Raw genomic sequence first — 131,067 nt, 5'->3', positions numbered from 1 at the left:
GACACAGGCAGCACGATGACCAACCCAGGCCAAGTCCCTCATGCAGTGGAGGGAGAGCTCTCTGTGAGTCTTTTGAGCACCACAAGTGACCAGGTCCTGGACAGAAGGTCATTCTGACAAAGCTGCTTGGCCAAAGCATGGGCTTTTTGTTGGTGGTTTTTTTTTTTAAATATTTTTTTTAATGAAATTCAGTTGCACCAGCACATCTGTCCCTTCCTCCCACAAATTCCTCAGGAAAAGATTTAGGATTAAATCAAATTTAACAGGCAAGTAAGGCATTTCATTCTCAGTTATGTTTATATACAAATACTGCCAAATTTCAGTACATACATCACCTCTTCTCTCAGACAGGGACCCCACTTGTTCAACAAACGAGTTCTAGGAGGACATAGAGAAGACCCACACAAGCAAACACTGTGTTGGGCAAATCTGACCTGACAGAATGTTCCCTGGAGGAGTTTAACTTTCATGAAGTTACTTTTGATTCAGATGAGGAAAAACAAGAGGCCCAAAAGACAGTCCTAAGTGGACTGGGAGACAAGTCCATCAATAGTCCCAATACTGCTGGTATCCGATATGTAGGCTAAAGGACAGGAAGTAAATGCTTCTATTAAATGTGTCAATAAAGAACATATTACTAATTCAGAAATCCCTGTCAGCAACATGAAGGGGCCTCCATCAGGTGACCCTCCCTCTCCAATAACGAGAGCTGTCCTTCCAGTAGGACTGGAGAGAGACATTCCCAGACATTCTGCAAGCTCCTTTTTGTGATGAGCATCTGGCAGAACAAGGATCCTGAAGGAATGCCCAATTAATAGATACTGAAACATCCAATTCACGTAACACTTCTCCCTCTAACAGCACGATGGGAGGATGTCCAATGTCTTCAGAAAGAGGAGGGCAATACCTAAGAAACTGGTCTTCACCTGAGGAGCAGACATAGGCAGATGAAAAAGCCACTGCATCAACCCTTTTGTCCCACCCAGGGTGTCAGAAGCTGCTGACGCAACACACATTGGCCAGAGGCACAGAGACAGCTTGGCACATGGACGCAGCCATTTCAGATAAGAATGCACCAGGCACCTGCATTTTCTTACAGCTGGGTATTTCTTCCTCATCTTTCTCACTTAAGGAAGCCTTAACAACTTGCATACCTTGAAGAACCTGCCAAATTAAAGCCAAGGCTCTTTTACAACTGTTGAAAGAACTGATTATCAAGAGCAAGAGAAAGGAAGAGCTACAGTAAACAAATTATTCCTCAGGCCACAAGAACCTTCAGAGAACAACGTTGTAAGTCAGTTGGGAACTTAATCAATACAGAGAAAACAACCAATATTCAGTGTACCAAGTCATATAAAAACTGCACACACTGTGTCCTGCTTCTGAACCTGATTCTCTCACGTAGCCATCAGTAAACTGGCAATTCCCTTCTTCCTCTGCCCATTTTGAATCTGAAGGCAGCCAACACACATAGGATGCAGTTAAAAGCCACCTGGGAATACTTTGGGTATTTGCAGAGCAAGGAGGCAAATTCCCTGTTGCTCTGCCACCTGTCTGTGTCATAGCAGCAGACAGGAGCACAAATATGTTTTGTAGACATCCCATTTCCAAAAGGCAGAAAAACATTGCAAAGGGATGGCTAAGGAAAATGGACGGACACCAGCAATGAGCTACAAGCAAATCTGACTGGGTTGTATCTCTTGTCCAGAAGAGCAGCAACTTGGGAGAACCCCTGGTTGAGTAGGATTCCAGCAGACTCCACCTTCAGCTCAATGTTTTACTGGCATGGAAATGGCTCCAAGTGGGACAGCACGTAGGAGATGCTGCCTGTGAAGCTCGTTGCAATCCAGGTCAACTGGTTTGCCTCAGTAAAGTTACAAAAATTACAGTTTCTCCCCAGTAACCAGGAGGCACATTTTCCCTTAGAAAAAGTCCAGTGAGTTAGGTCATTGGTCCAAAGACTTGGAGGACAAGTCTGATCTTCTTTGATGATGACATGGCCAGAGCATTTTTTTTCTTTACATCTTCGTATGACATGACCATGAACGTGGTTTTAAGTAGTCCAGGAAAGTGGGCTGCAAAACATGGAGAGGCAGCAGGTTAGTCACAGGCAAGCAGCTCCAGCTGTGCTGTGGTCTGTAGAAGTCAAACTTCCCAAACAGGAAAGATCAAACTGCAATTTTCACATCCTGCAACCCTCTTCTTCTCCTCACAGAGCAGTGTACGAAAGCACAGCCACAGGCACAGCAAGCTGTTTGCCTGCCATCCACCTCAGCCCTACTTCTGAGACACCAGCTCAATGCTGTGCCTTGTAAAATATTGCACCAGGAAGATACTCATTTACCATGACCAACTCTGACGTGAGGAGAATCCAACTTAAAACAGAGTTTTGCCTGAAGATGTCTTTGGTTAAAACTGAAATCAACTGGGACAGCAACAAGTTTTACGTAAAATGGAATCTGGTATCAAGAAAATGAGTTCTGATTTGAAAAAAAAAATAAATAAAAAAAAAATCACACCAACAAAACCCCCAACTGACCATTTCTAGGCAGCCAGTTCTCACTGCCACCCACTCAAGCCTGGGAGAGGCACAATAGGCTCCATTTTTGTGGGCATCCTAGAAGAGTTTCTCCTAACCTCACAGGTCAAGCGCTGCAGCTCCATTCACACAGCCTGAACGGCCCAGCAAACCCTCCAGCAGCAGCTTGTGTCCTCAAAAATGTGGGAAAAGCACCCTCAGTTTCAAGTAGTGAGATACCATCAGCACAGAAATAGCACTCATGAAAGCACTTTTGCTGGAAAAAGCTTTCCTAGATTCTCTACAGTTCTTAGACGAAGTCACTTATCATGATGACCTGATGCAGCAACTGCCAGAAAGACTCGTGCCATTTAGCTTCTGCCCTGTCCCCAGAGCAGGAAAGGATAAGGCACTTGCACAGCCAGTTATCCCATGGGAAAGGTGAGTCACTCACATTTTCCACAGGGCAGTACTGGCGGGCATACCACTCCTGGCTGTAGAGGCAAATGATGACACCTTGGCCCAGGAAGAGGGACGTCCACATGATCACATTCCAGATGGGCCCCTTCCGACGGTCGTTAAGGATGAAGTTGAAGACCACTGGAAAGAGGTGAAACCAGAAGCACTATTCAGAGACAAACTTGGCCAACTGATTTCTCTGGCTCTTTCCCTCCCTCCACTTCATCTCTGGAGCAACACGGCTGCTCCGTCAGGTCAGTACGGTGCAAGAATATTTGAGCAACAGCATCAGCTGATTCTGATGTTTACTTCCTAGAAGTTTGCCAACAGGCTGGCCCAGCTGTGTGTCTCTGGGGATCAACAGTGTTCGTGTTATGCTAGTGACCAAGACATGCTAGCAGAGGTGGCCTAGAGTTGATCAGAGCCCTCTAAGCCCTTCTAGATCAAAACCCAAAACAAAATGCAAGAGCTCTACCTTCCAAATGGGCTCTTTTCCTCACTGCAGTAGCAAACTATCACTTGTTTTACATTATGCATGTAAGGAGGAAAACTTCCAACCTGCTGACATAAGGCAGTTCAACTAAGGCTTGGCAAAGAGGAATTAAAAAATGTACAGTGTCACATGAAAGCAGTGTATCATATAGAGCTCTCCTCCTCTCCTTCAATACCTTCCTCATTGAAGTCCCAGGTTTGCAGACCCAGTGTGTGTGTCTACATCTGGCTCTACATAACTATATTCTGAGCTACTCAGCTGCAAAAATCCACTCACAAAGTTTCCAACCTGCAATTGCAACTCTTGGATAAGCAACAGTTGTATGTGCTAGTGCCTTTAGGAACAACTGACATTACCAGAGGGGTAAAAGCATGCTTGTTTAAAAATAAAAAGCCACAAACCCCACAACCCACTTATTCTCTCCTGGAAACTTACTTCCAAAGCACATGAACAGGCAAAAGAGAACTGGATAGAAGTAGCCAAAGCAGATGCTCAGAACATATTCGTGCACAGCAGCTGATACTGTGAAGACAGAGAGCATAGCTGCTGCTCTGAACTTCTTACCAAAAAACTGGAAGAGAGAAGAACACACAGTATTATAAGATATTCTGCTGTGGTTTTAGTTTGTTTTAACGTTTTTTTTTTTTGTTTGTTTGTTTGTTTTTTTACCTGAACTAAGCAGTGCCTGCTCCAGCCAACTAAGTGCTTTACAGAGCTCCTTGGATTTTAAGGCTTTTTTTTTTTTCCAGGCACATTTCTGGCCTCCTGGAAAAGTACTCAGGTTGAGCCCACTCATGAAACATTACCACAGCTCATCAAAATAGTGCCACATTAATTCAGACTGTTGAGTCAATCCTTACACTCCCACCTCTCGTTTTACACACAATTAAGGACTTGAAAATGAGCAATGGATTTCTGAAAACCCCAGTGGCTACTCACAGCAGCTGAAGCAAAACATTTTTGTGCTTCTCAACGGACAGTGACGCTGCATCTTGACAAATGTACTGTCTTGCTTGGTGGTTAAATGTTTAATTAACAGCAAGAGTACATCTGCTTGTTACTCACCCAGAGGAAGTCCCTGTAGGCATAGTAATAGAGCCAGTCATGTACTACCACGTTCCAGGTTCGGTAGTAGTTTGCATAGGAAGTGGAGTTCCACCAGTCCTGAAGGCACAGTTGAAAGAGTATAAATCTAATGAAGCATAAAACACTTTACAGGTCTGTTGGCTATCAAGTTGAAAAGTATTGCTCAGAACAATACCAAGCCAATGCAACAAGTTGTAACCATGAAAGAACACATTCCATGGAACCTTTTACATTCTACTCCGCATATCAAAGTTTGGTTTTATCCCAAACTGCAGTGGCTGAGGTGAGAAAAGAATAAAAAAAGAGTGCTACCAGAGCTATTGGGTAGGTCTGGTGGCTGGTTCTGCTCATGCACAGAATATACTACCTTAAACCAATTCAGACTGGCAAGAAGAAAATCAGATCTGTTCCACAGCACAGCACCAAACTTCAGCCCTAACAGCATCAAACAAGCAAAACCCTGTGGATGCTTCGTTTGGCAAGGCAAAAAATCTACAGTTTCTTCCTCTTTCCTTTTCGTTAGGAAAATCAACTTTATAAGCTTCTTAAACTGTAACTCCTGCTTCTTACCTTGTAGAACATCCTGTCTGCAAAGCGCAGCATCTCAGCAAACGCGTTGAGCCAACAGTGAAGGAATGCAAAGAAAACCAGGAAGAGGATCAGTACACCTAGAAACAAGGGAGGTTCAGACTGGTTTGTACTGGTTTCTCTCCACTAAAAGCAAGAGCATGGAACACAGTCAAAACTGCTCTTATAGGCACTGACACAGATGAGCTTGGTGCTACCTGTACAAAGAAGTAAAAGCCTTTCAGTTTCTCACCACACCAGGCCATGCTTACCCCAGAGGGCAACAGAAAGGCTGCCAGAGAGCCTAGAACTTGGCTTTGAAGGCAGCTGAATTCAAACCCAAGCTGTTCTTTTGCGCCACTGATTCTAAAGCTTAACACCCTAACACCTACAAGACCTCCTCTGCTGGTCTTTGCCTGTCATGAATGTATCTGATACCAAGTACTTCTCCTGCCTTCTGCCTCCTCCATAGATACAATCACTCCTGGACCCAGGGCTCACCTGGCAGAATGGAATTGAAGATGCAGAGGACCAGCCCTCGAAGGTTGAAGGTTTCTTGGCTACTGTTGCGGAACTGAGGAATACACAGCCTCACAAAGATGTAGTAGGCATAGAAAAGTGAGCCAAGCACCTGGAACAACAGGAAAATACATCTGACTCCATAAAAGAAATGCACCATTAGCACATCACCACTTGACAGCTCCAGGAGAGGAATAGCAGCTGCCAAAACAAGTCAAAATAATTTATTTCACATAGCTTCCCTAAGGGTCCAGGCAGAAAGCAAACCACAGCTATCTCTGCAGCACCTTGACAGCCAGGAGCAAAATCAACTTGTCTTTCCTGCCACAGCAGCTGTAAGTTTCTCTGAGTCCTATCAACTCAGAAGGTATGACACAAAAGATTTGGGCCAATGGCAAAGTAAGAGGGGAAAGTACCGTATGATCTAGGTCCAAGACAAGGGCAGAAATAATTGAAAAATGCTCACTGTAATTAAATATGATATTAAAGCTTGCTTTTATTTCAAAGGATATGTTTACAGGCCAAATCACCTCAGGCCTTTTCTGGTTCATGAATCCCTGTTCTGGAAGTTGAGGTCAAAATGCAAGTCACTGCTTTAAATACTCTAAGTGCTGTAAGCCAGTTGTGTGCTTTGTCCCCCCTCTTCTGTCAAAAAGGAAACAGCCAAAGGCTTTTTCATGCTTCCTTCTCTTTTTATTGTTTTGCTTTTTAAATTATGAATGCATTGTGCAACAGTTAAAGTTTCAAGCCATTACTTGGAAACTCATCCCCAAGAAGCAACTGAAGCTCATGTTCAGAACTGTGAAGATCAGGGGAACCTTGAGCTCAAAAAAGCACTGAGAATTTGGACTCCAGGCCTCTTTATATCAAAATTGGGATGAATGTCAGCAGACAGGTAGCTATGCCAGTTTATTACAATACAGCATCAGTGTAAAGAGGGCCAGAGCATGGATATTGTGCTACACACAAATGCAGCTTTTGCCTCTATGGAGGGGAGTCTAAAGGCTTGTTTAAGCAAGGATTTTTATTTTGTATTAATTTTTTTTGACACAGCCATCAGTGCAGTAGGGTCACAGTTTCTTTTTTCAGTCACTAAAAAGTATTTTTTTCTGGTAACCGACACCAGGTGAACACCAGTGAGTTTATGCCAAAGGGAGAAGTGTTCAGCAACACAGTTTAGATGATCTCTGAAAAGTGCATTCTTCAGAAAGCTGCACTACTCACCTGTGCAAACTTGGTAGCTACATAGCCCCATCTTATCGTGGGATTCCTAGGAAAAAAACCACATCACATCATGTCTAAATAGGACCTCAGAGCAGAAAAAAAATCTCCCTTCAGTTATTGACTTTACTGACCTATCCTCTGGAAAAAAAACAACACCAAAACAAAACAACCTGTTTTTTGAATTCCAGAGTTCTTAATCTCCAGCCATCCAAGAGACCTCTGCCCAAATTGCTGGTTCCTCACATTCAACTACAGCAATACCATAAATGGAAAAGTATCTGGAGGGCAGCATTATGCAATGACGTAGGAGGTGGTGATCTGCCTGATAGTCACACAAAGGACTGCTGACTTGACACTGTCAAAGTGCAACCCAGTGAAGTGCAGGAAAGTTTGGGAGCTCCCAGTTTCAGAAGCTTCAGCCTCCCTTCCCAAACTGAAGAGATAGTGCTGCTTTTTAGCACCACATAACACACAAGCCTACTGCAGGAACTGTCTTCAGAAGATTCAGTAGCAAGTTCTTAATTTCTTTCACTTCAACTGTACTTCTCTAAGAAATAGAGCTAGAACTGTAAAGTCAAAACACTAATAGCTTTAGAGTGAGGCTTCATGATCAAGTCACTGACTTAACCACATCTTTATGAAAGCTTTAAGTCATAAATGGAAAAGATGACATTCAGGAATGCTTAACACTGGCTTTAATGTTTAAATTACTTGAATATTCTCTTGGTGTTGCTCATATTACCTGGGATAGTTGTCTCTGTAGATAAGGGTGGGAGCAAAGAGGAAGTACAGGTATTGGGAAATTCTAGGAATAGGTACTGTGCCTGGAAGAGGGGGAGATGAAAAAAGAACACTTAGCAATCTGCTTACTGGCAGTTCTGTTTCCCCAGTACCTTTCACAACATACAACCCTTATCACCTCAAAAAAACCATCAGTCTACAACTAACAACACAGGACTTGCAGAGCATAAAACAAACTAGACTTATGAGATGGAATTGCCCCCCATGAAGCTCAGCTGGCAAGTGAGGGAGCCTAACAGCTGGTGCAGCGCTAACACCTTGATACCATGTCCATTCCTCCTAGAGATGAAGCTGTGAGGTCTGTATCAACAGGTGGGGTCATGTTCAGCTCTAGCATGCCTGGCTGAAATGTCAAAGCAACGGAGGGAAAACACGAGCTGGTTATGCCCTGCTGTCAAAAAAAGTAGGGTAAGTTACTCACCAGACTTGTCCTTCACAGAGGACAGGACCCTGGGCACATTCTCCCGGACAAACGAATGAGCTTTCATAACAAGACGAACCTGTAACACCAAGTGAGTATCCATTTAATACTCTCAATTTCCCCACTTCCCAATAAAGACCAGACCAAGCATTTTCATAGAATCATAAGGCAACCCCTTTGACACCTTCATTTTTCTCTAATGTACCCCTTTTCCAAGGAAAGAGCTGCTTCCTCTGCCCACAAGCCTGTTCAACTCACATGAATTTAAAACACTGCAAGGTGAAACAGATATGAACAACCTCGACAAAACAAACCTCATGCAACACTCAGGACCACAGCACAGGCAAGGACTCCAAACCACACCAGGCAGTCGCTAACCAATTAACATTAACTTAAAATTTAAACAAAAAAACCCAACAAAACAACCCTGTCAATTTCAATAGACCAGTATGTTTCAAAGTTTTGAAACTGAATCCTTGAAGTTAGATGTATTCTACAGCAATTAGCACTACATTGCAGTAAGGTGGTGCCACACATAAATAGTCCTTGAAGGATGAAAAGGAGTGCTAATCCAAAGCCAGTTCTTCAAACCTACACTATCCTTGTCTTCACCTGATGGTTTGACCAGCCCTCTGCAGTCCTGCATTCTTCCCCTCCTTCCCTCAAAAGAGAAAATTCCACTTTCTATAAAATTCTGACCACAAAACAAAGACAGTTGCTTCTTGGGAACATAAATGGGAACCACTGGTTGACTGCATACTTGCTTTCCCCTCCCCCCCAGAAGAGGAATGTTACAGCTTCCTTGTGAACTGTGGCACAAGTTCTTAAAATTTTAAGCATTTAGCATCCATGAAACAACTAGAAACAAATGGAATTTCAGTCTTGCAGTATGTTCAGGAAAAAAAACCACACCACTAAAATCTTAAATACAAGGGAAGAAAGAGAAACAAGTGGTTTCCAAGTAAAAATTAAGTCTACTGTATATTATTTTGCATTAGATTAGTTGCCCTTTGTCAAAGACAAACTCTGTCCGCATCACTTTAATGAGTAAAACCAACACTTGTCTCCTTGGAAAAAAAACCAAACAAAACCCTTTCCATTTTGAAAATGAGATTCATATATCCAAACATACTGGGTAGAGAGACCTACCTGTTCCAGTATTACAATGAAACGGGAAGCTGGAGGCAGGGCGTATGATACAGCAATATAGGTTGGTCCAAATCCAAGCCCAGCTGTTTGGAAGAGCGTGAACAACATCCCATAGAAGAGAGAGTGGACAACACGATGGGAGGAGCTGCTGTAGCCTTGGGCCCACCAAACAAAAAGGTTGTATGGAATGGTAACTGTGGCACAGAACATGCACAGCCAAGTACAGAAGACAACTGGGAACTTCCCAAAAACAAAGACCAAAAGATCAAATCCTAGGACCAGCCTAGAAGGCACAAGGAAAGAGACAATATTCAGTGTCCACTGTATCATTAGCAATACTTCTACTTCAACCAAGTGGCTACAAAATGCAAAGCTTCCACATGATAACTGTTTGACAGACTAGATGGCAGTTTTCAGCTCAGAAACAGAGCGTCATTGGTGGCAGATTTAAGTGACCACCCCGAAGCACATCAGAAAATAAGAAATAAGGACTCTCACCATCTCTGCAGTCAGGCACAGCTTACCTTCAAATCCCACTGGGATTAAGCACATTTTTAAGATCAGCATGTGCTTTAGGAGTACACTCAAGCTCATCCCTACTAAGAACAAGCACGTGATCCCCTGCTGAACCAGAGTTGAAAACAGCTTTTGGGAAACACTCCCAAGACATCATCACTATTATGCTAAAGACACGTTCTTCCCAGGAGTTTGGCACCTAAAGAGGCTTTTCCTTGATAGGCATGAAGTGTTTTAACATCTAGCACTCAATTTAATTCTGCTTTGTGAAAACTGTAGCCATTCCAGACAGATTCAGTTTAGACCCAAAAGGCTTAGGGTCATTAAATGGTCAGAATAAATATGTCCATGTGGTGTGAACAAGGTACTTCATTTCATTTCACTCAAGCTTAAAACATAAGGACATAAATGAAAGGCTAGCCAGCCTTACTGGCTATCAAAGTCACCAGAGCTTAGCCCTATGCATAAGCAGTTCTTCTAAACCAAGGTCAGGGGCCAAGGCAGTAGTGTACACCAGCACAATTTATTTGTTTTCATGTGGAGGCTCAATTGCAAACTGGATTCAAATTATCAGATCTAGCTGAGAACACAGCAATGTTTTGTTTTGTGTTTTGTTTGTGTTTTTTTTTTTAATGAGAGAATTCAGCTCTTGTAATTGATTTAAAGGTAAATACCTGTTCTCCCCTAATGTTCAAACACTATTAAATCAGGAACAGCTAAACAACATTCAAGAGTGCATGAGTCTGTCCTTACACCTAGACAAGAGGGACAATTGTTTATAATCAAGATACAGCTCTAGTTTTGTACACTGAAGATCAGATAATCAGCAAGATAAACATGTAATCCTACTTGTGTACATGAGATACAGCTTGCCAAAAAGATACTATTCAAAGTAATAAGCAAGTGTAAGGAAACCAGTCTTTCACAACCTTATTCAGATCTAGCTACCTGAAAAGCACAGCCTTAAAGGCTGTGCCAACATCCCTGAGAGTCTTCCCCCAGCAAAACCATAAAGTTCTATTTTTGTTTAAACACAAGTACAATGTTTCAGGACTCCTTTTTAAACAGAGGGGGACTGCTGAAGTATTTGAAGTTTTTCTAAACACAGTCCTCCCTTAGAGCAATAGAAGCAGCTGAAAGTTACTGTTTCCTTAAATATATTAAACTAGAGCAATGCACCTTCAGTGAAGACCCCTCCCTTTCATCAGCCTTAAAATGACCCAAGCACATTAGGATGAACTGTGGTGGCTGTAATTCTCATGGAATACACCTGTAGGATTCTCCTAACATCCTAGCTATCTGATTTAAAATTCTCATATGCCCACAACAGGAATTCCAGCATATATTTCAAGTAGTTCAAATTGAAAACCCCATTCCAACAACATCCCAGTGAAGGATTCCCACTTCTTTATGCACTGTTCTGCAGTTCCATATAGCTCTGGTGCTTCGGAAGTATTTCCCAGCCCTGGTCCTTGTCTTTCCAAACATTTCTTACCTTCCTTCATCAATGAAGTCTACTAAAAGTGTGCTGAGGATGAAGACAATGAGAAGAGCGATGAACATGTGGTAGATTGTCCTGATGTGACTCACTTCAAACAGCTCACTAAGGGAGAGATTCGTACACCATTTGTTAACACATCACACCTCCACTATGTCACCTTTCAAAGTGCTTCCCAGTAAGGCAAAGTGACATCAGCACCATCCCAGTGCAGAAGCCTAAAGTTCACACACAATTTGGGTGCCAGGCTACACAGGCACTTCCTCGGTTTATCCTCAGACACGGGATAATTAGCCATTATCTTAGTGGTACTGAAAGCACTGTAATTAAGGTTGCCACTTGGAAAGCCTGCAGGCTGTAGTAGAGAGGCTTAAATGGATTATTAGTGCACAAGGGTTTGAATGTAAATCCATGGGTGGTGGTAGGGAGAGTACCTCAAAACAAAGAGGCTAGTGAGTTTGCTTGTCAAGGGTTATTTTCAGTCAACTTAACAGACAACATGAAGTAAAGCTACTCACTCCAAGAGGGACCTTCTGGCAGTAAAGATCTTTCCATGTTCTGGGGGAGCCCTTAGGGTCCTGCAAAGAGATAGTACATTGGAGATAAGGAAATAAGGCTTCCAGAAAACATAATCTTATTATAGGAACAGCTTAAAACTGACTTACTTGGCTTTGTGCAGTTCCTTCTCTGAGCAGGAAGCGGGGAAGAGGGAGGCTGAAGATGACGAGTCGAGGAGTGCAGATTTTGCTACGAAACTGTTCACAAACTCTGTGAAGTGACTGTCCACTTCCTTCATGAAAGCTGGCTTCAATTGCTGATAGAGCAAAAACAGAGCAGAAAATTGTTTAACTCTCTGGATACATTTCCATAAAATATTTATATTCTTTTTTATCCAAGAGCAGGACAGAGCAATGCATCAAAAAAACATTCCTCTACCACCTGCCAACAGCTGGAGCCAACTTGGATAAGATCTGGGGCTTATCCTGGCCTGTTCACACACCTCGGGCCAGAGGACTTTGAATACTGTTTATCTTCTCTATCAGATGCAACACAGAGGAGCAAATCAAGCCTACTGATCTTCATGTATATCTGAAGTGGCAGGTATTTCACATATTTTATGGTGCTTAGAAGGCTGAGCTAAACTACGTACATGACCTTCAGAAAACACTTCTCAGTTTTAACCAGTTATGTCCTTAATATACAAAACAAGAACAACAAGGTTTACTTTTTAGTCCATCTAGTGATATTGAGGGGAAAATGAACCTTTCCTTGCTTGCAGTTAATTGTTGTTGATGTTCTCATGCCTTAATGATCTCAATTATGAGAGTGCAGGAAGGACTAAATTTATCCTTCCTCTGCTACCACTGTTTGAATTAAAACTTCCACATACCACTAGAATTACAGAAGATTTTCACTAAAGCAACAAAATAGGGTAACATCACTAAGTGTTAAGACTGAGCAGTGAGAGAGAAAACTGGTAGGCAAGAAGACAGAAGTTCAAGAACTGAGGGAATCCAATGTCCCAGTTGAATATTCTATGCTCACTCTTCTTCAGACAGCTTTATACAGCTTTTTTCTATTACAGTCAATTGTGACAAAATTTGCACCATTTTTAGCTTATTCATAATTTTTTTCTCTCATTTTATTAGACAAAGGCGACTTCTGAAGCATCTGGTTTACTAGAGACCTTGCCTTCTAAGAATTCATGAAAAAGCACTGCAAACATCCCCCTCTCTAACATCTTTCTGGAAAAACACATTGATACAGTGCAAAAAACCTGAGATTATCTATTGTGGATAAAGCTTAGGCCACCCTGGCCAAAGATTGCCTGCCTGACCTGATAAAAGTATTTCTTTCCTAGAAAATAAAACATGACCTAACACTCCTAATAACAAGTTATCCAGACAATGACTATAATTGATCTCCAAATGGCCAATTGTAAAGCCAAGATATTTTCATACCCCTTTTGTCTTGCCTGAAGACTAGCACATGCAATTCATTCCTGTATTTTCCTGTCTGCAATTCATCATCACAGAACCATCATAGAATGCTTTAAGTTGAAAGGAACCTTAAAGACTAGGAGAAGATACATATTAATATTTAACTTAATAAAAACATTTTCCCCCTATTTGGCACCTGCCAGTATATATTAAACAAGCTTTAGCAGTGCTTAATGAAACAGAAGCTCTTAGGAGGTAGCTACTCTTAGATATTGCTTTCTGGAGGGCAGAGGATGGTTCTTGCAGAGATGTGGATTTATTCATTTAAAAACAGGACAAAAAAGTTAGTTGAGTACTTTGCCACTACAGCCTGTAACAGAAAACACTGCCAGAAAATTCTGGCACAGCCTGTTTTCACAGTATGCACGTACATACCCCTACCAAAAAAAAAAAGCCAAATAGAAATTCCTCCTCCTTTCAAAGCACTTAATTTCCCTGCCAAAAAAAGCACTATTAATTCCTACCAAAACCTGTCTTTTTATTTAAAGCCTCTCCCAATTTTTTTTTTTCAGCCTAATCTCCTCTCAGGAACAGATATTTCCTTAAACTACCTCTTCTCTTTAGTTTGCACTCTGTTGAGGTTGCCTCCTCCTAATACAGCCCTCAGGGCCTGACATCAACCTACACATGTTTATACTGGGAGAGCAGGACATGAGTTCTCATTAAACAGAATATGATACAACCCTACAGTAATTGTAATTCTGTCCAACAAAACTGCACAACATCCTGTGTTACACTGTCAATTACTACTACTATTGCCACTCAGAGGGCAATCTACTTGTGTAATTGTAACTGCTGGCAGTCAGAAAGCCCAGTCTGTTGTACCACCCAGGCACCAAAGAAACCAAACTTAAGAGAAGGCACTTCCCACCAGCCTTCATCATGGCAGGGCACAGATACACAGATGGCCTTGGTGCAGCTTCCCCCAATGGAGAGCTCTTCAGCAAGAGTGTCCTGAAGTAAGCCTGAAGTCTCAGGCAAGGGTCTGGGCAGATCCACTCAGCTGTTGCCATTATGTTTTAAACAAAAGAGTCAGGTCATCACAAAACCAAAAAAAGGAAGGCAAAGACGAAAAGAATGCTATGCCAGCCAGAAGCTGGCCAATAATTGATGAGAAATCACAGAAAGTTGAGGGATGTAACATTGTGGCTTAATTAGAGAGAGAAAGTTGCAAAAGCTCCCCAGCATTTCACTTATTCTAATAGATTTAGCAATGTGAGTCACCACACATGACAACAACCAGCCCTGATCAAGTGACAGAATGCACCATTCTCAACTCTGTTTAGGATGAACAAAGGACTAGATTTTCAGACTGGGCTGCAGATGAATCAGGGCATCCTATGAACAAACAACACTTGGGACCTACAAATGTCATTTAAACCAAGGGGAATTGTCAGTGAGCAGCACTTCTCAGAAGTCAAGCATCTGTCTAGACCTCAGATACTCATCACCTAAGAAGTACACTGAACAAAGGCTTGGATTGCAGTGGTTCACACTGTACTCCAGCAATTTTCAGAAATTTTGCTGTAGATGGAGGTTTTTACTAAGTCTTACAGCTATTATTATAGCTTTGAGGCACAATAAACAAATCTGCAAGCTGCCTAACCCAGGGTTTAAAACCTGAACTCCCCAGGTCTTGAGAGAAACTTCCATAATTCAAGTGCTGCTGCTGTTTTTTCTTCAATTCTCTTATCAGATAAAAAACTAGTCTACAAAATGGAATGGACTGCCCAGGGAAGTAATGGAATCACTATCTCTGGAGGTGTTAAGGAAAGAGTGGATGTGGCACTTAGTCCCATTGTCTAGCTGATGTGGTGGCATTAGGTCATAGGTTGGACTTGATCTCAGAGGTCTTTTCCAGCTTCAATAATTCTGTAATTCTATGCTGGTGGCCAGAAAAACATTATAAACAAGAGAGATTTCTGAAGAAAGAAACGCAAGATCAAGATGTCCCCTTGCAACCAGCTAGTGTTCCCTGGAACCTACAAAGCTGCATGTGCTTAACAGGCAAAGCTTTCTTGTGTGAGCATCTGTTGCCAACACAATGATTTGCAGTGGCTGTTTTGTCTACAGAGAACTATACAAAGCCTGCTCTACCATGTTCTCAGTAAGAATAATTCAGATAAGACAAAATATGAAATAAAATTCAGAGCTGACTATCCCTCTAATGGGCTGAATTTTAGAGGAGCATTGCCCCCAAAGGTAATACTCTTCGCAGAAGATATTTAAATACACTTTAGTGATATCTGTTATAAATTACAGAGTTAAAAAAAAAAAAAGACTTAAAAAAGGAATATCTCAAAGGTGCAGGATATTTTTCTGTCTTCTAAGTATCCACTCCCTAATGTTCACCTAAGGATGTCACAAGTAGATTACTTCATCTTTACTATGGAGTTCTCTGGAACACAATGAAGCAAGAGTGCAGGACGATTTGCCCTGAAGAACATGCATACCACAGAACAATGGTTAACAATGAGGGTGCAGTTCATTGTTAGCTAACTTGATTTAATTTGGGCATAAATCACCCTAACATAAGCTAAGACAATGGCAGCTCACGCACACAATGTTGGAAATATCCAATGCTGCTTTCTTTGAGGGTATTGCTCACTGACAAGGAGTGGGACCAAGGCTCAGGAAGGTCATCTCCATAGACAGGACAACAAAAGCTGTGGATTAGAAGCTACACACTGCCTCTTATTCAATGGATAGCAGGACACAGAGCATTCCAAAGACTAAATATGCAAGCAGGTTAGCTGACAATCACACTGCCAAAAGTTGGTGGCAAGGACAGTTCCATTTTATCTACAGGCCTCAAAGTTCACTCTTATCTTTGGACTTCAACCTACTGGGGTCAAGCGAGACAGAACTACAATTGATAATACTGCCCCTCTTGTGCAAAGTCAGGAGGAGGAGAGAAGGAGGGCTGTATAAAAGTCACTGCACTCAAGCTAGGACTGAAGAGTAATATTTGTGTTTCAGGACTAGTGGCTCTCCAAAAGACATTCAGGGTCAATTACCCCACTCCTCCCCACAAGCAAGCAGCAGAGTATATTTACCTCAGCTTCTGCTATTAGCTGCATTTTCCTTGTAATCACATGGTCGACATCAACCCGGCCTAAGGAAGGAAAGCAAATATTTAACATTTGCATTTTCAATGATGCAAGCTGCATGTCTGACAACACAGAAAGCACGACACACAGTATCACAGTCACTGATTTTTCATTAGTGTTTATGACTTTTAATAAGGTCCCAGTAAGTTCAAAACTAAGTTGCAGGAAATTAATAAGCTATGACCAAGTATTTTAAACAGCCGTTTAAGATCACAGCACTGTAAGGCAGTCAACAGTTGATAAGATGAGGCATTTTTGAAAGCTTTGTTTTCCATCAGCAACTTCACAAATCTTCCCAAGGTCCCTAAACATATTCAGCCTTGAAACAGCAACTAGAACAGCCCTCAGAAGGTCACATCCAAGTGTGCTGATCTTTTATTAGAGTTTTATCTTACACACAGTGAACTAGACATAAGATTAGTTTGTCTGGAGGTCTCTTATGTTGCCACGTGAGTCAAGTCATGACTATCTTGTAAATTACCATCACCAGCTCTGAAGACAGGCTAAACGGCAAGTTGGAAAGTTTTGTTCAAAGCTGGGTACTCTCACTCCCTGCATCCCCCAGCAGAAGTGTCAGACATCAGTCTGCCTGTATTCCTCGGTGTTTCATCACTGAAGGAGTCAGGTCTAACCATGCCATTGACATCATCTGACTTTTAGCATTACTAATACCATCAGTTCACACATAAAGCTTCAAATATCACCCTTTTCTCACCTAAAGAAATGTACACACCTCAGATGCCTCTACCACATCAAGAGGAACGACACATAAATTGGACTAGCTGAGTTTTAAGGCAAGATTTGTCTGCAATGCTTGTAGAGTGCTGGCAAGCCAGCTAGTGTTTCACCTCTCCAATAACAACTACAACACAGAAGATAAAGTTATTTAAAACAAGAGAGTCTTGTGCATGAAGGAAAAACAAGATTAGAACAGCAGTATACACTCCCCTAAAATTCTAATCAGGGTGAAAAGATAGCAACAAACCTTGCCTTGTCCATGTCCTTTGGCCATTATAGCTACATCAGTACCTTCTGCAGGAACACACGGCCTGCATTACAACTTGCATGATCAGTTTCTAAGACAACACAACCCCTTTCAGAAAAAGAGGGTACTGAACTGATTGCCTAGTAACATTTCAGGGAAGCATGAGCTAACACATTTGCAGTAGAGGTGCCAACGTTGTGCTCCTGTGTGATGAGAAGACAGATTCATAACAACATCACAGCTCATAATGCAGACTTCTTGTCTTGTTCTCCTTGTAAGCACACAGCCTAAACACACAAAACACAGTGTGTTGTTTTAACAGAAGCAAGAGATTCTGCAATACACTTCATTGTGAAGGTGCTCTCATGAGCAACCAGTTGTAAACAGTTTAGGTAGATTTGCTTCAGAGGTAACTCCAATTCCAGTCCTGCAGAAGCTCTAAATGAAACAAGAGACTATCTTCAATGAACCAATGCTCAGCTGTTAGTGTTAACTCCCCCTAGTCACACAGGAAGACCTTTTTTTGTGTATAAAAGCCACTGCCTAAGCTATAGACTTAAGAACAGACCAGCAACAACAGCCTATCACTTAGCAGCCTTGTAATGCAATAACAAACAAGGTAACTAGCTAACCCATGAACTTTTGGCTGCAAGCAAAGATTCATTTTTGCAAAAATAGAATTCATGGTTGCTAAGCATCTCACCTCCAAGACAAAAAAAAACCCAAAAACCTCTGCATTTAAGCTCATCATGCTGCTACACTCATGCCAAACAGCAGTCATTTGGAAAACAGTTTGAGAAAAGAGCGAAAGATACTATTACAAAGTCCCTTGTCCCACTCAGTTTATGCACTTCGCTGGTCTCAAATAGAGTCCCCCATCTCTTTCCCAGTAAATAGAAATCATCAATTTATGACACAGGCAGAACCGTACCCCCTTCATATAATCTCACTGGCTCTGCTCCCTCACTGTGGTACTGTACAATTGTATTCATAGCTCCCTGCCCCCATTACTACTAGGCAAAGAACCACTTTGTGTTTACCTGCTCACAAGCAGATCACACAGACCTGTTGAGCTGAAAGCACAACAAACCTTTTTCTGCAGAAAGGTAAGAATTTGTGTGTCTTAACCAGCTGCCAGTCTTCAAGACCTCATCAAGTTATCTTGAAGCTGTCCAACAGGGCCAAAGAGGACAGGACACATGAGACTTTGTTTTCTTTATAAGCTAAGTTAAAAATAAACACTGCTTTGACCATTTATTTCCTGCTAGATCTTGCATTTGAAGCCTCAGTTATTACAGCTACCCAGGAGTGGCTCACTTTGGAAATAAAAACTCCCTTTTTACTTGCCAGGCCTTAAAGATGGATATAGTTTTACTGATACCCAACATAGAGCTTTAATAGTGGTACAGGAATTTAGGCCAGTCTCTGACGTGCTGACGTGGTAATTGAAAAATTGCATGCAGTGTCCCTCCTATCACTTTATCCACCCACACACCAGTGTGTATGCACAGACTAGACACACAGCATCTTTTGAAAGGCCTTCAAATCAAGATCTCTATGTCTTTAGTATGTGCATGTCATGTAACAAAGTAAAACCACCTGTCAACTTGTTGCTTCTTTTCCAGGGCAAAGGCTCCTGTAGAAGGAAACCCTCCAGAAAACAAGAACTCACTCTGCTGTGTTGCATCAGGCTGCACCACAAGGCAGATACCAGATAACACAAAAGCATCACCCTCTTGAATCACTCATCTGTTGTGCAAGCTGCTGCTTGTGTTCTCTGAGGTCATTTGAGAAGATAATCATCACATGATTTTGTGTCTAAAACAAACTGTACTCTTGACACTGAAGATGAAGTCTAAATCCCCCTGTAGCACTCTGGGATTGCAAAATCACTACAAAAATGGACTCAAGGCTGTGCAACACAAGCAAGCACAGCTTAGCATTTAAAACAAGATGGGATACGCCTGAGGAAAATGGGAAGTACATGTAAAGTCATAAGGAAGAAAGTCTTCTCTGAAAGATACTATGAAATGGTAGCAAATTTCACAGGTTTGCTTTGAAAGAGCTTTGCACACAGGGAGAAATTTTACTTAATGGGACTTATGCTCCTTTCCCAAAGACATGGATAAGATCATTCTTTGTCTACCTAACCCCTTGTCTTTAGCTAACCACTTGTCTTGGGCTTGTAGTAACTGATCCTTCTAGGATGTGACAATTCTGCACAGCTCAACCTCTAAGCAGGTTCAAAAATCAAAAGAAAAAAAACAATCTGCAATTTAATTGTAAGCTTTGTTTCCATAGGAAACCAGATTGATCACCTGAAGACTGAGAAAGGCTTTTTTTGTTGAAAGCTTGAGCAATTTAAGTTTTAGAGCATTTACAAACTACCTTTCTTAAAGGATCTCATTGTCCCTTTTTCAACCTACTCTTGCACGTTACAGACAAGTGGCATTTAAGATGACTAGAGAAGTGTCCCGTTCAGCTGATCCCTTGGTGTTCCAGCTTGGGATCCAACAAAACCAGATTGTACATAAGACACCAGCCAGCACTCCCCTAAGCAAGCTCTCAAAATGAAATGGTGTTAAAAAGCATTAATTTTATTTAACTGCTACATTCTGCAATTACCTCCAAAAGCACAAGTGGGAATAAGCCATCTGAGTAAAGCCCTGGCTTGTGTGCAGTGTTACAGCTCCAGCCTGTAGCTACTTCACCAGCCACAGCAGCTGCCTGCAGCCCAGCACTCTGAGCCATCCACTCAAGCTTATGATTAAGGGCAGTTAGAACAATTCAGGGGGACTACTGCTATCTAAGTCCCTGCACAACATTCAAGACAAAATACCTCTTTCTAGAAAAGCTAGGAGAAGCACAGAAACAAACTTCAGTTTATTGACACATGCACTTCAAAAAAGATCCCTTCTCAGAACATCCAAGCACAGCACCTGCAGTTCAGAAGTGTTTTTCCCTAATGATGCCAGGATCTGTTTAGCTTAAGGATCTTCATGGAAAGTCATGGATACAAACTGTACATAATACTGTCCTTCTTTAAAAGGGTTTAAAAATATTATCTTCATTATTTCTTTGTCAATCAGACAATTTACCACTCAAAAGGTCAAAGCAACATAGACAGAAGGATTTCAGTCACTGTTGGATACCTGAATTCAAAGGCTCTGTCTTTAGAAACATGGAAGATGTTAACTGAAAGACAGCAATGCTAAATCCAGCCTAGTGCAAGGCTGTTGTAAATAGAGGAAGTCTTCCCTATATGGTACAATGCAACATAAGTTAGCAATTTGATACCAATAAAGCCTTATTCTGACTTAGGCTAATTTATTTAGTCCCTCAGCAGAGAGAAACAAGTTATGGCTAGATTGCTCAGCTGGTCTGCTTAAAGAATGCACAGGCCACAGGTCACTGTGCTGCAGCTGGGCAAAGAATTCAGTTAAGAAGTCATTTCTACAGGGAGACAGGACCCAAATAGCCTCTTCACCAGCAGAAGGAAACACCAGCATTCTCTATCATGCCAGTTTGTCCACAGGCTCTTCAGAAGAAACTGCTTAGCCTTCACCAAACCCTCAGGTTGCAATACAAGAACACTTAGAATTCCCAGAATCCTCCTAGTCTCAGAAGACAGCTCTGCTTCATCTGTCTCCTTGAAATCCACTCAAGAAACTCAATTGAAGCAGCTTAATCCCAAATTCATTAATCCATAACAGCCTGTTGGCACAACGAACACTTATTGCTGTAAGTCAGAGAGCAAACCCAAAAGCTTTCCAAATTGCTCCCTGTTTTAAAGCTCCCTCCTCGTACATCTATCAGTAGGCACATGCAATTCATGCAGCTTCATGAACTTTTGCGCTGAGAATGATCAATAGTAACCTCTTCACTGGAAGGTCAACATTACCAAACAGGCTTACTCACACCAAACACAGATATGCCACACGACTTCTCTCTGCAGATCAGTCTCCAGAGACACTTCTAATCCTTTTTCTAAGTTCTGAGGAAACAAGGACAGACTCCAAAACCACCAGTTTACTGTTTTGAATCGTGCAACTGTGGCATTTTAGAGGAACTCTGATTCATGCTTAAAGGCCATTCCTCTCTAACCTTCTAAGATTTGCCCACCCAGTTTCTACCAAGTCACTCCTGGCAAGTTTTCCCACAACTGGCACTGCCCCCAATATCATAACCCCATTAAGCAAAACAGTTTTATAATTATTTATGTATCTCCAGCAGAAAACTTATAAAACTAATCTTATTAAGGAAGCCTGGCTTTTGACAAGAGGTTATTGCTGCCTAGGTCACCTGCTGACTCTATGCCAAGACCAAATTAGTTGTTTAATTATGACACTGGAGCAAATTCAAGGCGAAATGATGCATGAGACTGAAGTTCAGCTACTATGTAGAAGTGAAATTACAGGCTGAGTGATTACAAGATACAGACACATCAAGAGACAGAAGAAGTCTTCTGGCAATCTCAGGGCTATGAATATTTCCACATTGCCATAAATTTGAGGGTACCCAAGTACAAACTATTCAACATCCAAAGCAATGAGACCATGTTTGGCAGAATTGATAAGACAGGGAGAAAACAACCTAAACTATACAAACAAAGAGTCAGATCTAAAGCAGGTCTAAAGTCATGGATTAAAATTCCTCCTCCAAGTAATTTCAGATCAACCAATGCATTTGAGTTCTAATAGAAAAAGGATTAATGGCCTAGAAGTTTCTGTAGAAAGTTCACACACCTCTGGAAACAAGTCAATTGGCCCTTGACACTGTAACTCTTAAGTTAAAAAGCAGCTTGTGTTTCCCAATCAGGGAGGATCAAGGGTGGAAAAACGCATTAAAGCAATTTAGTTTTTCTACAGTAAGAAGTGCCACAAAGACACTGCATATTTACTTGCATATAAGATATTGTCTTGACCTGGCTAGAATACCTTGACTGCAATAAACATGCATCTTGTCTAAATTCCAACAGAACACTCAAGTGTTAAGATGTTGAAATACAAAGAAGATGTTGTCAGACCTAGAAGCCTCATGCTGCCTTTTTACATACATCAGGACCAATGCCTTAGAAAGAGGTATTCAGAAGTGAATGGCTAGGACAAAAGAAAGCAAGAAAAGAAGTCTAGGGCTGCTGCTACTTCTGAGAAATTCTTCCACCTCAGCTGTGCTTTCACAGAAAGCCCCATCTACTTGCGCAAACATACTGGGCTCCACGAAGAGGTCACTTTCTGGAACACGTGAACACTCTAACTTTGTAAAGCTCCAACCTTTGTGTCACAGAGATGCTGATCTAACCTCACCATAGGAAACTTTACCCGAAGGGATGCATCTTCCTCCCACGCCTATATTGTGGTCAGGCATCAGACTCATGCCTCCTACCTCCCTGTGGCATTCCCATTGCCCCCACCACTGTGCTGGGCAAACAGCCTGGAAAAAGTGGTAACACTTTTGTGACACTTCCAAACTGGCAGCAACCCTGGAAGGTAAGAGACACCTAATCTTAGCTAACCAGGAGTACTCCCCACTGTCCTTGCTGTCCTTCACTGCAGTTTGTACTGTACTAAAACACACTGTATTGTTCTAAGCCAACCCACCACGCACACGTACACACTTCAAAGCTTGGTGCACTTTTAAGATACCTACCCCCAAATGTTCACTTGCTACACACCCACAGTGTCCCACCTGCAGTGACATTCTGCCACATCTCGAGAGGTATTAAAATGAAATGCTTTTAAAGATAGGCACACCCACCTACCATGAGCTAATTACCACAGCTATACTTATTCTTTACCCACAAACTTGCAAGAACTCAAATTCATGCATAACAGTTCAGGTGCTCCCATAAATAAAAGGTAGAAGTCTGCTTCTAAACCCATCATAACTGTTTTCCAGTAGCCATCAACTCCATAAAATTCTCCAAAAAGAGCATTAATGGAACAACCCCATTTGATAAAATTACAATGATGGTACCACCAAGTGCTTAAAATCCCAGCTCTCTAAGTAGTTTGTGAGATGGCTTGTTCTCCAACTTGTTTTTTCTCAATAACAAATCTGACTTGTACTAAACTTCAATTTGCTTCAACTCCTGTTTCAGTCGAAAGAAGTACTAGGAAATAGTGACTATATTCAGAACCATATCAATAAGAATTATCTCCTTGAGTCCCTAGCATCACAGTTTTGGAACTTACACTCACATGGCACATTGTGATAAACTAGTTAAGTTTTTTTGCTTATTCTGTCTCCAAAGAGAAAGACAACAAGCTGCAGTTTGATCACTAACCTCCTCACCATGCTGGAATGTGGTACAGCAGAACCCAGGAATTACAGTCAGTGTCCACAGGCAAAATTACTTGAGATGCCACACAGCTGTCCCTCCAACTCAAGGGACAGGACATCGGCAGCACTGACCATGCCACAAAGCCAACTACAAGCCACAGTTTTTAGGGTGACCACAATACAAATGAATACAAACCAAACTGCTTCTTGTTCTATTTTAGGGCAGTCAAGGTTGAGACTGGATAGAAGGCAGCTGTTCTGACAGCAACAGAGTCCCACAGGAGCAGAGAATCATTCTCTGTGGCATCCATCTGTCAGCATGGATACACCAGGATAGCCTAGTATGTTAAATACAATTTTGTTCAATCTTGAGGAAGCCACATACTTAAAGCTTGTAAAGGAAGCAAGAAGCAAGCCCCCAGCATCACTCCAAATTGTTATCAAGATGCATTTGCACTATTTACAGCATTAAAACTTCTCCTCAACACACACATCTATCTGTGACAATAACTTTCTTTACTCTAGATCCCTGTGAGCTCTGCAGCACACAACCCCCAAGGGAAAACTCTGCAGGACAGCACTCCAAACAACCTAAACCTGCTGAAGAAGCGCAGCTGGTACACAGGCAGCTTCACCTTGGCAGCCTTTCTACAAGCAGAAAAACTTAAATAAAAGAGCAAAGAGACAAGAGCCATGAGCTAGCGGGGTCTCCTTAGAGATCACAGGCCAGAGATGCAACTAATCCCGAGCAAAAGGATCTCACCATTGCTTGAGTTTTGAAATGACCTGTCATTCTCAGGTCTCCTCTGTGTTTCTTCATTTTCAGGGGTCTTGCAGGTTTTAGTGGAGCCAGACGGGCGTTTTCTTGCACAGTCTTCACCTGCCATTGTTGCCTAGATAAACTGGAAAAGGACAGGAGATAATTAACAACAAAAGAAACGAATTTGCTCTTTATATTGTTCAAGACTAAATTTATGTAGCTTTTTTTGCACTCAAGTTAGACTTTCTTCCCTCCACTGACAATTCAGAACAAGGGTAGGGGAAATTAAGCACACACTTGTATTAGTCATTCACTGTGGATCACACTTCCTCTCCCTCACTACAAGCAGTAAAGAAAGTAATGAAGCAAGTTTCCTCCACCTCGACCAAAATATCTCCCCCACAGCTCCCTCCTTTCCCCTACAGACCCTTTGTGAAACCAGAAGTCCAAAAAGCCCTCGCAAATTCTTTCCGACAGTCAGTCTGACAGCAAAATTTGTCTTCAGAGAGATCTGGCAGGTTTGCTTTGCAGAATCACTCCCATTATTTTGCCTGAGCCAGGCCCCTTCCTGACACGTTTTCAGAGCTCACTGAAAGAGCAGCTTCCTCAATAGATCCTTGTACTCTGCAGACAACGGCTGCAGTGCAAACCATGGAAAAACAGGAAGAGAGAACCAGGTTTGAACTGCGCCTGATTCAATGACAAAGGTCACTGCTGGGGACAGAGCTGTTAGCAGGACACACCTGAATCACCACAGCCGGGCTGAAACCAGAAAATTCTCATTCAATTAAAAAGGGAAGAAGGGATTCTAATTCGGCCATGAAGTGATATTCCAGCATACTCTCCTTGAAATTCAGCTCAAGAAACTCTTTGGGACAATTTTCAAGATTGGAACCCCAGACAACCACAAAGGCACGGATGTTAACATATTTTCAAACTAACACTTCTCTTTTTTTAGATTTTTTTTTTTCTATCTTTCACCTTGGCACACACTCTTAATGAGGCATGTGTTTTGTTGCTAGTGTAGAGAGTACATGCACCAGCACAGACGAGCTGTTAAGAGACAGGCAAGGACATTTCATGCACTTGAGCCAAGGAAGTAGAACACAATTATTTAAGGATGGATTTCCCCAGAATACTGAGGCTGACACTTCTACAAAAGGGAAGTAAGACTTATCAGATATTTTCAGGCCTCAGCTTCTTATGTTTGTCCCTCTAGCAGAACAGTCTCCTCCTCTCCTTTCAAGAACCACAGCACATAGGGATAAAAAGCCCTTTTGCAAATGACAAATCACTAATTCAATCACCAACACCATTTCTTGCAGCACTGCCTCTCTTAAGTCCTCTTGCCCCAGGAGATCACAGCCAGGTCTACAAGCTGTAAAACTAAGACCATAAAAATGACAAACTTCATAGCTGGCTTTATAAGACACCTGATAACTTATGCAACCCTAATTCAGACAATGCAAAAAGCATTTACAAGAAGAACAGAAAGAAGCAGGCAAAAATATGGTAAATCTTCCTACAGTAGTTATTCTCACTGACACAGAAAGGGTAACTGGCAGGACATACACACTTCTCACCAGCTCTGTAGTTATTGCTGCAACCCTCCTGCCTTTAAACATGAGTTGGTCGCCCTCAGTAAGACACAACTCTTTCCACTTCCCAGCCTTCCCACAAGGTTCCACGTACAGACATGGCTACATCATGTTAGAGCAATGGATCATTTTGCCCCCCTGGGCCTTACAGCTATTTGGAGATTGTGGACAGGCAAACAAATGTTTCTCCTCTTACACCAAGGAGGTGTCCAAAACCCTATCAAAGGATAAGAATAGATAACTGATCATACAATAGGGTCTACAGAACAGTATAGGGGGAAACCAAGCTGCCTTATAAATTCATACACCCATGAGCTACTCCCTGGGCCACTAACAAGCCTCTCCACTACCACCTGATCTAAGTTCAGTTGTTCTTACGAGCCACATCTGTTCTTAAAGGTGCAGGTTTTCCAGCTCTAACAAAGGACCACAAGTTGAGTACTTTTCTCAGTACACTTTTCATGTTCCTCCAGAGGTGAAAAAGACACTCATTCCTCTCCAATGCAGAGTGATTAGAGTACCTCACCCAAAGAGTTTCATGATAAAAGGAAGGAAAAATCACGTATGGGAGAAACTAATTAAAGCAAATAACTTAAAGAGTTATTCAACTCATACAGGCTAAGTCCATCACAACAGAGCCTTTTTCACACTGAAACAAGAACTGTGCGAGGGGAAAAGCGATGAAAACAAAGTTTTTCCTATTCCAGTTTCCATACGAAGAGAGGTATAACATTACAGCAGCTGAGCAACTATCAGCACATCAGTGCTTAAAGAGGGCATCAGATCCTTCCTCTAATCTCTGCTAGAACAAAAACAATCACTACGCGATGCCAGGATAACTCCAAAACGTTCACCACTCCCTTCACAAAAGGGAGCTGCTCCTCACAAGGACTGAACACTCTGCTCTGATCACCTGCAGGACACCTACAGCCACTAACGTGTACCGTATGACCAGATTTCCAAGCAGAAACTCCCCCAGTTTGACAGGCATGACCTGCGTGATGGCACAGGTGAAACCTGGAGCTTCTTCATCTTCCTTTTCGAAACAGCGGCAATTATAAGCGTGCCTCAGAACAAAAGCAACACCCCGCAGGAAGCGTTATCTTTTGCATCTCAAAAGGCTTGGTGACATCTTCTACCTGCAGCTGATGCTAAAGAACAACCTCCAGCCAAGCACCTTCCAGATCTCCCAAGGGGTTTTTTTCCCCTCGGGAATGGCAGGAACAGGCAGCCCCGGAGCGCTACAGCCAGGCCACACGCACGGCTCCCCAACAAACCGGCCAGGGCACCGAGAAACCAAGTTTAAAAGGTCATTCCGCAGCTCACGCGCGAAAAAAAAAACACCCCAGCAGGGAAAAAGAAAGAAAGAAAGAAAGAAAGAAACAAAAAAACAAAGAAGGGAACAAAGCAGAGAACGACAGAAGCTCCTTCAAGCGCTGCCGGGGCTCCGAGCACACCCCAGCCCAGGCAGCCAAGGTCCCTTTCTCCGCTAACTGCCCGGAACGAGCGCGGAAGCGTTTCCCGCCGGGCCCCCGTTCCCTGCCAGGCCCCCGTTCCCCGCCGGGCCCGCCAGCCCCAGCCCTGAGGGCCCCGGGGGGCTCTGCCCGCCTTCCCCCCCGGGCAGCGCGGCCCTGCGGGAACAGCTCATCCCCCTCCCCGAGGCAAAACCGCGCCGGGGCGGGGCGGGGGGGCGAGCCGGGCCTAGCGCCGGGGGGAAAGGAGCGGGTCAGAGAGACGGGAAGGAGGGAGGGAGCGGCCACCCCGGCCCCGCGGCCCCGTCACCTCAGGGCGGCCGAGCTGCCGCCGCCGCCGCTTCCCGCCCTCGCCGCGCGCCCGGGGGCCTCGTCCCGCGGCTGCGGACGTCAGCGCGCGGAGGGGGGGGGAAGCAGAGGAGGGGGGGGGGAAGGGGAGAGGCGACGGCTCCTGATTGGCTGGGAGGTGGCGAGGGGGGCGGGGAAAGCCGGGGCGGGAGGCGGCACGTGAGGCGCACGTGGGGGGGGCGCGCGCCCCCTCCCCCCCCCTCTCCCCCCCCCCCCCCTCAAGTTCCTGTCAGGGCGCCATGGCGGGACGGGCCGCTCGGCGCTCCCCGCTCCCTCCGCTCGGGGCGGAGAATCCGGCTCAGGGAGACGCTCCCCTCGGCCCCCCGGGGCTTGGCGGTGAGTCCTGAGAACCTCCCCCCCCCGCCTTCCTCCTCCCCGCAGCCCCTTTGCAGCTCAAGGGCGGAATTAAGGAGGACGGAGAAGTCAAGGCTGAGGGGCCTGGAGGGGTCTCGGCAGCTCGGGCTGTTCCCGCCCTTCTGAGGGGTTGCTCGACAGGCGCTTCCCCCGCACCCGGGGCTCGGTACAAACGTGTGTCGTCCCCCCCCCCGGTGTGGTTCACTGGAGCCAGGGCAAATATTCTTGGAAGGGAAGTCACCCCCTCCTCCTCTGCTCTGCTCTGGTGGGTTCACCTCCAGTTCTGGAGGCCTCAGCACAGGAATGGACGTGGAGCTGTTGGAGCGAGTTCAGAGGAGGCCACCGAGATGATCCAAGCAGCTCTGCTCTGGAGACAGGCTGGGAGAGCTGGGGTGTTCAGCCTGGAGAAGAGAAGGCTCCAGGGAGACCTTAGAGCAGCTTCCAGTGCCTGAAGGGGCTCCAGGGAAGCTGGGGAGGGGCTTTTCATGAGGGCATGGAGTGATGGGATGACTGGGAATGGTTTCAAGCTGAAAAAGGGGAGCTTTAGACGAGATATCAGGAAGAAATTATGATTTCTAAGTGGGGGTTTTGTGCCAAGGGGGTGTTCACCCTCACAAGTTTTACCTGGGGAGCATGAGCTGCAGCTGCTCAGTAAGGAGGGGAGCCAAGAAGGGGTCCTGGCTGGAGAAATGTCCTTCCAGTCCCAGCCTGTGCTTCAGAGTTGAAAACTGTGTGAAAGGCTGGGGTCTGCTCCCTCACTCTCTCTCTTTCCCTGGCAGGCTCGTGATGGATGGTGAATCACAGGAACACATCACCAGCAAACAAACTGCAGTAACCTCTCAGTAGCTGCATTTCACAACGTGAGTGGGAAAAGTGTTCCCAAAGTCAGGAGAAGCAAGCCACTAATTTCCTACTGGCAAGTACATGTCTTTCCTCAGCTCCTCACGACTTCAGAGCTGAGCTATGCCAAGTCTGCTGTCCCAAGCCAAGGTACAATGCTATAATGGAGCATTAAAACAACTTCTATCACATTTCCCCTTATCAGATCTATTAATAAAACAAATTTATTTTGACTGACACACCCCCAAACCACACATTTAAATATGTAGCTCTGCTGGATCTGTTCAGAAGTTGTTTCAAATATCCCGTGGGGATGCTGAGCAGAGCCACTGATTTATTTTGCAATCTGTGTTCACCCCAGTATCTCAGCACCCATCTTTCATGCTGCTTAATAGGAAAAGTGTTGTAAAAATTAAAAGAAAATATTAAAAAATCCCATCATTGCTGAAATGCAAATATCACTGGGAATTTTCACATACCTTTGCCCCATTCTTAAGGAGTAATTTTTAACACAAAGCTGCTTAGCAATATTCTCAAGTCAGGCTGTATGTGATCATTGGGGCCCTCAAGCTGAATGTGCTGTGCTGGCTGTTTACACCCAAGTGTCTTGTGGTGCCAGCATCTGCTGGGTGAAGAAGTGGAAAAGCAAAAAAAAACCAAACACCACCACCACAACAAACAACAACAACAAAAAACCCACCACCAAAACCAAAAGAAAACAAAACCAGCCAAAAAACCCACATTAAAAAGTTTCCTGAAGTTCCACAAATTGCTTGTTGATGAAACTGTTTCATGAAATTAGTAAAAAACCCAAACATGGGCTGTTAGGAAATGAGACAGACCCCTTTGACAGAGAGGAAAGTGCACCTAGCCTTCAGAGCTAGTCAATTTGCTTTTCCTATTTTGCCTGAAAGAGGTGATGGGTAGGTGCTCTTGTTACCTTTCTTCCCTCCCTTTGCCCAAGAAATGGGAAGAAGGCATTGCCACCTCTGGTCCCTCTTCTGCTTTTGCCTTCACTGCTCCAAAGCTCTTCCATCAGCTGCATCCTGTCTTCTGCTTGCAATCCTGCTTTTCTAGAGTGTTTCACATTAATCCTACAGGTTGCATTGCTCAGTGATTGCCCAACCATCAGGACTCCTGAGCATTCCTGGCTGAATCACTCATGCTTGTTCCCATTTATTGACGTGGGAACCTGTGGCCCTGACATCCAACCTTTTGCTCCAGCTTGGCTGGTTTTCACCTACCTGATGCCAGGCAGCAACTGGATTTCTGCAGTTCTCCAGGGGGTTGAGGCTTTCACAAGCCTTCTATAAAATCTGTGCCCCATCCTGTTCCTTCCTGGAATTCTTGGCACTGCTGCAAAACAGGTGTGATTAACGCTGCCTCCTTTTAATTCTGTGTGACCCTCATTTATTTCCTATTTTAAGACTTGTGGTGTCAGTCAGCCCAGGGAGGGTGTAGCTGTGGCCATTTCTGTTGCCTGCATTATTGACCAGAATGATTAATTCATTTAAAACATCTATCTGGTCTTTAAAGTCAGTCACCCAAAAGCCTCAATACTTTCACATACTTCACAGTAAAGTGTAGTGTGTCCTGGAAGAAGCTGTTTATAATTATGGTTTATAATTTCCCAATATGTATGCACAGCAACATCCTCCTCTATAAATGAAAGGGCTCCCTCAAGTGGTCACAACGTTTTGTTACGTTTCACTTTACTGACAGGAATAATTAGATCTATAGTGTAAAGCTGGTCATGAATGGAGCAACGAATGAGCTTCCCTTTTTTGCATAACCAGAAAAAATGGTGTGGGTGTAAGACTGAGGCCAAAATTCAGTCAGGCAAGTGCTGCAGTTAAATATATATATATATATATATAAATTAAGAAACTGGAAAGGACTTCAGCCTGATTTGATAATGCATGATTGAATTTTGGCAGGAAACCCAAAAGCAACCTCCAGTAGATATCACATTGTTGAGGATGCCTGGAGTGTCTGTAAATCACAAAGATTGCTTTTCAAAAACACAGTTCTTGCTGTCATCATGCCAAGATTTTGCATGTAATTACCCTTGTCCCTTTGTAATTTGTATGAGGAGGAAAGTTTTCAAAATATTTGGTGAAAGAGATTCAGAGCAGCAAACTCTGGGGGAAAGACAGAAGGAGCAGAAATTAAACTCCAGCTTCAGTGAGCAATTCCTCACACTGTTACTTTCCAAGCAGTGAAGCTGCTCGTTTTGCTGGCAGATGAAGCAGTGGGATAGAAACAACCGCACCTCTCTCAGCAGAGGGCAGTGGCATCCTTACTCAAGCATCACATCACTTTTTGCCACTGAACTTTAAAGTAAAAAAAGAAAAGTGAAGCCCTCCTGCCAGCCAGCCCTATTGCCTTCCTCTCCAACCTCAGAAATTCAAGTGTTGAGCTTCTTGCCACCACCAAGCAGGAGGTGCACCAGCCAAATTCATTGCTGTGATTCCATTGCTGAAAAGGGAAACTTGCTTTACTTTTTTGAGGAGCAAATAATTTTTCCTTTCCCTACCATTTTGAAGTAATGGAAGGAATAGTCTTGCCAGCTGGGCTGGTGTACTATTTGGGGGGTTTGTTTGTTTGTTTAAATCAAGGAGGTTATTTCTTCAGTATATTTAAAAAGGAGAAGAATCTGGCTAAACATAAATCACTAAAGGTATTGAATCTGTATAGATTCAGTACCTGTAAGATAAAAAAATCTGTTTATATATATAAACTGCTGTCTAATCCTGCTAATCCTGAACTGTGTTTGCTGAAGCTGTTCTTTACCTGCTGTGACATACCAGCTTTCTCTTTCTTGTTAGAAACAATTTCACCTGGGTCTCAACCACACGATATATTATCATCATTCTCCTTGTGACACCAGCTCAAACCAATCTCAGATTTATTTTGCAGCATGTTCTGCTGCTTATTAAAATTACAGGGAAATATTGAGCTGCCTCAGTGAGAGGGTCTCTGAAGTTGTTTGTGCCAGAATACATGGCACTAAATATACAGCCAGCCCTGTAAGAGTGACGTCAGAGAGATTAGTTCCAGAACAAACAAGTCTAGTTAGTAATATAGACTCACCAGCATGTAAGGGCTTTCTAAATATTTTTGTGGAAATGCAGCACTGAACTTGGCCAGCATCTCCTTCCCGTTCCTACAGTAGCAACTGTGCATATTCCCAGTGACTCCACAGATGGCCAGCTGTGTTGCATAGCTGGAACCCTTCCTTGTCACACAGCAGGTAGAAGAGTAGACATTTTACACCAAGTTTAATGACTGCATACTACTCCGTAGTAGTAATCTCTTCCTCTACATATTTTCTAAAAATATGCATCTTTTATCTTTTTCCTAAATAAATACAAAATAGTTTGCTATTGCTTAGCTGGAACAAACAATGTAAGCCAGAACTTTCTACCATTTCATTGTCTCCCATCTGGTTTTTTTTACAGTATAACTGTGCTGACTGCTGATGGACATGGAATATAATGAGTGCTTATGGAATGACTGGTCCAGGATGATTCCCAAGACAGTTGTTTGCAGGTAATTGTACAGTCCTACCTATTTGGTACTTTGCAAAGTGCAGGTTATGGGGACTAATAACTTCCTGTGTGCAGTAATCAACTTTTTCACTTTTCTAATGTGGGAGATTTCCATGGCTTGCTCCACTCCTCAGTTGTAGAAACATGTTCATAGGGCAGGGCTTAATATATTTTTTAATATATTACAGACTGTAATATATATATATTGAAATCTTTTAGTGTCTTCAGAAATATACATTATAAGGCTGTGGCAAAAGTGTTGAATTTTAAACATGTTGGGGGAAAAACCCCATTGTGATCTTACAGAGAAATGTCCTGTAGATAGTTAGCCAGTCTGCTTGAGAAAGAGGAGGCTGAGGGGAGACCTCATCAGTCTCTACAACTACCTGAAGGGTCATTGTAGAGAGGCTGGTGCTGGTCTCTTCTCACAGGGAATTAGTGACAGAACAAGAGGGAATGGGTTCAAGCTGCACCAGGGCAGGTTTAGACTGGACATTAGGAAAAAAATTTTCACAGAAAGAGTGGTCAAACACTGGAACAGGCTGCCCAGGGAGGTGGTGGAGTCACCATCCCTGGATGTGTTAAAGGGTCGTTTGGATGTGGTGTTGGTGGATGTGGTTTAGGGGAGAACTTTGTAGAGTAGGGATGATGGTTGGACTCGGTGCTCCCAAGGGGCTTTTCCAACCTGCATAGTTCTATGATTCTATGCTTGGAGAAGATCATGGGGAAATCTAGGAACATTGGCAGCTAGAAATCTAGGAAATGGCAGCTGGAATCATAATGCCAGAAGTGGTTGAAAGACCCCAAAAAGTATCAGGACATGGGATAAAGCAATCCCTATCAAAACCAGGACATATTTCTCAGCAGAGAACAAATAACTTCATAAAGGATGACTCTCTTTTGTAAACTAACTAAGAAAACACGTATTTAGCTTTCAGTGTTGGACATTTCCTCTTTTCCACCTTGTTTTAATCTCTGCAGAGAGAGATGACACCTACTGAAAGTAGTCCCAAGCAGGGGACGTTTCTAAGTCTGCCCAGCCAGCTCTTTGGCGGTTTCCATGGCAACGGGGCGGAGCGTCCTGCTGCTCTCCCTTCTGCTGGAGCCCTTCCCGAGCTCGACACGGGCCGGTAACACCACGCATTTGTCACTCATCTGCCAAAAAATTTCCCCTTCTCTGCTTAAGGCCAGTCCCATCTGCTCCTTTCTTTTGAAAACACCTGGCTAGAGAGGGAATCCGTTTGTGTATTTGCAATGATTCCGGCCACAGAGGGACTGCTGCTGGTTATACAAGTTGAGGGACTGGAGAGGGCAGTGGTTTCCAACCTTCCTGCCTTGGGAAGAAGTTTTGGGTGGTGGTAAAGGAGAACACTGTAGGGGCCAAGAGAACAAACAAAGAAGCAAGCAAGCAAGCAAGCAAATCCAGATTTCTGTCTAGTCTCCCAAAAGAATCAGACTGAAACTTGGCATCTCTGGCCATAGCAACAAGTAGAGCAGTAAAGAATGTAGAGACTTGGTACAATGCAGCACTTATTGAACGAGATGACAAGCATGAAGGAACACTTCCAAACCCCTGAATTCAGATAGATCTATGTCACAGCTGAGTCTCTGGCAGCTCTCAACAGCCTTTCACTGAAAGTGAAAAAAATAAAAGAGTCAGAGTTACAAAGCTGAAAGAGGAGCTTTAGCTATCAGGTAAGGACTAGTAAAAATGGGAGGTGATAATGGAACTGCACTGGGAGGTGAAGAAATCTGCAGGATTTGCTGCAGTTGATCTCCATTGGGCTGAGTTGACACGGTTACAAAAACATCTTTGTGGTCAGCACTGTTCCTGTTGTTGGCCTAGTGCCTTGAGGCTTACATGCTTTGGAAATATGGATGAGAGATGAAAACTTGAGCTTGTTGAAAGGATTTAAATCTGAAGATGGCAGAACCAGGAGAGGGGTTCTGAGTTCAAGGCACGTAGGTCATGCAAGAGTTCTTGTCTTCACTAGCAAGTTAGTATGAAATATAGTAAAACTGTTCCTGTTAGTTCAACCCTTGCTCACACACACACACAAATCTCTCATTGCATAAAGTGGCTGGAGAAACATGAATTGACACAACTAACCAGAGAGCAGGGTAAACCTTGAGTGGATTCACTTCATCCTTTACCACTGCCTTTTCTGTACAGTGGGGACCCATGTTAGCACCATCAAAACAACCAGCAGTGCTCACTCCCCACAGTTTTTCCGCTTGGACTTTCCTCACCAACTGCTTGCTCCTTGCTTCCCATTAGTGAGCTTATTCACCCAGTTGCAAAAGGCCTCCAGTGCCCACAACAACAATCACCCATCTTCAGCACAGAAGTCTTTGTTTTAGTATTTTGAGAATGTGTCTACTAAGACCTCATTTTCCTGTTGCCTTATGATCAGGCACCAAGTTATGAGAGAACCACTGGCATGATGCTACTTTAGTCTATGAATTTAGGAGGAAGAATCCAAGCTGAAAGCTTTCTGGTGACATTCCAAGTAAGCTGTCATGAGAAGAGAATCCAACACTCAAGACCTCAGCGCTGAGGGAAAATTAGAGGGTTTCATCTACTCAAAGGAAAAGTGTAGAACTATAAATGCTAACTCAGTAACTCCCAAGGAATGAGCATGTGCCATGCTGAGACTGATTGCATCATTAGCAAATCCCTGAGGCCAGATCTCTCTTTCAGACTGTGCAGTATAACAGCTCCAGGGAACATACAAACAGAGGATGCTGATAATTTCACAGTTTCTGCTTCCCTGTGAGGCAGAAAATAGAAGTGCTCTGAAGCTCTTTCCCAGAAACAGAGAAACAGAGTTTTCCAGGGCCATCAAAAGCAGAGGAAGATAGGTGTGTTCTCTGCAAACTGGGAGAAAGGGAAGCACAATAACCCTATGCCATGGCTGCTAATGGAGTCTCTCAGCTGATCAGGCAGGTTTTGTGGACTGAAGCTACAGAACTCATCCCTTGCAGGAGAGGCCCTGGGAAGGGATGTGAAGCTGGCTCAAGCAGACAGAAGGCTCAGAAGCCTGTGCAGTCCACAGTGGATCCATGCCATATCCACCCCTCCCTGAGCAGCACAGATTAGAAGTGTGCCTACTACGCCTGCCCTTTATCACAAGCAGCCCATGGGAAAAGCTTCCAAGACAGATGACTCAAGGTAATTTTGTAGTGTGACTGCATCCTAAGAAAGAGCAGACAAAAAGGGAAAGGCAGACAGCCAGGCGGTCTCTAGCACGCTGAGGTCAAATTCCCCTTCCTGTCACTCTGGGGTGTGGGAAAGTTGAGGATGACACAGGGAGGTAACAGACTTACCCCCGTGTCTGCTGGCAGAGACAGACATGGCACCAGGGGGACTTACAGACACGCTCGTGTGAGCACAACGATATCATCTCTGGCTACCAGAAAGAAGATGCCCGGGTTTCACTCCTGAATGTCTCAACTTCTCTGCATAGTTCGGATTGCAGAGTAAATGCCTCAGCTGTATGAAATGTCCTGCTGGCTCTGGGGAGGTATTATTTCAGGTTGGCTGCAGCTGGGAGTACGTAGCATGACTTCAGGCCTCATTAGATGCACACTTGACAAGTTTTCTGCACAAACACAGAGGGAAGAAAGGTTTGCTTAAGTAAACAAGGCTCATACAGTTGTCTTCTGTGTGTGGGGCAGGGAGTGTCTCTCTGTCTGCCCAGCTGTCTTTTACCTCCCAGTAACATTTGAACCTGTCTCTGATTTGGGTAAAATTGGCCAACAGTTCAGAAACACTGGGTTCCTCTCAGTTTAGTAAAAAATTGAGCCTAATTAGAGGACAGAGTCTCAATTAATGCTCTGAATGGAGGAAACCTGCAGATGAACTCAACTTTGATTAGAATAAGAATTTAAGTTGGCAGGCATCACTGGAACCCATCTAGTCCAATCTCCACCTCAAAGCACACTAGCTTCAAAGTTAGATGCAGCTGTTCAGGGTCTCATTTTGAAAACCTCTCAGGTGTCCCAAGAATCCACTTGGGATTCACCTCAACTTCATGAAACAAATGTATCAAATGCATCTCCTTTGGCTCTGCTGATAATTCGATTTCCCCTCTTTTAAAGAAAGCTTCAGAGTGGCAGCTGGTTGTAAAACCTGCCACGATCCCCACACCAGGCAGCCCATAGGACACTGCTTATGTTAAATACATTTAACCATCAGCTAGTTACTTTATTTTGGCATCATTCAGTGTTAGTTAATGATTAAAAGTACGAAGGTCAGACTCAGAGACACAAGGTTTGGTGTGTCTCATTGTTTGATTTATCAGAAGCTACAAGGGAAGGATTGCTGCTCTGTATGAGTGGGAACTACAGGCTACGTATCCAGCCTGACAAGCTAATGAGAACAAGTCATTCATTAACAGAAGACTTGCTGCTAGGCAAACACACACAGCTGGTTGGGGAAAAGAATTTGGATGTGAAACGAGACAGTGTAGTTGTTTTTTTCTTTATAAGACATTTCCTACTTCAGCAAGTTTATAGTCTAAATAAAGAGCACACAAAACACATTAAGATCCTGATCAGAGGAAGATTTGGGCTTACGTCTTTTCTGAAAGGTTTGGTAATGAGCAGAGAGGCAGAATTTGCAAAGAGAACAGAAATGTTTGCATGTTTAACAGAAGGAACCAGTTCTCAATTTAAGTGAGATTTGATAACAAATGTGTATGCTGCTGCCTTGGGTATCAGTCTATCCTGTGTACACATACACATTCATACAAGCATCTTACAACACCCTGATGCTTTCTCCTGCTTCAGTTGTACAATTACACTTTTCTTTAGAGTAGTTTCACACTCCTGAGCATTTTTAAAAGAAATTACATTAAGCCAGGAAGCTGAAAAGCAGGGATATTAATACTATATAAGTGCGTGAGGAAGGAACACAATGTTATATGAAAGATAATCACAATTCTTGCATAATTAAATAAAAAAGCCTGCCAAGGAAGAATCTCTCTGGACTTTGTAGGATGAAACAATAACCATATTTTAGACCAAACTCTGGCTTTTAAAAAGGAATTCAATTATTTAGGACCATTGCTTAGAGAATGGCACCATTCATGGCCAATGCACATGGGCATTTACCAAAGCAGTCCAGAGCAAGGCTGGATCCTTGCCATCCTGAATTTACAACACAGAGGATCAATCCTGCAAGAATTTGTACCCTGAGGCTTCCTTACAAGATAAAAGACTAAATTCAGAAGTGTGTCCAACTGAAAACAATACCAGGAGTGCAATCACAGTGAGATTGAGTGTATTGTAACAAGGGCAACAGTGAAATATACTGTTTTCAGTCTAATTTAAAAAGGGGATATGAAAGTGCCAGGAACTCACTGGCTGGCAAAGTAATCTGAGCATGAGTGACAGTGTGAGGAGGCAAGAAGACAGAGGTCAAGGGCAACTAATGCATGAAGCAAGCATGGAGAGGAAGTACTGCTAAGTCTTAACTCCATCTTATTTTAGCTGCATGTCTTAGAAAAACAAGTTAAGGACATATTTCTTTCCAGCTAATCTAGCCTTTATTTTGTTTTGGACTATCACGGAGGTTATTCTAATTCAAATACAATACAGTAGTCATCAGAGGACACTGAGGTGGGATGAGGTTGCTTTCAGAGGTGCTGGTGGGGGGTACTGCAGTGTAGTGGTGTGCTCTGAAGCGTTTGCTATCCCTTAGCTGAACATCAGCTCTCTGGCTACAAACCTCTCAGGGAGAGGAAACAGAAAACACAGGAAGAAAAGATCCCATCTGCAAACTACAGGAGGCCCTTCCCTGTCCAATGAGCTAGTAAGATTTCAAATTAGGCATAAACCCCCCCCCCCCCAAAACCCTAGGCTCCTAAACATGAATTAAAGCAACCCTGGAAGTTGGAACTCTGGTGGCAAAATTGACCCACCTGCAGACAAATGCCTCAAAGCCTGAATCATCCCCAGTGCTGTCGAGGGACCTCACATTACCTCAGCAAATGTACTTTATCAGTGATCACACTGTGCAAGCCGAGTACTCATTTGCAATTCCCAGCAGATGCAGAGACTTGTCATCATTTTAGTTTGGTAGAGGCAACAATTTCCAGGGAAAAAGGCAAACAAACATCATTCCTCATGTTCTTATTAGCATACCCTTCTACAACCTTTCGTGCCTGGAACAGATGCTTGGGAGGGGTGGTGCTGCAGTGGCACTTCCAGAAATGTATCAGGAAAACAATTGCTGAAGAAGTTCCCATAATCTGCTTATTCCATGTTTCCCCAATGCTGGCTTTACTCTTAAGGGAGGCTCTGAAGAGGTTATGGGTTATACCATGACAGGCATAGCCCATGCAGGACCTCAGAGCAGTTAATGTGCTGCTGTTCAGAGTTTATAGATACGTACGCAAGGACTGGCCACACAGTTCCCATCCGTGAGGCTGCTTAGTTACACAGCATGCCTAACACAACACAGGGCCCAATAAAAGAAGAATGGGGATGCCTGAGAGGCTGTAGTGAGCTGGCTGTCTCTACACACAGACACACTCCTCTTTTCCACTTCAGCACTGTACACACAGGCCCTTTCCTCCCTCCCCACCGAGCCCTTCGATCGCTCACTCTCCTGGTAGGTGTCAGTGCCAGGAGCTGGCAGCACCAGAAGAGTGGATTGAGTGAGGATGATGCTGAAGCAGCACCAGAGAGATAACAAAAGGCTGGTTGCACTGGGGAAAGGGATAATTTGAGCAGTGGGATGCAGTGTTTTGGGGAAGGGGTGTGTGTGTGTGTAGTTTTAATTTTGGCTATGGTGAAAGAAAGAACAGTTATTAATAGAGGAAGTTTAATCTGCCAGGGGCTGCATGTGAACCCTTCTGTGCTGTTGGGCAAAATCTGTTAGAAAACTCTACTTCCTCAGAAGGCTTTTAGGTTCATAGACCCTCACTGAACAGTTATGTGAGTACCCCAAGCTACCTTGCATGCACTGCACATAAATCCCAATATAAATCACAGTAATGATTGAAAATAACTTTGGAGACAACACTGAAACTCTGCCTCTTGTGCCATGAAAGATCTGTGCAGACAGTACAACAACCAGAGAAGAAAGGGTGAGTGCTTGTTCACGTTGCACCAAAAAACTACCTTCTCCTTTGAACTGGCTCAGCACTTACACACTTTCAGTGTGATTACAGAGTAACCAACCTTGTGTCACAAAGCCTTTATCAGGTTTTTGTTGTTGTTTTTTTTTTAATTTATTTTTTTTAAATGTCTTTTCCCAGAACCACTCTGTTCAGGGTAAGAATTGCCTGCCTGGTGAAGTCCAGGGTGTTCCAGGGATGCTAAGCAGCAATGCCACGGGCCATCTAGTGGACATTACACGTTGCAGACATCCCAGGGGAGTTACATTTGTCCTCAGCTCCACAACTTGCTCTGGTATTGCAATAAAAGCATAGAAATCCTGACTTGATCTCACTTTTGGGAACTCTCCAAATGCCTCATTCAGGCCTCTGCTGTTGTAGGCACTTAACAAGTACCTTAACTAACTCCATCTATGTCCTAAATACCAGCTAAATGTTGAACACAAATCTGTTTCTCTCTGTAGCTTTGATACCCAGAAGGTATATGAGCTGGAAGTAAAGCAAAGATTACTCCTAGAATGAACTTTCAAGCCACTGACAGAGGGCTGCTGGTTAATTTTTCCTAAGTTACAAACAGAAACTGCCCAGTTGACTCAACACTTAGGCTCAGGAGTCTCCAATTTGTCCACAGGCTTCTTCTGGCACAGAAGGTGTACTTCAGGCAAGATGACAGCAGCACACTGGTGACATGCAATGCTGTGCATGTAAGACTGCTCAGCCACCAATTATGTGATTATGTGATTTTTGGAGCACGCTGTGGACGCAGCACAATGCGTTGTCAGTGCTTAGAAGAAGCTTCCAGAAGTGGGTATATGGTGAATATTTAAAGTCTGCTCAGAAGCATTTCTAGAAATATCACATTTCTCATCAGACACTTTACTGTGACCTCAAGGCTGCCTTTGTTCCTTGGTCCTTTTTAGCCCTAGCAGCTCATGAGATGGCAGATGGACTGGAAACCCAAAATTGCCAGGAGGACAGTAGCTGTTACTGATGCTTCATTAATGCACGGTGCCAGACCTCTTCAAAAGAAATTACCTTCTGAAAAACAACCTATTCCTGATACTACATGGGGCTGATAGCATCGCAGCTGATAATAGTAGGTACAGATTTTACCTCTTCAAAGCACTTGGTAATCTTTGCATGGTTAATAAACACGACACTCTGTGAAGTAAATACTCATTAGCTCCTGCTTTAACAATAAGGAGCGGTGTGGCTCAGTGTCCTGGGTGACTCAGAAGCACAGAGTCATTTTTAGTTTGGGGAGTTTCTTGTTTATATCCCCATCCCTGTCCTAGCAGGCTCTCTAGAAGAGCAGCCACCAACCAGGGCATGGCCTCCTGTTGATATGACACCAAACAGGTGATGTTGATGAGAGGACCAAGGCAGGGCTTGTTTAGCACACAACCAGCGATGGCTGGGGCACAGGATTTGAAGCTTTTTTTCATAGGGGAGGACATGGTTTTAAAATACAACAGCAAATGGAAGCTCTGCTGCAAGCCTTCTTCCCCTTGCAACAGGCCTTTTTGGAAAGCCCCTGCCTTACTCCTTCCCCAGTTAAGATGTTTCTGAGTGGCAGACAAGTTCCATGCAGTGGGATGTTAATGTAACATGTAAGTTGCAGCAAGCTGCTGTGTGTGCACAGGCTGCTGGAATGGAGAACAAGAGATTTAATGAGATCTGAGGAAGAAGAACAACATTTAAACCCAATTCTCCTTAGTGCACTTACGTGTAATAGTCTCTTGATACTTAAGTCTTCTTTTAAAATGCTAATGGCCTTCCTCTGGATACTTTTTTATCAGCAGCGAGTAAAAGGCATTAGGAAAGAAAAGCAGTATTGCTGCTGGTTCTTGAAGAGTGGTTCTATCTGGCATGACAACTGCAAATGGCATGAGGGAGTTCTCTGTTTGTTGTCTCTCTACAGTCTCCAGAGAACATATATTTTGTTTACAAGGCAAACCATTTATAAATGCCAAGCCCTGCGAATCCTAGCTGGAATGAGACCAGGAAATGTCTCCACTGCAGAGTTTACCCATGTGGGCCAGTTCTGCCCAAGACTGTCCACCCTGCAGAGACATCCCCTGCTCATATACACACAGCCATGACCCTACAAGGTCCTGGACTTGGCAATGTGTACCCCATGCTACACCCCAGATGTTCCCAGCACTATTTTAAGAACTGTTTTGTTGTGTGCTATCAGCAAGTCTATCTGTAATTCCTGATCTCCCCAGTGTTCTTAGTCCATTAATTTAGTGAGTTGAGGCATTTCTGGCTCCATGTGCTCCTCAATCCCATTTCCTCCAGCCTTTGTCAGAGTACACACCAGCTCAGCTGGATGAGCCACCCCTATTTTAGACAGAATTGTTATTGCAGTGGCACAGTTTGGGTGCAAGTGACACAATGAATAGCATTTCAATAGCACCTCATGACCCTGGGAAGATAGAAGATGACCTTAGAATTCCTGTTGCTAGGAATTCCATGCAAAAATAGCTGTCAGAGAGGAGCTTCTCCTCACCTTCCCACCACAGGACAGTCACACAGAGGTTGGTCCAGCCACAGGTTGCTGTGGCTCCTTGGAAGATGCCTGGCTCTGAGTGTAACCAAGCCAACTTGTCACTGTCATGGCAATTCTCAGTGGTGTGGCTCATCCAGGATGAAGCAACATGAACAAAGCACTAGTGAAATAGTAACTAGCAAGGAGAGCAAAATACTTCCAAGTGCCTAGGTCCTCTAAACTGCAACAAGCACCAACATCTTCTACGATGAAACCTCCTGCCTTCTGCTTTGAACTGGAAAGCCTTATGCTAATCCTGCAGGAGCTGAAAGATGAGAGTTTACCAATTAGTTATAGAATAGTGTACGCTCAGCCACCCGAGGACAAGACACTGCTGCCAGCCACACCTGGCCACCAACATGCCTTGATGTTATTCACTCAGCCTTCCTCTTCCTCCACGCCCTCAGCCAGGAGAGCAGGTCCCAGAGGCAGCCCAGAGACTTTGCCTGGGGCCTGGTAAAGCCATGAAGGAGGCAGGATCATAGAATTGTTTTGTTAAGATCACCAGGTCCAACTGTTCACCCAGCACTGCCAAGCCCACCACTAAACCACAGACCTTCAGAGCCACATCTACATGGCTTTTAAACACCCCCAGGGATGGGGACTCCACCCCTGCCCTGGGCAGCCTGTGCCAGGGCCTGACAACCCTCTGGGTGAAGAAATTGTTCCTGATACCCAGTCTAAACCTCCCCTGGCACAACTTGAGGCCGTTTCCTCGTGCTTGTACCTTGGAAGAGATCAACCCACCTTCCCTCCAGCCTCCTTTCCAAGGCAGGCGCAGAGAGCAGAAAGGTCTCCCCTCAGCCTCCTCACCTCCGGGCTAAACCTGCCCAGCTCTCCCTCCGCCACCCCTCACAAGACCTCACAGCCCCTTCTCTGGACACTCCATCTCCTCCTTGTCCCCGAGGGGGGGGGTCCAGAACCGAGCAGGGGCTCCCACGGCCCCCCCCCCCCCCCATCCTCCTCCTCCTCCGCCAGGTAGCTCACCCTGCCCTCACCCCTCAGGCCTGGCTCGGGGGAGACAACCCCAGCCCGCGGGGAATCATAGAATCATAGAATCTTAGGGGTTGGAAGGGACCTCGAAAGATCATCTAGTCCAACCCCCCCTGCCAGAGCAGGGTCACCTAGAGCACATCACACAGGAAGGCATCCAGGTGGGTTTTGAATGTCTCCAGAGAAGGAGACTCCACAACCTCTCTGGGCAGCCTGTCCCAGGGCTCTGTCACTCTCACAGTAAAAAAATTTTTTCGTATATTCACCTTGAACCTCCTATGCTCCAATTTCCACCCATTACCCCTTGTCCTATCACTGGTCATCACTGAGAAAAGCCTAACTCCATCTCCCTGACACTCACCCCTTACGTATTTGTAAACATTAATAAGGTCACCCCTCAGTCTCCTTTTCTCCAACCTAAAGAGACCCAGCTCCTTCAGCCTCTCCTCATCAGGGAGATGTTCTACTCCCTTAATCATCTTTGTAGCTCTGCACTGGACTCTCTCAAGCAGTTCCCTGTCCTTGAACTGAGGGGCCCAGAACTGGACACAATACTCCAGATGCGGCCTCACCAATGCAGAATAAAGAGGTAGGAGAACCTCTCTTGACCTACTAACCACACCCTTTCTAATACACCCCAGGATGCCATTGGCCTTCTTAGCCACAAGGGCACACTGCTGGCTCATGGTCATCCTCCTGTCTACCATGACCCCCAGGTCCCTTTCACCTACACTGCTCTCCAGCAGGTCAGCCCCCAACCTGTACTGGTGCATGGTGTTTTTCTTCCCCAAATGCAGAACTCTACACTTGCCCTTGTTGAACTTCATCATGTTTCTCCCCGCCGAACGCCTGTTCGGGGAGCCCAAGCTTCGCCGTGAGCGGGGAACGACCCGCGGCGGGACCCCCGGGAGCGGGGCGGGGCGGCCTCCCCCGGCGGACCGGAGGTGGCGGCGGGAGCCGCTCTGTTCCCCGCTGCCGGCGCTCGGTGGTTTAAGATGGCGGCGGGGGCTGAGGGGGCGAGTCCGTGAGTCCCACAGGCCGCGGGGGCGGCGGGACGGGCCGGGCCGGGCCTGGCCGGGCAGGGCCGGGCAGGGGGGGAGGAGGAGCGGCGGTGAGGCCGCCTGGCGGGGCCCGGGAGCGGCGGCATGTGAGCTTGGGCCGCGGGGCGGGAGCGCGGCGATGGGGCAGCAGGTGGGCCGCGTCGGGGAGCCGGGCGCCGGGCTCCAGCAGCCGCCGCCGCCTCAGCAGCAGCAGCAGCAGCAGCCGCGGGGCCTGCGGGGGAGCAGCGCGGCCAGGCCGGCGGGCCGGCGGCGGGAGGCGGCCGGGCGCAGCGCCGAGGGAGGCTTCAATATCTTCGCCCAGCACGGTGAGGGGCCGGGCCGGGCGGGGAGCGGGCCCAAGGTGGGGGGGGGGGGGGATCGCCCGGGGGTGGGATGGGATGGGGGGTCTCGGGATGAGAGCGGCCGTCCTGCCTTCCCGCTTGTTGGTGGTGGAACTGGGGGAGGGGAGAGCTGCGGGAGGTGCCGGCGTGAGGAGAGGGGGCCTGGGGGAGCGGGAAACCCCCACCGCGGCTGCCACGTCCCGGGGGATACCGGCCTCGTCCCGGGGGATACCGGCCTCGGCAGCGAGTTCAGGGCCAGGGAAACTTCCCCCCCCACCCCGGAGCGGGGGACCCCGCCATCCAGGGCAGGAGGGAAGGGGCACCAGCGGGAATCCCAGCTTGCAGCGCCTGGTAGCTGTCAGTGCAGCGGGTCCTACCTCGGGTTTTGTTTACAAAGGTAAATGTTCCATGTGCTTTTTTTGTCTTTCTGGTTGCTGAGGCGCTTATAGCTTTGCCCTTCTAGATCTATAAGTCGCTGTTGCTACAGAGCTCCTGGCAGAGCAGACGGTTTTGTTTTGGCTGGGGGGAAATTGCAGCTGCCACCTGATTCCCAGTGGGAAGTTTTTACCTGTCCACTTCTTATTGCTGTGAACTGATAGCAGAATATTGAATGCAACATGATTAGTTTCTGTCATCTCTCTTAGGAGGATCCCACAATTTCAATTCCCCCTCTGTAACTAATTTATTATCATTTTTTTAAAACCAATGTATTATATAGATTTGGCAGCACCTTAACACACAAGTTCTGGAAGGTGTGAGCAACTGAAACCTGTCTGCCTTGACAGGCGTGCTGAGAATAGATGTGTCTCTAATCCTAAAGAACAGAATCTGCTATGGAGAGCTTGGCTGGTTTGGCTTTAGGTGGAGAGAGATGTCAGGGCTGCTTCTGACAATACATGTTTTCTGTTGCTCAATAGAATGAGCACAGGCAAAAAGACGAAGGAACATGCAGTCTAAATGTAAATATCATCTGCTGTGACTTCTAACACCCAAAGATCTATGAAAACAAGAGTGCAGCACTAAATCTGGTTCTTGAAATCTCAGTGTTATCACAGCTTTTGAGTTCAGGGAGCAGTATCAACTTTAAAACTAAACCAGAACTGTGTGCTTGCTGAAGTGCCTGACCCACTATTACCACAGTTAAAACTAAGGATTGCTATTTATTGCATCTTTCAACCACATCAGTGTCATCAGCTTAACGTTTTACTTCATGATATTTGTATTTTTGTACTTTAAAAGGCACTTTTGGCAGAAAAATTACTATAAAATAGACTAATACTTTAAATCCACAATGTTAGGAGATCTTGAAAGTTACCAGTGCTCCCTGCTTCTTTCAGTACACTGAAGTCTTAAGAGCAAAATTGCTGTGTAGACCAAGTGTGACTTGGCAAGGGCACCCCTGCTAATGACAAACCTTCTGTCTCTCTGTGTTTTGGTACCAAGATGACTATTTGGTTCTTGCTCTCACCAGGCAGGGACAGAAAGGATGTTTGTGTGAGGTACAGTACAGCATGTGAAGGCGTGTGGTTACTTCAGAGTAACACAGCTGAGACTGAGTGGAGCACATCTTTTCATTTATTACTGCATGCTTTAGTAGTAATTTGGTGCAGCATCCTGAACAAATCCTTCTAGCTCCTCCCTCAGCCCTACCAAATTTTAAAGGTAGAAGATAAGGAGAATTATTTACTTGCAGTGAGAGGGAAATAGAGAGAAAAAGCTTCCTTAAGCATGCATGCACACCACATAGACAAATTTTGTGCTCTACCAGCCCTTCTGCTCTCTTGTCCCTAGACCTAGAAACAAGAGTGAGCCTGGAAAGCCAACATGCTCTGAACAAAACTGTTCAGTGAAATGTAAAAAGAACATTTCTGTGTGACAGCAGCAATTGTGTCTTTTAAAATAATTATTATTGATATTTCTTAGGTTATCTGCTTCAGCAGTAAGGTAATGGATGTCATTTTACCGAGTTTTTAGTTGTTTCTGTTCTTTGTGACTCTAAAGGAAGATGTGCCTATAGAAAATAAGATACAGCTTTTTATTCTTTTTGATTAAGGAAAAGGGGTGGGGGTTTTCTTGGCAATCCAGGTTTTGAGAGTTTCAGGGCAGGTGTCAAACTCCCACCCTGTCTGGGTGAATACCACAGACATGTTAAATTGTTCCCTGATTCCAAGCACATTTTGCTAAGAATGAGTGGACAACTCACTACTAATAATCCATACCAAATGCTAGTCAAAATTGAGTACCTGTTAAATACTTGTCTTGGGCAATAACCAGGGGTATTTGTTGTGTTTCTGAATCTGGAGTTCACTTCCCTTCTCAGATAAACTGTTTTCTTGTGATCCTTATTCTCCTTCTCTGAGAGGATTTTTTTTTCTCTCAACTTCTATTCTTGTTTCTATTTGCTGACCTTGTTTTCCTGCTTTACTTAACCTGGCTTTCTGCTAAGCTTCAAGTGCCATGCTTCTTTTCCTGAGATGCTGAGGTTGGTGGTAATATTACTTGATCCTGACTCCTCATTTCTAATAATTTCTTTCTGAACCTGATCCTTCCATCCTTTCTCAAGGCCTTGTATTCACAGTGTACAAAAAGTGATGGAAAAAGCACAGGATTATGGGCTAGCACCCTTGGACCAGTAACTAAACCAGCAAGTCTGAGTCTAGGTTATCTACCTTCCTTGGCTTTCCTTGATACATTCATTGATGTGAGATTTCATACTATACTGTGCCAGAAGTGGCATGAACATTACTAAGTACTCTTGCCAAAGTTAATTTTGAGGGGTTGCTTCTTCTGGATTGTTTATGAAAAGGATAGAAGTAAGCAGTATTTTTACCCTCAGCCCTGCTTTGCTACAGGATTTTGAAGAACAGCTTGTGTCAGATTAATGAAGTGTAACATTTCTTATACTAGCCTGCTGGAAATCTGATGTGAGCATTTTTTATGCAACTAACCTGAAGTGTCAACTAGCTGGAAGTGTAGTTGTCCTTGAAAAATGGAGACTGAGGTGAACCAGTTCACCCCAAATTTGTTTTCAGTTGTGTAGGAGAAGCACTATGGATATACAGGCACTACCTACTTCAGGATATGCTTTTGGAAGAAGTGAGGAGTTTGAAGAGGTTTTCTGATTTGTGGAAAGAACAGGGAAATCTGTGTTGTGGCACCCTGCTCTTGTATCATAAGAGCAGACACCTCTGTAGTTGAGCAGAAAAGTCCTAAGCAAGCTGATCCACTGATCTGGTTTGTTAGCTGTGGAGCCGAGTTTCCAAGATGTCAAAGATAGTCATGGATTTTGCAGCCTTTTGCAATTAGCCCTTCAAAGTGCCCCATTGCTGGCATTCTTAGCATGTAATCTGTGACTTATAAAAGCAAGCAACGGATCAGCAAAGCTAGTAATGTACTAGAAAGGAAGGATTATTCAGACACTTGTTCCAAGACACGGTGTACCCATGTGCACAGCATCAGAATTAACTAGGACCACAGGCACAGCAACTCAAGAGGGAGAAGCTGCAGAGAACACTAGTTACTAACAAATTCTTACAGTTCAATGTAACCAGAAAAGATAAGTAATACTTGGTGCCATTACAGGATGAGCTTGCTTTCCCTTTCAGAGAAGAAACAGGGAAGCAGGTTATCTCCTTATCCTTTCAGTAGTTTGTTTGAGGGAAAGGGATACAACTGATGACAACCAACAGCTTCCAAGCTGCATGGGCTCTTACTTGGCTCCTTGTATGACCTTTGAACAGTGAGATGCTCTGATTTTCTTTTTGAAGAGCAGTGATAACTGCCTACTGTACCAAGATACTCTTTGGAATGGTGTTAGCATGCTTTTCATCTCTGAAGAGACTTGCTGAGTGCTGTAGAAAACATACTGCAGGAAAATCAGATTATTTAAATCCTGGCTAGGAAGCTTTTGCAATACCTGTTTGCAATACTGCTACAGTTGCCTTGGTGATATATTTTGGGGTAGCAGAAGGCTCTGCCACACTTGAGCTTTTGATCTAGCAGGCACAGGACGTTTGTTCCCTGTTTTGTTTTCTAGAGGAGGAGTTTAGCAACCTTTTACTATGTGCATCAAGGTCAGGCAAGATAAGCCTATACTTTTAAAAATTATCATTAAAGCTCCCCTAAGGCAGTTGGAGTGCTATGCCACATGATAAAAACATTCTAAAATAGGAAGAAGCATAAATAACACTATTCCTTTGAAATTCAGCGAAACTGAAGGGCTGGATACAGGAAAATGGAAAGAGAGAAAATAGGGTCAGTTCAACAGCTGTACTTTGTGGGCTGCCTAAAACGTTCTTTATTTTTCATCCCAGTGAAATGCAGCAAGCTCAGGCCAGAGCTACTTGCCTGCAGACTTTCCTGTCAGTAAATGCCTTGTGGAGATGGAATATAATCACTGTATTCAGTGCCTGTCTCTTTGTACTGTAAATCAGAAATCTTGTGGGGCCATAATGTATAAATAACTCTTAACTAATTATTTGGGGAATAAAGGATAGTTCAGCTAAGTGTCTAGAGAAAGATCTCCTGTAGAACATGAAATTATAGGCGTGTTCTCTGTTGCATCATTCTCCATGATATCTAAATTATTCCTGCAGATTCAGCTGCATTCAGTACTCATTTTTATACCTTGTCTTAAGTTGGGATTTTTGCATCCTGTATTTCACAAATAAGAGGCCTCCACTTACTTGATGGAAGGGACAATATAATACAGCTGCTGATCTGTCAGAATTCCTGACAAATATGTATTTCCTGTGTACTTTTCACATAGACAGGGGAACACAGGTAAGTCTGAAGGTTAATACTGAAGAAGGTGAGAGTGAAATGAAGTTACTTCAAAAAGATGTTAGTCAGAACTAACTTAAAAAAACAAATTTCAAGGCCCAGACAGATCTCTGATTTCTCAGTTCTCCACGTGCAGCAGCAGATGGTGTGGTACAAATTGTTCTAGCAATATTTCAGAAACTTGCTATTGCTTGCAAGTGTAATCTTTTGCAAAAAAATAAAAAAATTGTGTTTTTGTTTTTGTTTTTTTTAAATAGGGACATGGCCAAGTGAACAAATCGATGAAAAGTGAGCGTGTAAGCTGTTGGACACAAAAGCAAGTTATCACAAGTGGCTTAAATAATCTTTTTTGATCTAGTGGGACTGACAGCTCACATAATTAGAGTTGGAAGATAGTTGGACTATCTCCTAGAGATGCTGTAGCAGGGCTAGCTTCAGGAATATATTATGGCTGGCACTAATTACAGATTCTGGGACAGTAGGCTTGAAATCATGTTTTTCATTGGTGTTTGGGAGAAGTGACCTGTTCTGTGACCCACTTACTTCAGCATATGTTGATTTTTTGTTCTCAAAGCAGGTCAGTCCTTGCTGAAGTCAAATTGTACTTTTCAGATCTTTGTTTTATAGCTACAGCTAAATGGGTGTTAGCTTGATTTATTCTAGCCTGTTTTCCTTAGTTGTCACAACTTAATGTTTCCAGTGTACTCATTTCTGTAAGCTGTCTTCTAAATACCACTGACAGCTGCCTACTTCACACTCACTTAAAATCCGGCCAACACAAAACAAGAATCAGCAGTTTATACTTGTTCCAGTAGGGCAGTGCTTGAAAGTTATTAGAAGAAAGACACTTAGGTTTTGTGCAGTGACTTGCCCAGCTCAATTTCACCTGTTAGTTATTTTAAAAAGCCAAGGATGGATGACTGCAGACTGAAGCCTCACCTACATTGTGTTTCAGAGTCCCATAGCCTATGTCACTGCTTGCTGAACAGTTACTAGTCCTTTCAACAGCATGTAGCTATAAATGATGGAAAGCTGGGTATCTCTAGTGAGAATGGCCCCTTGACTGGCTTTGTAGGTGAAAGTAGGCATACAGGTGCCTTCTTAACAGCATTCAGAAAAGCATTAACTGGTAAAGAAGCATTTCCCGTAGTTGTTTGGACCACCAGCAGTCTCACTCTCCCTGAACACAAAAAGCTCCTGCTGAGCAGGGTAACACAGTTGACTTGCTGGGTCTCAAGTAGTGGTTCTTTCACCATTACTGCATCACCCCTGACATCTCTCTGGTTTTGTGGTTGTGAAATACTTTATTTTAAAGGCTGATCTTGGTATTATCCAGAGAGATTATTCTCTCTAGAATAAGTGACTGTTAGAAAACCATTGAGGCTTCCTGTTGGTAACACTGGAAACCACAACAACCAAGCTTAGTTATATTACCCATATCTTCTAAGGAAGTTTCCTGTGCTTTGTGGTCTTTCTATAAAGACAAGTGCATCTCCCAATACAATTAGTTATATGTGACTGTGTATAAATTATCTTTTTAATAGGTAACCTTCAGTATCAGCTAAATCAGCACAGGAATTTAAAAAGAAGTCCAAAAATAACTTTGCCTTTTTTTGAGGAGGAGAAAAAGATTCACAGAAATCCTTCACTAAGAACTGGATTGGTTTTATTTCAATATTCTAGTGCTATTTAAAAGCCATTTAAACCTTTTTCTTTTAAGACTGAACTTATAAAATAAATTCCTTTCCTGTTCTCCTGTCCATCCTGCCCAAACACTGTCCTTAATCTTGCTTTGATACTTCCACTAAAAATAAATACACATGTTAGTAGTCTTGGAGCTTCACTTATGTTTATTTGAAAGTATTCTATGACAAGAGCAGTGTGAGAATTGGGAATACAATTAAGTAAGAAAAGTAGCTTTTCTATGAAGGAAACCTCATTTTCTATAGGACAGGTCTGCATCCACTCATCCTTTATTTTGATAACTCACTGGTTTGGATTTTTGTCTTTTTTTTCTGTTGGTTGTTTGTTTTTGATGTTATTTAATACTAAAGTAAAACGGAAGCAGCTCCTTCTTGTTTTTAAGCTACATATAGCAAAGGCATAGGAACCATCTCCTGTTTGGGTCAAATTAGGAATCATATTAGAGGACAGGAGGATGAGAATGCTCTGCATTTGTGAACCTATACAGCTCCCAGTCTGTTTTTCCTTCCTTTCTCCTATAGTAATCCCAACAACAATGCATCAAGCGTGTCTGTGTTGTTCCTGTTTGTGGACATCTCAACTAGGATATGTAGAATGAACTATGGAGAAGAGTATCTCCAGAAAGGCAGATAATGCTGCAGAGGAAAGAAAAGCAAAGACTGGAAAAAAGAGAAAAAGATAAAAGCTGATCTTGCAGCTTCTCCCTAACAGTGCCTCTAAGTACACTGGAGATTCCGTTTCTACTGTTCAGCTCCAGAGATAATGCCTTTAAAGTACAATTTTGGGTATAATGATGCATGTTGAATGAGACAGGTGGGCCTGCTGAACTGATCTATGGTAAGTTAGAAGTGGATTACTGACTGAGGTCCCTGTAATGGGCAGCATACCCCTTGGGGGGTTTCCCCACATAACTGGTGACTGACATCAGGCACAAAAATATCAGAAGTTCCAACCTCCTGGAGCACAACCAAATTTTAATTTGCAGGTTTTTGAATTTTGGGAAGGAAAAAAACATTCAGCAAGATCTCCTCCTCCTGTTCTCTTCTTAGCAGAGGTAAAGTACAATTGAATGGTGAATACACATGTACACTTTTCAGAGTTCACATGTGGGATTTACAGTGGGTTGGCATAAGATAAAAATAATCACTTTTGTTGCAGGTTAAGTGTGCTCAGCAACATGGCTGATTTTGAAACAGGTGTCAGGCTTGCTTCTGAGTGAAAGAAATTATATTAATATTGGCTGTTATAGCGGTAGTGTGTAGCATAGGTTGTGAAATGTTCCTGTTTTTCAGATTCTGTGTTCAATTAGACCCATCATTTTTGGAAGAGTTGACTGTAGTGTACTGTACAGTGGACACACCAAAACATATACAAGTAGATTAACATTACCTCCTACATTTACCCTAAACATCAGGGGTCCAAAAGGTGTTTACAGACCATGGATTTGTTTTCTTGACAAAAACTGAAAACATTTGTACGTTATAATTTTGTAGCCCCTGAATTGTGAAGATAATCCTTCAAACCCAAGCTGGGCTGTAAATTGATGTTAACAAGGCCCTCCTTAGTTTACAGGGTCAACTCAGTTTCTTGAGATTATTTCAAAGTCTTTGCTGTTCAGGGTTCATTTTGCTAACCAGCAGTGTCATGGAGTTAACAAGACTGTTCAGTTTTACTGCTGCTATTCAGAAACCTGTGGGAGGCTGTGCAACTGATGAGAATATCAATTTTGTGTTCCTGCTTAGAAAAGCCAAGAGCAGAAGCAGAGACAAGATACAGATGTACTGGTATCTCTGAAATGTACTTAATTCCAGAAGAAAACTGGAAAAATTGTTTAGAGTAGCCTCAAAGGGACTTAAAAAGAAATAATTTTAAAGTGTTACTTCCAGTCCAGCAATTGAGTATGTCAGAACTTGCCTGTTAATGAAACTATGGTGACTGTTTAGCAATAAAAGATCTGTTTATGCAAACTTTTAAAAAATTGATACAGGTTATGTCATCTAGGAAGAGTGAAATGGACTCTTCTTGGAGATCTGAGTAACCTTGAAGATCTCTTTAAATATTTAGTGGCATATCCTCCTTTCTCCATTAAGTTACTGGGTGCAGCAGAACTCAAGTTCATACTGGACTGAGCTGGTTTGCTCAGGACTTACTGCTTGTGTTTAATGCAGTTTGTTTTTTTTTCTTAGAGCATGGGCTTTAATTGTAAAGCTTTACTTCAGAACAAGAGAAAGAAAAAAAGCATCCTCTGTCTCGGAGCTGATTTGTGATTCCTTTTCTCCTATAAATAAAATACTTTCTTTCTGTCACCTATGAACTGGCAAATAAAAATTCAATATAGTTGCTAGCAGCCCTCAGGCTCAGATTTATGACACTAAAGTTAAAACAGCAAGTTCCTAAAACTTGAACTTTGAATTGTTGAATGCTTTATATATGCTCTTTACAGTATTGTTTATATTAATTGAGTCAAGTCTTGGTAAAATCACTCTTTGGCACCATGATCAAAACATAAAGGCTTTGATATAGGCAAGACCTCGAGCAGATGCTCTGAAAGTTGTTTCTTGGATCACTTTGAGGTAATACCACTAAATTCTGGTTTGTTGTAAAACTTTTTTTTTTCCCCTGTCTGGATTGCCATTAAGTAAGGCACAATGAGCTTCATCATTTGTGGCAGTAAAATATAGAAAGAGTGAGAGGCAGCTCTTCTGCAGGCTCTGGAGGATTCTTGCACATCCTCCTAGTTAGGAAGTTGTGTGAGGTTTTGGTAGGTTATGTTGTCTTTTGAGGCAGGAAGACATGTACAGCTTGGGGAGGGATGAGCAGAGCTATTGTAATTGATACCAGTGTGAAACCTGTTCTCTGCCCAGTTACCCAGTGAAGCACAGCAAAATACTTTTTCACTAATCATAAACTGCATGCTTGTTATTCAGGATGATATTTGTTGGTTTTACTTAATTTTGATTTATGGGGGGTTTTTTTCTTGTTGTTTTTTGTGGGTTTTTTTTTTACATCCCAAGAATAAACAGAGAAGGCAGAGGTATTTTGTCAGATTTTAAAGGCTTTGTCTAGAGAAGATCCTTAGAATAATTAAAAAAATGGTATCAGTGTGTTGCAGTGCTAGTATGTCAAGTTATGTTTATTTTTTTCCTTCAGGATCTTAAAAACTGTGGATACTAAGGTTTGTAACATAGCTGTGAGGAAGGAGCTGATTGTACATGTCAGAAGAAACTGAGATTTGTCTTTTTTAGTAATCTAGTAAATTTGCCTCTGATACAATCTACAGAGGAACAAGTAGCCCACTGTTGATATTTTTTTGTTCCAGACGTGCATGAGATGGCTTAGGAGTGATGTGCAAAACCTGCAGATGCTCAAATGATGATTTGAGTACCCTGCCATAGCTGTTCTGTGAAACCCAAGTCTAACAGGTCTAGTTCTTGCATTTGCCATAACACTACTAAATCTATTTTATCAGAATATATTTTCATTTTTTGTTTTTCAGGTCATCATATTTACATGTATTTAACTGCTTTAGGGGTGAAATGCCCTCTAAATCAGAGTCATTAAATTGCATGGTAATACCTAATTGCACTGTAGCACCTAGGTAGAAGTACAGATAAGTACTTTGAAAAGTTGAAGTAGGCCACACACTGAAGTCTGTCAAAGCTAAGCTTGTCTGTAGTCTGGTAGAAAAGATGTAATTATTACCTTGATGTGAAGAGGTCTGTGTAGCTTCCAGCTATTTTTTTTTCCAAATTGTTAAGCTGAATTTTAAGAAGATGCTTGTTACATGTCTTTCCCTCAACACACAAGCTTGCACCATGGTAGTAGAGGTGCAATGACTTTTTCTGTGTGTGCTTTGTTAGTATTTTTGCTAAAAGAAAATGTTTTTCTCATTTTAGGGCTTGTGGGCTAAGGCTGTAAGTGCCTCTAGGTGCAGCCCAGCTCTGGAGTAGTGCTCAGCTGGCCTCAGTACCTACTCAGCCACAGCTGGACAGACTTGGCCCTGGTATTATTCTCACTTGTGCTGTGGGCCATGGAAACTGGCATGTGCCTTAAGGCCACACAATTAGAGGCTGTTTAGACTCAGGTGAGCTGTGCTAGTTTTCTGGGAATGGTATCCCCAGGTGCTGATTATCAGCACCTTTCTGTGGTGCATCAGCTGCTACAGAATTACACTGCAGCTGATCTATTTGCTTGCAGCACTGCCAGTAAGTGTTTTGTTCCTGAACAAGAACAGCACTTGACCACAAAGAACCTCTTAGACATCCTTTCCACTTCCTCTAGCCTTCCCCTCTCCACACAAAGCTAACCTTGTTGTCTTGGAGCAGGGAGACAGGCTTTCAAACACACTCTGCGTTGTCAGTGGGGAGCAGGAGAGTAGGAAAGAGCACAGCCCCACGCTGGGCAGAACTACCGCGTTAGCTGAGGAGGCTGTGGGAGATTTAAACTTAAGAAGGTAAGAGAATTAATTGCAGCTGCTTATGGAGATCATGATTTTCCAGCCTGCCACAAGAGGGTGCTACAATGCTTTGACTTAGTTTATCCATCGCTAAAAGTTTTTCTGGTAGTGATAAAAACTAGAGGGTTTTTTCCGAGGTTACTGTGTTACTCTGAAATCTGTTTTAAGTAACTGTTGGTTTATGAAAGTCGGCAAGATCCAAATACCAAAATAAAGGTGTTAGCTGTCTTAAGTTTAAAGGAAATAGATGCTTATTTTTCTTTTGCCTTTGGTAGCTGAATTGCTTTTTTTTTTTAGTTGTTTTGTTTCTGTTGGGCTTTATCCTACATAACTTCATCTGCCAGTAAGAGAGGTTTTCCAGCTTGTTTATGTGAAATTGTGCAGGCAGCCTTCCCTGCATGAAAAGACATTAAATCTGATACTTCTGCTGGGTAGTCCAAGCCCTCAAATCAAGAGCCACTTCTCATCTGTAAAACTGCAATAATGCCTGCTTGCTTTATGGAGATGTTTATACTTAACTTATGCATAAACAAACACAGAAAAGCTGTCTGCAGGCTGTGTTCAGTCACCTCTTGTCTCATCCTGTAGGCTGAGAAAGTGTTTGTTGTGGTTCTAGCCTGTATTTCAAAACACTTGTGGCATGGTAATAGGTCTGCTGCTGCTAATTGTTTGACTTGCCTTGAAATGGAAGCCGAAAGAATGTTATCTATCAAACATCCATAAAGAGGCTGAAGCTACAGTGAATTAGCAACAGAAGAGAACTTTAAATATACTGTCTTTGGTTGTTTACCCGTAGAGCAACAGGACAAAAGAGTGAATTGCAGTAAGCATTCATGCTGCTGGTTTGTTGACTGAGACACAGGATCTCTGCAAAGAGATCCCAAACCTCGTGTTTAGGTTTAGGCATGCAATTAAAAAACAAGATCACCTGACACTACTGTGGTGTTCATTGTTAGCTGCTCAGCTGTGGGGTTAGTTTTGCTAAATTTGGATGCATTTGTGTTTTTCTAAGTCACATATTCCCTTTAATACTAGGCAGTGAAAGGCCACATTGAAAGAAACATTTATTAGTCCTAAAACAGACTACTAGAAAGAAGATATGAAAATCTGTTTAAAATACAGCCAAGACAGACTTCCTATCTTGAGTACTATCATGTCAAAGCAAGGGCATGACTCCTAGTGTGCCCTGGCTGTGCTTTTCTCCCCTGCACTTTCTTAATTTGTTACAAGCTTGAAAGTTTACATGCATTTCAAGCCTTGGCATCTGGCTTTGTTACATCCATCCATTATTTCCTCTCACAGAAAGATTAAAACGCTCCTTATCACACTGTTACTCCCTATGCTCCATTCCCTAAGCCTACAGGGAGGTAGGCTTGTAATTTTTGATACTATAAAAGCTGTTATAGAATCAGCATCTTGGTGTGTTTGCGGAGAAGCAGGCTGTGGTATTATAGAATAAACTGGTCTGGTACAGTGGTGCTTTGTATCAGCAAAGCAAAGGCTACCCTTCCAGAAATTGCTTTTGTGCTTTTAGAAAATAGATAATGATCCTATATGTGGAGAACAAGTGTCATTCCATGGTGAATACTCTGTGAAATGAGGTTGTCTGAAGCCTAAAGGGAAACAGAATTGAATGTCCAGGAACTAGTGCTGAGGACAAATTAGAACTATTTCCTTTTTTATGAGCATATAGCATTCTTGTTCTGCTGCCTGTATCTTTATTTGGAGCCATATCTGTTCTGAAAATGAGGTAAGTGATGCACAGTGTCTTTCTATCTGACTCTGTGTGCTCTTGGGGAAACAGTTTGTTCCCAGATTTCTTGCCTTTGGTGACACACATAGGATGTTGGCTCTTAAACTAGATGCAGGAATTAAAGAAAACTGTTTCTCCCCATGCAGATAAATTTTAATTTTATATTTTTCAATATAAAAAAAGAGATACTGCCATGAGTAAAAATCCCTGCAGGTAAGAAAACAATTTTCTGTAGTACTTAGCTATTTAGTCCATTTCCCACACACACACACACACTGGTAGAGTAATAAGTTTGTAAAAGGAAGACAGTGTTCTATCATGCAGATGATGAGAGGCATGAGGACATAGGCTGGTTTGCACAGCAGGTCTCTGGTGGAACTCCTGAGGCAGCACCCATTCCACAGGACCATGCTTTCTGCTGCGAGTTTAACTGTAGAGTCTGTCAGTTACACTTTGCAGTATAACAGGCTGTCTTCCCTTTAAAGCTACTTGTTTTAATCCTGTCGCATTAACGTGAGAAAGCCCTGGAGCTTTTGTTCAAAGAACAGAAACAGTTGAGTCAGTAGCTGTTTACAAGTGTTGTACCTCTTTCTATTGAAAGTGTTACTCGTTAGAGAGACATTGTAAGGATTTTGTAACAAAATCTTTAAGTGTTGCACTTTAGGAAGGATGGCTGACCAACACCAGGTTGAGTCCAGCTCTGCCATAGCTTCCAGTCTGATATTTGTCAAATAACTTTGTTTTTTTGCTTTAGACTGTCTTATGCAGAGTGCAGGTTTTACCCCACTTTACCTCATTTTTAATAAAGTATCAAAACTGGGAGGCGTTTGAGATATCAAATGCTACAAAAATATCCCATCTAGTATCAAGTCATAATATTTAGTATGCCTTGCCTGAGAATATTCTGTAGGCTGTGAATTTAATGCAAGTGAGAATAAGCATTTACTGGTGGCAAAGGGTACAGCATGGTTAGCACTAGTCAGGGTAGCCACCCACAAAACAGGTGCAGCCTCAGCAGAAGCCTGGGATCTGATATGTCATCTTTCTCTTTTCTCCTCAAGTCACTAAAAAGGGTTTCAGCAAAAATTGTGGATCTTATTGTTTAGTTGTAGATGTCTGAATAGGCTAGATGGTTACCTGCCAGAGGGTTTGGGAAGAAATCTTCCTAGAATTCATATCCTCATTGGAAAAATATTGTTGCATCTTGTCACAGTTTAGAAAAACCTCACTGTTTGGGATGAGATACGGATGCTGCTATTTCCTGACCCCCTATTGTGTAAAAGAACAGGCACATCACTGGATGACGTGTTCACTCTCACCTTTGTATGCTAGTACTCATGCAATGTTAAAGCTAAAAAAATATGACCACACATCTCGGGCCTGGTCTCTGAGGAGAAATGCCACATCCTTTCAGCAACATGCCTCCAAAGACAGCTGCACAGTCAGCATTCGTGTCTGCCAGGGTCTGTGCTCTCCACACTGATCCCCACCCCAGATCTCCAGACAAAAGCAGGAGATGAATCTCAACAGCTGCAGAAGGCTCAGGTTATGAATCTTAATTAGGAGAAGGAGTGACTTGGAGTGTTTCTTTTCCTAAGTCTGTAAGGACGGTTGTAAGGGCTACATACCCCCCTTCAAGTTGTCAGGATAATGCTAACCTCTTTGTAGAGGTGGATTTCTGGTGGTCTGAGCCTGTGTGGATGCCATGTCCCTCTAAGCATAAATAATGCTTGAATAGACTATAGTGTTTTTTCTGTGCTTTACCAGTGTGCTCTCAGTTCTCCTTCCTCTTTTCCCCTGCCCAGTTTGTGCATATTTTTGCACACACTGATTTTTCCAGTTGTATTTTTTTTTTCCTGGAGAGTAGGCTACCACCCTTACGTGATATACTGCTTTCATAACATTGGCAAAGTGCCCAATAAAACTGGTTTGAGACCTCCACACCCAGACCTGAATATTTTTTCCTCCCCAGCTAAAAGGAGCGACCTGCGTTTTGTGTATTAGTCTCATATTACAGCAGCCACCTTTATGTATTAAGAACAAAGCCACAACTGTCAGTTTCCCCATGATTATATTGTACCTGTCATTACACAAGAAGCCCTGCCCTTTCTTTAGAAGAATTAGATTCCATATATTTTAATTGGATGAGTCATTTAGTTTCAGTCCTGCTGCCAGAGCATGTTTCTATTGTGTCTAATGTAATTTCCCCTTAATGGGGCCAACAGCAGCAGTACCAGTAGCATGAAGTCCGTTACAAATAATCCATCTACTATATTCACATAAGATTCACCAGGAATTTACAAAGTAAGAACATTGGCACTCATTTTTTTTACTGTGGTGGAGAGGGTTTATAAGTTGATCTAGCAAATACTCCATCTTGAATTAAACTTTTACAGGGTAGAGCCTGTTTTGTATCCTGGTCATCTGAATGACAATACAATAAGGATGAATTTATGAAAACTTGTCCAAAGAGTCCTCACCACCACCGTGCTCCTTCTTTACCAGTACTAGTTCTCATCTAGCCCTGTGGTGAGCAGTCCAGGGAGCTAAACCAAGAAGAAACTCAAGTGAGAGTTTGGTTTCGTGACCCAACTTACTGTACATGAGATGGACCTGGGTGTGAGCACAGGGGAGGCAGCAAAGCAGGCAGCTGGGAGCAGGGGAAATAAGCACCCATCTGGGAGCAGCTGCCTGTTGGGTTCACTTAGCCACGTGGTTATTCCACACCCTCAAAACCTTAGTGAAATAGTTCAGTGTTTTTTGTCTCTTGTGCCTGGGGAGGGTTTTGATGAATCCCTAAACCTTTTAGGGTTTAGGATTGCTTTAAAAAAAAAATCTAGTTGTCTATATGCATACACTTAGAATTGTATCTGTCTATCAAGGGTGCTATCTGAAAAGAGCCTCTGAAATTTTTCCTTTTAGAATCTTTGACATTCAGAAATCGGTTAACTCAGATGCTTGAAGAGTCAAAGGCAGTATCTCTTTATAAGAGGTTACTTCCCCAGGTTTCTAAGAATAGGATCAGCTCTTATCTGGTTAAAGGGTGGGTTGTTGTTTTTTTTTTTAACATATATTTTACTTCAGTGCTTGCTGAGTTCTTGCCCTTAATGGCTTTCTACCATGCTACACATGTATGCCTTGAATGGAAAGCTGATGATGACCCAGTGCCCATGAAGAGCAGCTCTTCATTGCTGAGTTGGTGACACTGACAGCTAAAGGAAAAGGCTGGCTGTCCTTCAAGCTTGGTGTGAACCTAAAGTAGGATAAACAAATGGATTATTTGACTAACATTTCTGCCAAAAGAGTCTCAGTTCTCTGAACAAATGTTGGTCTAGTTTCTCTAGTCATTAAGGAATGAAGTTCTTACATTGGTAATCTGTTGCATTTGGGTTGGGTGACATTCTCAATGTGGAAGTTTTACTTAACAGTCACATTTGACGTTACTAGTAAGAGAACATGCCAAGCCAGATTAGTCAGTCCTTTGGAGGGCTGATGCCGCGTGGTGTATTTGCTCATGACAGTTTGATGTTTGCCATTACTCAGCTTTTCCGGCTTCAGAACCTGAGGTGTCACCCTGCCTGTTTAATTTACTGGTCTTTTTAGTGCAAAAGAATATTTTGCACTCAGTGGATATTCACTAGGCCCTCACGTCTGTATGTCAGTAGCGAATTGTGTGCTGTTCATCTTCGTGGGTGCTTCACTTGGTCTTTGTAGGTACCTCAGATTTTTCTATGTCAGGGGCACAGGCAGCCTACTCTTCTTGAGGAAAGCATGACCTTAAGGGATGTTTGCCCTAGAATCTCTGCTGATCCTTTGTGCAGGAGCTTCAGCATCCTTGGAGGAGCTTAGATGTTTTGGATGCTGCCTGCTTTCTAAATTTCAACTCTTGGTTCAGTTTTTCAGGGGCTGGCCACACAGGCTTTATAAAAATGTAATCTTCTTATGCTTGTATGTATTATTTTAGATTGCAAGATACTTGGATCTCAAAGCAGTAATACATACATATAAATATCTTTCCTTGCCTCACTTCCCTGTTTGTGACAGATTTGGCATCTGCTTGCTCCTTCAGCCTATCCAGGAAGTTGTTACTTATAGGCATCCCATGCAGCACAGTTATATTGGCTTTAAGTGCTTCAAGTAGCTTGAAAGCAGTGAGAAGACTTTCTGGCAATGATGTAGATGAGCAGGAGGCATGTCATTAATTCTCAAGTCCCTTCAAATAACTTTCAAATATTAATTAGCTTTTGATTCCATAAAGTCCTTCTAAACTGAAAGACCCATTTTAAACCTACGTGGTAAAGCAGCTTTCAATCTGAAGTTAATAGTTTCTGCTTCTGGGTGCTCTGTTGCTTGCCAAATAGCAAGTCCTGAGCTGAGGCATGGCTTGTATTTTACTTCAAGGGTACTTCAAAGAAGTTTGAGAGTTAAGAAACACACCACAATAGCATGGAGTTTCAATAGATAAATGCCCTAAAAGGGAGGGGTTTAGTGACATTTCAGGAAGCTGGTAGCAGGAATGATAAATAAGAGGTCTCCATAAGGATGAGATAGAGAAGCCCTGGGCTGGAAGGGGTATCTGCATGGGATGGGAAATGTTCTGCTTTCTAGCTGCTGCATGGAGGAGAGCTACAGTTATTTTGAGAACATTTAAATACAGGATTGCCACAAGTAACTGCTGTAAATAGTAGAAGTTTAACTGAAAAATTTTCTCCCAAGCTACCAAAAGCCAAAGCTGGTTTAGTTTCCAGTACCTGGACAAAAGGCAATGTTCTGTCCCTTTGCTTTAAGAGGCTAAGTCAGAACTGAGTACAAGTTCAGCATGTTTTTAGTTACTCAAAGTTTGTATTGTAAGAGGCTCGAGAGAGAATGCCTGTGAGAGAAGCATCTGCAGGACTGTCTGTTGACTTGGAATTTTCAACTTCAGGACAGCACCTGGTGTGTTCATACAGCCCAGTAGTGAGCCCTGGTCCCAAAGTGTGCCTGGTTCTTGAGGGGATACAATATAGCCCTGTGTAATCCAAGCAGTCAGCTGTCCTGACAACCTATACAGGCCAGCAACAACTGGGAATGTTTTTCCCTGGAGTGGGAGGAAAAAGGAATGAGGTGGAACTCTGTCAAATTAGAAAAACAAATATTGTAAGGGACTTTTCTTGGCCTTTCAAACCAGAAGTGAGGGTGCTCCAAGCAAGTTCTCTTCTGGGTAGCACAGTTAGACTTTGATCTCAACCTCAGTTCAAAATTTATATTTCATAAAACAACACTCTTGAATTAAAAAGCAGTTTTCTGTGCCTCCCTTAAAGCAAGCTCTACAGCACAGTGGGCAAAAAATCTTGCCATGAAACTGAGTGCAGCTATTGTTCTTTTGCCAGAGATCTTATTTTCTAGTTTAGGTTTAAGTCATCTTACATTTCATAGTTTCCCCATTCCTTGATAGCAATAGAGTAGAGGTGCCATTCCTCCTGTGGGCTGCACAAGTCCTCCTGTGAGCTATAGGAATGCTTTGATTTCTCTGCTTTCTACGACTCACAACATCGTATTTTTTTGTCTTGTTCACACATGTCATGTATCAGTGATAACACTTATCAACTTGAGTGGCAGTTTTGAGCATTTCTCCTAGTCACTACCACCATTGCTGCTGGTGTAACACTTATCAGTGCCACAAGAAGCCAGGTAATATTGATGTATCCTTCCAGTTCATGATGTGCTGTACTCCTTGGCTCTACAGAAAAGCATGTTACTCACTACAGTGAAATCCACAAAAACTGATGTTGTAAATGGATGCAATTTAGGAACTAACCAGTACTTTACAGAGGGAGAGGAAACGAACTGCTGAGTGAGCTGCAATGTTAGACCTCCCACTGGGAATTTCCAGCCCTTTCCCTCTTCCTTCCTCTGTCAGAATATATATAGTAGATGGAGTAAGTTAAGCACTGGGGGAGGTGGCACCCAAAGGCAGGCACTCTACTAGAGGCTAGAGTAGCCTTTAGTTAAAAACAGCTGACAACATCCTGACCAATCCTCTGAGCATCCCAGTCGTACCACCACAAATACTGGCAGCAGGAAAGATGTCTCAGACAGCTATGCCAGTATGAAGTGGGAGGAAGACTCTTTAAATAACTAGCAGTGGGTTTTATTCCCTGTGTCAACACTCAGTTGTTGTTTCACCCTCTGAACAGGAAAAATTAGTCAAGTAATTGTATGGCAAGCAAATGACAAAATTAAATAATTTTTTACTTCTTCTAGTTGCTGGATCTGTTCTAGAAGAGAGGGAATTCTTTCCTTGTCATTTTGCATTTCTGTTCAAAAACCTCTTGAACAACATGATGAAAATCAGAACAAAAGAGGACTAGAATTGCTTAAAATCAAGGGGAGTAGCACTCAGGTGAGCTTCATCACTGAAGCAGTCCAAAAGAACACGTGTTTATATTCTGGTTTTGAAGCATCTGCATTTTGAGGGGGCTAAGTCAGCATTAGTCCCTTCCCTTCTCATGGTTAATTCTTAGCATGCTTTTAAGTTACCGTGCATAATCCAGTCTTGAAAAGCCTGTCTTACTCTTACAGTATCACTTACATTGTCTGTCTCCTCTTGCTCCAGGTAAATAGAAGGCTTTGTGGTAAAACAGGATTTAATTTAGTTAGAATTGGCTCCAAACTCCTTACAATCTAAGATAAGTTCCTACAACTTTTTTTCTCTTCCACATTTCCCTAGCACAAGGAAAGAATGTTTGGAGTGTTATAGGAAATCAAACTGTTAGTGTTCAGGTTAGCATTGTAAAGTGGCAACAGATCTTGGCACTTGTGGGGATTTGTCTTTTGGCAGAGTGTTAGGTAAGTCTGGAATTGCATCTACCTCCTTTATGATGTTTATTTGTCTATGGTTCAGATTCTGTCCTTGCTGGCCTAATTTAAGGTTAATCTAAGCATTTTCCATGCAATTTCTGGTTTTTGAAATGGTAATCTTGAATCTGGTCAAAAGATTTGGCCTGATGTTTCTGGGGAGTTAAATCACTCAGTTCCACTTTGTTTCCTTTTCTTCACTGCTCTGAAAACAAATGAGTAGGAAAAACATCAGCTATGGGATGTTTCTGCTCTGTTTGCATCCAGGCACATTCAAGTTTCCCATCTCCTGCAGTGTTTCTCCCTGGAGCCAATTAGACCTTTTTTTAACCAGTCTTCTAGTTCATCAGTTTCCCCTGCAAAGTAATTTTTTGCCTTTTTTTTAATGCCCTTAACCATAGGATTGCATTATCTGATGCCTTAACTAGATCATACGCTGTACAAATCACTGATTATAGTATATAAGTTGCTGGAACACATTCATGTTTTTGTTTGGTGAAAAGATGCTAGAAATGAAGTAGCTATCAAATAGGAATAAAGAAAATGCCTTTTACTCAACTTTCAAACTTTTCTTCAATTCACCTTGTGGTTTCTTTTAATTAAAATCTGCTCTCAGGTTGTGACAAATGATGTGAAGAGGAAGAAAGCAAATAGCAAGATGGTACAGTTGTCAATGATGTTAATGGCAGCAGAGACAAAAGTTGCCTGAAGAATTGCAGGAGGTTGAAGAAGTGTTCAGTGTACAGCTGTCAAAGTGGTACACAGAGGAAAATATTTCAAGCTTTGCACGTGAGGTGTTGAGCTTTGAGCTGACTACTACAAAAAGAGAAATAAATCCTTCAGCTGTAATAAGGCAGTGTCATGACAGCATTTAGAATTGTATAGTCCAAAAAGCAGGGAGCGTGAGGAGTAGAAAAATACATAGTTCTGCCACTGCACAAAGCTATGGTTTGAGTACTGTGTGTAATTCTGATTGGGTATTGGGAGAGGTGTGTGGTAGAGCTAGAAAAAAACCTCCACCAAGGAATGTTTAAAGGTGTCCAAGGGCAATGGCAACATCAGAATGCCTGAGACAAACTGTTCAGCCTGGAAGAGAGGTGGCTGAGGTAGAGTAAGATAGAGGAGTGTGAATGTCACAGGTGGCAGGGAAAGCACCAACAGGTTCAGGATTTGTCACTGTACAGACTGAGGAACATCAAATGAAGCTAGCAGATGTCATGTTCAAAAAAGTAAGAGCCTGTCCTTTATGCTACAGTGTGCATCTGAGCTATCGATGCCATTGCAGCAGGATGTTGTTTATGTGACAAGTTTAGTTTGCATTACTTCAGCCAGCAGCAGGAAAGATTAGGGAAGAAGCCTGTTAGGAAGTGTAACTACAACTGCACCAGCTCTGGTTTAGAAAGACCTTGAGTTGCAGCATCTTGGAGGCTTAGGAGGTGTGCTGGAATAAGATCATTACCTTTCCCCAGGCAACTTCTGCTGGCAGTGGTAAAGGCAGGATGCTGGGCTATACGTGACACAGTATGGCTGTTGTTACATGACTGAAGAATCCCAGTTGTCAGCTGGCTGACTTGCTTTTGACATTAAGTGTTCTGCTAAATCTTGAGAGGCAGGACTTGTTTTTCCTATCATGCTTCCTTTCAATATTCTATAGTTTCAGTGTTAACAAGAAATACTTCCTGAAAACAGAAACTCATCTCAGTGCCTAACTACACAGTAAATGCTACCACTACAATAGCAGACATACATAAAATGTATGTTTGTGTCTTAGCTGCATAAAATTCCTTCAAGTTTAATATCTTGGCTACTCTTAGTCTCTTCAATTAATTATTTTAAAAACACTTTCATGATTCTGTCCAGAAATACCAAGATCTGTACTGAACATCCTTCACAAACCTACTAAATTATATGTGCATTTTCAATCCAGATCCACTTGACTTATTCATAATCTTCATTTATTTACAGTTATCCTTCTTTGTAATGAAACTGATTTTTTTTTTTTTACTACACCAGTAATTCAAACAGTGACTTTTTTTGTAGCTTTGATTACTTTTAAAATGGGAGTATTGAACTTGCTCAGTCTTGCTATTCATCTCTTTTCCTTCAAAGCTGTATTATTAGTTCTGCCATGGCCCAGAGAGGATTTTCCAAAAACGTTACTTCAGTGGCTACATGCTTGTCTTAATACAGGACTCAGACACCTCTGTTAGTTGACTTGAAAGGGCAAATGCAGTGACACAGCCCAAAACTGCAAAGCTGTCGGCGCTGAGCTAGGAATTCTCCCTCCTACCGCAGCTGGGGTTTGTATTACCAGGTTATTTAGCAGCTGTTGGAAACGGCGCTGGTGAATGGAGCCCTTTGTCTGGTCAGCAGAGCCAATGACAAGTGGCTGGGTTTCACCAAGGGGCAGTGGCACAGCAGCCAGGAGCTAAGTTTAGCGTGATGGATGCGTTGCTCTGACTTCATACGTGCGTGTTCACACTGCCCCCCGCAAGAGTGAATCAGCCTGTAGGGCAGAGAAGGAGCAAGACGACCAAAACTGCCTCAGCCAGGGCTCAGCTGAAGACCAGGCTCAGGGGTTCTTCTGACAAGCATCCACATTCACATCAACAAGACAGTATGCAGTTTTGGGGCAAGTATTCATGCTAAAGCTCGGCTTTTCTTGGAGGAAGGGAACTGCTGTTTATTTTCTAAGACAAATATATTTCATAGAGGCAAGATCACAAGAGTCTTTTAGTCAGATGAAGTAAATATTTTTAAAAAGGAAACTCTTTCTTACTCAAGAGAAGAAAACGGCTGTGGACAATGGCTTGAGCAGCATATTGGTTGCTGACAAACGAGGCTGACAGTTTTGTGATTTATTTTTAGCTAGAGAATTTTTTTTTTAAAAACAGAAGTACTCTGTAGCTTTGGCAGTTGCTGCATATTCAGCGTGGGTGGATGGAACTGAGAAGTCGCATCTGTGCTAACAAGCGTTTTGGGATTCCATTAAAAAATTAAACTCATGTACTGGAAACTGAAGCTGTATCAGCTCACCTGGGGAGCTTTGCCCTCCGAATATCCTCCAAAAGGTAAGCAGTGCTGCCTGTCCAAGGCACTTGCAAGAATAAATTACTTGAGCCTCAAGTTGTGACATCAGCTCAAATTTGAGCTGTTTGACATTTTCTTTCACTATTGAGATCACAAGTCAGTGGGTTATGCTCTACCATATCCTTCCAGGTTTTCCCTCTTAACTAGGAAGTCCAAAAATAAATTTCAGAAAGTCAGCTGAGAAACAGTTTAATGTGATCATTGTTCCAGGTGCTGAGTCTGAGTTCCTAATACTGTGAGACTTCTAATAGGATGTAATTATGTCACTTGAAAAGCAGCTTGGACATTTATGTCATGTTAACTCAAAGGTCTGATCAGTTAGTGCTTTACATGTGCAAAATAAACATCTCACCAGTTAGATTCCATTAGTGTAGCTGCTTCTGGCTTGCTTAGGTCTTGTTAGAGCCATGATTTTTCAAGTAGTCTTTTTGTGGAAGAACTCTTGCTTCAAATGTTTGCCTTAACGTTGTGTGAGTAAATAGCTATTCATTTGATTTGCTTAGAACTAGATAATATCTTTACTTTGATCTGGCTGGTATAAAGGACTCCTCAGGAATTCTGTTGGAGTGAAGTGTAATCCACATTAAGCAACTTCTTTCCCAAAGCAAGGATTTAAAAAAAAAAAAAGTGCTGAGTGACTTGCTGTAAGTTGTCATAATGTTTGACCATCCCACCTTTCCTGGGGAAGGAATGGGTGACCTAATCCTCCTTACCCTTCATACTGGAGAGGCTTACTGGAACTTACTGTGACAGAGGAAGAATTGTCAAACAGACTTTTGATCTACATGTGTGCAGTTTCCCAGTTATCTTTAAATCTGGATGTCATTTCATAGCACTCCTTTGCCTTAAAGTGTTACTGTGGGAGTGGATCCTGGCCACTATAGGCAGGGTTCAGAGAAACAGAGATTGGAACTTCATCACCTCAGTACTCAATGGAAACAGGTATGTAAAACAGAGCATTTAAAATTGGTGGTGTTTCTGCTTATTTCTAGATACCAGCAGTTGTAAAGCTGACTAGTTTTGTAGGAGCTGAACAAATCCTTAGTAATTAGGGTAACAAACATTTTGATACAGTATTCAGAATTTTGTGAAGAGGCTACATTTGTAGCTTTTCATCCTAAAATCCTTTTTGTGCAGAATTTTAATTGCATTAAAATCTTTCTTACTGCAGGAAAGTTTTTCTTATTATCTGTTGGGTTTCAGTTCCTCACCCAGAGGCAGATTCAAAGAAGTCAGATTGGTCCTTTTGGGTGGATTCTGGTGCTTCTGACCATTCCCAATACCTGGGGCAGGAAATATTCATTCCACCTTTTAAGGACTGTTAAGTCCAGCTCTCCTGTGCTCACAGGTTCCTCACTTAAAGTGGTTTGGTTTGTTTTAATGCAAAAAACCCCTCACCAAACCAAACCCTGTTTCATTTAATTGCTTTTACCCCAGAGTCACTTTCCTGGCAGAGTTCTGAGAGGACAGAAAATCTTAGAGGTAATGAGAGCTAGTCTATTGCATTAGCTGTGTTTGTACAGAAGATGATCAATACTTCATCTACTTTCAAATTCTCTCCTAAAAGAGCAATGCTACCAAATGCTTCAGTAGAAGTTTTGGTGACTTACAGCTTGATTTATTTCATTCTGGGTTCTGTACCAAAGAGACACTTCTTTACCAGAAAAAAGCTGAGAAAATAGACAAGTGTTGGATTAAGCTGGTGCTGGAAGAAATGGTATACCTGTGTGTCACTGACACCTGAGCAAGGAAACAGGCTGAGGAACACCTCTGAATGTTTGATGGCATTAATAGCAAAAGAAGAGGATAATGGGAACCAGTGAAACTGTAGGCAGGCAGTTCTTCTATCAGTGTCAGTTTGTTTTAATCTTATAGCTAACCTGTTGTCACATTCAGGTACACAGCCATGTCTTGAGTTCTTTATCCACTGGTGTCACTAGTTGAGATCAATCCTTCTCTCTCCTTCTACCAATTAAAATTGACACCAAAAGCCCTTGGATTTTTATATCAAGCTAGCCAAAAATAATGTCTTCTAGTGAAGACACACCATTTGAACCATTAAATAAGTACAGGGGAATACCTCATGCAGCAGTTTGTCATGTTGCAAAATAAATCTGCAGTTAGGCAGTGAGCTGTATGGAGAACTTCCAGGTTTCTCCATACATTTCTCTGATACCAAAGCTCACTTTTATTAACCTTTTCTGTTTCACATCTCTTTTGCTAATTGAGGCAAGACAGTGCTGTCAGCTTGGCTTGAAACATTTCTTTTTATATGATGTGAGCTGTTCGTGATGCAATTTTGTTGCTGACTCTGAAGTCTCCTCCCATTCTGTCTCTCCCAGGCTGGTACCAGAAATAGAAACCTGTTCCTTGCCCATCCCAAGTTCTTGGCTTGGAGCTGTATTTCTTGGCTTTAAACAGGGGGTTGTTTACAGTACTTAAACCTTGCACCACTCTGTGGGAGGCCCAAAGGCTAACTGTGGCTGTGCCTAGCTCAAGCAAACCAAGTTATTAAGAGTCTGGTTGCTTACAGGAGAGGAACACCTGGGAATGGCATTTAGTTAGGTTGCCTGCATTTTACCAAAGCCATATGTGAGCTGTCTGAACCCTTTTAAACTGGTGTTTTTCATGGCAGCCTGTATGTCAGCAGAAAGACTAGGTGGTCCATTTAGGTAAGGGCTTAAGTCTGTTACAGGGTAAAGAAAGTTCATAGGTCTGCTTCCATGTTACCACATTATTAGACAGCAGGAACTTGGCCTGTTGAGCATGGGTTTGCTTTTTAGTATGTAGTTTGCCTTGAGTATTTTTGGTTAGTAGGAAGTGCTGAGACTTGGCTTCAGAAACAAAGCTACTGTAGAACTTGATACCGTTCCAATCCTGTCAGCAAAATAGGAAACCCACTTGCTGCTGTGTTATCAATTTTGTTTCCTCGTATTCATTAAGGCAGAAAACCTCCCACTGCCAAGCTGGTTAAAGATCTCAAAGTATAATGATGTAAAGTGATACAGTTTTTTGAAGATGCTGTGGAAAATATTGATGATCCTAGCAGTACTTAGTTACTTGATGGTCTGCTTTTTGTGCTCTAAGTTGACCATTACCTATTCTTTCATACTCTTAAAAGCTAGCATATAGTGTGTAAAATAGCATCATGGATATTTAATTTGCAAACTCAAAGTGAAAATAAAGTGAAAGATGTAGAATATGCAGATACCTTGGTGGCCTTGTACAAAACTGTTCCTTTGTAAAAGAGAGGCATGTGAGAAACCAGAAGATAGAACACTATGTGTGTGTATATATATATACACACACATAAATATACACCCTATGGTTTTTGATGTAAAATCCTAAGATACCAGATTAAGGCTGTATGCAATAAGTGGTATTTATCCTATAACCCTTTCTTTGTCTCTCTCCCTTCCATTGACAAATCCATCACTTTGGCCTGCTTCCAACAGCACCAAATCCTTTTCAGACCTCTTTCCATCTACGCATCCTTTTGTTTGACTAAGAGACACTGGCAGTTGATTAATAAATTCAGAGTGTAGCAGATTTTTAGAAGCTCCCCAAACTCTACATTTCAAAGTAGCATAGTCAGCAAGATTTCCTTACATTCAACTTTTCCCCACTGCTGGAAGAACTAGAGAAATGCTCCTAAATGGATGATTTAAGTTGTACAGGAAGGGCAACCACTCTCAGGAAACAGCTTTGAAGGGCACCACAGGGAATAGTCTGGAAAGCTGGGAAGAGCTGCTGTGTCTGAAAGGTGAATTCTTGCACTGAGGAAGTTGAGCGTAAGAGAATTAAGATTTTTATATTGTGCAGTTAATGTTAAATGACTAGGAACAGGATGCAGATGTCAGTGTGGTGGCCCACAGTGTTTAATCAACTATCTAGGAAAATCTGTTGTAAAAGAACTAACTCTCATCTAGAACACAGAAAGATGCCTTATTTTATTCTCCCTGGGTGCTTCTGACAAGACCTTATGAACAGTTACACACCCTGCAAGGACACCCCATGTCCTGCCTTCTGTGGAACTCCTTCAGAAGAGTGAGTGCAGAGTACTCTTATTACAGGCTAAAATTGAGGGGATCAATAGATGTGTTTGCAAGTTACATTCCTAATCCAGCCTGCCTTCCTATTAATCCTTCTTTGTTCCAGAGATACCAAATACTCATCTGTTGTATTTTAACAAGTAAATTGGTTAATAACTTTCTTAACTATTACAGCTAAGACTAATTTAGCCACAACTTGATGCATCACTTGCCATTTCCTGGTGCCATTTCAGACCCACCTGAAAAGTGCATTTGTCACAAAGCTCATCCACGTTTTTCTGAGGCTGTGCTGTCTGTCTCTACAAATTCTACTTATCCTTTGTGTTATTAACAGTTGTGCTGAGGTTAGTACCAGTAACAGGGTAATTTAGAGCACTTGGAGCAATTAGGAGGGGAGAAAACAAAACTGCAAGAGGCAAAACCGAAGAGGAAAAGAGAGGAAGCTGAGGAGCTCTTAAGTAAAGGTAGCTCAACCTTAAGGACTGGGTAGCATGCTGCAGGATTCACTGAGCTTGGTTTCAGAGGAGGAAGAAAAGAGGTTGCCCTCTTGTCAGAACTTCAGGAAGACAATAGTATACAGGTATCCTAAGGTATTTTCTTTGTCTGGTTATTTTTTCCACATACATTAGGTCATGGTGGCAGGAGAAACACCTCATGTCACAGACCATATAGGGAAAAGCAACTCCTTGTCACCACAGCATACCCACAATTTTACATAGTGCTTTTCCACAGCCTTACAAAACACAAATATTTGGAACAAGCCAGGTGGCTCATTTCTTACCTTTAGCCTGATCTGAGTCCTCACCACATGATGCAGCTGCATTTTTCACAAAATGGTGGAGTTCAAGGATTAAAGAAATGCTGCTTTTTTTCCCTCCTTCAGTGGGCTGCAACAGCTCCTCTTCCCCCTACAAAAGGCCAAACCACTTCCCCTTCCCTGCTCACTTTTATACCCCTCTGCAGGCCCACCACCCTCCCAGGTGTGAAACTTCCACATTGATAGCTTGTTCTTTAACCCTTCCTCATCCACGTTAGGAGGAGCCTGTCCTGCTACAAACCATGCAGCCTGTGCTAGAAAACTAGGGCTTTTAAGGAGTTCATCCAACAAATCTTATGTTTTTTGAGAGGTAATCTGATGGGACTTTTTGGAGAGCTAAATCACCAAATACTTGTCCCTGCCCATGCAGAGGGACTGTGATTTTTAAGGTCCCTTCCAACCCAAACCATTCCATGATTTTATAGATAGGCAGCTCAGACTGGACATACTGTCCTGCCCTTGTTTTCTGTTTGTTTCTGAGATCCTGAAATGTTCAAGAGCCTTTATTTGCCAGGGCTTGTACATCTCTTAGAGGTGTATTTTCACTACCATCCTTTCCTGTTGATTCATGTAAATAGTGCTCCAGCAATGCTATGTGGAGTGGAAAAATGAATCAATCTGGGCGGTCCCCTTAATGGGTGATCTGTTTTGTAATATGTACAAAGGAATTTCTCCAAGGAAACTGTTTGCTTTCCTCCCAAACACTTTGTTGCCTAACTCTTAGCGGAACAAAGCTCTGTCTTATAGCTCATCTCAAAGTTGTTTCAACTTGCAGCCCAGTCCCCACATCCTCTGTTTGTTCAGCATTCCCTGGGAAGCTCCACCCTCACTTCCAGCTAATAACCAAGTTGACCAGCAGCTCGATTTTCTCAAGTTTCTCCTTCAGCCTCTCAGCAGTGTTTGCTTTCTCACTGGCTGTCAGCCTTGTGAGCAGTGACTGTCTGCACGTGGTGGCCTTTTGGCACTGGCAGCCCAGGACTTTTCTGGTCAAGCAGCCTCTTGTGCTTGCTGGGAAGCACAGCATGATTGTGGGGACGGCCCTCTTCCAGTCTAGCAGCTATGGCAAAGGGGACAAGCTGCTCTGCTGTCTTGGTGAGGAAGCCTCTGAGCTTGACGTCTCGAGTTTCACAGGTATGATGTTCAGGGATGTAATGCTGTGCCATCCCTTTCCTCTTTTTCTCTTGAGTGCTTCAGGGAAGATGTGGGTCCTTTCAGGTCTATCTTTGTCTTGTAGTATGAGACCAGCCTTGGGCAGGAAGGTTTTAGGATTATTGAAATGCTTCATTTCTATGATCATTTAGTATTTCAGAAACGGAGACCACTTCAGCCCTTGATGTGATTCTCAAAATTTAGCATATCTACCTCCTGCTCTTGGAACAAAGAGCTCAGGAATTGTTGTGTTGGCAGCACAGGGTAGGGGACAAAACACGTTGGCTGAATAGGAAAGGCATTCATATCCGGAGAGAAGGAAATTGTATTGTGGGAATAAAGAAAAGGAAGGAGATGGATGAAGCGTAACCTCCTTGCACAGTCGTGTACTACCTTGTTCTCTAAAGGATGATGTAAGTTTTCCATTGTATAGGAAATGAAAGTGGTTGTATATGATTTATGGTTAGCCTTTAAAAGGAGCTGATAAAACCCAAAACTTCCCAGCTCATTTCCTTACTCTTGGTGTGAATAGAGATTGCAGACTATTCAATCGGAGGGGTATAATTTCTGATATGCTCTGGTTATCTTATTTTCCCAAACAAGGTCTATTTTATTATCATGTTTCACTGACTTCCCATATCTGTACATATTGGATGGTATAGATCCCACGCTGTGTTGAGCAGCACAGGTGATTATGTAATAATAACCTGCAGTAGGTACTTTTACATCCTGGTAAATTCCCCTTTAGTAGATTCTGGATAACCTTTACAGTTGCTTAAGCATCCAAGTCACTCTAAAAATGAAAGTGAAGGAAGTTAGCGAGACATGAACTCTTAAAAGCATTTGATTTTTAGGTAATGTGATTTTTAGGTAAGCGCTGTCGCTACGTGATTGAAGCTCCTCATCAAACATTAACTTCTGCTGGCTTTTTTTTTTTTGTACAGAAAGTGGGTGTTAAGAACACGTGCCAGCCTCCCAGGCATTCCTAAGGAAGTGGTGGTAGCCCCACATCTGCTTTGGCTCCTCGCTGGCAACCCAGCACAGCACCACCAGTGGTTTCATGCGGGCAGAGCTGCTCAGCACTAAACAGCAGGTGGCATTTCTGCTGGATTTGCCTTGGCTGTTGTGCCTGCTGCTGGGCTCAGGGTGGGCAGGCTGAGCTGGTCCTGGGGTTTCCTGCAGCACCTCTGAAGCTGACCTGACACTGGGCTGCTTTAGGCTGACCCATCCATCCAGCACTTGGTTAAACGCTTCAACTCAGTGCTCTGATCAGCAGGGGCTGGATGCTCAGCTCATGAGCTTTTCTGGTTAGAGAAAGAAACGTTCAACTTTGCTTTAGAACAAATGCTTAAGTTTTAGTTCAAAGCCTTTCACATTTCAGCAGATACATAATTGAAAGTAGGAAGTTATTTAGATGCCATTAAGGTATTTTGGAGCTGAAAGGTCAGATATTTTTTGGAAACACTGCCTACTTTTGTGTTTGCTCCTTAGCAGTGATGTGCAAGTCAGATTTCTTGTATAGCACATTCTCTGAGTGACTTTGCTTAAGGCACTGAAACCCTCTCTCTAACTCAAGTCGCTGGAGGAGTATAAAGATTGTATTATTTAATTAAATATGTATTTTTACTCCATAAAGAGAGCTGGATGTAGGAACTGGTGTTCTTTCCTGGTGTTTAACAACTGGACATGCATATGCACACACCCAGCTCTACGGAATTACAGTGGGATGTTGCAGCTATGCTATAATGCAGGTAGCTGAGCAGTCATCAGGGTTTCCTCTCTTTCACATGGTAGCACCCAGTCTGATGGGTTAGTGTCTTGTAAAACTAATTGCAGCTGATGGTTAGGAACAAAAAAATCGAGTTACCTCTTGGTAGCTTAATCACTCATCACTTCAGTTCTTGCTGGGAGAATCATGATAAGAGGGCTCCTTTGGCAAGGCTCAGGAGTTAGGTTATTAAATAATTGCAAGGTGAGGAGCAAGCAGTATAACTCTGAATTATTACCAAAAATGCAGTCAAAAGCCACTTAGGCTACATGTTTAAAAACAAAATGGAACAAACCTCAACCATTTACTTTCTCATGTGCCTACAATACAGTTGATTGCATGTAGATGCTGGGGACACCCCTTACATCCCCATTTTCCAGGCTTGAGCTCTGTCCTGTGACACAGATTTGGCATACATTTCCCTGTTACTTGGCACAGGCCTCTTCCTGTTTTGTGTCTCACTGACTTCCCAGTTTTCCCACCCAGTATTACATTTGAGCTCTTTGTTCCCTTTTAAAAGTGCCTTATAGACAAGCTCTTGCTCACAAACATAAATCTCATGGGAGTGTGGGGAGGGGGGGTGTTACATACACATTCTCTGACAATGGTCTTCTTGAAAACATCCTGAGCCTGACATCTCAGCCCCTCAGGTATGGGCCAAAGCAATGGCTGTAAAGTGAAAAAAGCATCCCAATTTTTTAAAGAAGGCTTTTCGTGTTTGGTGCATTTAATTAAGTATTTTTACAGTGAATTGAAGAGAATTTGGAAATCCAGATTGTGACAGGAACTTAACATCAGTTGTGCCATCAAAGAAAATATTTATATCTTTACACCTTGGTATTTTTTGCCCTTTTGAGCAGCCCACATGTATGAAACCACATCATCACTCTTCCTCTTGTCTTAATATTGAAATTTATTTTGCTACATATTCCTGGAAAGCCTCCCTCTGGGTTAGAAAGCCAATGGTGGGCTTGGCAGAGCCACTACCATGAAGTGTTTGGGCAGTTTTGCTTTTCTTACTACAGTTCTTTCCAAGACCTTGTATATTTAGATTGTTTTTGTCCCTGTCAGTTTTTCATCTCATCATTACACAGTCTTGAAATGTATTATAAATCACCACCATTCCTGCTAATCCTGAATCAGTTACTGTCCCAACCTATAGACCTAATTTGTGTCATAATTCAGTCTGTCTTACCTGTATCTCTAGTGTTGGTTTCAGATCCAGGCTATCTACTTGAGCCACAGAAAGAACAAAGACATAAAACATAACATTTCAGCATTGAAAGGTTTCCTTCACTACTTCACATGATAAAAAAGCACTTAATTCTTAAATATTTTCAAATAGACGTGTGTATATAAATAGAAGTATATATAATAAATATTCCATAGAAATGTTATAGATGTAACTTGGTATCTAGGCAGTTAATCACCTTCTCCAGGCCCTGTTAGGAGTAACCTGTAGGATGAAGAGTCAGCAAAGTGGGGATTGAAAAACACTGATCTAAAATGTGTAGATGTGGTGTTCTCCTTCCATAAAGAGCATGTTGTGCTTTGCTCTGCTGCACACTGGGTTCTGATCTGCTTGCAGTTGTACACCAAGTCATGTCCTCACCTGTTCTTTCCTCAGAGGCCCTGCACCGCCCCTATGGTTGTGATGTTGAACCCCAGGCACTGAACGAAGCCATCAGATGGAGCTCCAAGGAGAACCTGCTTGGAGCCACTGAGAGCGATCCCAATCTCTTTGTTGCACTTTATGACTTTGTAGCAAGCGGCGACAACACGCTCAGCATCACCAAAGGTAAGGCTCTGACACCACAGAGCAGCTCCTAGGCTGAAAACTTAGCAACAGAAAATAGAAAGCAGGATCCTTCTCTGGATAGGAACAGGACTGAGTGGAGTTAGGGAAGATTATTCTCTGAAGTGATGACTACAAGTAGATGGTCCCTCACTCACTTGTCTTGCAGAGACACCTGCTGGGCAGTTCTCCCGGTACAGGCACAGCTCTGTGTGACATGGCCCAGCAGCCCATCCCAGTGTCCCTTTCTAGGCTCCCAAAATCACCAGCCTGTTGAGACACCAGGTTTAGGGAGGGAGAGAGGAAAACCTTTACATTATTTATGTTAAAAGAATTCAGCACTTTCAACTGGAGGAAGATCAAGAATTAAGAATTTCAGGGATTTTCTGTTTCTGTTCAGGGGTGGTATCAGAACATGACCTGCTGCAGAACTGTTTGAAATCACATTATTTAAGGCTTCAGGATGGAGACAAATGTCATCCCTCCAGGAAAAAAAGTCTTTCTAGTCTAAAAAGCTGGACAGGAAGCTTTTTGAGTTCATCAGTCACTGCAGTAAGTTAGGGAACAGTATCCTACAGATTCTGTCTGAAACTTTACTTCATAAATACTTTGTATATAGCAGTTTAGTTACATCTGCTTCAGGTTTGTATTGCTAAGCTACAAACCCAGGCTCACTCAGCTGACAATGAGTATCTCCCCTAGTGAGACCCAAATTGCACTGTGCTGATTTTGCTCTTCTTCTTTCTGGTCACAGGCGAGAAGTTGCGAGTCCTGGGTTACAACCAGAACGGTGAATGGAGCGAGGTACGTTCGAAGAACGGGCAGGGCTGGGTACCCAGCAACTACATCACACCAGTGAACAGCCTGGAAAAGCACTCGTGGTACCACGGGCCGGTGTCACGCAGCGCAGCAGAGTATCTGTTGAGCAGCCTCATCAATGGCAGCTTCCTGGTCCGGGAAAGCGAGAGCAGCCCAGGGCAGCTGTCCATCTCGCTCAGGTACGAGGGACGTGTTTACCACTACAGGATCAATACCACCTCAGATGGAAAGGTAAGGATCTCTGGGTAATGCTGTGAGGAGAGGAAATGAGGTTATGAAGAGGTGGCACAGAATCTCAAGTCATAGACTGTTAAGAGAGGGGTGGGTGAGGCAGAAAAAGGGCCCCCTGGTTGGTTTATATAAATAAAGAACACGTTCCAAGTGTTCGGGGGTGACTCATGGGACACCCCTTTGGAGGAAGTGCAGACAGTACTTTTCCTGGCTGACAGCAGCTAGGGAGCAAAGCAGTTGTGGCTTGATGTGATATCTCTCCCTTGATCCAGTCCGAACAACCAGAGCTTTGGGAAGTCAGCAGTTTTGATCATCATTTTGAAACCTTGATCAAATAACAGTCCGATGTGTTGAGTGATGTAGAAAGTGGCCTTGCAGCCAAGTGCAAGAATTGCAGTTTCTAGTCCTGGAAAGCATCAGGCAGGAGCCAGCACTGCTCTCAAGTGATAGCTTATATCTAGCAGTCTTCTGCAGGTAAAAAAATCCCACAGATTAATATTAATTTGCCCAACAACCTGGGAACAAATACTCTAAAATTTGGGAACGAATATTTTAAAAATTGGGAACAAACACTCTAAAATTTGGTTCCCTTACCTGCTTGTTTGTTTCTTTTTTTTTTTTTTTAAACCTGCTAGAATGTTTTTACTGTACCTGTTTCCCAGTGTTACTGAAATCTTGCAGCTGCCTTCATTTAAGTAGATTCTGGTTCATTCTTAACAGGTATACGTGACAGCAGAAAGCCGTTTCAGCACGCTGGCAGAGCTGGTGCACCATCACTCAACAGTAGCAGATGGACTGGTGACAACTTTGCATTACCCAGCACCCAAGTGCAATAAGCCCACTGTCTATGGAGTGTCCCCCATCCACGACAAGTGGGAGATGGAGAGGACTGACATCACCATGAAGCACAAACTGGGGGGAGGGCAGTACGGCGAGGTGTACGTCGGTGTCTGGAAGAAATACAACCTCACAGTTGCTGTGAAGACATTAAAGGTGAGGTTTCAGATTGTTACACACTGTTTGTTTGGTCACCATTTATGGTAAGAGTAAGGAAATTGTAACGTTCTCACTTATATCTCCTAATGATATGAGCATCAGAAAACGGAAGGTGCTGTTGTCTATAAAATCCATGCTTGAGAGGAGCTTTGCAGAACAAAGTCAGCTTATCAAACTTGTGGCTTAGAAACAACTGACATTTTGGCCCAGTAAGCTCCTGCAGGAATGTCCCAAGTCAGATCTGTAGAAATGGATGCCCAGTCCACTTCCCTTCCCTCAGAAGAGCTGTGGAAGCTTTAAGAACTCAAAAGTATTGGAAGTATCTTCTACAACCTCTCCCCTACTCCTGGAAAAATTCAGATTCTCCGTTTATCTTCCTTTTCAAAACCTTCTGATGTTTCAGCATCAACACCTACAATTCTACATACCCCCTAAGGAAGGGAGCTTTCAAGCTTAATTTTTATGGCTAAGTAGGGGAGCTAAGCCAGTGATAGTGAGAGTCTTCCTCTGCCCAGCCACAACTGCTTTGGCAGGCACAATAGCTACCAGACAAGAAAGCCTAGTGCTCTCAGGGTACTGCAGGTCTGTCACTTGGCAGGCCAGCCAGCTTTTCAGGGCTGTATTTTGCTTTTACCAAAGTCAAAACAGCAGAATGGAGGCAAGGATGCCATTATTTAACTTCAGCTATGATGTGTGGTGTTCAGCAGTCCTTGAATCCATCATGAAGATGAATTTTTCTCTTCTTTTGCCTCTCTGTTTATCTAGGAAGATACCATGGAGGTGGAGGAGTTCTTGAAAGAAGCTGCTGTGATGAAGGAGATCAAGCACCCAAACCTAGTGCAGTTGTTAGGTTAGTGAAATTCCTTGCTCTTTCTGTTCCTTCCACCAAAAGGAAATCTGTCTTGTTTAAAGCAGTGGCAGATTTTCAGTATTTATATCACTTTACGAATCACATCAGGTTCTGGGATGGTATTTTTGACACTTTAATTATTTATATGGTATTGGAGCCAAGAGACACTAATTCTAAATGAAACATCAAATATAGTCACTTAGAGCAGACAGCTTTGCTGTTGAGGCACAACTATGCATTATAGCAAAGTATGCAATATCAGTCCTATTAGTTTGTACCTTTAGCCTTTGACATGCCCCAGGGTTCAGTTATCAGGGTCAGATTCCTTTTCTGCTGTGTTAAATCAGATTTTCAAAATTATTTCCCATAACTTACTTTTTCTGATAAAACAGAACAAAAATGACAAGAATAGCCAAAGGAAAAAAAAGATATTGGAAGCATGACAAATAGTGTTCTTCAAACTTCTCAGATCAGAGGCATTTGTAGAAAAAGCAGCACTGACTAGAATAAATTAGTCCCTAATGAAGCAGAAGACCATCAGATTGCTGCTGTCCTAAGGGACCCTTTGTGTCACACCAAATAAGTCCATGAGATCAAGGCAATGGAGATGCAAGTCAGATCAAGCAGCAGAAGAAATCTGCAGGCTGTACAGGCTGGCTGTGCCCTGTTTGTCTCACTGGCAAATGCAGGGTATGATGATCACTATGAAATAGTCTGCATAGCTGTTAATTCTACATGTACCAAGATTCTTAAGGAGACATCCTAAAGCTGTACTAGTGTTTAATTGCCTCTGGACTTTTGCTGCTTTCGGGAGCAAAGCTGTCAAACCAAGCCTAGGATGAAAGGAGAAATGTGAAGAATGTGAAGGCTTTTAATAATGGCAACTATTCTGTACCCATTTAAAAAATGGGCACAGATGAAGTGTCTGCCTAGCCCTGTCTGGTTCCAGGGGTAGAGACCAAGAGCTTTCTCATCAAAGAGAGGCAGTTTTGCTCTTTGTGATGCACAGCATAGTTGTGTTTTGCCCCTGTAAGGGCAGGAGCAGGCCTTTAGCAGAGCTGCAGGGGCAGTTCACAGAGATTTGACATGAGTATCCTGTTGCCCTCCTCCTCCACTGATACATACTTGGTACATAACTGTGATGACTGTAGCAAGTAGTAATCCCAGGAATGTGTGAGAATGCTGCTTTAGGAGCAGATCCCACCGTGCTGATCACTTGCCTGCCAGCACACGTGGGAGTGCTTCACATTACTCTGTAGTGACATTTCAGTCTGGAAATCTTGCCAATTGACAGGTACCTGTGTCCAGTTGGCCCCTCTCTAGCTTTATAAAGGAAGAGAGGGGAAGAAAAGGAAGTCTCGTGTTCAAAATAGCTCTTATTTCATCCTGTAACTGTCTGAAGAACAGCACTGCTCCTTCAGGTGTAGAAATTAGGAACAGTGCTGCTTTGATGGGCCTGCTTCTCTGCACCCATGAAGTGGATGAACAGGTAAATAGATGGAAGCTCTGAATTTTAAATTGGGCAGCATTGATCTGGGTCTTGTAGATGGAAGTCTTCACTTTTCAGGGAAACACTCGTCACTACAACATACAACAAATGGATACTAAATCAGAAAGAGTGGTAAACTAGGGAGAAAGGGAAGTTTTATTCACATCCTCCCTCCTCCCACTGCTAGGTGTGTGTACCCTGGAGCCACCCTTTTACATTGTGACAGAATACATGCCATATGGGAACCTGCTAGACTACTTACGGGAATGCAATCGGGAGGAAGTGAGTGCTGTTGTGCTACTCTACATGGCCACCCAGATCTCCTCTGCCATGGAGTACCTGGAGAAGAAGAACTTCATTCACAGGTGGGTAAAGTCATGTCAAGCTGGTCCAGTTTCAGACTGCAGTGACTGAACAGGCCACCAGCACAGTGGCTCAGGAATTCCTCATTTGGGGATGTTTCTTCCAAAGATAGGTTTCACACTGGCTTATCCTTTGGTTGTTCTGGTTTCAATACTGTCTTGCAATACCTTCCCCTGTGACTTCCATAAAAGACTTAAAATCTTGTACCCAGCTGCCTGACAGCTAGGAGAGCTGGTGTTGCCCTGTTCTGATGTACCCCCTGTGTGCCAGGCACTGTCAACCCCAAGCCCTGTTTTACTCCAGTGAGATAAAACCATGCCATAAAGCTGCTATTGTGTGTGATAAGCTGCTGGTTGCACCTTATTCTCAGGAAACATAAGCTTCCCGTCATAACAGCTATCATTCCTGGAAATTTAATAGAATTTGAAGAATGAACCCTAATCCTGGCTTACCTTATTGCTCCTGAGAACAAGTCAGCCAATTTCTGACACAGCTCAGAGCAAAACTCACCTATAGAGGGTTTCCTGATTCAGGAACCACAAGACTGTATTCAGAAGTCCTGCTCTTGCTCCAGTAAAGGAGTGTGCTTCTTTTCCTTTGCACAGGGACCTGGCAGCACGGAACTGCTTAGTTGGAGAAAATCATGTGGTGAAGGTGGCTGACTTTGGCTTAAGTCGCCTTATGACTGGAGATACCTACACAGCTCATGCTGGAGCCAAGTTCCCAATCAAATGGACAGCTCCTGAGAGCCTGGCCTATAACACCTTTTCAATCAAATCGGATGTGTGGGGTAAGACAACTCCACTTCAGTGTTCTTTTTCATTCTGTTTTTCTCTGCCAGCCTAGACAGTAACTTGCTTCCTGGCCCAGACAGAAATATGTGAGGAGGAGACAGTCACAAAGCCAGGCCACAGCTTCATGAACCAGCAGCATTTTTAGCATGTAATGTCTTCACCTAGACTGGCCTGAACTGTCTGCAAGAAAATGATGCTTCCTCGAGCTGCTGTACAGGCCACAATGTGCCGAGCAATGCAAGGGGAGGGCAGACTTATGACCAGGAATCTTGTTTTCCTCCTTTTGCAGCCTTTGGGGTGCTGTTATGGGAAATTGCTACCTATGGGATGTCACCATACCCGGGCATTGACCTCTCTCAGGTGTATGATCTGCTGGAAAAGGGCTATCGGATGGAACAACCAGAGGGGTGCCCTCCAAAGGTTTATGAACTGATGAGGGCATGTGAGTATCTTCTTCTAATTTGGGGGACAAAGCCTAGGAAGGGTGGGAAGAATCTGTATTTAACTCTGAAGTCCTTGCTGCTCGGTGCTGTTTTGTTAGCTAGTGTGGAAAAAGCCCTGTCTCCTAAGACATACCTGGTTACTGATGCAAAATGAGGATGGTCTCTAGGGTAGAAGAATTCACTTTCAAAAACTGCCATCTCTGAGTACAGTTAGGTAGCACTTTGTGGCAGACAGTCCTGGTAGTTTGTCAGTAGACTGTGGAATAACCAAAAGATTTAGTTCTTTGCAAACACAGCACCTGTGCAGGGAACATGGAGTTGACAAGGCTGTACAAAACCAATCCTCCTCTAAGCATGCTACTTAGTATTGGCCATGAAAAGCTCCCTCATGCTCCATAACAAATTGAAAATCTACTGACAAAAGACCAAAAGATACAATGTGTTGTGGGAAGAGAGCAACAGAGTTTAAGAGTGTTGCCAATCTCCTTCAGGCCTGCCAGAGCAGAGAACGTGTTGAGCAAAAGGCTGAAGATCCTAGGGAGCAAAACATGCTGTTGACTAAGCATGGCCAAGAAAGTCAGGGTGAACTGCAGTTAGGAAAGAAAGAAGCTGAGTAACGATGAAGGATATTGTTTCACAAACAATAGGAAGCTGAAAATAGCCCCAAAGCAGGGAATTTGGATTATATTAATGCAGCCCCATATGAGCAGAATGCCAGTCACTCTCCAGACCCTCTAGTGATATCAGCAGATAGTGCTTCCAGAATGCATTCCCCTAGTGCAGATGTCAACTACAAGAAATTACACTTTTCACCATGATACCCTTCCATAACTTTCCAAGCTCCATCTTGGAGCAATGCCCTCTCCTGCCCCATTCCCCCACAAGGTGCACACATTCTCTTTTTTGAAGGCTCTGACTGAATTTCAGTATGAGCAGAACGTTGCCTGGAGCTTTTCACACACAGTTATCTATGACTGGGTTAGATGAGTTCAGTTCAAACAGCCAGGGTAGCAAACATGGAACTCTTCTTTGCAAAAAAATATTAGGAAGAGGGACAGGGAGGTCAGAGAAAGCTGTGGAGTTGGCAGAGAACTGGGATTTTTAGAACTGATTCCTTCCTCTTGAGACCTATTTTTTAGGACACAGTAGGGTGACTGCTGCTGGAAATATCTGTGAATGACTCTTAAGCCTGTTTAATGGTAGGAGATGAGAACCTGACTGTAGTTGAGAAAAAATGTATTTTCTGTCTCCTTGGACACAATAAAAAATCATCCCCTACCTGTTTCAGACATTGAGACTTACTCTGCTTCTCCCATTGCAGGCTGGAAGTGGAACCCACCAGACCGACCTTCCTTTGCTGAGACCCACCAGGCCTTTGAAACCATGTTCCACGACTCCAGCATCTCAGAGGGTGAGAGCCCCTGTTGCTTTATTTCTGAATCAGCACTGGAATTCATACCCCAGAGAGCTGCCTCTTGTGGATGGGCTCTTCAGGCTTATCTGCTAGCTGTGGAGGTTGTGAGAGGCTTTGTCCCTTACTTAATTTCTTGTGACCAGGAGGCTGTGGGCTTTTTCCAGTGTTTTTCAGTCACATACCTTGTGTTGATGTTGGGAAGGAAACATGCAGTCTTTGTTTCCAACAGGGAGGTGGAGGGAATTGCCTCAAGCAGAGCACCTTAGATCTAGATCCAGAGAGGACACAATTTGTGGGGGATCCCAGAAGCATCCACAGCAGGCACCTTAATTAAAAACAAGAGGCAAATATGTTCATTGCTGTCTTCAGTTCTTGAGCAACCCTTAACCTAGCAGAGAGCTGGGTTTGTACCAGACTTCTTGTGCAGATCCTACCACTGTTTCTTTTTCTCTGAATTTACAAAGACATAAATGAATTTGAAAGTCTTATGAAAAACATCAAGTCCTGAATACTTGTGGACCTGAGCAAAAATTAACCCATAAACTATGTACTTCTCAGTTATGTATCTCCTCTTGCCAGCTTAGGTTTGCAGTAATGACCTGGGGTTTTTTCCCACTGCCAGTCTCTGTTCCAACTATTTTTCCAACTTTTTTTTTCCAACTGTTTTGTTTCGGTTTTTTTTTGTCCTCACAGAGGTAGCAGAGGAGCTTGGCAGAACAGCTTCCTCCTCATCCATAGTTCCTTACTTGCCTCGGTTACCCATGCTTCCCTCCAAGACTAGAACACTGAAGAAACAGGCAGAGAACAAGGAGAACATTGAAGGAACACAAGATACTGTGGAACACTCAACTTCCAGCTCAGCACCAGGTATGGGCACTGGGACAGTGAGGCCACATGTCCTGGGACAAGTTTGCTGCTGGTGGGAATTGCTAGAAAACAGAAGAACATGGTGTGGGAAGGTGCTTTGTGCTGTTATATCATTAGGGCTGTTGGCCACCTCAGCAGCCTAATTTACTGTCCTAGCAAATAGAAACCACTGCAGGTTGTTCAGTGTTCTTTAAGTAAACCCATTTTTTTCCTTTTCAGTTTAGTTCAGCTGCTTTTTTGTAAATGACGCCTTCAAAGCTCAAGTTGACAATGCAACAAGAGGTTTTCTTTTATACTTGTGATATTTAGGGATGGAGGAAAAAAAAACAAACAAAACACTACAGGAAGGGAATAAGAAACTGGAAGAAAAGAGCAACTTCCCTTTCTCCTAAATTCCCTCCTCAGTGGCCTCCTCTGTGCAGACACCAGTCAAGTCATGCATGCAGAAGTGGGGAAAAAAGCAAAAAAAAGATCAAAATCCCACCAGCTTTGCACAAAAATCAACGTGCTGACTTCCCCTCTCAACCTATTTCTGCAGGACCTGAGCAGCTTAAATATGCCAGGCCCATAAATCCCACTGCAGGATAGGGAAGTGGAAATGGGAATTGATTTGCAGACTCACCCGTGTTTCTTCTGCCCAGGTTTCATCAGAAGCACACAGCCAGCAGGCGGGTCTCCCGCGCTGCCCCGCAAGCAGAGGGACAAGTCACCCAGCAGCCTGTTGGAGGATGCCAAAGAGACCACGTTCACCAGGGACAGAAAAGGTGGCTTCTTCAGCTCCTTTATGAAGAAGAGGAATGCTCCCACACCTCCCAAGCGCAGCAGTTCCTTCCGGGAGATGGAGAATCAGCCCCATAAGAAATACGAGCTGACGGGTAACTTTTCATCTGTTGCTTCCTTGCAGCAGGTGGATGGGTTCTCTTTACCTCCCGTGCAGCAGGATGCAAGCCTGGCACCACCCAAGTGCTATGGTGGGGGCTTTGTGCAGAGGACCTTCTACAATGATGATGGCACTGGTACCAGCAGTGGTGGGGGCATAAGCACCAGTGGTGGATGGTCGGGCATCACTGGCTTCTTCACACCACGCTTGATTAAAAAGACACTGGGTTTACGAGCAGGAAAACCCGCCGGCAATGAAGAAGCTTCAAAGCCTTTTCCAAGGTCAAACTCTACATCTTCCATGTCCTCAGGGCTTCCAGAGCAGGATAGGATGGCAATGACCCTTCCCAGAAATTCCCAGAGGTCAAAAATGCAGCTGGAACGGACAGTGTCCACCTCCTCTCAGCCCGATGAGAGCACAGGGAGGGCCAATGACCTGCTTCCCAAAAGGTTTGAAGAAGGCCCTGCCTTGACCAGAGAGAGACCAAAAGCCAAACTCTTGCCGAGGGGCGCCACAGCGCTCCCCTTCCGAGCCCCCTCTGCAGCAGAAGAAAAGGAGGGTCCAGGGCTAGCAGCAGCTCCTAAGGGCAAAGAAAAAAACAGCGGCCCACGGCAAGGGGTCCCTGAGGATGGCGAGAGACCGGGGTGGTCATCTCCAGTAAAGGCTGCAGCAATACTTCCAACCACTCATAACCACAAAGTGCCAGTCCTAATCTCACCCACTCTAAAACACTCTCCAGCAGACGTGCAGCTCATTGGCACAGACTCTCAGGGTAATAAATTTAAGCTCTTATCTGAGCATCAGGTCACTTCTTCTGGCGACAGGGACCGGCCCAGACGGGTAAAACCAAAGTGTGCTCCACCTCCACCACCAGTGATGAGGCTCCTGCAACAGCCAGCTGCCTGCTCTGAGGCAGCAGAAGAGCTGAACAACGTGGCGGGAGCGCAGCAAGGACTGGAATCCAGCGAAGGGACTAAGAAGGCGGCGGCGGCAGCAGCAGCACCTGTTGGTGGGAAATCTGGGAGGCCAGTGATGCCTCCACCTCAAGTGCCTCTGTCCTCGTCTTCCACCTCCCCGGTGAAAATGGCCAACGGCTCGGCTGGAGCCAAAGTCACACTACGAAAGACCAAACAGGCAGCTGAGAAAATCTCCGCCGACAAAATCAGCAAGGAAGCGCTGCTGGAGTGCGCGGATCTCCTCTCGAGCGCCATCGCCGAGCCCACGCCCAACAGCCAGCTGGTGGACACAGGGCACCAGCTGCTGGATTACTGCTCAGGCTACGTGGACTGCATCCCCCACACACGCAACAAATTTGCCTTCCGGGAAGCCGTGAGCAAACTGGAACTCAGCCTGCAGGAGCTGCAGGTGTCCTCAACAGCTGCTAGTGCCCCTGGGGCAAACCCCGTCCTTAATAACTTATTGTCTTGTGTCCAGGAAATCAGCGACGTGGTGCAAAGGTAGCTACTGTCAGTTGGGGTAAGAGGAACACACACAGGGGGAGGGGGAGGGACTTTTCTTCTGTACTGATGCTTTCAAAAGGAAAGACTGATACTTGAGTCTGTGAAGTACCTCAGATCACTGAGTTCTCCTCACGTTTACAGGTTCATCTCAAAAAAAAAAAAAAAGGGGATGGAGAGAGGGTAGATTAAAGCTGTAAGGGGCAGAACATCGAGTATTTGTCCCTACTTAGTCAGTCTAATCTGCTTGGTATGGCGAGGGAAGGATGTTCCTTGCTCCTCTCTTGGAGAGGCAGGAGAACTGATAGCAGGTTCTTGCTCTGGGAAGGATGGCTTGACGTGGGATAGCTGGAGTGCCAGAGTGGCTGCAGGCTGCTCGGCTGTACGGAGCCTCCCCTGTCTGCACTGACACATGCTGTGGCCTCCTGACCAGGCAGAGGAGCCTCTGGGTTGGTACCAAGCAGTCTGAGCTGGAGCAGCTCTGCAGGGGACAGGTCGAATGCACTGACAGTATTCAGAGCTGCTGGAGGTGGATGCACTAGCCCAGATGGCTTCCACAGCACTGTTGCTGCTGTATATGAGAACTGCAAAATTCGTTACTATATGAACCTCTCCCTTTTCCCTCCTGTCCACCTCATCCACCACGTTCTCATCTTCGTTGTATCGGAAGCGTCAGGGATGCTGGGCGGGCTTACCACTGGAATACCCCTTCCCCACCACAGCCTTCACTCTGTTGATACTTCTAGTGGTCGAGCACAGGTGCTGCTTGATGGTCTTTTTGTGAGTAGTTTGGGGCATTTGCACAACTTGCCAGTGTTGTTCTTGGGGTGGGTGGTTTGGTTTGGGTTTTTTTAAGCTCTAGATTGTTATAACTTGTTACTGGGTTGACTTCCCAATTCCGTTTCATCACCTTGAGGTCCCACAGTAGGTAAGGCAGAACCTCCATCACCTCTGGCTCTTCCCTGCATTCCTTTAGTGGTCACAATGCTGTGGGACCAACCCCAGAGCCAGACAGTGCAGCCTGGCCTGCCACACACCCTGGCTGCTGCAGGATTCCCTGGACCAGTCCCTCCTCTTGGCATAACACTAACATTTATGGCTTCTTGGGATTTGTCCTAGTGCTTACCAGTCTCAGACTTTCAGCTTCTCTGCATGTGAAGGTAACCAGGTATGTCAGCACACAGGCTAATCACAGGCATCTTTTTTTTTAAAATGGATTCCTGTATCTTAAAGGCTAGGCCAGACTCATGCTGTGGCCTGAAGAACATGCACATACACAGCTCACTCCTCTCCCTGGGACAGGACAAGTGTCCTGGCTCTGCCTCAGAGAGCTCCTGCTAGGTTACGGTCTCCAGTGCCTACTGACAATCCCAGAATGAAAGCAGCTACCTGGTTGAAGCTGCCTTCCTTGATCCTAGTGGTGTTTGTAGGCTGCTGTGGCCTCCAGAGGCCAGTCTTCCGTGTTTACGCACAAGTCCCCAAGATGTCACTGTCCTGGCAAGGAGGAAAACCTCAATTGTTGCTTTGAGAGAAGGAAACAAGCCTGGTACCTGGCTCCAAATACACATTACCCTGCATGCTGCTGCTCACTTCACACTAGTGGTGATGATAGAGGATCTGGCTTGCTTTGCACCTTAAATCTTGTCATTTTTGGCTAAAAGGCTTTTTAAACTTGTTTTTAAAGTGTGGGTGTGCTGCTTTTAGGTTGAGCATTTAGAGTTGGGCTGGAGCACAGGTGCAAGTTTAGAAGCTAGGCACTTCCATTTCTGCCTAGAACCATTGCCTCTTGGTGCTTGGAAGTAGGCCGGGCTGTCTCAGAGAGTGTTTTTTTCCATAGAGCATAGTGAAACAGTGGCCTGGCAAGTCTTCAGAAATGGACTGGTATCTAAGAATCCTCATATTATTACTGGTCTACAGTAAACAAAGTTGTGTCACAACACCTGAATGTGTACCAGTGGAACAGCAGATGAGGTAAAACAGATGATGCGAGCTACACTGTCCAAGTAAGTGAAATGGGGAGGAAGAAAGCAACCCTCTCCACCCCAACTGACAGGCATTAAAGTGAATTAATTAGTTTTACTGCACTGAGCTGGTGGTACTGAAGTAGAGACAAATGCAAGTTACTCATCCTGACTGAGCAGCACCAAGCCCTCCCAACAAAGCCTGCTGTAGGATTTTCAACTTGCCTCAGGTCAGTGGGACAGGGAGGACTCTCCTGGGGCTCTGTCACAGCAGCCTCAGCCCTGAAGCTGAGCACCCAGCCCTTATCACCTAGACTTTTTATCAGCTTTTGCTGAAGGCTTTTGTGCTTTATCTCTTTCAGTCATCTTAATGGAAGGTGTGCATTGCTGCCCACCAAACTAATGGCCTTTGGGAAGGTGACCTGCAAAGGGAAGGCAGCTTGTGAAACTGCTTCACAACCAGCACAAGGTGGAAAGGCAGGGGAGCTTTTTTTGGGGCAGAAAGGCAGGTCTTGTTTGCCCTGGCAGACAATCGTGTGGTTTCATCACTGTACTACTACCACAGACAGACTGAAACTGAAGTGATCCTCAGGGGAAAGGTATTTTAACCAGAAAGTTTTAAGGCTACTAGTCCAGTTCTGATGAATATTTTTTAAAGAAGCCTTTGCCACCCCATGCCAGGCTTCCAGAAAAGCTCCAGCAAAAGTGACAGAGTAGCTAACAATTGCTGGAATTTTTAACTACTAAAACTCCCCTCTTTCAGCCCTTTCTCACCCTTCCAAAGAAACTAACTGTGCCCCCACAAAGGACTGGTTCCCCTCCACTGGTCATCCCCAATTCCCTTCAGAGGCAGCTGGATTCCTCTCCCAAGGGCGGAGACAATGGGCAGTACCTCTGTGACAGGTACCTCTGGATGTTACTGGACCAAACCCCTGCAGAGCCCACTCACAGCTGCCACCCAGGACCACATCCAGATGGCTTTTGAGTATCTCCACGGATGGAGACTCCACAACCTCTCTGGGCAACACAGAAACCTATTCAGTTCTGATCCCTCCAGGGGAAAAGAAACACAACAGTAGAATTTGGAGATTTCCTGTCATCAGTCATGGAGAATGTTTGCTCTGCTCTTACCTATGGTCCTACTAACATCAGGGAGGTAGATGGTGGCAGAGGCAGCGCTGACTTGACACTGGGGTTTTGTCCCCCTAAATAGGAGGCTGCAGAATTGCTGCTGCTTCTGCTGCCCAATAGTGTTTTATTCCCAACCTGGAATTCTTCCCTGCCCTCTGGCAGGATAGCTAAAGGATGATGCATAGGAAAGCTGGTTCTGCTGTAAGTCACCATTCAGTTGTTCATCCTTCCACAGCTACTGTCCTAAATTTGTTCCCCTCTCCCTTCTGCTAGTTCTGGCTTTCTATGCAGCCTTAAGTCTCTAGTGCAGCACCTTGCTGCACTGCCTTTCAGCCTTGCATAGCACATTCAGTGTGACATAAGGATGGTGGAGCTCTGTTATTTGCCCCATGAAGAGCACCTCGCACTCCACTCTTGAGGTTAGGATCAAGGCATGAACTCCTGTTTGTGTTTCCTTTCCTCAGCACTGTCAGGCAGCCCTATGGGGTAAGGATGCAATTGCAGCCAGGCTCTCTCACTTGCACTAGCACGGGCAAGAATAGGAAGTAACCTTCTTTGCACCAGGGGATGGCAGCACGTAGGGGCAGTAACACCAAGCACAACACTTGCTCACACGAGTGAGTCCACATGGGGCACTTTCTCTTCCAAGCTACTGTGGGGAATTGGCCACCTCACAGGTGCAATTTCTCTTTTCTTCCTGCACAGTACACCCTTTTTAGCCCCCAAGTGGTGCACTCAGCTGCCTGACTGGCAGCACTTCAATTTAATAATATTTTCATTAGTGGGGACAAGGGTGAAGCTGAACTAAGAGTTTGGGTCTTGGGACTGCATCTAATTTAGCTGCTGAGAAAGCAGAATCGAATGGAGCAGTGTGGCTGATGCAGAACACAGGGGGAAAAGGGGGCTGCCTGCTTCCATCCTCCTCACCTGGGACATGTCTCCTGAGCACCACCAGCCTCATCTAGGTGTGACGTGCACACACACACACACCCTTGACATACCGTCCAGCGGCCTTAGGCAAGAGTTTTATGGCACACGGCTCTTTGTGGGCAGTGGGAACTAAACCCCAGAGTGTGGGGCTGCCCCAGAACTGCTGTGTTACCAGAGCAGCATCCCCTGCCAGGCAGTGGGTGTGTGAGCAGGCAGGATGGGTCACCCTGGGCAGTCAAAGAAGCAGACTGATGTCTGCACCACTTACCTGAGACAGGCTTCCCTGCACCCAGGCGCTCTGCGTCCCGTCTGTCAGTACTCCCAGGCAGCAGCAGCAGCAGCTGTGACAAACACTCGTGGATCCAGAAAGATCTTTTTTTTTTTTTTAAAAGTCTCAGGCTGCTGCCTTCTCTTCAAAGCACTCGGCCCAACCCTGCTGCTCCCCAGCAGGAAAACCCAAGGGTAGCGACTAGTCCCGCTGCAATGCCGCGGGCACCGTCCAGCACGGAAGGGCTGCACTCCAGTGGCCCGTAGTGTGGAACAAATCCTTCAGCCTCTTCCCTCGTGGGAGGAAATCCAAGGCTGTGGGACACCCGACTTATTTATGATACCTACGTGGTAAGAAATGTCTGTACCAAAGGAGGTTGTTCTTCCAAAATGTCTCTGTTGTGCACAGGGAGTAAAGCCCCGTCGGCTCAGCACGCTGTTTGTGTCAGTAGTGAACTCATTGAGGGCAGGAATGGATTAAAATCAAACATGTTCATCACGAATCACTCTACCAGTGTTGTCAACTGTTTTTGTTTTTTAATTGTTATTGTAATATATTTTGGTTGTTTTTTTTCTAATTTAATTCTCTCACTATCGTCTGACTGTGAACTGCGAACAGTGTTAAACTTGATGTAAACAAGGCCTGTGGAAGGGCCTCTTTGCCTGTCGTTCCACAAAGTTTTGCCAATTTGCATTTTGTTTTAAATAAAGGTTGCAATATTTTATTGGCAAAAACCACCTGACTGCGTGCTGCTCTTTCTTACAAAAAGAAGTAACTTGGTACTAACCTGAAGCTTGTTAGTTTGGGTAGGAAAGACGATGATAAACCTGTTAAAGAAGGGAAATAATTTCATTCTGTTAGATTGCAGGATCTTTATTTATGCCTTAAACTTAACATTGCCGTGGCGTGGGTAGAGTGGTTCCTGCTGTTGGGGTTGCATAATCAAACACTCCATACTCAAACACACCAGTGTGACCTGCAGAGCACTGGGTCTTGCATCATTGTTTGAGAGTTGCCCTTGTTAGTCACACCACCACCTCCTTAAACAGTAACAGAGTCAGAACTGGTTAACACACCAACTTCATAGCAGCCCCAACGGCTGATCAAGTGACTCCCTCCCACTGCAAACAGCATCAGCCTAACCTGTGCAGGTGAAGATTCTTTTCCACGTAAAAAAAACCAAAACAAAACATGGGTTATCCTGGTGTATACAACCTTCTAAGCAGCTAAACTTCAGCTCACTAACTAAAAACTTCCTAAACTTTCTGCCTGGCTTAAAAAACACAAGCTTGTTGGGTCCTTCTATGGGGCTGCATCCTCCCTTCCTAGGTGCACCTTCCTCTGCTCCTTCCCAGGCTGATTAAGAATGAGATTAACCATAAACCAAGTCTAAAAATACCCAATAACGGCACATGCTGGCACAGGCCCTAAGCTCCAGTCTAGTGACAACTAAATTTAACCTAACCTTGCCTCAGCTGAGCAGTGAGAAAGCAGCTGCCTTGGACTATGAAGCCTGGTTAGATAACAGAGCCAGCGTGCCCTGGAGGGAAACACGAGCTCAAAGTCCTCAGGAGCAGTGAGCGTGTCTGGTCAATCTTTTCCCAAAAGTCACTCTGCTCATTACTGGCACCACAGCCAGGCTCAAAGCTTAAAATAGATCAAAGGTCCACACAGGGGGTGTCCAGGGAGCTCAGCCCTGTCCCTGGCGTGTGCTGTCTCACCTCCTCACCCCAGCCCAGCTGTGTTGGAAGGGAGTTTTGACCTAGAGGTCACAAAGTGATTCCTGTAACACTGTTGAAATTTTTTGGTCCTGCTGAAACTTTACTTATCACTGGGCAAGTACCCAGACAGCAAACAGCCCCTTGGTGTAGTAATGCTGATACCAGCCCAAAAAAACCACACCATGCAACTTAATGGAAAAAAACAAAGTAAAAAAACCAAAACCAAATAAAAAACCCAACAGCAACCAAAAAAACCCATAAAAAAAAAAAGAACAAGGAAAAACCCTAAGCTTACTACATCTCTGAAAACCCAGTTTCTCTGTTCCTTCAGCCACCATCCTCCTCAACTGCCCTTCTCAGCCCTTGGAAGGGGAATTAGGTTCCCCTTCTTCATTTCACAGTGAACAGGCTTTTCACCAAGCTGCTTAGAAACAAGATTTCAGCAGAAGTTCACCTCATCCCCACAGCTGCTTCCATACAATGAAAGACTCCATCGAGAGAGGGACCCTCCAAAATGAGAAGCTACAGATTTGACATCTCCAGAGGAGATACTCAGTCATTTTCTCTATGCAGGGTCCTCCTCCCTGCACAAACCATCATCCTGGCACAAGTGTCCCTGAGCAGCAGACAACTTGTGAAGGCAGGAAAGCAAGAGAGAAAAGCCTGAACTCCAGCTAAACAGTTCTGTGCAATTTGAGAGCTTGTGAAGTGACCAAGAAAAGTGAAGTCAGGGATGAGGATGTGGCTTCTGCTCGGCCTTCTTAACAGGACCAGTCTGTCCAAAGCCGCCATTACATGGTAACAAACCAAGGACTTGGACATCCCCAGTCATGTGAAACAAAGCATGTGTCAGCACAACCAAACCACCACTTCAGGTTACTACCTGCTAAGAGAAGGGACTTGAAAACACGAGACAGACTTCAAGCACAGGTTATCCCCATGTCCCAGGAGTAAGGCTGGGCAGGGTGCACCTCCTTCCCTGCAAACAGCCCTTGGAGTAACAAGGGGTTAAGTCTCTGTCCCTGAGCTGGGTAATCTGCCCGCCTGACCTTGTGCAAGGAGAGCAGCTCCTAGAGTGCAGAACCAGCTTCACCACTGGTGTAGTTCCACCTGGTGTTCAAGGAAGGAAGTAATTGATGCGCTGGGATACAGATTTACAGCCCTGAGCAGAGAAAAGCTTCTCCTCTTTGGGAACAAACACCATCATGCTGGCCACCTCGTGGAGAGCTGCCTCGGTGTATGGAAGTCCCCGGGCCAGGAAAGCATCCCGTGTGCAGAGCTTCACGTGGTGGTACTCCAAGGGCAGGAATGGCACAAAGAAATCAATCAGGTTCTCTTCCAGGAGGTGGCTGCGAGCGTAACTGTTCTCTGTAGCAAAAAGCAAGACCAAAAAAATCTTCAGAGTCTTCATCCAAGAGCTGGGAACCCTCTGTGAGGCAAGGCTCATCTCTTTGTGGGTTGGGGGGAGCTGTCTTGGCTCATCCAGCCGTAAGAGGTGGGAGAGAGAGACACCCATGTGTCAAGAGCTGGCCAGAACCTAGTCTGAACACGGAACACTACCATGGCTTGGCCATCTCAGGCCAAGAGAAGCCTGAATCCCCAGAAAAGCCTCGATACTTCCCTATGGACTGCCTGTCACAGCCTGGCCACTATCCAGGGCTGAGGGAGGCCAGAAGGATTCCCAGCCCCCTCCTTGTGTGCCTCGCTGCTGCAGCAGTGCTGTGCTCATGTTGGTGAAGGAAGGGGCCCATGCTGCAAACAACCCTGGTGGGTTGGAATAAAGGCTTGTTCCACAGCACACGTGCACTCGCGCAGCACAAGCGTAGAATTGTTTTTGTTGGAAAAGACCTTTAGGATCATCAAGTCCAACTGTTCACCCAGCACTGCCAAGGCCACCACTAAATCATGTCCCTCAGCACCACATCTACATGGCTTTTAAATCCCTCCAGGGATGGTGACTCCACCACTGCTCTGGGCAGCCTGTGCCAGGGCCTGACAACCCTCTGGGTGAAGAAATTGCTCCCCATATCCAATTTAAACCTCCCCTGGCAAGGGGATGGGACTGTGTAAAAAGGGCCTGAGCTGGCACAGAGCAGGTTTGTGGGCAGCCCGCCCACATCACTCCACAAGTGAGTCTGGCTCTTACCTGCAGGCTCCTGCAGCTCCATCCGCAGCCGCTGCTCCAGGAACTCAAAGGAGATCTCCTCCCGTGCCCGGCCGGCTCGCCAGAAGTCCAGGGCTACCTCATTGATGGTGTTGCCACCCAGGTTGCTGCAGACAGAAGGGAAGTTTCTCAGCTGTGCCCCCAGAGCTGAGAGCTGCCAACAGCCTCCCCTACAGACAGGCCTCAGCAATTCTGTTGGCAACGGAGGATGTGCCTTGTAGGATCAGCATATGAAACATTAGCAGAGGAACCAGCTTTCTCCCCAAAAAAGCCCCTTTCCGCAGCCATCTATCCAGCTATCTTCCATCCTGCCAGCCCAGACCCTGGGGCAGCTGTTTTCTCCCCCAGGGCAGGACCAGGAGCCAGTGGAATCCTCCATCAGTGCCCTGTCCTGGATGGGATGCCATCAACCTCGCAAGTGACACTTGGCCCCACACCAGACTATTTACAAGCTACCCTTGAAAGTCCAAGTCAGAGGACAGAGCACATGGCAGGAGTCCCACCAGATGTCAAAGTCCAGGGCAGGGATTCAAACAGCAGCCCAGGACTTGGCAGAGGGACAGAGCAGCACATTTCCCACCCCAGGACTCTGGACAACCCAACCATGGGGGCAGCACCATGGTGGGGGACATGAGGTCTGGACAGTCATTGAGGTTCCAAGGGCAGCTCCTCCCCTTGGAAAGCAGTTCAAGGCCAGGCAGCCCTCATGTGCTGGTGGGGGGTTTGCAACAGCCCCCAGGGTGTCCTGCCACCAGTGAGGTGGTGACACTGGGAACCAGCTGGCTGCAGGGCTGGTATAGGTGGGAGGCTCAGAGGCACTTTGGTCCCATTCCCCAGATGGGGGGAAGGCAAAATTAAAAAGCCACCACTGTTCCCTCTGCACTGGCTTGTGAGGGGAGAAAGCTTGTACTTATCTTGCTCCCAACTCAGCCCTCGTATGACTGAGGACAGCCAGTCAGTCCCACCCCATCCTCATCATCCAAACTTGGCCAAAGCTGCAGGACCAGGCTGGCGTCCAAAGGATCCCTGGGGCAAAGCCAGCCCTCCTACAAAAGATCTGTGTCACACTGCCACCAGCTGTGATGAAACCACCACAGATTACACACTGCTGCAGTTCAAGGCACCCTGCTCCCCTCTGCTTGGTGGCACGATGGGTTTGATGTCCCCCTGCCCCTGCCCAGCTTGCCACATAGGACACAAGGTCAGCTTGGCAGAGCCAGCAGCACATGCTCCCTGCCTGAGCAACAAGGGAGAATCTGCCCCCTCCACTGTGGCTCCTGCTGGAAGCCCAGCAGGGAGGACTGAAACGTGGTCAGCTCCACAAGCACCTGGCACAGGTACAGGTCCTCCATGGGCAGAGAAGCTTCCTTGGGGACCCATCAAGCTTGGAGGTGAAAGCAGTCTCCTGGATGGTGGGACATGGAGAAGGAATGCTCTGCACACTGCCAGCCTGTGGGAACACCTCTTGCCAGAGCCAAACTGAAGGCTGTAAATCCTAAATTGAAGGGGACCAAAGATGCTTGTCTCTCCTTGGCATTTCTCTCTGGCTACCTCAGGCATGTGCCTGTCTCCTGTCTGAGATGTCCCACTTCTCCCTCTGTGTGCATCCCCCCTGGGATAGCACTGGGGATGTGCAGATGCCAAAATCCTTCCCTCACTCTTGGTGGGAAAGCCACTAACCTCAACCACTAAACCACAAGGTGAGAGGATGCCAGATGAGCCCTCCCAGCACAGCAGACAGATAGCACCTCAGCCTGCAACCACGGCCAGGGAACTCCCCACCTCCTGCTCCCAATCTACAGTGTCACACCTTACAATAACTTCCCACAAAGACCAGCAGCCCCAGCTTTGCTCCCTGAGCATGGGACCTCCCTGCTCAGCTCTCCAGGGTACCGGGTGACACCACACTAGCTCTGACTCTCACTGGTTCCTTGTCTCAAAGGCTACACACCAGTTCAGGCTTCCCAGCTAAGCTGGACCTCAGCTCCTCCTGCAAATGCCCCATAGCCAGGGAGGATGCTGAGCATCAATAAGCAAAACTGACCAAGGAGGCAACCACCTCTTGGAGAAGCTAAACATCTCTTTCCCCTCTCACAGCCTGAGCACCTCATGTCACACACTTTAGGGGATAAATTCCATCACTTTCTTCCTCCCCATCCCTTTGGGGACCCAGAAATCACCTGAGGAAGAGGAAGATGGATCTCCGGTAATCCACCTGGCCCTTGTCATAGGGAACCATGAAAGGCTTGAGGGCATCCAGGAGGCCAAAATGGAGTTTCTCTGCCTCATCAAAGATGAACAAGGACTGCTTGCAGAGCTGCACAGTCTCACTTATCTGCTTCTTCAGCTGAGCCTGCAGAGCAGCAGAGAGGGGTGTGAGAAGCCCAGCAGCAGTCACTGCCACCTGGAGATTGGACCAGGGCTGAGCCTGGATTCACTTTCAGGATTAACCAGGGTTAAAACTCTGGCTGACAGCTAAGCACCGTGGGACAGCAGAGAACAGGAAAAGCAAAAGCAAGTAAATGTGTGGGTCAAGAGAAAGACAGTTTAATAAGCAAAGGAAAAAGGAAGAAGAAAGAAATCAAAGCAAATTATGCAAAGGCCATCACACCTACTACTGATACCCAGCCAGGCTCTGAGCCATGGCTTCCTGCCCCAAAACACCCTCCCCTCAGGTTTTACTGCTAAGCATGACATTTAATGGTATGGAATATCCCTCTGGTCAGTTGGAACCAGCTGTCTGGTGTGTATTCTTCTTGCACACCCCCAACGTACAACTCCAGGGGCAGCATGGGAGGAGAAAGCCTTGATGCTGTGCATGCCATAACACTGCTGTGTTCTCAACACTGTTCTGCTCACAACTCCCAAATGCTGTGAAGACAATGGACTGCATCCCAGGTAGACCCCACACCCTGGGCCATCCCCACAGCAACACTGTGTTGTTGGCTCTCACCTTGTACGAGTCCACGTACTTGTGATGGGGAAAGTGGAAGAGTGAGATGAAGAGCCTGACACACTCGCTCTTCAGCCCATCCCGGTACAGGTGACTGGCCAGCATCCGGGCCACAAAGTTCTTGCCAGTGCCAGACCAGCCATGGAAGGAGAGGACCAGAGGCTTCTCTGGCTGTGGGCTCTGCAGGAACCCTTGCACTGCCTGGATGACAACTTCTTTGGCCAAGTGCTGCCCATGGAGCTGCTCATTGAGGTCAGCTTCTAGCCCTGCAGGAAAGAGAGACCAAGAGCTCAGTTTTATCTTGCAAACCCAGCTGCTGCTGCAGGTGAGAGTAAGAGTAGAAAACGTGGCAGGCACTAAAACCACAGGGCCCTCCTGGTGGGGCTGCCTGTCTGCAAGGACATTACATATCTGGCATTAAAGCTGCAGGGTTAATGAGGCAGGCTGCCTGGACCCTGCCTGCACCGGCTGCAAAGAGACACAGATCTTCTTCTGACTTCTTCTTTCCTTTGGGAAGTGGAGGAGGTATTTGATGACTCCCTCACAAGCTCCCAGCAGTGGGTAGAGATACCAGACATCTCAGGGCCAGCAAAACAAAATGACACCTGCACAGGGCTCACACACAGCCCTCTGTGCTCCCCCCAGACCAGGGGCTGGATACTGGGCCAGTTTGGGTCCCACTTCATATGCCTGGGAGCCACTGGGTGGAGGCAGGGCTGGTGGCAAACAGGAGCAGACAAGCAAGCAAGCACAGCAAGGTGCAAACTCTCTTGCAGCCTCACAGCTACAAAGGAATCATGGGGAACAGAAATTAGCTCACCCCCTTGCCCTCCCCACCAGCTCAGCACCCTGCTCAGAAGTCCCCTTTACTTACACCGCTTGCCAAAATACACCTTTTTAAAAAGAAGAAAACCCCACAAACAAAAATGACAGAGAGAGAGACAGCAGACAAGCACTGGTTGAGGTCTCCCAAGTACAGCACAGCACCTACCTGTGATGTTGTTGACTACCCGGCAGTCTCCTGTCTGGCAGCACTTGCCGAAGCTGCAGTACCAGGCAGAGAGGATCTCCAGGTAATCCTGGCCCACCAGAGGCAAGCTCCAGCCTGGAAAAGGCAGTAGTCTGAGCTGAGAGGTGCCAGCAAATGCCTTTGTGTTTTGTGTGGGCATTCAGCTGAAGCCAGTTAAGGGCAGCCCTCTGCTCAGGTGCAGGGGATCAGCCAGGGCTGTGGGATGGGGAATCAGCACCCAATGGGCAGCAGCTGGTTCAGCTAACACCAAGACACGTGTTTGTGGCACCCCAGGGACTGCTGAGCAGGGAGGGGGATGCCCAGGGCAGCAACCCTGGGGGTGGGAGGACAGCACCCACAGGAGCTGGAGGGAGTGGGGGGTTTGAACCCCAGACATGGGCAAGGGAGAGAAAGGAGGAAGGTGCTTACCTGGCCTGGGACTGGACTCTTCCTCCTTCTCCTCCTCGCAGCCGTCGTGCCAAACCTTGCATGCCAGGTACTGCCAGTACTTCTTGGAGAGAGCACCCACAGCCCCCAGGTGCTTCTTCACGGCTTCGTACCTCGCTCTGCCCCACAGCTCCCCCTCCTCTTCCCAGGCCCCCCTCGGGGGTGTCCCTCGGCTGTCCCTGCCCCCCGAGCCCCCCAGCAGCAGCAGCAGCAGCAGGAGGCAGGAGCTCAGGCCCATGGCGGGGATCCCTGCGGCTGGGAGCGGACCCTGCCCGGCTCTGCCGAGTGTCTGGGCCTCCCCCTTCAGCCTCCGAGCCGTGATCTCACTTCCGGGCCCTGGGGAGGTGTCACCGCCTCGTCTGGACCCGGGGACACGCTCCGGGACCCGCCCGCCCCCCAGTGCCCAGCCCCCCGCTGCCCAACCCGGCCCCGACACGAACCCGGGCTGTGACCTACAAAACTTGGATGGGTTCTCCTCCCCAGGTCGTGCCGACCGTGGCTGGGAGGAAAGCGAGTGGCTCCTCTTCCAGCCGGGCTGGAGATGTCCTAGGAAGGTCCCCAGGGAAGCTCCACGGCACCGCTACCACCCTCCACCCCGGGCAAGCCTGCAGCACCAACACCGAATGGCAGGGAAGGCAAATAATCTGGTTTTGAAGCAGCCCAGCTGAAGTTTGGCTGCCACAAACGCAGTTGTTCATCGGGGCTGTTCCCGAGGGGATGCAAAAATAACAGGCACAAAGAACCACAGAATCACAGAATCCCAGGGGTTGGAAGGGACCTCGAAAGATCACCCAGTCCAACCCCCCTGCCAGAGCAGGGTCACCCAGAGCACATCACACAGCAACGTGTCCAGGGGGGTTTGAATGTGTCCAGCAAAGGAGACTCCACAACCTCTCTAGGCAGCCTGTCCCAGGGCTCTGTCACTCTCACAGGAAAGAAGTTCCTCCTGATATTCACATGGAACCTCCTGTGCTCCAGTTTGCACCCATTGCCCCTTGTCCTATCACTGGACATCACTGAACAAAGCCTGGCTCCTTCCTCCTGACACTCACCCTTAACATATTTGTAAATATTGATGAGGTCACCCCTCAGTCTCCTCCAAGCTCAAGAGACCCAGCTCCCTCAGCCTTTCCTCATCAGGGAGATGTTCCTCTCCCTTCATCATCTTTGTGGCTCTGCCCTGGACTCTTTCAAGCAGTTCCCTGTCCTTCTGGAACTGAGGGGCCCAGAACTGGACACAATACTCCAGATGTGGCCTCACCAAGGCAGAATAGAGGGGGAGGAGAACCTCCCTTGACCTACTAACCACCCCCTTTCTAATACACCCCAGGATGCCATTGGCCTTCTTGGCCACAAGGGCACGTGGCTGGCTCATGGTCATCCTTCTGTCCACCAGGACCCCCAGGTCCCTTTCTCCTGCACTGCTCTCCAGCAGGTCAGCCCCCAACCTGTTGTTCTTCCCCAGATGCAAGACTCAAAGGATGCAGGAGGCAGGGGGTGGGTCAGAGCAGCAGCACCGGGAGCTGCCCGGGGTGTTCCTGCTGCCTGCTCTGCCCTGAGCTCAGTTTAACCATCAGATCAAAGCTCTGGGATGGATGGGCTTGCTGCAGGACACCAGGTGTGTGTCATCCCTCATCAACCCCAAAAAGTGCTGCTTTATGCGTCAGTGCACCTTCACCCACCAGTACAGCTAGGACGGGCTCCACTCAAGCAGCCAGGAAAATAAATGCAGCACAGAATCACCATGGAATTTTTGTATGAGAACCGAAGCACAACTCACTACTACCACTAAGCTCACCACCAACCACTGGTTTTCTCCAACGAGCTGTAAAACCTCACCCGGGCAGGGAAGCAGCAAGCACAGTGGTTAGGGCTGGCTGCTCAGGCTTTGGCAGGAGATTCTAGGACCCCCTGCAAACCTTGATTTTGGAAACAGGCAGACTTCAACCCTCCACAGCACAACTGGTAAGTGCTGCCATGCTAAGGACACTAACTCAGCTGGGCAGGGGAGATGCAAAGTAGAGAAGCCTCTTATAACTTGCACTTTACCCTAAGCTGTCCCACTACTGGATTAGTGTAAGAGACTAACACCTCTACAAGTTACTGAGCAGCAGGACAAGTCCACCCACAACTGACCCTAACCGAGACGAGGACAAGATACTTTAGACACAGAAAGAATTTTAAGGCTATTACATATGCTTGGAAAAATAAAAATAAGGAGGATAACAAACACAATCCATCTAGCCTAGCAATTCACTTGTTTAAGTGGATGAGGAGCAGGATCCAGCACTGCCAAGGCATGGAGTGGAGCACATCACCATCTACAGGTGCCTATAGATACTACACATCAGCATGAAAAGACTAGTATTAGCCCAATTGCCCACTCCAGCTTCAAAAATAGTCAGGCTTAAACCTTAACACCAGTTCCAGTAACAGAACTAAACCCTGTATTTTATAAATCAATTAAAAAATCGAACTGACTGTAACCACAGCAAACTGCTACCAGCCTTTCTGAAAACTAGTTGGAGCATCTGAATTAAGAGCATTTCTACACATTTATGAAAAAACAAACCATCAGAGCTGTAACATGAAACTCTGCCCTCCCAGAAATAAATGCTTTAGCTGGAGAGAGCTTATAGAAAGGGACAGACTTCATAAAAAAATAGATGCTTCCATCTTTCAAAGGACAAAAATTTGAGAAAGTACATTCTGAAAGTTAAAACAACTGACTGGGCTCCATGGTACAGTGGCATAATTCCTGGGATATCAGCTGTGCTCAAACTCTGCATGTCATAAGAGCTGAAGGGGAAAACAGAGCAGTTGTTAATAACCTGCTAACTCTATACTCTCTTTGACCTGGCTCTGAGGTTAACAAGACACTGAAGTGAGAAAAAATCAAGAGAAAATGGATGGCTTTTCACCTCATGGCTGGTTATTCCAAAGCAGTCCTGATGAGCAGCAACCACATGATTAAAAATCCACGATCTCAGGTCCAGTCAGGTCTTACAGCGCAGGTGTTATCTGAAGAGAAAGAAAAAACAGCACCACAAGAATGCGGTTATGCCTGGCTTATTCAGCACCCCTAACAACTCTTGGAACAGCAAACACTCAAGAGGGAACATTGTAATCCAGGATTTTATACTACAGGCTAGATCCACAGGACAGGGAAATGCCCAGCATCCACCTTTTTATGGTTTTCAAAGCAATTCCTTCTGCACATCCATAGGTGAACTCTTGATAGAAGGTGGCAAGAGGGGAGTCTCTCTCCAGCAGGTCAATATAATACAGCCACAGATGAGCCTTGTAAATAAAACGTTCTAGAATGAATGATATTAAGGGAGTCCTTCCCCCTTCCTTTAGTTTTGTTCCCCACAAAGTCCTATCCCCAGTCTCTTAAAAATATTCAGACTTCACAAAGAAAAAAACAATGGAGCACCAGTCTCATACCTGGGATATATTAACTAAGAATTTATTTTAATTTCTAATTTTTTAAATCAATAAAAATCTGTAGGGAAAGAATTTGAAAGACCTTCAGGGAAAGCACTAATTTTCCAAACTCTTTGGTTCACCATTGGCTCAAAGTTGGGTTTTTTCATTCTTCTGTAGAATTATATTCATTATACAATCAGAAATGCTTTAAAATCTTCCAGTTATGTGAATTCTCCCCGATACTAAGGCCAACCACTCCAAAATTACACAGCAGTAATACAACAAAGCTTTTGTAAAAACAGCTCTCAGAACCAGCAATTTCAGCCTTTCAAAATTTAAAAGCATCTCTGGTTTCTCTAAGTTGTTGAACTGCTTACACAGAAGCAAGAATCCTGTCCTGCTCCCTGAGCAAACCAACACCTCAAAAACAGAGATGGAGGACATGAAAAATTGTCACCAGACAAAAACAGGAGACAAAGAAACCAACCCAGAACATCCTCCCACTTGAAACCCCAAAATAAAAACCAAAAAGAGTTCTTACAAAACTCAGCAATGTTCAAGTGCAAATTTTTAACTGAGAAACTTACCAGTGCCACAGTGATGCTGCAAGGCCAGGTCCAAGACCATTCCCCACGTTTCCAGAAGCAGGATGGTGCCTTTGCAGTTTTGTTGTGTCCTGTCCCCAGCAGCAGCTCTTGGTGGCTGCCAGATGCTTGGCATGCAGAACTTGGAGCATCACCTCCCACCTCTGGAAAACTCACTGCAGTGGGTTATTAAGAAAAATGAGCTCCACTACAGCCAGATTAAACCCCTACACTCCATGGGAACAGATTTTGATGGTTGTTTACTTGTCCTGTCTCATAAAAGGTCCTCAATAAAAGCTTAGACAAGGCAACCATGAACACCTGCCAACTCTACAGACATCTCCTGCCAACTCAATCTACATATCCCTTGCTCTGTGTTACAAAGCCAACCTCCTGGGACACAACCAAGGAATCAGTCTTGGTGCTTGGCAGATACAGGGCCATGGGACGCACTTTCAAAAGCTGTCTGAAGACCACTCTTCTTCTGCATCCCTCTGGAACACTCTTCTTAGACACATCTTTCCTTACCAGCAAGGCTCTTGCAAACAACCTGCACATTTGAACCTATTCTTGGATATATCTGACAGGAATAAACCGTTGATAATTAATAAAGGAATAACCATGAAAGAGAATAGCAAAACACTTGAAACATTCAGCCCACCACATGTTGGAACAAGAGAGAGAGAGAGACAGGAGAGAGAGAGAGACTTAAACAATCCATCAATGTTGCTTTATTAAAATCTTTATTCACACAATGTTGCTTTATGCAGAATCTGACCCTGGAGGATACAAGTAGAAAGTCATGATTGCATTCTGTTTTCTTATTAGCAACCTCCATTTGTGTAGCTGCTCCCAGGGGCAATCCTCTGACAGCTCCAAGAGGGGTGTCTGTTTTGAGCATCTTGCTCCAGCTGCCACAGCAAATAAATTACCTTCTTAATAAATTAATGTTTCTCAGTTGAAGTTTGGCAAGACACACCCCAGTTCATCAGCTGCTGGAAGAGGAGCTGACTTCAGTGCCTCCTCCAGCCTGACTGCTGACTTGGGAAGGAGGAGATAAATAGCAGATGGTTGATGATGCTCTCTTTTTAATTAGTTCTTGATTTCTGTGCTTCAAGCACTCTGATATTACTAATACCTGCAACACAACCAGTTTGTAACATCTGGAGCTGGCAGATTACAGTCTGCACAGTGAACAAGAGTTAGAAGGTGTCATGAAAACCTCCTCGACAGAGCACAGCACCTGCCTCACACATTATGCTGTTTTTCAGAGGTTCAAGTGAACCCTGTTCGCATGTGGATGCTGCTTCTGATTTCCCCTGCAATGGTCACCATTTGAAATTTCTCAGTGTCCTGTATCCAAGCAAAACAATGATCACTGCCAAAATGCCAGAGATTATCACGGGGCCGAAATCAGACCTTCCTGATTCTGTGTAAGAGAGGAATTTATTCTTCTTTCCTGCTGCAGAACACCAAGCTGCACTGGCGTTTACTGTGACCAGAAGCATAAATACGACCAAAACAAAGAAGAAAAAAAAGAAACCATTTCTTGCTTACTCGTACTGATGATGCTGAACTCCATGACCTTTGTTCACAAAAAGACCAATACACTGCTTTCAATCTTTGACATTCATACCAGGGAAAAACTTAGCCCCAGGTTCCAACTGATGGCAAAAGCTGCAGTTTAGAGCCCTGTGAACAAGCAAGGCTTAAGTCCTGAACCCTAATTTGATTTCACAAAGACATTTTTTTGAAACCATTATTAAATCAAATGTAAATGATCAAGAGTGATCATATAGAAATCAAAACATCACATTTTGGTAGATCCTTCCCAAAATATTAAGTGCTCATGATTAAGCTCAAAGAGAAGAACATGCTTTTAAAAATGTTAAAAGCCACTACCATGTGCTTCTTCACTGTCTCCCCTTTGGGTAAATAATCTTCAATTTCCAGGGAAACAGTTTATGCCAAAATGCCTCAGTATCAACCTATTCTGCTTTACAATAAAAGCATTCTCTATCCACATCACTGTTGCCCATAGTCCTTCCTGCCTCCTCACCCACTGGCTCAGGAGCAGGGCCATCCCTGCCCACACTCACTGTCAGCCAAGCACATGCTCCTGCCCCAAGGGAAGCCCCGAGGCACAACCCAAATCCGTGGGTTAAACTCTCCAAAGGCCCCCTTCTAAAGTATGTGCTATATAATCAGGTACAGGAATAAACAGGCACTAGCTTAACACCAGTGTCCTAAAAGCTGGCTGTGCCTTGTAATCCTGACTGGTAACCCCAATAAATAATCCCACATCCCATCCCAACTCTGAGGCAGGTCTACGACGTGGCCACATCCAGAAGAGATCCAGAAGAACACAAAACTCAATTTCAGGTAAACAGTTGCATTATACTTTCAAGATACCCTGCTCAGGCAATGACAAAAAAAGACAAACAAAATAAAAATGCATTTTAACAATAAACTCTCTCACTAGCACCTTTGATCAGGTATGGCAGCAGGTACAAGAACAGGAAACAGCTCTATCTGCCCACCACACAACTGCAGAGCTGGAAAGATCTTGACAGACAAATCAAGGAAAAGGCCTTGAACTGACATTTTGCTGCTCTTGCTCACAAGTCCAACAACACAAAATCACTTTGGGAAGTGAGCTCTTGCCTTACTTCTAAGGACCATACTGTCTGAACTGAAAATTGATGCAAAGCTGTTAAATTTGAAAACGTAATGACACAGCTGCTTTCCTTCTGAAGACACAGGCTCAGACCCACCACCAGTGTGATGAGTTGTACGGCCACAAGCTCCTCCACAGTACAGGCTGACACGGTGCTGAAGGATGACAGGACTAGTCTGCCCTGGAAAACCAACTTACCCCAACCCTCCCATGTCTAGGGCAAAACCATTAGGAGTGAGGACCTCCACAGTCAGAGCATCACACTGGGGGTTGCAAGAAGCAGCTGGGAAAGGCAGAAATCTTACTGGAAAAGCTGACAGCTTCAGAGCTCAGCCACAAGCCAGGCCAGGTAGACAGTGGGACTCAAAAGCTGCTGTGGTTACAACATGGAGCAGCACTCTCCATGCGAGGTGAAGAAGGAAAAGCACAGCTCAGGGTTCTTCCCCTGCTTCAGGGCCTTGCCCATGGCTGCTGGTTACTGAGGAAGGCCAGCAAGACCACTCTCTTTCCCCAGTGCAACACCTCCATGTTCCCCACATCCAACAGGACACATTAAGCAGCGTGACCTCACCCAATGGAACCTGCTCCCAAGGACAGACTCTGTCCCTCTCCTCAGCTACGATATAATGAAAATTCAGTTAATATGGACACAGGCCTGCAAGGATATTTATTCTAGTCAGACCTTGCCAGATCCCTTATAAAGACATGTAGAAACTTACTTTAACCCCGTAACTACCAAGTGCTGTGTAACCACCCTGTACCCTCTCCTAAATCTCCAACCCTGTGGATAAATCTTTGATAGGGCTTCAGTGAAAACACTGAAGCATGATCACAAATGAGGCAAACCCCTTTCCCAGCCTTTTATTGAGGAAAGGACAACTGAGCAGCAGAGGTGCCCTCTCCCACCCCAATGGCATTCCAAAGAACTTCCCACCCCCAAGGGGGTGGCACAATTCTTCAGTCTAATAATTATTTTATTCACCACTTCCTCTTTCTCTAAAGAAGCAGTAAAATGCCTAACCAGCTCCCAGCTGATTACGTACAACCCTGAAATCAGACAAACACTCTCAAGAGTATATGTGGGGAGGAGAAGGGGAGAAGATTGCACTGTTCATCTCCATTTGTCCCCTCTAGGTTCGGTCCACAAATCAGTGTCTGTGTTCCACACACTTCCACCAACACCCAGAGCCATTTTTATCCAGTGCTGTGTCCACTGCCAGCAATGGACACACCACAATGGCCAAGATGCCATTACGGGTACTGAGCCATCCAAGGCTCCAGTTTCCCACCTCTCACTGCTGTCAGCCCAAGGTAAAAGCCAGCGTCACCTCTGTTTTCTGGCCCAGAAGCTTTCCTGTTCATCTCAGTCCATCTTGGCCACAGCCTTTCCGAACTGATTGTGCTGTTTTTCTATAGCTTTTTGTTTGTTTGCTTTTTTGTTTTTAAAAAAAGGAGTTTCATCTGTGTTCCACTACAATTACAAATGAGACAGTGTCATCCTGTCTTCCACCAGCACAACATCTGGCCCAAACTGGTCTGTGCACTGCTTCACTGTAGCCAGAATGCTGAGAAGCCTCTGGTCTAGGGCATCCAGATGCGGGTCAGAAAGCACTGGTGAGATGGGGTCATGAGACATCGCAGTTTTTAAGGCAGACTTCAGTACTCCATTCTTCAGGTAATTGAGTCTGTTCCAGGTAGAAACCCGGATGCTGCAAAGGAAAGAAAGAAAGAAAGAGTCATTGTACCACTGTCCAGCCCAAGTCCCACCAGCAATACCACAGCCAGCCTCTCCAAGGAGCCTGTTACATCATGATTTGGCCCAAACAGGATGGCACCTTTTCTACAAAAGTGGTTTTGGGATGGGAGGGTCCAGGTGTAACTGCATTATCTGCAGTACTCAAGTGAAGCTTGAAAACTGAGGGGGAAGAAGAAAGAATATAATGTGATGTAATCCTTATGTTACACAGAACACTTTCAGCTGCTAGCAAGGAAGTTCTTCAGTCCTGACAGCTCCCAGACACAGTTCAAAAAGGAAACAAAATTAACAGTCTGGCTGCTAATTTCAAAACAAACCTCATGTTATGTCAGGAAGAGCATCACTGACCAACAACTAATCTCAAAGGACACAAGTCAGTCAAACTGAAGTTCCACACAAAGTGAACATGGCAGTATCTTTCTGCTTCACTGGCCATTGAGCTTGTTCATATCAGCCCATCTAAACCTTCTTGCTCTGTGAAGACTCTCAGGATTCTCCCCCAAAGGTCTGCATTTTAGCACTGGTCTAAACTCTTGGCTTTTGATGACCTCCAAAGAAAGCAGCAATATAAGCAAGTGTTGTAGCAGACCTATAGTTAATACCAATTATACATATGAATTATTTCATGGTATTTGCCTGGTATCAGAAAGAAAGGATATCTGAAAAGCAGGAAATAGGGAAGTCTATTACATAAACTTCTGTTTGTATTTGGGAGAATTCAGATGAGAAAGACTCCAAAAGATCTTCATAAAACAAGAAATAAAAATGCCTTTAAAATTAATGTAGAAAATTTGAAGAATTTGAAAATAATTTACTTCAATTGTTCTCCATACGGATTCTAAAAGACTTTTGCAGAATGTAGGCCACATCTACTGCAGCATGCAAAGAGCCTTTCTTAGCACAAGCAGGGGCTGAGAGCTCAGGCTTTCTGCAGAGCTCCCAGGTTTCACAGGCCCTGAGCAATTTGGGAGGCAGAAACCTCCAAGGACAGGCTCAAGGAACTCTCAACTAAATGCATTCTTTGGAAGGTTTAGTTACCTTGAAGTAACAGATGCATGAAACAGATATATCTCAGTATTTTTCTCCCTGGTACTTTTATCTATTTGTTAATGAGAAGTAGCAATGGCCTGGTGAGAGAGTGGCCACAGAAAACAGAAATCAACAAGTCACAGTCTCTAAAAATAAAACTAACAAACCCACAGCTCCCAAGGCCAAAGCAGAAACAAAATCCTACAAACCTCACTTTGAAAAAAGCACCCTAAGCAGTGCTGCAGGCTTGTTTAGAAAGAACACTGGGAAATGAAGGTAATTAAGCTGCCAGACACGTTGTGGAGTCCTTAGCTTCTGTCAGGGAGAACTCAAACTGTGACGTGAACTTTTCTTGGGCAGGAGCTGGATGCAGACAGCTGCAGGTGCAGAGTACCTGTCATCCTGACTGAGGATAGATTTGATCCAGTGACCTGTAAGCAAGACTGCTTCCTACAGCCTGCCATCTGATTTTACCCCTTATAAAAACAGCTTCCTCAGCTCCTTGAGCAGTGACAATACATCAAACATAGTACCTCAAAAAAGTAAAGCTCTATGTTCCCCAGCAAACATTTTTGGGTTGCCAAAAGGCTTCACACTTAATTACACTGCAAACCTAAAGACAGTAGGTGTGTAAGTAAAGTGAACAGCATCCCTGCAATCCACTTACATGCAGCACTGATACAGAGGAGCTAAGATACTTCTTTCATCCAGGGCAGGGTTTCCAAAGCTGAAAAGCAAAATTAAAATCAAGTGAAGCAGCTGAACTCCTAACGTTCTCAACATCAATAGATTTGTAAAGAATTCAAAAATTCAACACTAGGCAATTTCATGCTCCACCAATTCAAATAATTTCAATTAAAATATGAACAGGCCATAACCAATTACAGATATAACTCTCAACAGCATCAGCTGATATACCAGATAAAAGGAAGCAACACCAGCACACCTAGTTCTTTAACAGACCAAGGTACCTTTGAAACAGACTTCAGAGTTTAGAAATTAAGCTCATCTTGCTAAACCAGGGAATGAAACAGCAGCCACATGCTGGTTTAGATGGCCAAGCTTCGATCAACAGTTCAAAGAAGGTGATCTACTTTAACATTTCATCATCACACTTTCTAAGGGAGGCCTGTCATAAGGACCTCATAGGATTTCACCTTCATCTAAACATTATTTTGGGGTTATTTTTAATAGTTTCCACCCCCCCCCATCATAATACTGTTTTCAATAAAGAACTTTCCCCACAATAAAGAGAATTTGCTCTGGGAGTTCAGTATTACTCTGCTCAAGTAACTCTGTTATTAGTAGCTACACAACTGGAATAAGCTCCCCAGTGAAGTGGTCACAGCACCAATGAGCTTCTGGATGATGCTCTTAGTTACATGGTTTAGTTTTAGGTAGTTTTAGTTTTAGTCCCGTAAGGAACAGAGAGCTGGACTTGACGGTTCTTATGGGTCGCTTCTAACTTGAGATCTTCTGTGATTCTAAGAAAAAAACAACCTCCTATCCCTTATCTCAAAGGAGCTAAGAGAACGTTACAAACATTTTGAAGAAAACAATTTCATTTTGGGCCTGCAATGCCCCACTGGAAATGTTTTTGTAACATTATAAGCACAATGAAAGGTCTAACACGACCTTCAACTACTGTGTTTACTTCCAGTCACTAATACATTAACTTCCTCCTGGCACGTTGCCAGGACATTATAGAAAGGCAATTTCTGCCAAATTCACCTACAGCAATAATTAAGCAGTCCCAAGGTGGAATGCGTCCTGATGACATAACTGAAGGAGTGTTACTGAGCAGGCTGACACATGAAGACAAACGACTCAACTCAGCCACTGCAGAAAAATTAGGAGCAAAGGAAGAAAGGAAGGAAGGAATCCACTACACACAAAAGGCAAATGGGGAAAGAAATAACTCCAAGCCTCCCAAGGATCTGTCCAGATCAGAGGTCTCAGTGCTGTGTGCACTTCATCCAAGTGGTGTGCAAAGCCACTGCATAGCCTGGCACACAGACTGCCAGAGCTCACCAACACAAAGAAGCTGATGGTTCTCCTCTGCAGATGGTAGTGCCCATCAGAAAAAAACCTTGGGAGTCTCTGGGCTAAATAATGAGAAAGTACAATATGCTACCTTTGTTTTTTTTAAAAAAATTAAGCAAGTTGTTATGATTTGAACAAGGCTGTATCTTCAACAGGATTTTTAACTTAAACTATGCCAGCCAACATACAAAAACCATAGCAAAGACAGAACAACTCTCATTTTAAACACATACGCTTAATAGTAAAGTTTAGCCTCAAGGACTTATATATTCTTCTCAGCTACTACATGTTTCATTTTTGTCTTGAAGCAGTTAATGTCCACACTCAACACATCATCATATCTTGCTCTCAGTATCAGTTCTATCTCCATTTTAAACTTTCAACCTTTTAAAACCAGAGCAGACAGATTCCAAAAGCAGGGAATGCCAAATTATTCAAAGACATGTTTTGAAAATATTTGCTTTTACTCTGGCACTGAGTAATACTCACTGGTAAACAATAAATCACATGTTTTTAATCTTCCATTAATTAAAAGCACAAAAAGGATGGGTTTTTCTGGGGACAGGAGAGACACAAGGAAACCTTTGAAAGCTGCTTTGCAGAAAAAAAGGTCATACTGTGCTAATTTGGGAGTTTCTGTAGTCTGCGTAAGACTTTGCCCAAAGCAGTCACAGTATCTAGAGCACAGACCAACAGCTTCTGAAGGACCCTAATACTTAGTGAGTGATTTCTGATAAGAAGGAAAGCTTGCATTTTTAGTACTGAAAAAAAAAGTAGTGAGAGAAAGAAAACAGAGATACACAGCAGATAAATACGTGCCCTTGTTCTCACCACTGCCTGGCCACCAGGATTTCCCTTACCTTTTGGCATTATCCAAGAGGATGAGCATACTGGCTCCCTCATCATCTTGGAAGCTCTCATAGTGATGCCGGTCAGCATTCCCAATCAAATAGTCAAAGATAGCAGTGTCAATGATATCAAGCAGACGGGGGCCCGAGTCATAGGGGGAAGTCTTCTTCACAGCATCACAATAGCTTTCATCATACTCCCACCTGTGGACCACCATGAGGGAATAAATCAGGTCTTCAATAATGCACACCAACGTTACCTTGAGCTGCTCCTTTATTAATTTAGGAGTCCATAAAGAAGAGGTGAAGCCAGCAGTCAAGGCTATATGAAGAAGCAGCAGCTAGACATAAGTGTTTTTTGAAAAGAGTGAATCCTATATTAACACCCTAGCGTATGGAGCAAGCTACGGTTTCAGTGCAAGGTTACACATAAATCATCTTCCTGCAGAAAACAAGGTCAGAGTTTGTTTCCTCATGGCTCACAATTCAGCAGTGGTTCAGCTGCCTCACAGCAAGATTACTGTCATGACTTACTTCCCTTAACTTCCTCACTAAGGACTTGAAGTACTGTGTCTATTTCTACTGCCTTGACCTGCTTCCATCAGTCTTGCTTTGCAGTGATCCTCTTCATTTTTTCTTTCTAATGCAAATAACCCCATCACAGTTACTAATGACCTCCTTCATCCTGAGGAGAAGAGCCTCTTATGTATTCATTCTTTCAGTTGCTCCTTTGCTCCCCACTTTCCTTTCAGAGTATCTCACCTTCTCCACTGGCAGAATTTCAAGCTTCCCTTTCCTCTCCCTCTACACATAACCTAGGCACATACCTGCAGTTTTATAACAGGGATATCGTATCTCAACCCTTCAAAGCTGGAATTTTAAATTTTCTTATTTTCTTCATAATTTTCAAAGCTATTCAAAACCACCACCAAAACAGCCAAATCTCTGGTATGTATCCTTTCCATCTGTTAACCTAAGTAACAAGTGTATCTACAACATCTTCCATGTAAGGGCTGAAACAATCGTTCATAAAATTACAGTTAAGTTGGAAATGCTTTAAACCATCTGTGACTTAGAAATGGAGGAAAGAAGCTGAAGAGACTCAATGACATGCTCAGAATTGCAGAGAGTCATAAAAGCAGGGAAAAGATGCAAATCTATCTATTAGAATTGCCACACACCCTAACTCATCTTCTAGACGTCTGGAGCCTGAGCCCCCAATATCCTATCTTTCCTCCAGTCATCCAAATCAGAGTGACCAAAAATGTATCTTCTCAAAGGTTTTGTTAACACATCACACACTCAAATGCTGTTTCTAGTCCCCTCAAGGTCCACATTCCAACTCACAGCACAAATCCACAAGGCTGAAGTCTCCAAATATACTCCTCCTTGTACTGCATACATTTCTTTTATGCTACATCCCTCTCTCCCTCAAGTGCTTCTATTTCTCTCATTTTACTTTGGATCAGTAGTTAATATCCTGGCAACAATTTTTCAGACACACTATGCTCTCTCCTCTCATTTTCCATTCAGTCTTTCAAGGCAGACCTTGCTCTGACATTTATTTCTGATCATTTATATTGTATTAGCATAGGGCTTCAAAGGTCAGGGTTTTATCTATTACACGTCCATTAAAAATCACATACACTAATGTGACTTCATGAATCATGATCAAAAGGTCAACTCAGGATGGAGCAGAAGCAGTTAGGCCAGGAAAAAACTTCCTACAGAGTTATTTTTCTGTAATTAACAGACACAGAAAAAAAAGGAGAGTGTGCCATCTAGAGTGTTTAATTCTCCTGCTGCTCTCAAAAGGGAAAGACCAACATGACAAGGTGCAAAACAACAGAACCACACAATCACAATCCCATCTGAAGGAGGCAAGAGCAAGTAAGTTTAAAATGCAGCAAATATCAAATCAGCATAGGTATCAGGGTAAAGTCCTGCGTAAGCAGGCAGTTCATGATGAAAAACAGTCTCTCAAAAGAAGAAACACCTCCAAGAAATTCTGTCCATTCGTTACTGCAATTTACCATCTACTAAATACAGCTGATTTTGACCTTGTGGAAAGGAGAGAACATCTGCTTAAAAATCAAACTGTACATTTAATACTCTAAAGCAACCCAATGAAGCCTTTGGATGAGATTCTTTCCAAGAACGATCACTTTCCTGGAAATCAATGGATATTTTAGATCGAGGGCTAAAAATCTCTTTCTAATCACTTGTCCAGGACACAGATCTGGAAAAACTTATTAAGCTCAATACCATTTGCTCTGGTCATGGCAAAAACACTCCTGTTCCAGGCCAGAAGTAGGAAAAGGACAGCACTTAGTATCATTATTTCTTTCTTGCTCATTTTAATTTAAATCTCAGACTTCTTGAATTTTTACTGCCATATCAAGAAAGCTGTCAGCAAAACACTTAGGTTTTGAGAACACTTGCTTCTCAATTGGTGACAGTATTGTAAGGGTAATCTTAGTACAAATGATCATGTATAAAGAATAACACTATCATGTTCTCATACCTGGCAAGTTTGCCTTCACGGTAAGTCCTACCCCATGGGTGTCGATGTTTCTGAAGCGGCCAGACATCTGGTAGCCACAGAGTCACTGACCCCTCCATGATGTCCCCGTCTGCACAAGCGGGTTCTGTTTCCCGACAATAGTAGCACTTCCCATAGAAGCAAGTGTTATTACCTTAAAAATAATAATAATAATGAGGTATCAAAAGAGCAGAACTTAATCCAAGGGATGCCAACTGAAATTCAGGAGCATATTTTTGCAGCAAAGCCTTCCCTGCAATAGGATTCCAATGCACCTGACTTCATACTTCCTTTCTTTGAGAGGGAGAGGTTCAAAAGAGATTAAACAGATATCTATGTAGTAATTCAAAGCAATGTTAAAGACTAATATTCAAAGGAGAGAGTAACTATATTTTCTATTGTTTTCATCCCACTGAGAGTTAAAACAACATTGCACTATCAAAAAACTTTTGTGATCCCTTCCTAGTTGTCAAGACCCTGACTTTGCAACCTTAGCACTGCTTGCTCTTCAAAATTTCACACTTCCTGTGCCAGATTTCTCACTTTTTTGAAAAAGCTGACCAAAAAGAGGCAAGTGAAAAGATTAAGCAGAACTCAAGTGAACCTGGAGCCTTGAGACCTGCCACATATCTCAGCTACTTCAGCTGACTCAGCAAGGGAAAGACAACCAAACTGTCATTCTTATTTGACCTAGGAAGGTGCGTCTGTCAGAAGTTTCAGGCCTGTCTCCTGTCAGGAGAGGAGCAATGAAACTCTGCAGTCTCTAGTCCACTGAGGCCTACGTAGCCTGCAGCATAATCTACATAGTCTAGATTAATACTTTTACCTTAACTTTTTCTGTTCCACTCTTCTAACCTGCCTTTGCTTGACCCTTGTCAATTCCAGTTCCATACTCGCAGATGTTCTTCCAACACAGTCAACTGTGTCACACTTCCTTGTGATTCCACTTATTCTCTGTCCTTCCTTCTTTTGGCTCCACATTCAACATCCTCCCCAAACCAGGCCCAGCTCACTGAAATATGAGTTTGCCCCTTGCCATCCTTAGACATCCCAATTCCCTAGCCAGCCAGCACTCCATTTGCAGTCCCTCCAGCCAGACCCAGCTCTTGTGCTCCCACTGCCTCAGTCAGACAACTTGAGGACAGAGATGATAATTTACAACTTAGGAGTTTGCAGCAGACCGGATCTCTTATTTGTATGGAAAACCCTGCAAGTCTCTCTTCCTATCCATGACCTGCAGCAGGTCTAGCAAGAAAGAATTGAGATTCTAGCTGGAACTCAAAACAGATCTGCACTGAATACGCACAAATTATCTTTTCTTCAAAACCTCAGAAACTTGGTCAAATTTGGGTTGACAAGCGATCACAAACTTCTCCCCAGATTTGGTTCATGCTCTGCAGAACAGGCATTTCTAAGGAATGGCACTGAAAATTTCTAGACCCATACTTTTCAAGTCAGCATTTCTGCTAGAAAACTGCTTAGTTATCTTGGCTGAAATTAGGAAAAGTAAAGTCTGCCTGAGGCAGACACCCAATCTGAATGCAAAAGGAGTTTGGCAAGGGAGAACTACTCTCATCTGAAAGTTACACCTTTAACTGAAAGAGGCAAATTTAGTAGGTGAAGCTACCAACAGTGCTTGTAATAGAAATACATGCAGGCACACATTTATCAGCTGCAATGAACAATCATCTCTAAAGTCTTCTTATTAGGAAAGAGAAAAAAAAAAACAACAACAAAAAACCCAGAGTAATAATTGGGTATTTTATGAAAGCCTGAAGGCTCTAAGGCTGCCGCATTAGTAATTTCTTAGTGCTTAATGACCACCTGGTAGGAGTTCACATTAGTAATTCCCACTAAGTGTCCTTCACAGCATCATTACTGTAAACAACACAAGGAAGTTCTGACACATTTGGTTATAAATGCTCAGCAGACTCTGATGTAGCACAAACAACATCTAATACCAACCAACGTATCCGCTCTATAAATTATCCCAAATCACCACTGTGTTTGCACTAAGTACAATTCCATTCTTTTTCTTTCAGGTCTAATCATGGACTTTTCTAACCATCTTTGACAGCAAAGAGAAAATTCTTACTAACAAAAAAAAAAATTTAAAAAAAAATCCCATCTGTAACAGCAGAGGGAACACAGAGAGGAAAAACCACTTGAAGAAAATCAAGTCATCCTCCCCCGCCTTCTGTTGGCACAGAAGGAAACTTCCTGTATCATAGTTAACTGTTCTATAACTGTGTCAGATCCGCAGGGTTCTTTTTCCCCATTAAACACTTTTTTTTTCCTCACTGGGCTGCACAGTCCATGGAATCCACTCACCCACAGTCATGAAGGTACTCAGAAGCTGTTCTGTAGCTACTGGTTTGATCTCCGTACGTAGATTCACAAACCTGCCAACCACCAGTGGAGCTCGTCGGAAACCCAGAATTCTGATTTGGGGTGAAAAAAGGTGACATGAGAATTTGCAACACAGGCAGCAACTCTAAATCAAAATAAAACAAAACAAAAACACAGTCTCTGTGCCACTGTCTGAAACTGAGATGACTGAGACCAAATAATAAAGTTGGAACCCTGCAGTAACCTCCTCTCTCCCTCAAGGCAAAGTAAGGAACCTCCTTTTTCTCAAGTGCCTGGATGTTAAACTTGCTTTACAGGCCATCAGTGACACTCCATTATTAGAACATTTGCAGCAGAGCAACACAGGATGCACCATGCTCCAACTCTCAGAAATCAGACCTCATAGCAGAAATATCCATCATCTGACTTGTGCACAGGCTGAAGCAGTAACCATATGGCCTTTGGGATGGTCACCTGGAAAAAGCATTTCTCATTTGTGGGAATTACTATACATTAAAATATTATGCTTAAGCTAAATTCAATTATACGTGAAAATAAACAACCTAGGCTTTATTTTGTTTGGCATGAGGGGGAAGAATGGAAGAGAGAATGGTAGAACAAAACCTGAATGCCTGATGTGTCCGGAAAAAAAACCAACACAACAGAGAGGTGGGAAGAATAATCATAAAACTTGTGGTCACAAGAACCAGGTTCCCTTCCTGTGTCTGCCACAGTCTTTGCTCTGTGACCACAAATGACTTGGGTATTTGTAATGGAATCTTCAAAGTGCTTAAAGGAGGAGCACAAACATCAGTACAACGTCAGCCCCAACTCTCTTAATGTACTTTTTATACCCTTTTGGTAGTCTTTCGTCTCATAAAAAAAGACTGTCCCTTCTGAAAAAAGAGACAATCTACATTCCTGGAAGAGTCACTCTAGCAGCTGCAAAGTATTTTTTTAGGTATTAGATACAGCAAGGTATTTTAGATATTTAGGTATAGCAAGTAAGTATAAAATACCTCTAAGAAAGGACAACACAAAACGTCTGCTGGAACAAATTACATATGCATAAAGACAAAATTCATAGCCAATATACAGAGTTATGTACAGCTTAAGACAATGCAGGTCTTCCAAGAAAATAAGCACAGAGCTTAGCTATGGAAAACTTGTCCTTGTATTTTCAGACCCACAGCTGAAAGGCCACTATCCTGGACAGCACAGCCTCCCCATTAGTGCTAAACATACAATATGATTCAGATCCTTCTTGACACAACAGCATCCTCAGACAAATTATGTAACTGTAACCATTCAAAACAAAGGCACCTGCCAAGTTTATGTGAGCAGGTATCTTCTGCTAGGTATTCCTGAAGAATGTAGAGGTGTATTGCCCACAAAGAGAGGAGAAAGACCAGAGAAACAAGCACAAAACTAAACCAATAGGAAGGAAGAGCAAAAGAAAGAAGGGTTTGGACACCAGGTTTGAATTGTTGCTTTACAATGTTTGATCACTGCTTTTTCAGGGAAAGTGAAGTCAGTGTTTCTTGAAAGCACAAATGGACAAGAGACATCTGGCTACATAATCTTTTTTTGGTCTAAAATACCTTGATTTTGACTCACCACCTCAAGACTGCAACAGCAGCAACGGGTACTGCACAACTAGTAATCACCAAACCTTCCTAGAATTACTAATTTCCATAGCCTGGTCAATGAGTTCCACAGACAAATTGGGACTAACATAACTTTTACCACCTATGAACTCAGTCACAGCGATGAGCCTGTTATTTATGTACTGAGAAACTACTACTGAGAACTTCAAGTTCTACTATCTAGTATTTAACGTATTTGTTCCTTTCCCAAGATTTTAAGTCTCTTCATATGAGAATTTTTCACACCTTTCATTATCTTCAGAAATCTTCTCCCAAGAACCAATATGATGCTCTTATAACAAGGTGACTGAAATGGCACTTACTTATTCTAGATGACGCTGCACCTCTTAACAGTATTTCATAACTATTAACATTCAGTGTTTGCCCTTTTCTGGCCCATTCTTTATACATCATGTAACTTTTTTTTTCTTCTGATAATCGCACCTCCAGGTCAGGTCCACAAAAACACCTGGATACTCCTGACTACAATTCATATATGAATAGCTGTTTTTCCTCTAGGATGCAATCAACTCATATTTAGTCTAGACTAACTTGTTAGTTTAGACATTAGACTTCACTCTTTAGCATACCAGACATGAACTTAGCACATACATTCAGTATTTCAGATTCTTTCACAGAATTTGGCTGAGCTCCTTCCTCCATGTAACATGAAATATCATTGGTTTCAACACTCATTCTCCTTTTCAAATTTTTCACAAAAACACTTAAATGTTGAAATCTTGCACAGATCTTTGAAACGAAGTTTCACAAAAAAAGCTAGTTTACATTTTTTACTTCAACGTGGTATACTGTCAGGTTAGAATTAGCTCACATCTGAGGTGTACTCAAAGAACTCCTTTTCTCCAACTCTGAAGAAGTGTTTAGCAGAGACAGTATAACCAGGTAACCCAATCATTCCATACCTATCCAAGTGAAAGGCTGCCACTTCTGCGTTGTGTCTGTCATAGCCAGCGTATGGTTCTCCTTCCACTACATAATCCCTGGCATATCTGTAATTGAAATAAGTCAAAAAGTGATTCAAGCAGGATTTCCATTAATTTTGCTGTTCAGAGTAACAAGTGCTATGTTAAACAGACCCCGAGTCACTTTCAAAATTATTGCCAATGGGAGAGGGAAAAATTGTTAATGAGATTAAACAGCACACAGACTGCTGAAGTAGTAAATAAGGAGGAAAGGTCAGTAATGTACAGTGGCCTCAAGAGCTTGGGAAGTGGTGCCTATTCAAACTAATGAGTTTGAATTCAATCATATGCCAAGTCACATCTAAGAACAAAATGCACAGACCCAGCTACAGAACAGGGGACTATTTATACTGGAAAGCAGCAACTCCACAAATTATTTTGGGGTTAGAATGGACTGTAGATTAACATAAAAATACAATCTGATATTGTGAAAGAAATGCCAAACACAACCTTTAGCAGCTAAAAGATCAGCAAGCATGACCTGAGGACTATACTGAATATAAAAAGACCCTTTATTCTGGTGGAGAAAAGACATCATGAACAGCAAGAAATAGAAAATAGATGCTCCTGACAAAAAGAATGATATATTTTGATGAAGCGGTGGACTTTTTTTATTCCCTTTTCTTTTTAAATAGATGTTACTTAAATAGGCAAGGCAAACACAAATTTTCCAAGATTCATGACATTTGAATCAGGTCTAGATACTGCTTAAGCAGCAAGCTTCAGACAAGCATTCCACAATGAATACTGAGCACATGGGTGAAATGCAATGCATTTTCAAATAAAGTAAGGCCAAATTAGATTACCTATTTTCTTACTTCCATCATTGTACCAAATTGTGTAAACTGGATTATTTCCAACAGACTCCAGCTTTAAGCAGTAGCAGCAACAGTGTTAAGAGATGTCACAGTGCTCTACCTTGATGTGTTAACCCCACCCAGAGAAGATCTCTTGGATGAGATGACAGTCCACTTCATCACTCTGAGCACATGCTTTAGCTTCTCTTGCAAGACAGCTCAAAAGAGAATTTACCAGTGCAGGATAGCATGGAGTTGCTGGGAGGAGGATCTGACAGATTCCTGCCAAATTGGAACTTACAACAATGAGCATCTTATTTAACAGATACCACTGGCACGTGATCACATGATTTTGACAGCTATTAACTTAGGCTGGATTTCAAGTAATTTTGAAATGAGAACACTAAGCCTCAGAACACACCCTGGGAGTCAGGTCTTTTGGATGTATTTGCAGCAGGATTTTGAAAACAGGGTCACATTCTGAAAGCTGCAGAGCTAAAACTTATTGGTAAAACACAACCAACGTCTTCCTTCCACATACAGTAGGCATCTAGTCCTTTCTAGAGCAAAGGTGGCACAGAACAAGACCCTACCTACAAGCCTAGCTACTCAGCAGTCCCAAACAGGACATGGGTCTCACCAGTATGGCTAGGGCCATACTGTCTAGCACTCCATAAACTGTCTGGCCCTCCTATAATGAGTCCCAGCTCTACATGTCCTTGATGGAGCATAGTCCCTGTGTTTGCGGGCACAGACATTCCATTACAGGAATGTAATTTAATGCTTTACAGCACTCATACAGAAAGCACTATAGAAATGCCATGTCTTGTTACTGCATTTATTGGACAAGCCTCCCGAACCACCAAGACGTCTGCATGAAAGGTCTACACTGTTTAAACACAGCCCAGCCCCACAGTGAAGTTCCAGCTACACCAGTCATTACCATACAGAAACAGAGCTGTGAATTCAAGAAGAGGAGGGCAGATTTTTTTTTTTCTCATCCTCTAATAATTCACGACATGACAGAAAAACTTCATGCTTGCTCAACCCAATATCCTTTGGAGGGAGATGTACTCACACTGTGATGACAACACTTGACATTTGCAGTGCACTCCCATAAAATACGCCTGCCATACTTTTTTACATCTGTCTTTCTTCTCCTTTTCCCCAAAGGCAAACAGAAAGCTTTACAGATTTGCACAAGACTCTTCATAAATGTTCAGTCATGTCAAATTTCCCTGCAGATCAGTGTAAACCATCCATCACCAGACCAAGGAAGCACCACTACCTGCTCATTCTGACATTGCTTCTCCAGTATTCATTATTGACAGATGGGAAACTCAGGGGCTTTCACTCAGACCTATCAAGCCATTCTCACAACCTTCATGTAGCTATACCAGACAGCCAGATCTGCTTTTAAGACACTGTCAGCTTTCACTCCCTCCCTGTTGCAGATGTGCATTCTCGCATGACAGTTTGACATGACCCTTACTCAGAAAGAGTAGGCAAGACTTGACTCCACACTGCCAGAACCCGCACTTCCACATTCAGGGAGACCCTGCTCAGAAACAGGCTTTGTCCAGCACCAAAGCTATACAGCCTGAGAGACAGTTGGCACAGCAACCTAACCTTGCTAGAGGACCAGCAAGGTGCTGCACTCTGTCTCACAAGTAACAGAATGGCTTTTCCATTCACGTGTAAATTTGAAACTCAAATGTTAATGCAACAACATGGAGAAAAAAAAAACACCCCAACATAAAGTAGTTATTCATTCAGTTCAAGGCAATATTTACCTCTTGGGTTTGAAGACAACTTTCTGTCCTCCTTCAAGTATTAGCAAAGCTTTCAGTTGGGTCCCTTTGTATCCCACATCAGCTTTTATTATTTTCTTTGTTGTCATGGCATGCATAACGGCCCCCAGCTCGGGTGTCTCCTCGGGATACACCTCACGGGGCACCACCCATTGGGCTGCAATCTCCCAAGGGGACTGCAAGGTGTGGTCAAGCCGAGGATCCAGCTCCACGTGGAGGTTTGTCATCATTCGGTGAAAGGCGCGCTGGTCCTCCCGGTTGGCAGCTGAGGTGTCCAAGTTGTCAATGAGGAAAACTTTAGTGAAAATGAAGATGACAAGGAGGATGGCCAATAGCACAACTCGCTGCTTTAGCTTCATGGTGACCTTCAACCCTTCTCCCCTGACCCTTTCTTCCAAGTGTTACGGGAAGTCTATTGGAGATCAGGGTGAGGAAGGGGATGTTGGTTAATGAATTTCATTCATAACTTGCGCTGTGAGAGACGTATCGCCACTGAAGCATCTTCTGGAAGCCCTATAAACAAACCACAAAATTACAAAACTGCTTTCCCACAGATCCCACCAAACTCAAAAGCAAGTTTATGCTTGGGACATAGGTCTGCACTTCTGCACACTTCTTTTGGGCTTTAGCCCAAACATTTCCGTTAAAACACACCAGGTTTGCTGTCCTCCTGGAGCCTTTCTATGATCTGCATGAAAAGGGAAATTGCCTGATAGCATCTCTACACAGCTGAAGTAGTCCCAGCATGGGCAAGATTTCTGCAGAGATCAGTAGTTTAAGCTGATGGCTCCAATGTCACATTTCTCCATTAGTAAGAGAACCCAAAACCTCTGTTTTCTTACCATTCGTCCCTCAAGAGAAAGCTCCCATACAGATTTTCTGAAATCTGACAACCAGTGAAAACAGCTGCACAGCCTTGTTTCCTGAGGGTACAACACATAAGGACAGAATAGTATTAATTTGTTTACTGCCTTTCAATTGCTGCCTAGAACTTATTCAGCTTTTTTCCATTCTTAAAAAAAAAAAAAGGGGAGGAGAATGACATCTTTACTTCCTTGTGGTTAACTAAGTATCTTCTGCAGTCAACTGTAAAACCAATAACCACACACACACAAAAGATACAAACTATGTGTAATCTCAATACCAAATTAACAGGAAAAAAAAGCCCCAAACACTAATACTACCTCTTCTCAGAAACCTCAACACAGTCAAAGCCACATCTGTGTTTCTCCATTTACAATGGGCTGCAAGACACATCTCACCCCCAGCAAGCCTTGGCCAGCACAGTGCTAGCATATAATGACCACGGCACATGCAAGCCACTCTATTCAATTATGAGGATGGAAATTATCATCAGAATATTACTTGAATGTACTCAAAAGCCCAGTGGAAAGGGATACTAAGGCACATCTCTGTGGAACGCTCTGAGCCAGAGGTTTCTCTCTGCACAAGCTATGCTAATCATGAAAACCACAAACAGCACCCTGAGCTGTGGCAGGACCAATATAGAAAAGCCTTCTCATATGATTTAACAGGCAGCATATAAACCAGCCATTATTAATCGTGTCACTGGAAAAACAAGCTGCACAGTCGTAGTTGATTTACCAACAAAAAACAAAGGAAAGCCCAGCTGTGCCTAGCTGGCCAAACACAGTGGCTGTGTGGACACTGTGCTCTATATGCAAGGTGAGAGGTGGGCACAATGGCTCTGAGGAGCCTGAGCATATTGTGGGGGTACATCTCCTTCAAAGACCAAGGCTGTAGCTAATAGCAGAGAGGTGGATGCTTTGAGCAAGCTGTCAGTGCAGAATCAGGTTTGGTACAGTGCAAGAGAACTAGTAGAAAAGGACATACAAGCCCACAAATTACTCCACAGCTGCAAGGTAGTTCCACGATCCAGCTGCTGGCCCATGCAAACATGAACCACCCACTGTAGTTGGGTTGTGAGCCAAGGCACAGCTAATCACCTGACTACAAAACACCACCACTGGTGCAAGTCAGAGAAACAAGGGAGGATGGCACAGCAGCTCCAAGAGTGGGAGATGAACCATCAAGTGTCTACAACACCTACCTATCTACAAAGTGACACCATAAGCTACTCAGGTCAGCACTGTTGCCTAAAGAATGGCCCTGCCCTCTACGTACTTTAATCAACAAACTCCACAGAAGGTCTGATAAGTGCTAAAGACTGAACACTTACATTTGTTTATTCTTAGCCTCAGTCCTCCTTAACTCAAATCTGTTTTCCAATGTAGTTCCACAAGTATCTGAAAAGGGCCAACCACAAGGCCAAGACAAGTGTTTCTCCTGGCAGCAGCAGTAGTGATGATATGGGCAAGTAAAACTACAGCCCAAGCCAGCCTGACAAAGGATAAGTAGCTGAACCACTTAGAAACAGTCACAAAGAGCCCACCAACAGGGACCAGGAAATTCTGTAACAAACTATCAGATTTTATTTTTTTCAAAATATCTCTTTCCAGCATAGCCACCCAGCTGAACACCACTCAACCTACAGACAACATGCTCTGATGATACAGAAGCATGGCTTTAAACCCAGTTTATCATCTGAAGTATTTGGCTGTCGTTGTCCCACCTCAGGTGACAGCTTAATTCAGTTTGGTCCTTCCCAAGGTACACATTTTGCTTCTTAAATACTTCCTATAAAACCTGTCCTCTGAAGCAGGAAAGAAAGTGGAAGTCTCCTAATATCAAGAAGTTAAAACCGGTATGTGAACAAGTGGTTTAATGTTAATAGTAACCACTTAGAGCAGCAAGAAAAGCCTGTGAAAGGTAGAGGGTAGGGTGAAAAAAGGCTACCAAGTCTCAGGGATGCTTCAAACTAGTATTATGGTCCCCTGTTAACTATGTAATACTGACTTCAATCTGCTGGAAAATAAGAGCTTGTGTCAATAGTGAAAGTCAACATATCATGTGTATGTACGGAAATGAAACCAAACTATTGTCCATTTCAGTTCTGTTGAGGCACCCTGTATTTCTCCAAACAGCATGTCCACCTGCATGTTACCCACTACAAGTGTGAGAAGCACAGACAAGGAAGATGCATCTGATCGAACAGCCCTCGTTCTTGCAAACAGACTCACCCAAAAGGAGAGCTCTAAATAACAATTTTATTCTTAAATCTCAGAAAGCAAGCAAAGCAGATCAGACTCTTAGCTGTGCCCTCTCACTGTAATTTCATCATTTCACTTCTTTAAAACCAGTAATTCTAAATCATTGAACATAGCTGTTATCAAGACTGGCTTTCATTAATCTTTAAAATCCATTAGTTTGTAAGAAGTTACAGAGAAGAAAGCAGTTCACAATTTCAGAACAGTTACTCCTGATTATGAGACATGTACACACATGTTTTATGAAAGCCTGGCAGCCCAGTGTTGGGCAAGTAAAGCATGGGACAGAAATGTTTCATAACCTTGGAGCTCAAGCCAGGCTCTCAGTTCCCTAGACTGACTTTTCAGGAGTGCTGAGTTTCTCTGGGGGTATTCTTCTTGGGTATGGGAGGGACAATATAACTAGAGTCTCCAGAAGTTACACAATTACTGCTGACATCCCAACTAAACACTTCACCTCATTTTGCCCTCTGTAGCTTTAAGCAGGTGAGTTGGCTCTGACTTTTTACTGATAACCACTGAAATGAGTCACCAGCTGCTTTCTTCTCCAACAAACAACAAAATGCCCCTGAGGTTGCTATGCAATCCATTTCACACCGAGCCTGCACATTACTCCTTAGGTGCCAACATGATGCTCCTTGTTGTGTGAGCCAACAAAAATTAATCCCTTCCTCATGAAGAGGTATACCATGGAGAGCAGAAACTTAATCTTTAGTGTTTTAAACTGAAGGTGGCAAGAGCGACAGTGTTGAGGTGTAAGAAGATGTTTACAGAGTTTTGGAAGAAGTTAATTCGAAGGAAAGGTCAAGTCTTTGGAAAATATTATAAAAGCTGAGGAAGAGTCCTGGAATGAGGACAGAAATTGGTGACCACAGAAACAAATGAAATAATAACCTTAAAAAGACACATTAAAGGGGGAAATTATAATGACTTGTGAGCAGAACTCTGTGCAACAAAGAGCAAAACAGACCAGGACAATGACAAAATTAAACCCAGGGATAATCTCAGAAGGAGATCCCAAAAGGGTATAAGGCAAGTGTCTTCATACTTGACAAAAAGAGACACAAGAACCAAGCAGCCACTTACTTCTACACAAGAGTCATGGGAATATGTCATGGGATGCACAAAACACTACCAGATGCTCTTTGAACCAGAAGGCATCAGAGAAGGAAAAACTCAAATAAAGTTTTGAATAGTCAAACACATTTTAAGCCCCCAACCAGAGCTAACGTGATACAATGACAAAGTAATCCCTGTCCATCTTCTGCCCCACCACTCGTTCCCTCCTGCTGCTGGACAGCAGCCCCTGATCTCTTAACAAGGTCAGGTAACTCTGAAAGTGTGTTGGGATTTTTAATTTATTCTTTCCCGAACTTCTGCTTAGCATTATCTCCAGCTATCATTACTAAACAGAAGACATGATCCAAAGAGATCTGTTGCTTTACCACTGAAATTCCATCTCTGTCACAGAGGTACAGGAAAGCCCATTACCTTCTATCATTTTACCATACCCCTGACCAACAAGGAAAAGAAAATAGTCAGAAATAAACAACCATACACGCTTTTTAACAGTGTAGTCAACTGACAAGTTTGCGTAAGAAATGCTCCTTGTTTTTCACTACCTCTTCAAGATACTTCCTGATCAATTTTCTCTCTCATTACAGCCAGGTCTGTATTCTCAACAAGTAACAAGTCCTCCAATTCAATATTCAAACAACACCACCTTCTAAATATCACAGTGGGGTGACTGTGCACACAAATGCCTGAACTGAAACGTGCCCACTGGCATTAAATACCAACATCACACCACTTGACTCCCAAGTTCAAAAAGCTGCATGAAACTCGCCAGCTACAAGCAGCACCAAAATCACAGCTACCGTAAGAACCCTATAAAGTTGGTAGAGGACCACACCCCTAAAAATGATTTTTGTTAGTCATGAGATCAACACTGTCAAGTATCATCATCTTATATTTACATCATAAAGCTATTATCTCAAAAATACTTGCACACAATTTGCAAGAATTTTGTTATGCTCCAAATGACACATAAGGTCTGAGAGTAGGCAAAGGTCTGTCAGCACAAATACACCAAAAAATCACAGTTCAGACAGATGCCAATCTGAAACAAATATGGTTAAGTATGCTCTAATTCCTGCTTAAATGCACGTTTTCTCTTCCTAAGTACCCTGTGCCTTTTGGGATCTCCTACCAAAAGGTCTTCAAAAGTTCCTCAGTAAAGGCTGGAAAATGCCGGAAAATGCCTTTAAGAAACTATGTATACAGCAGTGACATTTTCCTCTTCCCAAAACGTCCTTCACTCTCACCAGATCGATCTTCCTCCCTACCCTCCCCTCTCTGGCCAGCTCCCTCGGTAGCTCATCCTTTCCCTCTCTGAGCAAGTCTTATTATTTCAGTTTTCACAGGCAGGCTCTCACAGACCTTCACTTGGATTTTTCAGACTCATTCTGTCACTTCCACTCTCTGTGTGCTGCCTGGTTTGTGCACCAGTTTAGCGATCCAGTGCACACGGCTCCACCCATATTTACTTGTCTGCTATTTCTCCATCACTCCTTCTCTTCAAACGCCCACTATCTATAGCAAAATCTTTGTGACAATCTCTGCTTTAACTTTCATATGCACGACTGCATCCCCAGTTGAGAGCTACATGAAAGATCACAAGCATCTTAACCACTGCATTATCTATGCCTGAAACTGAAAAAAAAAAATCAGCAGCTGCCTGATACATTCTTATGTGTCTTCTGAGAGAAATGAAATAATTTTGTACACTTGTCTGTCCACCCTGCCCCATTATGTTCCTTAGTACCTTTAGAATCCATTACCTACAACTCTGCCAAACTTGCCAGGGGAATATACCCACGAGCTTTACAATACCAAATGCCTAGATGGAGGAAAGCTGCCTCAAGAAGCCAAGGACAACTCGTTACACACCCTCAATCTTCACCAGCTGCTGGCTGGCCTCTCAGCAAACAGGAACACCTGACTCAGCTGCAGCACATGTAAAGATGGGGCAGATGGGGACACAGGAGGCACCTGGGTGCAGTCCTGAGCAGAGGGAGGCCACCAGAGTAAGAGACAGGCAGGATGTGGCAAAGAAGTCACCAGGAAACCAGGCTTCATTAATTCTCCTCACAGAACAACTTTCCTGCAAGCATGGTTTCCTATGGAAACAAAGTTTATATAATCACATTTTTCACCAGAAAGCTTTTCGATCCTTTGGCTACTTTCAAATACAGTAGATGTTTTGAAGACAAGAGTTAATGTGTTTATTGGGAACTGGCAGCTGGGGAGCGCTGAGGAAAGGCTGCAGTGTTTGCTCTAGAGCTGTCTGCTCGCCTTGGCCATCTGGGCAACCAGAGTGTGCACAGCTGGTACACGGAAGGAGCTGGAAATGCTGCTGGATAAGTTAGGAATCAAAAGTATGGTGAAGAGGAGGGGTAAGGAACACAAGCAGGAGCTGAGGGTACTGGAACATGCTCTGAAAACAACCACACGTGCGCCAGTTTCACTGCTAAGGGAACCAGTCCCCCCTGTCTCCATCCCCGCCCCTGAAGCTCCACCTAATCATTGCAGGCAGATACACCACAATAACTACACAAGCCAGAAAAGTCTGAGGAAACCTTGTTCAACTTGCAAGTAAGACCAAAACAGAGAATTCTGTAGTCTTCTTTCTCAACTTAGATGCTCTAACATTCAGTTCACAGTTATAATGGGCACCAAAAACGCAACCAGGGCAGATATTCATTTGATATTTAGCAACAAGAAGCCAGTCTCTGCTTTAAGATAGTGCCCATCAATTTCTCCCACTCCCAAGAAAAAGGGGCAGCAGACAGGGAACCAGAGGACAACAGGATTTTGGTATCAGAATTGAGTTGCCAGCTTTGTCAATGTGAGAAAACAAAATCCTCCTCACCCCCCTGAGATTTTGTACTGCAAATGGAAACAAATCTTGTTGTGACTAAGTACGACTTAAGGACATAAGGGGTGCGGGGGGTAATTTTCAAATTAAAACAAGACTAGAGTGTTAATGCTCTGTTAAGCACCAGGTGTAAGTACCAGGTGGGATCTTTTGAAACAGAATTAACTGCAAGGTTAAAACCTACATTTCACAGCTTTCTCTGTTTGCTCAGACCCTAAAGCAGGTATGTATGCTGTGGGACCGGGCCCTCAGCAAGCAGAAACCAAAGCAGCTGCACTGCTGACACACATCTGTATCTAGAAAGGATCAGAAGACAAACGCCCTTTAAAAAAAAAGGTTAAACCCACAGCTTTAACGCCTACGGCCAGTATTCTGCTCAACAACAGACACCTTATTTTCCACCACCGGACAACGACCTCAGGTAAGATGCAAGCAGCCCCCGGAGCTCGCCCCTCCAGCAGAGCTGGTTGGCAATGAGAGAAGGCTGGAAAGGCGGCAGCAGCTGCCCCAGGGTGCTTTCCCCTCCGAAAGCAAAGACCCAGCGCAGGAGGAAAGCGCAAGAGCGCAGATTTAAGGCGCCCACCTGCTATAGCGCCAGCCTGACCAGAAAACCGTGAGGTACGCGGAGAACCTGACCTTCCCACGCACGGACACCGCAGAGGCACTTCCAGCCGGCCCCCAAACCCCGTCCTACGTGACGCGGCCGCGCGGCTTCCAGAGCGAAACACCAAAACCCACCCACCCCGGGCGGGACGGAGCGGCCAGAGCCGGGGGGGGGGGGGGGAGCCCCAGACCCGGGGGGAGCCCCAGACCTGAGGGAGCCCCAGAGCCGGGGGGGAGCCCCAGACGAGGGGTCCAAGCCCAGGCCTGGCGGGGCAGCCCCCCCCCCTGCCCGCCCAACGGCCCTAACGGCTCCTCCCTCCCGGCGGGCCCCCAGCCCCTGCGGCAGCCTCCCGCCCCCCGCAGCCCTTCACCTCCCCCGGGGCAGGGGGAGCCGGCGGGGCCGTGCCCGCCCCTCCGGTGCAGCCCCAGGCAGGCAGGGTCGGACCCCGCCGCCCTCACTCACCGGCCCCGCGCTCCATGGCCGCGGCCCCCCCGGCTCTGCCCGCCTCTCCCAACATGGTGCCGCCCGGCAGCCGCGCCCCGCCCCGCAGCCAATAGGAAGCCGCCCCACCTCAGCCCGCTCCCTTCGCCGACCAATCAGCTGCCCGCTTTTCCGTCCCCCTCGCCCACCAGCCAATGGCAGGCCGCCCCACCTCAGCCAAGCGAGCAGGCGGCGCGCCCTCCCATTGGCTGGCTGCCGGCGCCCTCCGCCAATAGGAGAGGGGGAGGGAGGGGCAGCGCCAGCCGCCGGCCCAGGGGAGGGCAGCGGGGTTAACCCCCTCCTGCCCGGCGGGAAACGGGAGCAGCAGTTTTTGGGGTGAAATCCAGGGAAAGAGGCGCATTTTAAACATTTCAAACACACTGAGCTCGGAGGGGCGGCCTGGACGGGGCTCTGGGGCAAAGATACCTGAACCA

At 44.2% G+C, this 131,067-nt stretch overlaps 4 protein-coding genes and 2 long non-coding RNA genes across 13 annotated transcripts; 2 read left to right on the top strand and 4 right to left on the bottom strand.

Moving 5' to 3' along the window:
- Positions 1–278: 278 nt before the first annotated feature.
- Positions 279–27,854, bottom strand: SOAT1 (sterol O-acyltransferase 1). Of its 4 annotated transcripts, none has more exons than XM_051624977.1 (16): positions 27,769–27,854; positions 24,392–24,530; positions 16,308–16,366; positions 11,917–12,065; positions 11,770–11,829; positions 11,249–11,356; positions 9,238–9,520; positions 8,089–8,167; positions 7,609–7,690; positions 6,867–6,912; positions 5,625–5,754; positions 5,127–5,224; positions 4,536–4,634; positions 3,906–4,041; positions 2,973–3,118; positions 279–2,075 (listed from the first exon to the last, which is right to left on the bottom strand). In XM_051624977.1, the coding sequence occupies exons 2-16, from the start codon at positions 24,513–24,515 to the stop codon at positions 2,019–2,021; spliced, it is 1,656 nt and encodes a 551-aa protein (XP_051480937.1). In that variant the 5' UTR covers positions 24,516–24,530; positions 27,769–27,854; the 3' UTR covers positions 279–2,018. The 4 variants fall into 4 exon arrangements, with proteins under 4 accessions (XP_051480937.1, XP_051480936.1, XP_051480939.1 ...); XM_051624976.1 differs by lacking the exon at positions 27,769–27,854 and adding an exon at positions 24,816–27,700; XM_051624979.1 differs by lacking the exon at positions 27,769–27,854 and adding an exon at positions 25,972–27,700.
- Positions 27,855–28,056: 202 nt separating this feature from the next.
- Positions 28,057–39,961, top strand: LOC127387074 (uncharacterized). The gene is made up of 4 exons (XR_007890043.1): positions 28,057–28,142; positions 28,940–29,150; positions 32,462–32,552; positions 39,817–39,961. It is a non-coding gene; the product is annotated as an uncharacterized LOC127387074 (long non-coding RNA).
- A 4,437-nt stretch (positions 39,962–44,398) lies between these two features.
- ABL2 (ABL proto-oncogene 2, non-receptor tyrosine kinase) lies at positions 44,399–92,433 on the top strand. 3 transcript variants are annotated; one of them, XM_051625799.1, is made up of 11 exons: positions 44,399–44,585; positions 76,636–76,806; positions 77,558–77,853; positions 78,574–78,846; positions 79,615–79,699; positions 81,376–81,553; positions 82,157–82,341; positions 82,635–82,787; positions 84,110–84,199; positions 84,896–85,069; positions 85,711–92,433. In XM_051625799.1, the coding sequence occupies exons 1-11, from the start codon at positions 44,399–44,401 to the stop codon at positions 87,408–87,410; spliced, it is 3,492 nt and encodes a 1,163-aa protein (XP_051481759.1). In that variant the 3' UTR covers positions 87,411–92,433. The 3 variants fall into 3 exon arrangements, with proteins under 3 accessions (XP_051481759.1, XP_051481760.1, XP_051481761.1); XM_051625800.1 differs by lacking the exon at positions 44,399–44,585 and adding an exon at positions 66,969–67,203; XM_051625801.1 differs by lacking the exon at positions 44,399–44,585 and adding an exon at positions 73,114–73,222.
- On the bottom strand, positions 77,090–85,775 carry LOC127387447 (uncharacterized). Of its 2 annotated transcripts, XR_007890125.1 has the most exons (6): positions 85,692–85,775; positions 84,385–84,527; positions 82,922–83,044; positions 81,451–81,527; positions 78,505–78,829; positions 77,090–77,873 (listed from the first exon to the last, which is right to left on the bottom strand). It is a non-coding gene; the product is annotated as an uncharacterized LOC127387447 (long non-coding RNA). The 2 variants fall into 2 exon arrangements; XR_007890124.1 differs by lacking the exons at positions 81,451–81,527; positions 82,922–83,044.
- Positions 92,434–92,543: 110 nt separating the features above from the next.
- TOR3A (torsin family 3 member A) lies at positions 92,544–100,243 on the bottom strand. Its single transcript, XM_051625805.1, has 6 exons — positions 99,973–100,243; positions 99,526–99,639; positions 98,535–98,800; positions 97,762–97,934; positions 95,564–95,688; positions 92,544–94,785 (listed from the first exon to the last, which is right to left on the bottom strand). The coding sequence occupies exons 1-6, from the start codon at positions 100,226–100,228 to the stop codon at positions 94,535–94,537; spliced, it is 1,185 nt and encodes a 394-aa protein (XP_051481765.1). The 5' UTR covers positions 100,229–100,243; the 3' UTR covers positions 92,544–94,534.
- A 4,476-nt stretch (positions 100,244–104,719) lies between these two features.
- FAM20B (FAM20B glycosaminoglycan xylosylkinase) lies at positions 104,720–130,656 on the bottom strand. Of its 2 annotated transcripts, XM_051625802.1 has the most exons (9): positions 130,616–130,649; positions 123,327–123,407; positions 122,467–122,997; positions 119,817–119,903; positions 117,230–117,339; positions 114,881–115,052; positions 112,369–112,560; positions 110,133–110,192; positions 104,720–108,389 (listed from the first exon to the last, which is right to left on the bottom strand). In XM_051625802.1, exons 3-9 carry the CDS (start codon positions 122,841–122,843, stop codon positions 108,158–108,160), a joined length of 1,230 nt encoding a protein of 409 aa, XP_051481762.1. In that variant the 5' UTR covers positions 122,844–122,997; positions 123,327–123,407; positions 130,616–130,649; the 3' UTR covers positions 104,720–108,157. The 2 variants fall into 2 exon arrangements, with proteins under 2 accessions (XP_051481762.1, XP_051481763.1); XM_051625803.1 differs by lacking the exon at positions 123,327–123,407 and having other exon boundaries at positions 130,616–130,656.
- Positions 130,657–131,067: the final 411 nt, after the last annotated feature.

Source organism: Apus apus, chromosome 7 (assembly GCF_020740795.1).
Source record: "Apus apus isolate bApuApu2 chromosome 7, bApuApu2.pri.cur, whole genome shotgun sequence".
NCBI lineage: Eukaryota > Metazoa > Chordata > Aves > Apodiformes > Apodidae > Apus > Apus apus.
The sequence above is the reverse complement of the archived record's forward strand: the minus strand, read 5'-3'. Positions and strand labels throughout refer to the sequence as shown.

Excerpts from the sequence above, each read along its gene's own strand:
- SOAT1 (XM_051624977.1), bottom strand. The coding sequence starts at position 24,515 with ATGGCAGGTGAAGACTGTGCAAGAAAACGCCCGTCTGGCTCCACTAAA. Across the intron at positions 8,168-9,237 it reads TCATTGTAATACTGGAACAG|GTTCGTCTTGTTATGAAAGC; the intron begins GTAGGTCTCTCT and ends TTGGTGTTACAG. Across the intron at positions 7,691-8,088 it reads CTCTGTGAAGGACAAGTCTG|GCACAGTACCTATTCCTAGA; the intron begins GTGAGTAACTTA and ends CCCCTCTTCCAG.
- FAM20B (XM_051625803.1), bottom strand. The coding sequence starts at position 122,843 with ATGAAGCTAAAGCAGCGAGTTGTGCTATTGGCCATCCTCCTTGTCATC. Across the intron at positions 110,193-112,368 it reads CTCTTGGATAATGCCAAAAG|CTTTGGAAACCCTGCCCTGG; the intron begins GTAAGGGAAATC and ends TTTGCTTTTCAG. Across the intron at positions 108,390-110,132 it reads CCTCTGTATCAGTGCTGCAT|CATCCGGGTTTCTACCTGGA; the intron begins GTAAGTGGATTG and ends TTTCCTTTGCAG.
- TOR3A (XM_051625805.1), bottom strand. The coding sequence starts at position 100,228 with ATGGGCCTGAGCTCCTGCCTCCTGCTGCTGCTGCTGCTGCTGGGGGGC. Across the intron at positions 99,640-99,972 it reads AGAGTCCAGTCCCAGGCCAG|GCTGGAGCTTGCCTCTGGTG; the intron begins GTAAGCACCTTC and ends TGCCTTTTCCAG. Across the intron at positions 97,935-98,534 it reads AGTACGTGGACTCGTACAAG|GCTCAGCTGAAGAAGCAGAT; the intron begins GTGAGAGCCAAC and ends GCTGCTCTGCAG.
- ABL2 (XM_051625799.1), top strand. The coding sequence starts at position 44,399 with ATGGGGCAGCAGGTGGGCCGCGTCGGGGAGCCGGGCGCCGGGCTCCAG. Across the intron at positions 44,586-76,635 it reads CAATATCTTCGCCCAGCACG|AGGCCCTGCACCGCCCCTAT; the intron begins GTGAGGGGCCGG and ends TTCTTTCCTCAG. Across the intron at positions 76,807-77,557 it reads CACGCTCAGCATCACCAAAG|GCGAGAAGTTGCGAGTCCTG; the intron begins GTAAGGCTCTGA and ends TTCTGGTCACAG.